This window comes from Podarcis erhardii, assembly GCF_964252035.2.
Source record: "Podarcis erhardii genome assembly, chromosome: 3".
Lineage (NCBI taxonomy): Eukaryota > Metazoa > Chordata > Lepidosauria > Squamata > Lacertidae > Podarcis > Podarcis erhardii.
In genome coordinates this window covers 95,328,475-95,440,126 of record NC_138507.1, presented here as the reverse complement: position 1 = coordinate 95,440,126, position 111,652 = coordinate 95,328,475, and the positions used below count along the sequence as shown (strand labels likewise).

At 44.0% G+C, this 111,652-nt stretch overlaps 1 protein-coding gene across 1 annotated transcript; it reads left to right on the top strand.

Annotated features, from left to right (window-relative positions):
• Positions 1 to 834: 834 nt before the first annotated feature.
• TGFB2 (transforming growth factor beta 2) lies at positions 835 to 85,385 on the top strand. The gene is made up of 7 exons (XM_081857826.1): positions 835 to 2,619; positions 62,501 to 62,664; positions 76,906 to 77,038; positions 77,154 to 77,264; positions 78,965 to 79,139; positions 81,162 to 81,315; positions 83,805 to 85,385. Exons 1-7 carry the CDS (start codon positions 2,274 to 2,276, stop codon positions 83,961 to 83,963), a joined length of 1,242 nt encoding a protein of 413 aa, XP_081713952.1. The 5' UTR covers positions 835 to 2,273; the 3' UTR covers positions 83,964 to 85,385.
• Positions 85,386 to 111,652: the final 26,267 nt, after the last annotated feature.

The window sequence follows — 111,652 nt, the reverse complement described above, 5'->3', positions numbered from 1 at the left end:
AGAGTCGGACACGACTAAGCGACTAAACAACAACAACACTGCACAATAACTAGCCAAGCACTGTTTGTATGTGTGTAATTCTGAATAAAGTCCCAAACAGCTCATTGTTCCTCGTTGGCATCTGTCTGCCTGGGAGGCAATGGAGAGGTGAGGTCAGTTTGTTGGAAGGTTGTAGCACCTGCGGTGGCTCTAGAAATGGATTTGGGAGAGACATGTTTCATATATATGGCTCCTTCAGATGGCAAAAAGATGTGGGAACCATATGAGCCAACTCCTAGGGGCCGAGGCCCCTTTAGCCCCCCCAATAAAATATTTGATAGGGCTACCCTTCCTCCAGAGTTGATGGGCTTTGACATTCAAATAGTGTGCATGCACGTGTCCAATTATGCAGGGCGGGGCTTACCTGACACCCCCCCAAATACAGTATATTATTCAAGTTGCCACCCCTGGTGGAAACCAACTTTTTGCATAGTCTCTCTTATCTTTTCGAAGCTGGCTTTAAAAGTAGGGGCTCCTTAAATCTCACCGGGTTCCTTTATTTCAAGACGCATGAAATTGTGTGCCCTTTCTCTCCATAAAGGAGGAAATCTTGAAGCTGAGAGCTGGCCTGGCCCAAGGAAACTTCTTTTCCCTTGGCCGTGGACGGGGCTCCCCGTCTCCTTCCCTGGCCCCGAGGTCGAGGGGCGCCTCGGCCCCACCAGTGACAGAAAGCGACGGCGGAGGAATCTTCCGCTGCCGCCTCCGCCGGCAACCCCCGCGCGTCACCTCGCCGGGGAGGCCAAGCACACGCGCGCACACGCGGTGCGGGCAGCCCTTATAAATTCTCCCTCTGCCGGCCCAAGCCCGCGATGTTGCTCTCGGCCGGCGAAAGGGTCTCTCTCTCGCTAGGGCAGGAGCGGCGAGAGGGGCGGACCTGGGGCAGCGCTTCAAGCCGGGGAGGGAGAAGAAGTCCTGGGCAGCAGCAAGAAAGCACCTACTCGGGGGAGGAAGGTGCCAAGCAAAAGAGGAGGAGGAGGAGAGAGGCTGCCTGGAAGACTCCAACTCTTGCAGTCCACTCGAAAGAAAAAAAGAAAGAGGTTGGGGAAGGAGCAGCTCAGCTCGCTTGACTGTGTCTTGGGTTTTCCTCCTCCTTCTCTCCTTTTGTTTTTTAATTGTGGAAGAGGAGGGAGCTCCTGGAGAAGTCGGGCAGCCAGAAGTAGCCAGAGGAGAAGAGGGAGACTAGCTGGCTGCTTGGGGAGCAGCAGGAGCAGCAGCGAGAGGAGCAGCCCGCGGGCCCGGGGAAAAGGAGGAGCAACTCCACGCGGGTGCAGGAGACGGCGGGGAACCCGGCGCAGCCACCTTAAGGCTCCCGGCCGCGCGCCCCTGGCACGGCTCGGCTGCTCCCCCGGCGTGCGCGCACACGCATCCATACAAACACGCACACACGTGGGCGCTTGCCGCCTCCCAGCGCGCTGGGGCGCCGGCCCCTCGGCCAAAGGGGGAGCTGCGGACTGTCTCCGGCAGGAGGAGGAGGAGGAGGAGGAGGAGGAGGAGGACCGGGGGGCGGCATCCCCCCTGGACGGGCTTCCCTCCGACTACCAGCCGGTGCCATCTCACTTGAGGAGCGCTAGAGCTCGTGGGAAGCCGGAGATCCGCGTCTCGGAAGCCCGCAGTTGAATTGGTGGCCAGTTGCCTCTCTCTTTCTCTCCACCCGCCCAAAGCCCTTCAGCTCTCTAAGAAACTATTGACGTGATTATTATTATTATTATTTTTCTTTCGGGTTTTTTTTTTTTTTAATCAGTATCGCCCCTCTTCTTCTTTTTTCCTTCCTGGCGGAAGCGCAGCTACCATTGCTGATTTGCAATCTGTTTGCTGTGGTGGTAACAACCTGCTTAAAAAGAAAATCTTTGCAACCTGTTGCAGCTATTTTCGAAAAAAGAAAAACCGCTCATCAACCTGTTGCAGTTTTTAATAAGAAGCGACTGCCGGGTTGAACTTGCTCTTTCTGCTGCCACGCCACGGCTGCTCGCAATCTTGCGACCCAAATCCCAGCATTTTGGAGGCCAGAAATCCGGTGCAAGCTACTGTTTGGACTAGCGACCTGTTGCATTCCTGCCCTCTCTCCAAAATCTATAATATATATATAAATTCTCAGCCTTATTCTCACGCGTCCACATAAGCAAGAAGACCGGAGGGGGGAGGGGGGGAAACCGGTCCCTTTTTTTTGGGTAGGGGAGAAGGTGAAGAGTGAGAAAACGTGCTTTTTGGTGCTTTCTCTCTCAACCTTCCTAAAAATGCACTGCTACCTGTGGAGCGTCTTCCTCACCTTGGATCTGGCCACGGTGGCCTTCGCCCTGTCGACGTGCAGCACCCTCGACATGGATCAGTTTATGCGCAAGAGGATCGAAGCGATCCGGGGGCAGATCCTGAGCAAATTGAAACTCAACAGCCCTCCGGAAGAGTACCCGGAGCCCGAGGAGGTTCCTCCGGAGGTCATCTCGATCTACAACAGCACCAGGGACCTGTTGCAGGAGAAGGCGAACCACAGGGCAGCTACTTGCGAGAAGGAGAGGAGCGACGAGGAGTATTACGCCAAAGAGGTTTACAAAGTAGACATGCAGCCTACTTTCCAGTCCGCAAGTAAGTGCGAATGCGCGCGCCTGCGGCTGTTTGGGGGCAGAAAAACGCGCACGCGGTCAGAGCGAGCCTTGCTAAGTGCTGCTGCCGCCGGATCAAAATCTCTAGAAAATAATAGAGGCTGTCCTGCCTGTTTAAACACAGCCCAGGGGTACAGCTACCCAAGAATGAAATAAAATTTGGGGTTGCCTCTAAGAATACCGAAGCCCCTCCCAATTTTAAATATTTATGCATTTTAAATATTTTCCCAGATCTGGTTCTGTGATGCTGGGGTGGAGATGAGATACGGAGAGGGCAGGTGAACGAAGCACCTTTGCACCAGAGGGAGGTCTAACGAACTGAAATCTGGGATCCTCGCTGGGGTTTATGTTGAGATCAGGCTCCTGTGTAGTGGGGATTCCTCCCCCTTGTTTTTCTGTGTGGGACCTCAGTCCTGGCACATGACACATAGTCTCTATAAGGGCATTCTCCAGAGCATGTGTAGAGTGCTTTTCCTTTGCCTCTCTACTGGACAGCAAATCTGAGATCCAGAGTTAAGGGCTTCCTGGGAATACTGTGTGACTCCCACATAATCTTTGTCTCTGGCACCTCTCATTTTGGAATCTAAGCACCCGGGAATCACCCTTCGAAAAGAAGGGGACATCTGGCAGTTCTCCTGCCTCACTCCCATCATTTTTGGCAGTGCCTGGTGCCTTCCGATGCCAGATACATTAATAAGCCTCCTTATCTGTTCTCATCCTCAAATTCCCTCTGTTTATTTTTCAAAGCCCTCCCCTCCGCCCCCACTTTGGGTGGGAACAGTGGCTTCTCAATCTGTTCTCCCTGGATGCTCTCCATCCAGTCTTTGCCTGCCTCTAGCCAGCCAGCAATCAGTGTATGTTTCCCCTTAGTATTTGGCCAACACCTGGGTCAACAAACTTTCCCCTTAATAGGATTACTTTACTTTGTTAAAGCCCACCCCCCATCCACCCCAAAAGTATTCTCGCAGCTCTTTTCTTATCACCTGCCTAGCCCCCCCCCCTTCAGTTCAGTTGGTAGCTTCCAAAGCTGATCACTTCACTTCCCACTGCTGGTTTGTGTCTGATATGGGCAGTGGTCCATTCAATGTACCTTGGAGAGAGGGGAGCAATCTAGCTCAATAGTGTATCCACCCCAAAACCAAGTTTCTTTTGAAGCTGGCTGCTGCAGTTGGTACAAGCAAAAAAAAGGACAGATTCTCCAGGAAGTGCCTCTTTAGATCCTATTTTCAATTTAGTCGTTCCCATTTGTGGTGACCTTATTTCCAGGTACAAAATGATACTCCCTTAATTCTTTTTTTCTTTTTTTAAGTCCAGCTTCCTGGACACAGTCTGTGAAGGCTTCAGCTGGAACTGATTATGTGCACTCTTTTCTGAAAAATAAATTAGAGCTTGAAAGAGCTGGCTCTGTGCATTGGGCCAGAGCCACTGTGGTCCAGAGACTTAGTGTTTGGAGGTGGGAGACATGAATTCAAATCCCACGTCCGACTTGGACTTGCTGGTTTGGCTTTGGCCAGCCGACTCTTGTCTAGCAGCCGTTCTGAGGAATTCTATGCATTTGCTCAGAATATTGAGCCCAACGAGTTTTGTACCCGAGTAAGTGTGCATAGGATTGCAGCCTTGCTGTGCAGTAATTTACAAGCTTACTCAGAAGTAAGTTCCACTGCATTCAACAAGGATAGAACCTTAGTCTCTCCAGCTGTAAAATGGACCCATTCACATTCCACTGTAGTCAGTTCACCTTTTTTGCCAGCTGGGGTGGGTGGGTAGGAAGGGAAGAATACATAGAAAATCAAACCCCAATGTTGATCATTGTAGGAAACTTCGTATGAGGAAAAAAAACAAAACGAGGCAGCTTTACTACATGCCTAGGCTAAGTGTTTCTTTTCCCTGATTTGTTTTCCAGTCTTCCCCCTCCCCCCCACCCCTATAACTTTATTTGATACTCATATACTTGGTCTGTCTCTGAAAAGCGCATACCTCTTTCCGAAATGCGTAATGCAGCCACCTTGGCAGCTTTAGCCTAGACTTTCTAATTGTAGCCTCTTCTATTTATTTTGAAGGCAACCAAGGTGTAGCTTTTTGGGGCTTGCTGGGGCTTGCTAGCGAGAGTCCCAGGATGCCAGCCAGGGAACTCAGAACCCCCCCACCCCTTTCTCCTTGTGCTGCTGCCTCCCCCTTTTTTATTTGTTAAAAATGACAATCTCTGGAAGAGGACACCGCTGGCAATCAAAGGGTTTTATTATTGCAATTAAGGCACCATCCAGAATGTCTGTGATAAATGTGCTCCACCCTTGTTGCCCCGAGGGAAGGAAGACTTTGTCAAGTGTGCTGGAGCCAAGTGGGTATGCGCAAGCTCTCTAGCGTAATTTGTAGCAATAACATTGAGACACAGAAGAGAACGGCAAGGCTGGTTTCCCCCCCCCCCCCTTCTTAAATAGACGTTTCACCCACCCACACTGATCTTCCGCTGGCTCATTGGAGATCTCTTTGTTTGTTCCACAGGAGTCTGTGCTCTGAGACTGTTTACCAGCCAATCCATAATCCTAGCAGCATCTTGATCTAGGCTTATCACCTTTTAGCTGGAGATTTTTGTTTTGTTTTGTTTCTGACATCTTTCTAACCACACTTCTCCTCCCCGTAAAGAGGCAACGCTAGCCTGGCTAAACATTGCCTTCTGGAGAATGTAAACGATCCAAGCTGCGATCCGGAGAATAATTAAAAACCCTGTGAGAATCTCCTCCAAAGCTGGGGCTGTAGGCAAAACAGCTCTTGGAGGACAAGTGCGGATATTGCAGGTACCCGCCAATAGAGAGCATCATGAGTTTAAGAGCTGAGGCCCCTTCTCGAGCTTCAGCCAGCCTTACTGTGGAAATGCTTGGTTGGGAAGATCACAGTAAGTGGGTTAACTGTTTTTCCACTGTCTAGTTATATACGCTGGGCTGGACAAGCCATTCTAAGGAAGAAAAAATATACAGCCAAGAAGAAATATATAATCTGAATGAGTGAATTGAAAATGCAGATTTGGACTGCTTTGTACACTTTCCTTCAGACGTACGGGGTGGTGGGTCTTTTTTTCGCTTTTTTTTTAACTCTCCAGTTCCTGCATTAGTTGAGCAGGCAGTGATGCGGGAAGAGAAAGGAGATCTCTGCAAACACACTGAGGTCATAGAGTGAAAGGCATGGGAAAGAGCCATCATTCAGAGTTCTTTTTAAAAACTACCCCCCCTTTTTTTTTTACCACAGAGATGTTAGCATTTGGTAACTGACTATGGCCCAAGTATTGCAAATATGCTCTAATTATACTCACAGTCGGCTATATATCACTAAGCAGATCCCTGATAGGTCTTTGTGGGACATTTGTAACATTCAGTCTAAATATTTTTAGCAATGGAGAGATTTAAAAGGAAAACGCAAAGAGATATTGTATATATCCCAGGGCATATTTTGTCTTAAATATTATCCTTGGCCAACTGTACTATATAAATACAGTAAATATGAATAGCCTTGGCATGTTGCCAATCTCCTGGGATGAATTTTAGTCAAGAAGGTATTTATGGGATATAAATAATACTGTGTCAACATTTAAAGAAGGGATCTGATTAGCTCAGAATTTATTCGTATTAATCTTTTCACGTGCTGTTAGTTTAAGGCTCAAAGCGAAGTTGTGTTAAGGTTTTGCCGATAGTTTGCACCAAGGGAATCAAAGGGCACTGGGCTTTTTTTACATGATGGTCTGTGGGAGCACAAAAGGAGACAGTGACTCGGGTCGGGCATGGAAATCAACGTGTATCAGGAATTAACAGGCCTAGATTTCTAAGATACAGGCAAGGAAATATACCTGAGTGGCTTGGGGCATCCTTTCATTAGCTGTACTCTGTGTCTCCCTTACAAGTCTCAAATTTGCTGCAATTGAGGTTACACAAAGTTCACAACTATAATGTACATTGCATGGAGGTCAATGGAAAAAGCTTAATGGACTTCCATGGGTCCTATAGCTGTGGATCAAGGATGGGGAACCTTTGTTCCTCCAGATGTTACTGACCAACTCCCATAATCCCTGGCCAATGGTCATGTTCAGTGTTGTTGTTGTTTTTCCTGAGGGGACACAGGGGTACGTATACCCCTAAACATTTTGTTAATCTAAGTTTGGCCTCATTGAGGAGCATTATTTCAACATGAGTAGGAAAATGAGAGTACCCCTAAACATTTTTAAAGAAAAAAAGCACTGGCCATGTTTGCTAAGGTAGATGGTATTTGTAGTTCAAGAACATCTAGAAGGCCAAAGGTTGCCACACCTGCTCTAGATAAACACCACAAACATAAATAGCAGTTCTCTTTATCTAGGAATCATAGAATTGTAGACTTGGAAGGGACCCCAGGAGACATGATTGAGAACCCTGTTCTCCCAGACTTTCTCAATCCCCCTGGAGCCTCCATAGATACAACAGTTGTGAAGCCTTGGGGGAGGGGCTTAACATGTGTCCCTGCAGTCCCACTGTATCTGTGTCCCTCCTTAGCTCTGAGGGACTCGTTGCTCTTCGGCTGCAAAACCTGTGTTGATTGTGTGTGGAATTATAATTTTAAGAACATAAGAGGAGACCTGTTGGGTCGGGCCAAAGGCCCATTTAGTGCAGCATCCTGCTGCCACAGTGGATAACCAGATGCTATGGGCATCTTGCAAGCAGAAGATGCCTTCATGACTGGTGATTTGGAAGATGTCCAGAGAGCAAGCTGTCCTGTTTAGCAAGGATGGGCAACCTGGGCTCCTCTTCTGTAGCTGCACTTCCAACTCCCGTCAGCCTCAGATAGCAGAGCAAATGGTCGGGGATGATGGAAATTATTGTAGCCCTCTAACATCTAGAGGTTCCCCGGTTCCCCATTGCTGTCCTGTAGCATGACCCTAAACAGCTTTTAAATGAGTAAGAAATAAATGCACGCCTGATTACTTGTCCCTGAGTGTGCAGATGGAGTCTGTTGAAAGTATTGTGTTTGAAATGATATAAGAGGATATAAAACATGATATTGGAAGGACGAAATGTGGGGTATTGCATCTTTGATGGCTATTGACAGATGCAGGCCATCATTTGAGAGGCAGTCCACAAACATCGATGCATGAATCACAAGCAGAACTGTGTGTGATAGGGCTGGTCTTGGTAGTTTAAGTGCTGATGAAGCAAAATCTGGTGCAGCATTTTGGTTCCAAGCATCAGTCACCCATTTGAAAGCAACAACAAAGCCTCTCTAGCTTTTAATGGATGTGAATTGCATCCTCTCTCTTTTTTGGCATTAGTTATAGTATCAATTCTCCTTCCCCTCTTCCTCTTCTTCCTTTAATAAACTATTGAAAAGATAACAGGATTACAGGAGTGTAATATAAAAGCTAACCTCATATCATACACAGGGCATTGAGGATAAGAGTCCATCAGGACAACCAGATTTTGTGTATTGGTTCCAAAAGTGTAAGAAAAAAATTTCCACCGTGTAGCCGCATAAAAACATTCCAGATCTTCTGATCCATTAGAGACCTTTAAATTATGGGACTGCATCTTTTTCATAACTTCTTTTAGCCCTGAGGTTAACCAGGACCACATTCATGGTTTCTGTGTTAGTATCGAACACTGGAAAGCAAATTAGGATGACATGGGAATTTAGTTCCTCCTCCAGAGAATTAGCAATGTACCTTTCCAGAGCCTGAGTTGTACACCTTGTTTCTAATAGCTATAAAAGGACCAATTATGTATTTTCTTTCTCCTTTCGCTGAGGAAAAACTTTGCTTTCTGTAATGAGAGTTTTGCTTGAGTAAGAGCTGGGCTTAAGTTTAGAGAATAACTTACCCCTTTGAAGTTTGGACGTTGGGATATAAATTTACAGAGTCCTGAAAAACTGCAACTGTTTATACTTTTCGTAGCAGTTCCACATGAAAGTTAACTAATTTAATGCAGAACAGTTCACCCCCTGCACAACCGTACTCCTTAAATTGAATCTCTAGTCTACACCTCAATTTTATGAGAGCCACCGGTGTGATTTATCCTTCCATTAGCTCTGTTGCATGAATATTTGCTTCACGTAGTCTTCCCCCCCTTCCTTTGCTGAGTATTTTACCTAATGAAAGAAAACATTATAAACCAGCTACATACAATGGCATGTTTCTATTTTATCAACAAGGAATTGATTTACTAGTGTTTATATGTGTGTAGGTTTCTTGTCTTCAGAGGAATTGGGTTACTAGTAGAGTACAGAAGTAGCTGTGGGCTTTTGTTTTCCAGAGGGTTACACAGCCCCACCAGGGTGGAATGGATAATGGGGGAATTAAGATATCAGCCCTAATCACACTTATTGGGAAGTAACTGAATTCTGTGGAACTCACTACCAGTAAGGATTTGGGCTGCGGGGAATTTGGGTCATGGGAATGAGAAGTGGCTGAAGGGAATGGGAGATATCACAGCTTCAGAAAGTGTGCTGCTGCTCTGGTGTTTGGAGGAGGGGGACGTATTGGCGTGGAGTGACATTCCTCTTCTTCATGTGGAAGTAAGATTAAATGCTTCTTGTAACAGGTGCCAGATAGGTGGACAGATGCATAGCAAAGAACATAAGAGCCTGATGGATCAGGCCAGTGGCCCACCTAGCATCCTGTTCTCACAAGGTCCAACCAGCCTGCAAGCAAGGCCCGACAGCGTTCTCCCAAATTGTGATTCAGAAACTTGCCTTGAGGGGCATACTGCCTCTGATAGTGGAGCTCGAACATAGCCATCATGGCTAGTAGTCATTGACAGGCGTTATCTTCCACAAACCCTTCTGAATTTATTTTAAACGCATCCAAGTTGATGGCCAGCACTACCTCTTGCAGGAGTGAATTCTAGAATTTAACTAAGATGCAGAGGCTAGACTAGTCAGGAATCTGTTGGAATTTGAGGACATAAGTTTTTATCAGCACATTTGAAGGAGATGGGTAAGGTGCAATGAGTTCTCAAGTTTTGCCAAAACAGATTTCGAATCATTAATACACGGTAGCCAAAGTGGTGGTGTTTGGACAACATGCCCTACCATCCCTGTCCGGTGGCCATGCTGGCTGTAACTAATGGGAGCTGTAGTCCACCAACATCTGAAGATCACCAACTTGGCTACGTTTGTATTAATATGTTGCTTAGGAAAGTTGTGGGATCATCTTCTCTGAAACTCTGAACACCCTGTAAGACAGAGAGGCCACCTTGACAAGTGAGTGAAGCATGGGGCCCCCCAGAGTGTCCTGCTGTGTCACTCCATCGCCTCAGATGCTACTCCTCTATACTCCTCCACTCTTTCTGATGTGGTATCACTTGAGAGAGTGAAACTTTGCCCAGAGCCCACTAGTTGTTGAAACATATTTTGATATAAATAGGGACTAGCTTCATGCCATGCACTTGCCGATAAAGCTCATGAGTGAATCCTTTACATATAGTGAAGTAGCTGGCTCTTGGGGCCGCCATACACCCCACTTGTGTTGCAAGATATGGTAAAGGTAAAGGACCCCTGGACGGTTAAGTCCAGTTGAAATTGACTATGAGGTGTGGTGCTCATCTCGGCTTTCAGGCCGAGGGAGCTGGTGTTTGCCCACAGACAGCAGTGGCCAGCATGACTAAACTGCTTCTGGTGCAATTGGACACTGTGACAGAAACCAGAGCGCATGAAAACACCGTTTACCTTCCCGCTGCAGCGGGACCTATTTATCTACTTGCGCTGGTATGCTTTCGAACTGCTAGGTTGGCAGAAGCTGTGACAAAACAACAGGAGCTCACTCTGTCGCACGGATTTGAACTGCCAACCTTAAGATTGGCAAGCCCAAGAGGCTCAGTGGTTTAGACCACAGCACCACCCATGTCCCACAAGATATGACACAGGTGGTGCTGGCTGCATTCAAGATTCCATATAGCAAGGCAAGTCCATCTTGATGCTCCTATGCATAGCACTGCCTTCAGATCTTTCAAGTCTCTGTATAAGGGGCATCCAGTGTGAGACCGTCCAGAAGTTACACACCTATCATTCCTGACCATTGCCGATGCTAGTTGGGGCTGATGGAACATGGGTCCAATAACATCTGAATAACTCCATGTTGGTTTCCTATGCTATGTATTTTATCACTATGCAATATTGTTAGATTTGGTACCTCAACCAGTGGAGGCTGGTCCACTTACTGTTGGTCTCCTTGCCTTCTACCCAAAAGGCACCACCCACTACTGCTCAAAGCATCTTCATCAGGTGACTATACTTGATTAGTCCTTTTGCAGCATTCTCTGCAGCTGGCAATGCTGTCCATATATTATCATAGGAGATCACCATGCATGGCAGTTTACTATTCATTGTTAGCATTTATACTATACCTTTTTAATAAAATATCTAAGGTGGCTTGCAAGCAAAGAAGCTAACCAATGCTGGGACCTGGATTCTGACCTTCCTGAGAAGTTGCCTGGAGTGCAGTTTGTCTCATTTTGGAGCGGAGACTTAAATGCAGATACTTGAAAAATGAAGTGCATCTTCTCCCCATTGTCTGCTGTTGGCACTGCTACGCAAAACATGCATTATGACATTTTCACGGGACACCATCCCACGTGCCAATGGTAGAACATGTCTTTAATTCTGAGCCTATTGGGGGAATTGGCTTCAGATGAGCTTCTCTCATTTTGGAACAGAGACTTAAATCCAGACACTTGAAAATGAGTCATATCTGGGAAAGGTTTATGGGCTGTAAGTACAATTTGTACCAAAACCCTCTAGTGTAAAAAGTGAAAACTATAGTCACCAGGGACAGTGATCTGCTGAGAGGGAAAGTGCCTTCACATTAAATTGGCCGAGGCTTTTAGAAGAAGAGGGTCAGGGTTCTTCACTGCTCCTTATTAAATTATGAAAAGAGTAATTGGATCTCCAATAAAGAATGTCTTAATAGAAATGGTAACATCTGGTGGGTCACAGGTTCCCTATTGCGGTTTTCCAAGATCCCAGCCATCAAATGTATGAGCTGTCTCTGGGTGAAGTAGTCGTCGTTTTCACCTGGAGGGCTATTGCCTATATGCCACTGTTGGAAAAGGGATGCCAGACTAAATGGACTTGGGGTCTGCTCTTCTTACTGTTGGGGGTTGATGGACATTCTCCCTTACCCTGATAACCAAAGCTATTCTGCCTAGCCTAGGTGTGCTTAAATCAGGCATAGGCAAACTCGGCCCTCCAGATGTTTTGGGACTACAACTCCCATGATCCCTAGCTAACAGGACCAGTGGTCAGGGATGATGGAAATTGTAGTCCCAAAACATCTGGAGGGCTGAGTTTGCCTATGCCTGGCTTAAATATATGTGCTTAAAGCTAGGTGTGCTTCAATATGTGCATAGAATCATAGAATTGTAGAGTTGGAAGGGACCCTAAGGATCAACTAGTCCAACCCTCTGCAATGCAGGAATCTCAGCTAAAGCATCCATGACAGATGACATGTCTGTTGAGTCCACTGAGACTTACTCCCAGGTGGATGTGGATGGAATTGGAGCTGTTCATTAAAATCATTAGGATTTAGTCATGATTCGCCAAACTTTTCCCATTGACTTTTATGAGACTTCAGAGTGATTTTGTGTGTGTGGAGTGGGAGCAAGGAGTGTCAGAATCTGCATAACCTGAAGTAACCTTTGTCAGCTCATAAGAACCTGGCATTTCATAAAGAATCACAAGACTCTCTGAGTTTTAACTCATTTCCGAGAAGAATATTGGCAAAATGCCCATCAATATAACGTGTGTGTTGTAAAGTTTCTAGTTCTCATGAATAACAGAATAAAAACCTTGCCGTTTCTGCAAAAGTGTTAAGAGTTAGAGAGGGCCATCCGATAGCCAGGAAATTCACTGGGCACAACTGTCTTCCATCCTTACCTCAGTATCTGACAAAAATATTTACAAAATGACAAGTGCTCGAGGGAGGGAAAGATTAAAATACACAGTTTAAGAACATTTGTCATAACGATTTCTGTAAATCAACATTAACAAAATGCCCATCTACATTGGGTGTGTGTGTGTTATATAGGGAACTTAAAGTATTGCAGTGTCTGTCACATGCACAGCATTCCCCAGGGAATTCTTTCGGCAGAGCCTGGGCCACCTCGCAACAGGGAAGGGGCCAAGTTTTGCCTTTACCGCAATGGAATGCAGCAGTTTCCTTTTTATCACAGGAGTGAATGGCAGCCATTCCCTGATATGGGAGAAAGCAAAAGTCTGTGCCTAGAAGGGGCTCCATTTGTGTTTGGGGTTACCTTTGTCCCTGGCAGATCCATGGGGGGGGGGAGAATAGGGTTCCCCCCACCCATCAGTCTTGCTGGGGGCCCCATTCAATTTCATGAAAACCATGAAGACCTGAATTTGCTACCCTGGTGCTCAGTTCTCTTTCTTGCCCGCTCTAGCTGATTGGTGGTGAGAATCATGGGGCTCCACAGTGCAGCCAACCCCTGCCCATAGCAGGACTTCTTGTACAGGACACCCCAATGGAATCTGCTGCTCAAAGTGGTAAAAAATACTTCAGGTCACTTGGTGCCACTGTGATGTCCGGCACCGGCTGGATCCTAATTTTCACCTCTGCTCTAGAGTGTAGACAGAGAACTCAGGAACTTTATATGCACAATGAATCTAACAGCAGAACTCCACCTCCCTTCTGAGGAGTGAACATTTACCAAAATGCCTCACACAGCATAATAATAATAATAATTTATTATTTATACCCCGCCCATCTGGCTGGGTTTCCCCAGCCACTCTGGGTGGCTTCCAACTGAATATTAAAAACAATACAGCATTAGACATTAAAAACTTCCCTAAAGAGGGCTGCCTTCAGTTGTCCTTTAAAAGTAAAATAGTTATTTATTGCCTTGACATCTGCTGGGAGGGCGTTCCACAGGGCAGGCGCCACTACCGAGAAGGCCCTCTGTCTGGTTCCCTGTAACCTTACTTCTCGCAATGAGGGAACCACCAGAAGGCCCTCGGCGCTGGATCTCAGTGTCCGGGCTGAATGATGGGGGTGGAGACGCTCCTTCAGGTATACAGGTTAGCATGGGCTGCTAACCATCAACATCATAGGAAATGAAATACTAGGTCTTCAGTTTTTAGTTTTTCTGCTTTTAGGGACAATGGGATCCGAGAGCAGGCTTGCCCAACCTGGTACCCTCCAGATGTCTTGGATTACAATGACCGTGCCCTCTGGGGCTGACGGCTGTTGCCATCTGAAACATCTAAAGGGGGTCAGGTTGGGAAAAGCTAAGGAGCCCCTTCCAGTTGGCCCGCTGCTGTCTTGGCCTGTACAGTGTCTCTCGCCTTGGAGTCTTTCTCTGCTACAGATTCAGTGGAAGTTCCCAGTGCATCTTTGACAAAACAAGTCATTAGTGAGAATACACAAATGTTTCCACTCCCGTTTGCAAAACCATACAGTATACTTTGTTCTCTCTCTTTCTCTTACTCCCCCCCCCCAAGGCATTTTTCAGCATGGGAATGATATGTTCCCCAGGTATTACTTTAATTTAATAAGTGCATCAACAGCATTGTTTAGACTAAACACATTTCTTTGCTCTTTTGTTTAGAGTGTGTTTGCTTCCCGATTGTAACTGTGGGCTGGCTTTTTTTTTTTGTTTTGTTCTTTTTGCAAAGATGCTATCCATGAGTCGAGTGCTTAATGGCATGATTTCTATCACTGTGCTTTTCAGCATGGTTCAGTTTCTAATAGTTGTTTCTCTTTGTTGACAAAATCAATTTTCCCACATTATTTTGATTTAATGACTAAGAATGCAACGTCTGCAGTGGACAAAGAGAATATAGGAAGGGTGCCGTTTAGTGAATATGTATGATGGGAACCTTAGCTCAGTTTGGATGCAAACACTAAACCGTGGTTTAGTGTTACAGGAAGAAGTAACACTAAGTCCTGGACTTACATGCTTTCACCATTTCTCATTGCACTCTGTCATGGCAAATCCCAATTACGTCCAGTAATTACAAACTAAAGTGCATCTGTAAATCAGAAATGGACACAGTGTGATTTCCAGTACTGGCTTGTACACAAGCAAACCATAGTTTGCTCAGCTTAATGTAATGGCAAACTGTGGTTACAATCTAGTTTGTAAATTTATTATTCTAGCCAAAGGCCATGACAAACTCGTAGCAATAGTATTAATAAAATAATACAGACCACCCATCTATAGTTAGCCTGTGGTTGTTGTTGTTTAGTCGTTTAGTCGTTTCCAGCTCTTCATGACCCCATGGACCAGAGCACGCCAGGCACTTCTGTCTTCCACTGCTTCCCGCAGTTTGGTCAAACTCATGCTGGTAGCTTCGAGAACACTGTCAAACCATCTTGCCCTCTGTTGTCCCCTTCTCCTTGTGCCCTCCATCTTTCCCAACATCAGGGTCTTTTCCAGGGAGTCTTCTCTTCTCATGAGGTGGCCAAAGTATTGGTGCCTCAGCTTCACGATCTGTCCTTCCAGTGAGCACTCAAACCTAGCCTGTGGTTACATAGAATCAAAGAATTATGGCATTGGAAAAGACCTTTGGAGTCAAGCAACCTAACTTCCTGCTCAGTACAGAATCTACAATGAACATATAAGCCCACAGCGCCTCTGACAGGTGTCTTTTTGCAGGACAAGGAGGAAGGGAGTGTGGGAATCCATGATTCATTCACGTAACATGAACTGAGCTGAGCTGGTTTCCTAAACTTTTCATACCTGCAGCGTATTTATTTTTCCTAGGCTGTAACTGTAATAGCACTTCACTTACTAAATTCAAAAAGATACACCTGCATTTCCTTAATCAGCTCTCAGCAAGTTGGTACTGGTTAAAATTGCCTCCTGGTGTTCTGTGTCTCCCTTTGCTGGTAAGTCAAGGTTCAGGTATACGCTTTGAATACAGTTGTGTTGCTTCTGGGATTTCCTACCAGGTATAGAAAGAACTGTCAGTGAATCCTGGCAGGAGCCTCAGGACAAATGCCACTATTCCTGTATTGAGAAGTGGCGGAACTCAATGAGCCTGGGGTGATGGATGCTTAACTTCTCAAGCAATGCTTCCATCCCTGTTGTGATTCACTAGAGCAGGGGTAGCTAAACTGGTGCCCTTCAGATCAGACTACAGCTCCCATCAGCCCAGTCAGCATAGCCAGTCGTCAGGGATGATGGGAGTTGAGAGTCCCAAGAACATCTGAAAGGAGTCACCACGTTATCTACCTCTGCACCAGAGTGCCATGGCATGCATTTTAAGAACTGCTGGGCTTTTCATGCCAGTGACGAACATTGAATGCACATCTGCAGAGTCATCAATTGCTAAAAGTCAGGAGAGCTCTGATACTTGCAGAAGGTTACTCTGTTGGAAAGGAGCAACGCTTTCATTGTTGTGCCTGTGGATAGGATCTCCCTTTTGAAATGGGATAGGACCACCCTTTTGAAATGGGAAGCTCTGCGCACACACAAGAACATGTGGAAGGATGGATTGGTGCACCTTGTAAATGCATATATGTATAATTGCAAGGGCAGAAGTAAAGTCAATGTAATAATAATGTGATAAAATATCAAACAAAAAATTTCCCTAAGCAAGGCTGCCTTCAGATGTCTTCTAAAAGTCAGATGGTTGTTTATTTCCTTGACATCTGATGGGAGGGCATTCCACAGGGCGGGTGCCACTACCGAGAAGGCCCTCTGTCTGGTTCCCTGTAGCTTCACTTCTTGCAGTGAGGGAACCGCCTCTCAAAGACTTAGAGTTTTGAGAGGCAAGGCAGATGGGGGTCAGTAGCTAAATCCTTGATGGTGGCCACAGCATCTTTGTATGACGATCTCTGGTGTGCGATGAGTGTTGGTATCTTTTTAAAATACTGTATTCATGTAAACATGGGGTCTGTGACTAATTCTGTAGCTATTTCCCCAAGAACTGGCCAGTATTCTGTCATTGTTCAAGTAGCTTGGTGTCTTTTAAAAAGAGAATTTGCTGTTTCAGGTGATCTCTCCATAATGGCACTACATTAGAGGATAAAACCTTGGAGTTTTCAGAGGACATTTGTCCTACTTGAAAGGCAATTGGTGGGAAGTGTTCACAGATTTCCCCAGTCCTCTGAATCCTGGGCTCCTGGTTGCAAGAATTGCAAGGTCAACCATTATAATAAGGCAGGGCCATCGTTGCTTTCAGCCCTCTAGCAGCTCAAACAGCAAGGGGCATGCATACCTCTACAGGACTTGAACCCTCCCACAACAAGAGCGGGGAACATTTGGCCCTCCAGGCATTGCTGAGCTACAACTCCCAGCAGCCCTTGCAAGCATGACCAATGACTTGGGATGATAGGAGTTATGGTTCAGCAACATCTAGAAGGCTAAAGGTTCCTCGCACATGTGCTATAAGAACCTGAGAGGGAATTGCAGAGCAAATAGTTTGAGGTACTTCAAGCATGGTATACAGCAGACATGGGGAACCTCTGGCTCTCCAGATGTTGTTGGGACTCAACCTCACATCAGCCTGAACCAGCAGCTGTAGTCTAACCACATCTGGATGTTTCCTGCTGTAGAGGAAAGCACAGGGTTCTGATCATGTGTAGCCAATGTGACTTAAGGGGAAGATTCCAGTACATAATCATTTATGTACAAGGTCAGTCAGGCCTTGAGAAAGTCATTCCAAAGGACATTTTAGTATGCTTGACTCTTTTCTACCTTGGCAATTTGTTCCTGTGGTCAACTCCAGAGTAGCAGTCTAGAGCTCTACTTGCATTTTATATTATTTTGCATTAAAGTCAAGTACAGTGGTACCTTGGTTTACAAACTTAATCCGTTCCGGAAGTCTGTTCTTAAACCAAGGCATGCTTTCCCATAGCAGCAGGAGACTCAATTTACAAATGGAACACACTCAACAGGAAGCGAAACATGTTCCTATTCCAAGCCAAAGTTCACAAACCAGAACACCTGCTTCCGGGTTTGCAGCATTCTTAATCCAAGTTGTTCATAAACTAAGCTGTTCTTAAACCAAGGTACCACTGTACTTCTTTTCCGGGATGTATTTAAGCAAATGCTAGATGGCCATCTGCCAGGAATGTTGCAGATTCCTGCACTGAGCAGGGAGGGTGAGGCTAGATGTCCTTTGAGGTACCTTACCTCTTTAAATTTCTATAAGCTGTCTGAATGGCGTTTATTGTAAAGTTAAAAGATTGAAAATAAAATCCTATTGTTGATAGTAAAAAAATACTGGCTTGCACATTGAATTTCAGTAACCCCGGTAACATTATTCTAAGTCAAATGCAAGAGGAAAGTGAGGGGAGGAAAAATGCTGTGAATTTGACCTTGGCCACGTTTGTTTGGCTCTTTGCCTCACTGTCAAATTCACACTGTACTGACAAATGCCGCATCTGCCCTGACACATCTGCAGGCGTTCATTCATAACGCCAGGTTCTCATAAGGATCCATTCGTTACTTCCTTTCACAATTTTGGATTGCATCTTTTGGGACTGGATCCAGATCTTGTGATCTGAATCTCCACTCAATTTTTCATGTCCAATTGATTCTTTAAAAAAAAAAAAGTTGTTGCAAAAAATCCAAGAGGGAAGTCTTGCCTGGGAGAGAGCACTGTATTATATTTGTTTTAGATAGTACGTGTATATCTGTTTAACAGCATCAAAACATATGTTGTTGCCAAAGCCCAAATTGGAATGTTCTGGGAAAGATAATTTAATTTTTAGCGGTTGGATCAGTGTCAGCGATGGATGGGAATTTCGACACTTCCTGGGGAGAGCCTGCCGGTGGTGATTATTACACACGCAGCAAAATGCAGCAGTAAATCTCTCATTCTTTCAAACTCCCTTTCTCCATCTCATAGAAATCCATGATATTTTCCTTGTTTGGCCAGTGTCAGGGTGTTTACACTGGCATGCTCTCATTCAAAACTCTGCCCTGAATTTTAAAAGGCAGCCCAACTGCTGCTGAAGGCGTTTTGGTTTTTCTGATTCTGTTTTTTGTTTACATTTAGCATTTGCAAGTCAGCAGCTTGGTCGGCTCAGATAGAGTTTTGTGGGTAAAAAACAGAGCATCTGTCACACTGCCTTGCCTGGAAGGTAGGGAATCAAAGCAGTCTACATCTCTTCACAAATATGAGGATAGTATCTGGTCTGTGAAGAATGGAAAACGCTGGTGCCATGTTCCGAAGTGTGACAGGCTTCTGATACTTAACACAGAGGTCCACAGAAATGATTTGCACCCTTATCAATAGAAACACTAGGGATACCAATAGAGGCACTAGGAATGTCAGGCACACACAAGAGCCGAGTGCCAAAGTGGGTTTGAGCAGATCCCTAGGTGACTGGTATCTGGTGTGTCTGTGTGTGTGTTTGTGTGAAGATGCCAGCTACTTCATTTTAAAACAGGAAACCCAAAAAGAGGAGAAATCGTTGTGTGCATGTGCACAGTTGAAAGATTCACAGGACAAACGTTGGCATGTGAGTGTACGCACCAGGAAAAGCAACGTGGTCTGTGAGGCAAAGAGGTCATAGCAAATGGAATGTGATCAAAACTTACATTTCCACTCAGCCTAAAAAACCTTCAGAGGGAAGCAGTAAAGATTCCCACCCCAGTACATTATAAAAAGTTTGCAAACTGACTTGAAGCAACTGAGAGAATTGAGATATCTAACTGGCACATTTTAATACGCACAAAAGCGATGGGGGGGGGGTGCCAAAGGAAAGAAAAAGAGATACAGTGGCACCTTGGTTTTCGAATGTAATCCATTCAGGAAGATCGTTTGAGTTTTGAAACGTTCGAAAACTCAAGACAGAAAACTCAGTACAGAAGCCGCATGGCATGTTTGACTTCCGAGGCGTGTTTGAAAACCGAAGCATTTACTTCTGGGTTTTCGGCGTTTGAAAACCGAAAAGTTCAAAAATGGAGACATTCAAAAACCGAGGTACCACAGTAACACCTAAGGTGTATCTGTATGCCTTTTAACCATGTAACATTTAACCATAGTTTAGCAGCGCATGGATGAGCCCGAGTGAGAACAAGGAAAGTGCTGGGCTTTCTACCTGTCACATGGCCAAGAGAAGGGGTTTGGCAGATAAAAATTCACCTTTGAAAGGATCCCAGCTTAGCCTTATGTTCAAACCTAGGGATCCTGGTTTAAAATGAACAATGGTTAGTTTAATAAGCCAGCATCATAACTCATGGTTTGAAGTCATGTTGTTTAGCAACTAACCATTACTAATGCTCAACCGAGATCCTTAAAAAAGTGAAACTAAATACTTGCTGAATTCCTTCCTGCCACGTGGTGTAGTTTGTGAGCCTGACTCTTCACTCAGGCTTGGCTACGTAGCAGTGAGCCATGGTTTAGCGTTACACAAGACAGCGGACAGAGAATAGAACAGGAGAAGCAGATTTATGGTGAAAGGAGAATAGCAGATGAAATATGTGGGATCACTGGACTTACATATATCTTGCAAGAAAAGGCCTCAATCCACCCCCCCCCCTTTTTAAAAATGAAGCACACAAGAACATCTCCACTAGGCCAGAAAGTACTGAGTTGCTATCTTAAAAGTAGATATTCTTCTTATCCATGACCGCTAATTCTGATTCATGCATTATCAGGGACTGTTATACATTTGGCTTCAATTCATAACCCCCAAACTCAAACAGGTTGAGAATGCCTCTTCTAGGGGGTAGTATATTGGCTACAGTAAAAAGCAGGAAGGTCCTCTGTGTCAGTTTTCCGTCAGTGGATGACCACACGGTATTGTCTTTCTTGCCCTCATTCATTTATGGCAGTGCCCATGCAGAGAGGAGGAGAAAGCAAGGCTCTAGACGTTCAAAGCTATGTCTATCTCTTTTCCTCCTGTGGCTTTCAGATATCAGAGTTGGCCCTTTATTGTCATGCAGAACCAAAAGGATGTGTGTGAGAGCTCTAACTGTGGTGCAGTGTTTTCCTGTCCCCATCCCTGTGTGTACTGCCCCAACCTCTCCTTCCCCTGGCTTTTTGCTCACTGAAGATGAAGCTGAGCAAGGAGAGACTAAGCTGAACATTGATAGAATCTTTCCCACAATTTGGAATCCCAATTGCACAGGGTTCCTGGTCACAGGGAGTGGGTGGGCACTCACACCCCTACACAATTTGAACCCTCACGCAACTCCTTTGAATACTTGTAGCACCATCTGCACCTGCTATTCTCAGAATAGTTCCAAACAACCATTTGTAATTTGATACCCACATGGCACTTCTGATTGCACGAGGTTCTGGTTGGTTGTAGATCTGATGCCGAGATAAGCGTCGCCATGGCCTCTCCTCCCCTGGATTTTTGAACATAACACCATTCTGCTGGCTCAGGCCAATGTCCCATCTAGTCCAGTGTCCTGTTCTCATAGTGGCCAACCAGATGCTTGTAGGATGCCTGCTTGCTGCCCACCTGCGACTCCTAGCAACTGCCATTCAGAGGCATGATGCGTTTGCAGTGGTGTGGCCAATTGCCTCCTGGCAGGAGCTCAGTGGAAAAGCTTGTGCTTTGCATGCAGAAGAACCTAGATTCAATCTCTAGCATCTCCATGCAGGTCTGGGAGAGATCCTTTTATGAAACCCTAGGAAGCTGCCGCCAATTAGCGTAGACAATATCTGTTGCACTGAGCAATGGTCTGAACTTGTATAAGGTGGCTTCATGTGAGTCCTTCATTGTGTCACTTGAGCTGGGATGGGGAATCTCTTTCAGTCTGAAGGCCCATGACTTTTGGGAGCTGCAAGCCCAGTGGTGGGCAGGGCAATGCATGTGATGTTTACCTTTGTACAACAGGTGACATTCTAGCCAAGCGAAATCCAGAAGTTTCTGCCCGCCATTCTCAAAAACTCTCTGCATTCAGGCAAGGGAGAGGCCGTATCACAGTTCAATGATACAATCTGGCCAGGCAAAAGAGAGTAAAATGAGTGCCATCTGGGCTTGGTTGTGCTCCTGTTGAAGAAATGACACTGTGCATTTGTAGTCAGCCTTTCAAGAAAGAAGAGAAGAAGAAGAGTTTGGATTTGATATCCCGCCTTTCACTCCCTTTAAGGAGTCTCAAAGCGGCTAACATTCTCCTTTCCCTTCCTCCCCCACAACAAACACTCTGTGAGGTGAGTGGGGCTGAGAGACTTCAAGGAAGTGTGACTGGCCCAAGGTCACCCAGCAGCTGCATGTGGAGGAGCAGAGACGGGAACCCGGTTTCCCAGATTACAAGACTACCGCTCTCAACCACTACACCACACTGGCTCTCAAGAAAGAGCCCCAGTTGCAAGGTATTTTGGAACACCTTTTTGAAATGTGGTTCTTTGCCTTTGATGAATTACCATCAGAGCTGTAGTTCTACATGAGCTGTAAAAAAAATAAAGGAAAAATAAACAGAGTGGCAGGTTACTGGTAGCAGCATTTGATGGCAGTTGTCATCTGGTAGCAACATATGGCAGCAAGATGGGAATAGCGTGTGGTTTCGGAATTCAGGGAAATAAGCACAAGTTTATGCACTGTACCTTTCTGGTATTCTACACGCACACTCCTTCCCATAATAAATGATAATCTGACCGTGAAGACCTTCCAAATAAACATGTTTTAATGTCTTTCCATCATTCCTTCTCCCAAAGCTGTTACTCATCTAAGAGCCGAAGTGGGCTGTATATCTGAAAGGCTCTCCAGGAACAAATGCAAACTCGCACCTTTTTAACGTGCATAAGCACTAAATCTTCCAAGAGCTACAAATAGGCAAGTATGATTAGAAAGAAAAGCAAGGATAACATCCGTCAGCCTCTTTTGACTGAGAGAAATGGAGTCAGCTGGCAACAGCAGTACGAGCCTCGCCAGGCATCTTAGAAGCAATATGATTTCAGAACGAGGCATGTGTGCCAAGGAGAAATGTGTTGTTTGGCTTTATATGGGGTAAACAGATGATAATCGTGATGATAGTTGCATGATGTGGCATTAATATCAAGGAAGTTGCTTGGGAAGTAAACTGATGTAGTGGAAATTGTAGTCCACATTGGGCCATTTGGTTGGGTTTGGGGGTCTTCCATCCAGGTCATAACCTTGCATATTGAATCCTACCAAGGGATCATCCATTCCAGCCAAGTCCACAGCATCAGATTTGTTACGGGTACAAACAAACCAAACAGCTTGGTTGCCATTGGTACCTTTTATGAATGACCTACCAGAGCTTCCTGGGCCGCCTCAAAGCAGGACTTCTAGGCATATTGTGATTCAATCCCAGTGGCATATAGGGATTTAACCCTAAAACCTGGGTGCAGTGTCAGGGATCAGTCCTCTAAGGTATATTGTGATAAAGGAACTCTGTGTGAGAGAGTACTTCTCCGTTACCATTGATTTAATGACTTCCATTGATCATCAGTGAGGGATGGTTGAGGGAGCATTTCTAAGTCAGGAACTGGTCCTTCTTGGTAGGCATTTACCCCAACACAGCTCATTTGGTAGAGCGTGAGACTCTTAATCTCAGGGTTGTCGGTTTGAGCCCCACACTGGGCAAAAGATTCTTGCACTGCAGGGAATTGGACTAGAAGACCCTGGGGGTCCCTTCCAACTCTATGATTCCATTGGCTTTTCCATCTGAAAAAAAAGTCATGCTGGTGTATATCATCATCATCAAACCTTTATTGGCATCACATACAAACATTCAGAATAAATAGGCCAGTGTGATCTCATCACCATTTCAACCGTACAGTGCAGTCATTTGCCAAAGGGAAGAAGAGGCGAGCAATCTATTTCATCTCTGTGGGTCTCCAGCTAGGGCAGGATCCTGTAGCATACTTTGGTGACAAAAAACCAAATAGAGGAACTTAGCTACTGTCTTGGTGAGCTCCTGGTCTCTCCCCTGTAATAAGAAGCGTATAACCTCTATCTCTGGTTTCCATGTTGGAATACATAGATGGTCTAAAAATTGTTGGCTTTCATGGTTACTCTTCTGGCAGAGTGCAGGATTTTTAAAGTCTAAATATGATGTCCCATTTATCTGGATTGATGTGGGGATGCTTGGTATAAATGGAAAAGGCCCCTATAGTTTCCTGTTCCTAGTGGAAGACTGACTAGCACACTGGTGTTTAACTAATCTACTTAATGACTGCCTTTGCTCAAAACACTCTCAAAGCAGCCATTTCTATAGCTGCTAATTAACTGACATCATTCCTGTTTTGGAATGGAAGAAAATATTTTGTGCATGTGCGTACATCAGCCAAGCGTACAACCTGGGAGTCTCCAAAACAGTAACAAATACATTGTAACTCTGAAATGATCTGGGATTCGCATTGATACAAGGCACCGCCTGCCAACCGTGTCATTCTGCCATTTATACACAGGCCAAACAGGTCACTCGTTATACATGGACACAAACCAGTAACATGAAAAACACCGCTGGGGAGCATTTCGATCTTCCAGGAGATTCTGTAGCTGCTGTGCGCCAGCAATAAAAAAGAAAAAAAGTTTCAAAGGACATGTTGAATTGGAATTTATTAGCAATTTTGACACCGTGAAATTGGGTCTCAAATGCTGGAAATGGCTAGCTCCATACAAACTCAGTTTTCTCCCATTGAAAACAATGTCAGCTTTTACACTTAAGTAATTTGACACACTTCATTTGAACATGCACTGCAACCATGGTTGGCTTTGCACTAACAGAAATGGTTCTTGTTACCGATTCCTCCCAGAACAGTTTTCCAGGGTGATGCAGTGGGTGGGGTCAGTGAACACCCTGTTCCCCCTCTTGTGTGTGAACAGAAGGTTTTATTTATGCACAGTTTGTAACTGGATACAACACTGTATAGCCATGAGTGATATTGTAACTAACCAGTAACTCTGGGTTGTAGCCATTGCTCATCTTACTCAGTGTAGACCCCTTGAAGTTGGTGGACTTAAATGAGTCACGGCCATTCATTTCAATGGCTCTCCTATTGAGTAGGGGCTAGCATTGGATGGGCTACAACCCTGTTTTGCTGGCAGATCCAAATTGTTAAATAGACTTGGGGAGGAATTCCTTGTCAAGCTATTCTGATCCTTTCATCAGTGCAGATGGAATGAGTCTCCCTTTCCTCACTTCTTGTGCTGTTCTTGGGCTTCTCCTGATGGTGGGGGGGGGGCATGCAGGGAGCAAGGGGGAAACCCTGTTGAGCAAGCAGAAGTCCTTACAAAGGGCTTCTACTGATGGGACCCATTAGGTGACTCCTGCCCTTGTTTTTACTTGAATTTGCATGGCTTATAAACTTGTTCTCTGTATTGTCATGAAAGGTACTGGCAATGCCTGAGATATAGTTCATTTGGAAAATTCACGGCAAAATTTACAAGCAAGTTTCCCCCCTTGAAACAGGTAAATCCAATGTCTATTTATAGTGTACATTGGTTTCTTTGGTGACTTTTGGAAAGAAATTAAAAGCACCAGGATTTTACTGCTGTTAAAATATTTGCGATTTTTTTGTGTGTGTGTCTGACTTGGCTTGGGTTTATTCAGCATTTAGTTAGCCATCACCTACGTTTGTTTTTCAGTTTCATAGAACTTTTCAAATTTGGTTCTTTGGTTGACATACTAAACTTCCCCTAAAGTTTGCTTGGAGTGCGGTCCTACACCTACAGACATCGGTGGCAAACTTCGTGTTGGTTTTAATGGCGCGGAATAGTAACCTTGGACAGTCCAACCTGCTTTTCTTGAAAATGACTGACTTTCATTTCCTTCTGTAGCCAGGGAATGGTTTGGAAATTCTGTTCTTTGGAGCCCTTGGAGAACTCTCCAAAGCCATCATTGCTGCAGCGTGCCAAAGCGAGCAGGAGTTCTTCCTGGCAGAGAGAGCGCGGGGAGCGGAGGTTTGATGAACAGAATTTATCTGTGCAACAGAAACCTCTTGCATCATTCTGTCTCTTTCTCCATCAGGATGCTACGCTTTCCCTGATGACTTTAACGTTTTCTGTTCACAAATTATTAGACAATTGAGGTCCCGTTTTGAAAAAGACAAAAGGGAAAGCTACTTGGTTCTCCTTCGCCGCCACCCCCCCCTTTTATAAATAGCAAATGAGTAAAAATGTTAAGTTAGCCTGTGCCAAAGGGGCAGGCATCCAGCTTAAGAGTGAATTTCTCCATCCTGACTGTGATTTTGAGGACTCGTTAAGGGAAAATATGCTATGCCAAGTCGCTGTGAAGTACCATCAGTATCACCTTACATGAACTGGCTCTTCTCAAATGGCTGTGCTCAAAATGTCTCACTGATAATAGGGACAGTGGTATAGTTTGCGCATCTCTCTGCCTCTCTCTCTTTTATTGCTTTACATTAACTCTTTAAAATGCCATGCTAATCAAAGTCGCTCAAAATAAACAGCAACCAAGTATAAGTACATTTCAAGGCAGGCAAAAGCCCCTGAATTCAGAATCACTTTTTCCTATCGTGCTGCCAGTTGTCATAACTGCACTGCAAGTAAGTTCAGTTTGTGTTTCATGCTTGTGTTTCAAAGACCCTGGTGCTGAAATGGCTAAAATTGCAGCTTCTTTTTATTATGTGAATTAAAGAACATGGGAGTAATTGCCCCTGAGGGGGGTCTTCTGGGGAAGCAACATTTCTGTGGGGGCAAGCACAGGAGGGCATGCCCCTGGCTTGCTTTCATGGCCGTAGGGAAAAATGTGAACATGCAAATGTAGCCCAGTGTGGTGTAGTGGTTAAGAGCGGTAGTCTCGTAATCTGGAGAACCGGGTTCGAGTCTCCGCTCCTCCACATGCAGCTGCTGGGTGACCTTGGGCCAGTCACACTTCTCTGAAGTCTCTCAGCCCCACTCACCTCACAGAGTGTTTGTTGTGGGGGAGGAAGGGAAAGGAGAATGTTAGCCGCTTTGAGACTCCTTAAAGGGAGTGAAAATCCAAACTCTTCTTCTTCTTCTTCTTCATATGAGCAGGCAAGACTATAGCAGTTGTGGGTTTCAGGAAACCACACGGCAGTATTAATTGCTGAGGAGGTTTGGGGGCAAAATCTCTCCCAGGATCTTTTGAGGTCTGGCTAAATTTTCTACAGTGCTCTGGAAGATACTGTGTTCAGGGAGTTCTCGAAGAATTAAATGGCAGCTGTAGGACCACCACTGTTTACCACCAGGTGAGCTTATTGGGGATCCTAGTGGGTGGCACCATGATAGCAGGAGAGCTAGAGAGCACAGTGCCATACTTAACATAGCCCGTCAGCCATGGTGGCACACCAGAAGCTCGATGAAGCGCTTGGCTTTGTCACCTGCAGAAATGAGTCCACCGCTCTTAACCACTACACCACACTGGAATTAAAGTAGGGAGGGGAAGGGGGGGGTGACGCTCCTGGCCGACTGTATAAAGAGCACAGTGTCGGCCAGGATATATAGTAGGAGTTGAGTGAAGCCTGCCTGACTCAGCTCCGCTCGCCAAACAAGGCTGCCAAGGATTGGCCCAATTTGAAATGGGGGTTGGTGAGAACCTGTGAGCCTCAGAGGGGGACGCGCACAGACAAAATGGTGCGGTGTGTCCGGGCCGACGGAGGAGGTGCTGCGTCAGGCCGCAACCGCGCTCACCTGTAAGGGAAGTAAGCAGCCATTAGCAGATAATTTAGCTTTCCTTAAACCAACTCCCTTTTATCAGGAAAGTCAGACTTCACTTTCACTTCCAATTAGGCTTAAGGCTGTAAACCTTATCTGAGAAAAAGGCCCATTGATCTGAGTTTGTTGAACTTCTGTGTAGGCGTGTATAGGATTGCAGTGCAAAACTACAGTAGCATCCATGCTCTTAAATATATTTACATGGAAATATGCTCCACTGAAATTGGTGGGACTATAATGGATGTCAGAGCAAACCTGGGGGTTAAAATTCAGCAGCCTAAGTCCTTTCACAGACAGAAACCTGCTGATGGAGGCCAGTGCATTGAGAATTGGGGTGCCAGTGTGTCCTTACCTCACCACAGACCATATTTATTGTTCCCATTTTACAGATGAGGCTGAGGCATGGTAACTTGACCCACTGAGTCCACAGGTGAGCTGGGATTCAGCCAGTACCAAATAGCATACTTTCCAAATGTGGTTTCTAGAATTTTCTCCCTCTGCCTTGCTCTTTCTAGTCCCCAGTCTACTGGGGAGAGGGAGGAAGAGGAGTGAAGCTCATGCTAGCAGCACTTAGGCTGAATTTATTCCATTAGCTGTGATGCAGTGAACAGAATACTAATGCATGGGGCTCACAGCCTTACAAGCACATTGAGCTGTCTGTGTTCTCTTGCACAACGCCATTGCCGCTTAAAGATCTGGAGCTGTTTCCCTGAATTGCGGTGAGGGATATCACCAGGACTAAGTCAGATTAAATCCAGTCACTTCGATTTAATAACTGGGATAGAACCAAAGAACCTGCCTTATACCAAGCCAACCGTTGGTCCACCTAGCTCAGTATTCTCTACTCTGACAATGCTTTTTCAGAGTTTCGTACATGGGTCTTTCTCAGTTCCTGCTGGAGATCCCAGGGAAAACAAAGCACTGCACCCCACAGTTCAGAGCTGTGGGGGGAGAAGTGGATAGGCTTGCCTTTGCATCCATAGCAGGTGATCTGAACTCAAAACACCTTTTGGACTCAACATCTAATCCTGTACTGCTTTGAGTGTTTTGTCTTGTGACTACTATGCTTTTTTAAAATGCCCTTTTCGTCTTTCTGCTTCATTTTTATACAGTGGACCCTCTGGATATGAACTTAATTCGTTCTGGGGGTCCATTCGCACCCCGAAAATTATGAAAATAGAGGTGCTCTTTGCACGCACGCAACACGATTGAGCACTTCTGCGCATGTGTGTGCAGCGAAACCCAGAAGTATACACTTCCGGGTTTGCTGTGGCCGTAACCCAAATATTCCGTATCCAGAGGGATACGTAAGTAGAGGTACGACTGTACTTGTAAGCTGCCTCAAAGAATTTTGGATGAGGCAAGGTGAATAAATGAATGAAATGTGCAAATGTTGTGCCCCTGCTTAGCATTGTTATTTGTTATGTTGCCCCCTCAGTCTCTGTATTTAGAACTTCTTTCATTTTGCCTCTGGATCTCCTGTGGATCTACAGTGGTACCTTGGTTTGCAACCGTTTTGGATTACAACTGTTTTGGATTACAACCACGTCAAACCCAGAAGTGTGTGTCCCTTTTTTTGGATGACAACCCATTTTTTTTGGAGGCCCCATTAGCAAAATCGCGCCTTGGGTTACAACCTGTTTTGGTTTACAACTGGACCTCCGGAACAAATTATGGTTGTAAACCAAGGTACCACTGTACTCTTATGTAGTGCCCTGCATTGATTAGCTGTTCCTGTGGAGGATATCTAGATCAGTTCAGTTCTCCTCAGAAGAACAGACTCCCAATGGCCTTGCTCTCGGCCACTTGTGCTGCAGCTTGGAAGACCTGGCCTTGCATTTTCTTTTCTCCTCATCCATACTATCTCTTTTGGGTCACCGAGACTCAACCACCCGTTAACCAACCAAGTATTTGATCAGCTACACCTGCTAGTTGTTTGTTGCTCGAGTTGTGTTATCAACAAAGTTGAAGATGAATCTGCATGAGAGTCTGAATTGCATGTATGTTTAGCTGACAGGATAAAGTGGTTCACACCCCAACGTGTGTTGATACCAGAACCCTATGTGTGATGGAGAAACTTTTAAAAAATACGTTGTGTTACCCCAGCTGTGGGACTGACCATAGATCTACGTTGAATTAAATCCCTATCGCCTTCAGTTAGTCCACAGAACTCTTTTAGTTGGGCTCCAAGACATGTTTAAATTTAGAAACCTTATCAAAATGGAGGTGGTCAGGTTATCTCAGACAAATGTCTCATGACACTATGTACCTGGGAAATAAGTTAAAAACAAAAGTACTCTTGATTATTAAAGGTTGTTGTATGATGTCTTTGTGTGGGTTCAGGGAGTACCTTTATAAATTTTCTGTGTAAGAGAGTTTTAACTCCACTATCTGTGGGGTGTCCTCTAAGCTGGGGATCACTGTAGTATTGCCAAGTAGAAAAGAAAATTGGGAAAGAGAACATAAGGAAATCTATTTGCAGTTGTTTATCCAACGTTGGGTGTTTTTATTAGCACACTAGATCAGAAGCAGCAGTCAGTTACTTCAGAATGCTTTTAGTCAAACAGTGTGGGAAGAGAAACCCTACCTCTCCATTTCTTATGCGCTTGGCCTGTGATTTATTATTTTTTAAATGGAAATGTTCTGACATTCTGTCCCCATTAAGAACGAAGAAAACCTTTGGCACACCAGAACTTTCTTTAGGATGGAAATTCCATTTTTGAAGCAGATCTCAAGGGTGTGCGGGGCTATCCAAGGGATGAATCTACCCTGATAGAAGCATAAATGGTGCTGTTTTGATAGTTGCATACTGAATGAATTCAGCAGCTGTTTAAGTTTCCAGCTGCTGACCCAGTAGTCTCGCAGAATATCATGCCTGACCTTGAGCTAACCAAGATCCCTGGAGCCTTTGCCTGAAATATTAACTTTTCATCCACTTGAGGGAAAGGGGGGCTGGGCTAGGGGAGGCATTCACTTTCTGTGAACATATCCCTTCAGCCTTATTTGGGGCCTGCACTACTTTGCCTTCACCCGTTCACTTCAAGGGAAGGTTCTTGTTTTCTTTTTCTGTCTCCACTGCTGTGGTCGCCATCTTTCTTTACAAAGGACACATAGTTCTTCTTGTCAAATCAGCAGTGTTCTGTACGTAATTCTTTTAGCGTCGAGGAACATGCCGAAAGGAGGTATTTGGGTAACTTTGACAAAATGTGCATTGAATTGATCGGTTTGAATGGGCAAAGTGCAACTCAAGGTGACAATTGAGATTTATAGATAAATAATGAAAAGAGGCCATTTAGGGTTTGTTTTTGATTGGGTTTTTTGTTTTGTTTTTTAGCCAGTGGGCTCCAGTGGTTTTTAGTGGGTAGGCTTGTTCTAATGTGCATATTCAGCAAATTGTCATGGAAGGATAGAATTTCTGTGGAAATATATATACAAGTCAAGTTGCAGAAATAAAAAAGTAAAACTAGTTTATTTTCCTCTTTATTCAGTGTTTCCATTTGAACATATTAGTAAACCATAGTTTGGTGTTAGATGCGTGAACCTACTGTCCCACCTCTGGAATGGCCATGAGGAAGAGAAATGAAGCATCTGCTCCTTTCTTCAACTAAATATGGTTTGTCATCATGTCAAAACTTGGAAATGTGGCTAGTTTTAACTATGGCTTATCCTGACAAGCCAGTATGGAATTGATTTATTACATTAGCTGTAATATAGCATAGTATACAGGCAGCGACCAGTTTAGGCACATCCAATATGTGACTGACTGCGCACATGCGCATCACACCAAATCTGGAAGTGACCAGAAAACATCACAAAAAGGGGAGGTGCAGGGTGGAATGGGGGTTTGCAGGCGTTTTCAATGGTGTTTCAAATATACATGATTTCATTTAAACATGAGGTGCCTTGGAACGTAACCCCACACAAATTGGGAGTTGCCTGTAGTATAGTATCAAAATAAATAAAAAAAATCTGGATTTACAACCAGAAACACTACCCATGACTCCAAGAGCATTGGCTATTCTTCTATAGTTTCCCACGACATATTGTTGTGAACAGGGAATTTCAACTCTGACAAATATGAACTATCAGAGAAAAGTGTGGTCCAGAGAATAACGTTTGAGAACCACTGCCTTAAACTAATGACACACTATGGTAGTTGGAAATGGGATGGCAACTGGCTCACTGAGGTGGTGGTCTTCTTTTATCTAGTTTTGCTCAACCCTTCCTTGATAGGGCCAGGATCACTGAGGTTTTCCAAGGCCTCAAAACTCCTCCCTGCAAAGGGTTTCTGAATCACCGGTATAATGGTATTTAATGTCTCCCTAGCAGAGAGATGGAGAAACTGCAACCCTCTGCCAAACCACAACTCATATCATCCCTGACCATTGGCCATGCTGGCAGGGACTGATTGCAGTTGGAGTTTGACAACACAGGGGTGTTTCCTTTCCCTACCCTAGCAGTCAGGTTCTTTGCCTAAGACATTTTACAGGTAACTCACCTGCTGCACTCTGGAGTGCTTCCTGAGCTTTCTCCTGCCCAGGTTTCCTTTACCTCTGCATCTGAATAACTTCTCAGCTTTGAAAGAAGACCGTGACTTTGCACTGTTTTTGGGGAGCAGGAGTTTGACTTAATTTCAAGGATTCCTGAATAAAGCCCAGTGTCGACTGCCCTGCGCTCCACAGCACAAAACGTTAGGAGCTTGCATCTGCATTCGGTTTGCCACCTTATCTTTTGCTTGTTTGCTTTCCTCTTCTGTTTGCTTTAGCCCCCTTGAGTCAAACACTGGGGCCTCCCTTCTCTTCACCTTCCAGCTCAGTGGGAGCTTTGCTACGGACACCCGGTGTGCAAGCCAGGCCTTCCCTCTATATTTCTTCAGGCACACTAGGTTTCTCTGACCCACTGAGTGCCAGTGGTAGAGATTAATTCTCTCCAGATGTAGCTGAATTAGACAGCATTTTTTTCCAGGTCCGGGACATAAAATACACAGGCCTCTATTTGATACCAGAAAAGGGACTTCTGAAACATACGTCGTTGTAAATATTCATGATGCATAAGATGAATTTCATGACAGCATCATGTGAATTTTCAGAGCACGGCAGTCAGGGGCTCCTTGCTCATATGTTGGGAGAGCTCATCAGTTCTCCAACCTCTAGCACAATTCCATGCTTCCCAGCCTAGCTGACTGAAGGATGCCCTTTATATTTCAGTGTATCCCTCCTCACTTCAGACAGTGTAAGCTTTCCTCCAGAGCTGTTTAGTAACCTGAACAGTAGAGGTGGGGTTTTATTTCTCCTGTCAAAGGCTGCACTCCTTTGGGGGGACTCTGATTGGGGCTGCTTGCTGGGAGTATACCGTACTGGTTGCATTGCCCTTTCATACACCAGGGCTAGTTTCCGGGCAGCTCACAAAATAAAAACAGTTTAAAGACAACTATAAAAATATGCAGCGCAATAGGCAGATTGCAGCATTAAAACAGCTCCAAGCTAAAATACAGAGCAAGATGAAAGAGCAGGGAATAAAACAGCTAAGAAAAAGTTTCAGCTAGCTTTTGAATGCTTAAGAAGAGAGGAGCTTCACTTGGTCCTGAAAAGACAATAGCAGTATGATCCTAGACATGTCTACTCAGTTGTGTCACTTAGAATTATTTCCAGCAAGGAGCCACAAGACTTTGCTGCACTCCTGGGTAGTGGTATAGAATTGCAGTCCAAAGCGGGTGCCAGGTGAGCTTTCCTGGGAAGTATATTCCACAACCAGGGTTCCACCACTGGAAAATCCCCTTTAACTTGTAAAAGAGGTACCCAAAGAAGAACTTTGATTATAGATTTCAGGTCCCAGGTAGGTACATGTGGAAAGACGTCTGGTCTTCCATGTCAAGGTTTTTCTTGTTACAGGTAGGTAGCCATGTTGGTCTGCCATGTTGTTGTTGTTTAGTCGTTTAGTCGTGTCCGACTCTTCGTGACCCCCTGGACCAGAGCACGCCAGGCACTCCTGTCTTCCACTGCTTCCCGCAGTTACCTCAAACTCATGCTGGTAGCTTCCAGAACACTATCCAACCATCTCGTCCTCTGTCGTCCCCTTCTCCTTGTGCCCTCCATCTTTCCCAACATCAGGGTCTTTCCCAGTGAGTCTTCTCTTCTCACGAGGTGGCCAAAGTATTGGAGCCTCAGCTTCAGAATCTGTCCTTCCAGTGAGCACTCAGGGCTGATTTCCTTCAGAATGGATAGGTTTGATCTTCTTGCAGAACACTATCCAACCAAACTCACTATCCAAGCTTCCAGAACACTATCCAACCATCTCGTCCTCTGTCGTCCCCTTCTCCTTGTGCCCCCCATCTTTCCCAACATCAGGGTCTTTCCCAGTGAGTCTTCTCTTCTCATGACGTGGCCAAAGTACTGGAGCCTCAGCTTCACGATCTGTCCTTCCAGTGAGCACTCTCTTGGTCTGCCATAGTTGAAACAAAACAAAATAAATAAAATTAAATTTAAAAATTCCTTCCAGTAGCACCTTAGAGACCAACTAAGTTAGTTATTGGTATGAGCTTTTGTGTGCATGCACACTTCTTCTTCCTAAACATGTATTCTTCTAGGCAACAGCAAAAGTAGTTTGTGCACAAACTGGTATTGCTGTGTAAAGTCACTAGGAAGTAACTTTTGCATCACTGAGCACAGAAGCTGCTTTTATGGCTACAGGTTCAATGTCTTTATCTGAATTCTCTGCAGCCGGTTGAATACAGTCTGGCACCAGGCAACCATGTCTGTGCAGTTAGATGCCAAGAAGAGACTCTGCCTGGATGCTTTAAATTCCAAACCTGTTTTCTTGCAAGTGTAATATTTACCAGGTTTCACTTCAGCTGGGAATGCAGAAAGACCGTTTGGGGGCGGGGAGGGGGAGGAGGAGAGCAGGGAGAGAACAAAAGAGTGGCTCTGATATAGATGGAGTTGGTGCTTTTGTCAAATTGGTGTTGTGTTGTTTTCTTGGGGTACAATGTTCACCCCTCATTTACAGCCTCCAATTGCTGATTCCTTTTGTAAAGGAGGAGTGGAAAGGGGAACATTCACTTAGGGACTGTGATCCTACTTCAGCAAAAGAATGTGAGAAACAGTTCTCTCAAAAAGAAGGAAAGATAAGCCGTGGCCTAACTTAAAACAAAAAATGTGGTGATTTGGCTTCCTGTGGCAGCACAACCATTTTCCATATTTGGAGAGTGCCATCCATTGCAATCTGTGGTTCCTGTTTTCTGCTGTGTGGGATTCAGGGCCAATCTGCATGTCACAAGCTTAGTATGGACGAGTGAAACCAACCACCTGTCTCCTGGATCCTTGCCCATCCTGGCTTATAAAAGCTAGCCGGGAAGGACTGGGCGATGGGCTTCGTGGGGTGGTGAATGCTTCCCTCCGTGAGGGAGCCTTCCCAGACCCGCTGAAAGAGGCGGTTATTAAACCGCTTCTTAAAAAACCATCTTTAGATGCGGCCACGATGGCCAACTATCGCCCAGTCTCAAATCTTCCATTCTTGGGCAAGGTGATTGAGCGAGCGGTTGCCGAACAACTCCAGGCACGCCTGGAAGAAGCGGACCATTTGGATCCCTTCCAGTCGGGATTCAGGCCTCATCATGGGACTGAAACTGCCTTGGTCGCACTGGTTGATGATCTCCGGCGGGCTAGGGACAAAGGTGAGAGCTGTTTCCTAGTTCTGCTGGATCTCTCAGCGGCGTTTGATACCATCGACCATAACATCCTTCTGGACCGTCTTGAGGGGCTGGGAGCTGGGGGCACTGTCATACAGTGGTTCCGCTCCTTCCTCCTGGGCCGTGTTCAGAAAGTGGTGGGGGGGGATGAGTGTTCAGACCCCTGGGCTCTCACTTGTGGGGTGCCTCAGGGTTCTGTCCTCTCCCCCATGCTTTTCAACATTTACATGCAGCCGCTGGGAGAGATCATCAGGAGGTTTGGGCTGGGTGTTCATCAGTATGCGGATGATACCCAGCTCTACCTCTCTTTTAAATCAGAACCAGTGAGGGCGGTGAAGGTCCTGTGTGAGTGTCTAGAGGCGGTTGGAGGATGGATGGCGGCTAACAGATTGAGGTTGAATCCTGACAAGACAGAAGTACTGTTTTTGGGGGACAGGAGGCGGGCAGGTGTGGAGGATTCCCTGGTCCTGAATGGGGTAACTGTGCCCCTGAAGGACCAGGTGCACAGCCTGGGAGTCATTTTGGACTCACAGCTGTCCATGGAAGCACAGGTCAAATCTGTGTCGAGGGCAGCTGTTTACCAGCTCCATCTGGTACGTAGGCTGAGACCCTATCTGCCTGCGGACTGTCTCGCCAGAGTGGTGCATGCTCTGGTTATCTCCCGCTTGGACTACTGCAATGCACTCTACATGGGGCTACCTTTGAAGGTGACTCAGAAACTACAACTAATCCAGAATGCGGCAGCTAGACTGGTGACTGGGAGCGGCCGCCGAGACCATATAACACCGGTCTTGAAAGACCTACATTGGCTCCCAGTATGTTTCCGAGCACAATTCAAAGTGTTGGTGCTGACCTTTAAAGCCCTAAACGGCCTCGGTCCAGTATACCTGAAGGAGCGTCTCCACCCCCATCATTCTGCCCGGACGCTGAGGTCCAGCGCCGAGGGCCTTCTGGCGGTTCCCTCATTGCGAGAAGCAAAGTTACAGGGAACCAGGCAGAGGGCCTTCTCGGTAGTGGCACCCGCCCTGTGGAACGCCCTTCCAGCAGATGTCAAAGCGATAAACAACTACCTGACATTCAGAAGACATCTTAAGGCAGCCCTGTTCAGGGAAGTTTTTAACGTGTGATATTTTACTGTATTTTTGGTTTTTATGGAAGCCGCCCAGAGTGGCTGGGGAGGCCCAGCCAGATGGGCGGGGTATAAATAATAAATTATTATTATTATTATTATTATTATTATTATTATTATTATTATTATTATTATAGTATAATCCCATCTGAGTGGATTGGGTTGGGGAGATGTGTATGAATTTACCTTCCATGTTTTCTCACATTTTTTCATGTCCGATAGTGGTTACGTGCCTAGTTTTTGCTTTGTTTTCCTCCTTCCTTTTTTATACATGAAAGGGTTCCTTCACCGTCTCCTATTAGCCCGTCAGGAATCCTGTAGCGAACATAGAATCACAGAATTGTAGAGTTGGAAGGGACTACAAGGGTGATCTGGTTCAACTCCCTGCAACTTGATGGGGTTACACCTCACGCCCCTTTCATGCATTTGTCACATATTGGACCACCATACATAAAATGGGGAGCAAGGCCACCCCACTGACCCAAAACCCAGTGTTGCAATGCCCCACCATCAACATCCAGTGGGATGTATATTTAGATCCACACCCACATTCACTTTCTGTCCTTGAGAGGATGAACCAGAGCCGTCTCACTAGGCAGTTATGAAAGGGCAAGGAGTTGTTTACTTTTTAACTTAGTATTACAGTCGTACCTTGGATCCCGAACGCCTTGGTACTCGGACGATTTGGCTCCTGAATGCCGCAAACCCGGAAGTGAGTGTTCTGGTTTGCAAATGTTCTTTGGAACCCAAACATCTGACGGGGCTTCCGCGGTTTCCAATTGGCTGCAGGAGCTTCCTGTAGTCAATCAGAAGCCATGTTTTGGTTTCCGAACGTTTTGGAAGTCGAACGGACTTCCGGAACAGATTCCATTCAACTTCCAAGGTACAACTGTATTGCTTTTTTTACTGCCAGGGATGGGAGAGAAACTTGTGGAATTAACTTGGCTAACTGTAGGTACTGTGTACCTTGATGTGGGAATGCAGAACTTTGCTGGTGCTCCTCAAATAGCAGAACGTTGTGGGCCAGACCTTTGGGGAGCATTAGCCTGGTTGCCTTGGTAGAAGAGAAGCAAGGGGATGCGAACTTGTCCCCTTGTAGCAGTTTTGCATCTTTCACAAAAGGGCTGTTACAAACAGCCCAATAAATTGCATTATTATTATTATTATTATTATTATTATTATTATATTTTGTATACCGCCCTATACACGCAGGTCTCAAGGCAGTTCACAGGATAAAATCAGAATACAAAACCACAAAATACATAATCAAAATGAAAACAAAAATAACCCAATAACATCCCAGCTGCATTGGCAGGGTCAGCACCTAAAGATGCAGTACTATTATCCAGGTATTCAGAGCAATTGCCAAACTCTATGTGTGTCTTGGATAGCCTTAACTGCTGTCAAACATAAGCAACATTGGATTGGTCCTTGTAACTAGGGTTGCCACCTCTCCTCTGGGAGTGGGGGAAGTGGAGGAAATCTAGATTATATTCATTTATATATCTTCATTTATTGAAAGGTTTGCCTGTTCCAGAGTAAGGAATTTGAAACAGTGCCCTGCTGATGGTGGAATAAATTTATTGGATCAAACAATTAAAATCAAAATCCCTATTATGCTGGTTTGAAACTCTGTAGGAAATAACTTTGTATGCGAAAGCATACATTTGCACATAGCGCATCTAGCCACAATACTTTCCAAGGATGGAAATGGGGAAGGTAGTTCTTTGATCATCGCTGGAACATTTGCGTTCAAAAATAGGATCAGCAAATGAATAATGAGCCCAAGTCATTTTCCATTCATTTGCTTAGTAATTAGAATTACAACAACTGGAAATGGCTGCCATAAACTGATTTTGTTTGTGACAGTCCGATGTCACGAATCCTGCATTGTGTTTGACCATCTTTGCAGTTCTAAAAGAAGAAATATGGCCGTTTCCCAGGCTTTAGAACTGAAAGGAATTGGAGCAAGTTGCCAGTTATCTCCAGACAAGACAAACATATTAGCTTTTTCAAGACTGCAGTCTGTGGAAGGTGCTGCAAAAAAATAAAATAAAATAAGTTTTATTGAAAATAACTCGTAAATCAAAGAACAAGGGATGTTTTTATTGTAAGGAATTAATTAAGGAGGGAAGTGACTCAGTGCTCAGAGGGAGGAACATTTAGTTATGTATTTATTTATTTATTTTCCTGCCATTATAGACCATCCTTTTTTCCAAGCTGGCACACATGTGGTTTCCAGGTGGCCGCCCATCCAGACACTGACCAGATCCAGATCTGCTTAGCTTCAACAAGGTGGTGGCCTCATGTGCCTTCAGACCATATCCTGGGAATAAGGCTTTTCCAAGGGAAAATGGGTTCATAACTCAGTCGAACCACTGGTCAAGTGGAATAATTGCCACTGAAATTGACTATACCACTCTAATGACTACCCTACCCCAGAAGTCAAGAACTTCTTAGTTGAAATAGAGCCAGTGCAGGAGAACTTCTCAACAGAGATTCATGCTCCTGCTTTAATAGCAGTGCAAACAACTGTGGAAAGCTGCCATTACACAGTGGCAAACCTGAATCCACGTGTTTCTTTTACCCGCTACGTTTTTAGATTTACACCTGAAAACCTAACCTGTGCCAAAAGTCAGAGTCAAGTTCAAATATCTTTAAGAAGGAACCTTACAAGGGGAGATAGAAGCCCAGTAGGTACTATTGATATTTGCATATTGGTTGGCAACCGCCTGTTTCAGGAGACAATGAAAGAGCTCACATTTTGGGAATGAAGTTAAACCGTTGGAGAGTTATAGCTTCCGCTGTGGCTGTAGAGATACGGGAGAGACATGTTTTATTGCAGGTGGAGCAGATGAAGATGTCCAGTTTTGCTGATGCAGGTATACCATGGCATTTTAAACCCAGAAACATATGCTGTTTCAGAAAAGGTAGAAAAACAGGTCCAACTCTGCTTCAAAACTAAAAGTGTATTGTTAAGTTCTTTGATTTGCTTTCAAGGATGGAAGTCATGGACTCAGGCAGCCCAACAAGCAGTGAAGTTAGTCTATATAGTATTGTTGACCAGTAAATATTTTAAATTAATTAATACATTTATATCCTGCCATTCAATGCATGTGTTTCCAGCATGACTAACAAAGTCACATCATCATCATCATCATCATTTACAAACAAAAAACAATAAAAGCTTTTGGTTAAAAACCAAAACAACTGTCAGGAGCAGGTCAGCAATGACTCACATGGTGCCAGTGAAGTTAACTCTTTATTCAAAGAAGCAAGACAGCTCAGGAGGCCAAGCCTAGTGAGCCCAGCAACGCTTCCTGGTAGATCTTGCCCCAATGTGAGGCTGAAGTTCCTTGTCTCCCCACAATTTCCTAACTCTCCTCCTTCCTCCAGTTACTTCCCAAGCAAGCTGATACTTCGCCACCTTGTCTTCAGCAGCCTTCCTCAGCTCTGCCTTTTGGCACTCCTCCTCTCCAGCCTCCTGAAAACGTAGGCGTCTTCTTGCATTGAAAAACCCAGAAGACAGGAACCCAATCTGAGAAGACCCATTCCTAGTCATTGCCAGCCTTACCTCAGACAGTTGGGGAGGGAGATTCAGGAAAGGCTTCTGCAGATGATGTGAAGTGCATCAGCAGGTGGATGTAGACATTTGTTTGTATTACTGATCCCCACCCCATCCCCAAGTCGATTCAAAGGCAGCCCCACATACAACACATTTGCAGTAATGTCACCTGGAGGTTACCTGACCAGGCTATTTTCTGCCTCACATTCCAAACAAAGCAGCACCCAGGCTACAGTTGGAAAGCAAATTCTTTGTCCAGGTACCTACCACACACCCAGGCTTCCTTTTCCTTTAGTAAATGTATCTAATATACGCCACTACAGAAGAAATGAGAAATGCACATGTTAAAGTTAAAAATCTTGTGTTCATAGGGTTTACAGTTAAACCAAGCTCTGGAGTAAGAATTATTTACAGAAACTACTATGATAGAAGGGTGGGGATGTGGGTTAAACCACAGAGCCTAGGGCTTGCTGATCAGAAGGTCAGCAGTTCGAATCCCCGCAATGGGGTGAGCTCCCGTTGTTCAGTCCCAGCTCCTGTCAACCTAGCAGTTTGAAAGCACGTCAAAGTGCAAGTAGATAAATAGGTACTGCTCCAGCGGGAAGGTAAACGGCGTTTCCGTGCACTGCTCTGGTTTGCCAGAAGCGGCTTAGTCATGCTGGCCACATGACCTGGAAGCTGTCTGTGGACAAACGCCGGCTCCCTCAGCCTATAGAGCAAGATGAGTGCCACAACCCCAGAGTCGTCCACGATTGGACCTAACGGTCAGGGGTACCTTTACCTTTTTACTATGATAGAGCTAACAGTTTCCATTGTTCTTTGTTTATGCATTCAGGTGGACAGTTAGGTTTGACTGATTTGGTTTGGTCTACTTTCAGCTCTGATGAGGGCCCACAGTATGAAGGGATCCACAGCTCTCCTGCTTATCTGTTTGCTTCCTATCAACAGCACATCATTCATTCTATCTCTAGGCCCCTTGTGACATAGTCTCCCATTTTTCTTTGGGTCCTCCTTTACCATCTTTTGATCTCCCCCTCTTCCATCCCTTCATCTCTCATGTCCCTGCTTCTGTTGCCTTGGGTGTGGGTACTACGAAAATAACAACCATGGTCAAGCCCAGTAGTTATGCCTGCTTGATGATGTTGGTAAGGAAGCCCTGAAGGACTGTATAGCGCAGTGCATGCAAATCGCCACAGGTTCACATCTAGGCCTGTGAAATAATCTGAAACCACAGAGAGATCTGTAGCTAGTCGTTGTAAAGACCTAGACGGACCACTGGTCTGAGTCCTTTATTAAGGAATCTTCCTATGCATGCCCCTTTCATGCCGTTGCTAGAAGGATATGGATACTGAAGGATTTGGATACTGTGACTGGATTACGGGAAAGGGATCAAGAAATAATGACCATGGAAGAAGGATAAGAAACCGTGAATTAGAGTAGACAGGTTAAATGGCATGCTGGCAGAGTGTCGTTCTCTGCTCTGCGGAGTAGTATTGCAGTACACTATTGAAGGATGTTGGCAGCATAGTATTACATACAGTTTTGCATTATGGACAAATAGAGGGATGCAGTCCAGCAGCTGTTGTTTTTTTTAATCACTAAAGCTATATTCTACCCCCACTCCTATCAGACACGGGCCTTGGTTTTAAAAAGTTATAAAAATAACTTATTCAGTTTATTAGTTTTCAGGAGAACACTCAAACTGAAGTTCATTTGGCTATATAGCTAAAGGCTTGAATTTGCTGTAAATGTAAATTATTACTTTAGTAATAATAATTACTATCACCAGCATGCTGTTCATCATGATTTTATTCATCTCTCCATCCCACACACATTTATTTCCAGTTATCCAGATCTCCCTGGAGGTTAATCAAGAAACAGTTAAAATGTTTCTAGGGTTTTATTGTTTAAAAACATTTTACAAAAGCAAGAACATTGTGAGGGTTGAAAGAAGCAGATTTGGGGTGGACTCCCCTGCACTAAGGTGGAGACACATAAACACAACAGTATAATGAGCCCAGCTGAATTGTGAAATAGCTTGAGAATGTCGTTTTACTGCCATTTCCTTGATTTCAACACTAGCAAGTTTGTCATGGATGACGGCTTTGTGGTTCTTGTGACACTGCTGGAGAAAATTGGATTTGGAGAAAGTTTATTTAGCTCTCTAAATAATTCAAAATGTTTTCAATTTGTCTTTCCCCCAGCACAGCATGCTTCAACTGTGCCTTATATTTCATACAATGTAAGAAGAGTAACTATCTGTCCTCGTCTTATTATTACCTCCGGGTTTGGTTTGGTTTGGTTTGGTTTGGTTTCCCAGGCGTGATGTGGGAGAGAGTGGTGTTCAAAGCATTTTTTTGGATGTGGAACCACACTTGTAGCTACAAGTCCTTTGACACAGGCAGCTATAATAATGAAGCTGTTAGTGTTTCTTCAAAGAGGGAGCCCTCTGTCCTAGCAATACATAAGAAAAACTCAGCTCTGTGAAGTAAGTCAGGTGGCCTGATCTTGGGTCATGGCCTGGCAGGACCACAGACAAGCAACATGGTTGAGGACAGGTCAGAGGTCAGGTTTCAGAGTGGACAGACAAGGATCCCATGGGCTAAAGACAGATGTGGTCTAAAATGAGCTGGTGGTCAAATTCTGGAAGCAACCTTGAAGAAGTATCTGTAGTGCTTCCAGCCACTCTTGAATCCCAATGTCACATGGTCTGGCTGGGCTGATGAGTCACTCTGCCCTTTTTGGCCATTATATAGGTGACACTGTTCCTTAGCAAAGATCAGGCTATTAACTCCCCAAGCCTCAGTGCTGTCCTGGTGGCATAGTGAGTAAGGTGCCTGGACCTTATTTGTAAGACTTGGGTCACATCCAAACTATAAAAGCTCCAAAGAATCTTGAGAACTGTGGTTTCTCCCTCGCAGCAATTCCCAGCACCCCTGGCAAATCACCGTTCTCAGAATTCTGTGGAGGAAGCAGTGTGTTTTAAATGCATGGTGTGCCTCTTACCTAACCTTATAGAACCAGGTTATTCCAGTTTCAGCATCATAGAGTTTTAGCTGTGGTGGAATCATGATTCAGTCCAGATAACTTTGTGCTTGCAAGATACCTGTCAGTGTCAGGCAATTAACTGACTGAAAATAAATTTATTCAGGCTGTGACCCTATACCTGGGAGTAAGCCCCATTGAACTTAATGTGACTTACTTCTGGGAAGTGTATCAGAATAAAGAACTCCTGTGAGCCCAGAGTAGCCATCCACATATACATTTCTCCAGGGTTCACAGCTTTGCACTTGGGCTACATAGGAACTTGCACTGTGCCAGGCCAGACTTATTTTTTTCCATCTCTCCAATATTTGCCATTTTGACTGGTAGCAACGCTGCAGACTCTGGCAGAGATCTTTTGCATCAGCTGTCAGGGGCCGGAGTCAGGGGCAAGACAGCAATAAAACACCCAGTGTCTGTAAAGTTAATTCTTTATTCAAAGAATCCAAAACAGCTCAGGCCTAGTGATCACAGTAGGTCTTGTCCCAAGAAGGCAGTCGCAAGGACTGAAGGTCCCTGCCTTCCAACCACTCTCTAAGACTCCCCCCTCAGATCCTTCTCTAGCAACCTGAGGCAGCTTTGTCTTGCCTCTCTTTGCTCTTCCCTCTTCATTCCTCTCTGTGTTCTGGGAGACCACAGGTGAGGGAAGCTGGTTTCAGAGGAGGAGGAACCTCCCTGGCTTCTTCAGCAGTCTGCCTCCACTCTGCCTCTTGACCCCCATCTGGTGCTGCCTCTGATTCTGGACTGCTCTCTGCAGCACTCTTCCTGCTCACTAAACCCTGTTGCCTCTTCACCTTCCGACACCTCCTTCCAGCCTGCTCCCTCTTCTCTCTCTGACCACTCATCGCCATCCCACCACCAGTCCCCTTCCCTTGGGGGTTCTCCAGCTGGTGCCACCCCACTCCTCTTTGTCCAGCCAGTCCCTGACACCACGCAAGCCTAGAGATGCTGCAAATTGGCCCTGGGACCATCTGCATTGAAAGCATATGTTCTACCACTGAGCCATGATTCCTTGATTAGAACGAGGGCAAGCCCAGAGCACTGCAGGGCCCAGCTTCCTTTGAGAGTAGGTGTTTTTTTACTCCTGCGTATTCTAAAAGAAAAATATCCAGGTGAAAGAATAAAGTGGGCTTCTGGTTTTAATTCATTATTTTCTTTTAAAAAACCCAAGTTCCTCACTCATCTCCTCCTCTAGCGTTTGAAGTCGGGGCTGAGGCATGTGTTCACTTTTGTAGCCGAGAGGAGTGGTGCAATTTCTGGAGACTTGAGGAAGTTCCCTCCCAACCTGCTGGATGGCCCCCAGAATCCTCAAATATTATGACCTACATACTGAACTGAGAATGTTTGTGTAGATTTCGGCTAGTTCTAAAAGCAAATCCCAATGCTATGTTCCCTTTCTCTGCTTCATGACTCCCTATATCTAGAACATATAAGCAAATGGGCAGGAAGGAGCCAGCAAAAAGTAAAATGATGATTTTATATAAGCTAGCAAAGAGGTTAGGCACATTACTAGCTCTGTAAGTGGGCTAGTTCACAGGTAATGCTGAACTACGATTTAGTGCTATGTGCACAAGCTGGAAAAGGCCTAAGCATTCTATCTTTCCACACTGGCCGGAGAAGGGGTTTGTTTGCTGTTAACTTCACTTTCCAAAATCTTGGCTTGTTGAGATGCACAAATTAGAGACGATGGTTTAAAACAAGCAAACGTACGTCAGCCTACCGTTCAAGAAACTGTCTTGTTAAACTCCCTACAATTTAAGTTGCAATATTTTGTGCGTACGTAATGACAAGCCAATATTCATGGAAAGTGACACTAAATGTGAACACAGGCCTTCTCTTGGGCACATGGCAGGAGAAGAGGGAGGAGCACACAAATTTGGGGCTTCGTTGAGACTTAATTCCTGCTTGTTCTACCATCTGAACCAGGGATTATGTTTAATATGCTCCCAACAAACCACAGTCTCTTTCTGATCTAACCGATCATGGCTTGTTGGAGCAAAAGCAACCACTATCTTTGGTTTGGGTACAACACTAAGCCAAGGATCGTGGTTTGTTCCATCTATACAAGAGCACGGTGGAGTAAAAAGGACCTGAAAGGTGCAGTTGTGGTGAAGCCCTAAAGTGTGGTTTCTCATAATGTGCAAATGAAGCCAGAATCGTTCAGCATAGATAACACAGGGACAGATGGACAAATTCTAGTCTGACCTGTTATAGGACAGCTTTCTTTGTTCCAGTTTTTCAGCGGAGAAAGAGAACCCTTGAAAATGTCATTTTAGATGCCATGCCATCAAGCCACTAAGAGAAGGCTTTTATTTTAGAACATTTCTCCTCCTTGCAAATATGGCAGTGGGTGAATCTAATAATAATAATACTTAACATATGTTTAGCACTTTGGAGTGCATTATGTACGGTAGTTGTAATCCTTAACAACCCTGTCAAGTTTAGGATTACAACTAGCTAATGCACGCGAACCACTTTGAACACCCGAAAGCACTCTGTAGATGTCAAATATTATTAGATTTACCCACAGTGTAAAGTAAGCCAGTATTATTATTTCCCCACATTGCAGAGGGGGAGAGTGGAACTGCATTTGGATGGTTATATCTTGGTTTAAAAGCCAAGATATAAAGCATATTGCAGTCCTTTGTGCAAAGAAGCAAGCTAGGCAGGGATTCTTCCATTAACTGTAGTTTGCCATTTCATATGAATCAGTAAACCATGGCTAACTGTTTGGAACAAGTCTGAATATTAACTCATGGTTTGAAGTTGGGTAGTAGCCTTCCTGGCTTGTTCTGAAGCTGTAAACCACAGAAATAGTTCAAATAAACTGGGAAACTTTAGATAATGGAAGAAAAAATCCTAGTTGGCTGGCTTGAGCAAAGAGTCCAGGTCAGAAGGATCAACCATATCTCAGTTTCTGAGCCAATATATGATCATCCATACTCACCCTGATGTTGAGAGAGAGAGAGAGAGAGAGTTAGTTGCCAAAGGCCACCTAGTGAGATCATGGCAGAGTAAAAGTTTGAAATGGGCATTTATGGGTTCATAACTCAGTTTCTCAGCCATTACACTACACTAGCTCAATGGCCAGCTCAACCAACTTTGCACAACCAAGCTAGAAGATCTACCTTTTGACCCTCCGGTCAGCTTGCATCCTCCTCCTCCTCCTGTTTCCTAGGAGCAGATAGGAGACAGGGTTGTGACTCACACACATTAATCCAAGATGGAAAAGGAGCAGCGCTTCATGGAAGAAGATGAAAGAGTTGTGGATATATATTTTTATTTGATTTAGAAAAAAAAGATTCCAGCATAAGCAGAATAGCAAAGTGCATACCTGAGAATTTTCCAAACACAACACACATTGACTTGCATATTTGATTTCGGCAGCGATACATGAGAGCCTGGGATATTGCAGGCCAAGGATGCGAGTCTGATGGTGATTTGGAAGGAGCTTTGCCTTTCTCAGATGTTCTGGCAAAACGTGAAGGACTTTTTGTTGCTCGTCTGAAATAGCAGAGGAGAACATGGACAGCCTAGACAGTGCTAGAAATGCCTCTGCCAGCCTCAGTTGCCAAGAACTTGACTTAGGTGCAAGAAAAGCTGCCTTATACTTTGCTTTCTACCCTTTGGGTCATCTTGCTTAGTATCTTTCCACATTGACTGGCTGTGGCTCTCCAGATTTTTAGACAAGAGACATTCCCAGCACTACATAAGAGATGACGTCGATTGAACCTTGGACCTACTGCTCCATCACAGAGCTGTAGCCCTTTCCAGAGAGCCTAACTCTCGGGTTAAAGGTAAAGGGACCCCTGACCGTTAGGTCCAGTCATGACCGACTCTGGGGTTGCGGCGCTCATCTCGCTTTATTGGCCAAGGGAGCCAGCGTACAGTTTCCGGGTCATGTGGCCAGCATGACTAAGCCGCTTCTGGCAAACCAGAGCAGTGCATGGAAACACCGTTTACCTTCCCACCGGAGCGGTACCTATTTATCTACTTGCACTTTGACGTGCTTTCGAACTGCTAGGTTGGCAGGAGCTGGGACCGAGCAACGGGAGCTCATCCTGTCGCGGGGATTCGAACCGCCGGCCTTCTGATCCGCAAGTCCTAGGCTCTGTGGTTTAACCCACAGCACCACCTGTGTCCCAACTCTTGGGTTATTAACATCCTAATATCCCTTATTTATCAACTGCTGTTCATTAGGAGAGGTGTAGCGTCAATCATTGTGGAGAGTCTTCCCACTTCGTATGTGATGGACCAGCTTCGACTTGTCACTGCTGATAAGTCGTGTGTGTGTGTGTGTGTGTGTGTGTGTGTGGGCTGTTATTTTATGCCAACTACCACCATGTTAGTTGAATTTCAAAACCTTCTAGCTGCTGCTGCCATGTATCTAAACCATGGTGTTTGTCAAAGCCTTAATCTATAACCCAGTAGACGTGGTACAAAATCAGCCCAACTCAAGTTATAAGTAAAAAAAGAAGTTGCTCTTTCATTATTATTAACCATAAAGAGAGGGGGAAATGTAAATATACTATACATACCGTATATTGGTTACAGTTTCTTTTAAGACTTGCACTTGTAAGGTTACTGTTATAATTAGCAACAGCTTGCAAATACAAAAGCTTGCATGAGGCTTGCTGTTAAAATCTTAATTTATTTTCCTATTAAATCCTGTGTGCTAATTACATACCCTCCAAAATTTATCTGATGAAAATAGGGACATCCAATTACATAATGATAATTTTACTATTTGTACCCCACACATCTTACTGGGTTGCCCCAGCCACTCTGGGCAGCTTCCAACATATATAAAAACATAATAAAACATTAAACATTTTTTTAAAAAACCTTCCCTAAACAGGATTGCCTTCAGATGGCTCAGGGGTAGGATAATTCCATACCCTCCAACATTTCTCCAATGAAAACAGGGACACCCTAAGGAAAAGTGGAACATTCCGGGATCAAATCAGAAACCAGGACGGCTTCTCTAAATTTGGGACATTCCTTGGAGGGTCTGTAATTACCCGTAGCCCATTTTCTCAGGACAGTCAGTCTTGCCAGGAGTCAGTCTCACAGAGGCCTTCTGCTGGTTTTCTATTAGCCAAGCTTGCAGGCAGTTCTCTCTCTGGTCCTTGCTGAACTTTTCATTGCTGCTCACAGTCCTTTGATGACCTCTCTGCCAATCTTCAGCTTAAGATAGTGATTCAGCTCTTTTGTGGGGAGGGCAGGCTATTTTACCAGGCTGTTCCTAGCCTCTTCAATAGTTGCTTTCCTATCTTCCACCTGCTTCAACTCCAGCCTTCTCTCCTAGCTGCTTCTTGTGGTCCATAGTGTCAGACAGTCTCACACTCCCTCTGAACAGAGTAAGAACTATCCAGCCCGCCTACCATTCAACCAATCAGATTTGAGTGGCATAGAATTCTAGGCCACTTTGATCCAGGCAACAGGCCCTCAGGATTCTTATTACCAAACTGTTTTGGAGACAGTGTCAGAATATGTGGAACGGGGGTAGTGAATGTGGTGCCCTCTGGCTTTTGTTGGATTTCAACTCCCCTCCTCCCCAATCAGCACAGCCGATGATGAGAGTTGTAGTCCAACAACATTTGGAGGACACACCATGTTGGCAGATGTAAGAAGGAAAAATCCATGTTTGGTTGTCAAGAAATTTACAAGCCTTTACACAGCGTCCACCAATTGACCCTTCTGGTTTTGCAAAGGGGGTGAGAAGGGGCAGGTGTGGGAAATAACATAATTATTAAGTCCTCCAATGAATGCTTTCCCTGTCCTGCTCAGCATGGAAAGTGTAATGTAGTATGGGAGATTCACAACCTGGGAAAGGCTCCACATTCACCACTGACCATGCCAAGCCAACTCTCCAATCTGTCACTGCGCCACCAGTAGTGATTGCTTAGTCCCAGATGCATTCCCTATTCACTGGGCAGGGATATAGAACTTCATTAATCATTCTGTAATCCCTAAGATGTAACATTATCCATCACTCACATGGCAAATATAATAGTCTAGCACAGTGGTGAAGAAAGATGAGACTTAGAAGATGGATAACTTGGGGAAAGAAACGTAGTTTTTCTGGAGGAGACTGCAGACAACTTCCCGCTCGCAGTTCAAAAATGAGAAAATCCACAGACCTGGCTTTCTAGAAATGTTTGGATACATAATATTGATTAAGAGTTCTGCTCGTAACCATCCAGAACTCAGGGTTTTGCTTTGTTTTTCAATAGCTCTAAATGTTTTGCTTTATAACGAATCTGTCCTCTTAAACGTACGTTTCTGGCCCTAGTAGGAATCAACTTTATATTGCTAAAGCAAAGAGTGTTTGTTTAGTTGCTCCCCACCCACCACCAGAAACAGAAATCTTCACTGGAAAATACAGCTCAGACTTATATAGGGAAGATAAAGCATCTTTTTGCTGTTTGGAAATGACAGACTTCAGACTAATAGACTGTGAATTTTTGAGCTACTACTACCTTGTTTGTTATTGTTTTGTTGTGGTCTGCCAACAGATCACAAATAATATCAGTCAAGGCCTAATGAGCGCTTGCTTTCAAAAAAGCCTCCTCCCCCCCCCCCCAAAAAAAATGAGTCCGGGGATCTCTATTCAAGGGACAACGCAAAAGATAATGCACTGCAACTTCCATCTCCCCAGTAGCAGAAACACATGTCTGCTGCTAAGGCACTCAGGTAATTTTTAAAATAGCACCAGTTGTACCAGTTACTTGTTTATGTTCAATGCCAATTGTCTACTTAATTGTAGCATTACTTGAACAGTAATGCCCTACATTGTGTAACCTGGGTTAACCTCCATATTCTACAAAGCCCCAAATGTTGTAACCTTTCCTTCTAGGGGAGTTGTTCCAGCCCCTTGATCATTTTCCTTTTGAATCTTGATAGTATCGTTTCTCAGTTGAGGCAAGCAGAACCATGCGCAGTATTCCAAGTGCAGCCACACCATAGCTTTCTGCAATCTCCTCTTCCTCTTTTAGCTCACCTTTGGCTCCCTTGTTATCCAAAGGTCCAATGGCCTCCTTTGCTTGCTTGCTGGCCTCCTTTCACACACACACACACACACACACACACACACACACGTGTGTGTTCCTTACTTCTTCTTCTTCTTTTGCATCCCTTATTGCCTGCTTGTATTTCTTCAGCCAAAGTTTGCATTCCTTTTTGTTTTCCCCATTTGGACAAGACTTGGACATTTTCTGAAGGAAGGCTTCTTGCCTTTAATAGCGTCCTTGCCTCTGCTTGTTAGCCCTGCAGGTATCTTCTCGGTCCCAGTGGTTCACTTCCTGATCTGCAGCATACATTGCAGCCGAGCTTCTATTATTGTGGTTTTGAACAACACCCAGGATTTCTGGAGAGATTTGGCCATCTTCATTTTCCCTTTCACCTTCCTTTTTACCTATCTCCTCATTTTGGGAGAGTTCATTCTTCTGGAGTGACTGTTGGGCTTCCTTGACAATTGCCAAGTTGATTTATTCTCAGTTGAAAATCTAGGTCTGAAATTATCTACTAAATTGTCCTTCGTCAATCTGGCACCTTCCAGATGTTACTGAACTGCAACTCCCATCCTTAACCATTGACCATTTGGGCTGGGGCTGAAGGGAGCTGTAGTTCAAAATGTCTGGAGAGCACCAAATTGGGGAAGACTGTACCAAATGTCCTTCTTGCATTAATCCACCAATGACACAATCTTATACATGTCCACACAGAAGCAAGTCTCACTGGGTTGAACAGGGTTTTGGTCTTAAGTAGCTTAAATAGACACTATGTTTGATAGGTTTTACTGCCCAGTAAATGGATTGCAATCTAAGCTGACTTAGACCAACTTGCCATATATCTCAGGCATATAGCCAATGGGCCAAGACAGATTTCAGCAAACAATAAAAGCTCCAGATTTATCTCACTTCCATTCTACTACTGTGTTTCCCCCCTCTTACTCGCTTTGAGACCACTGCTGTTACCTTCTGTGGTGGAAATCAAAGAATGCAAAATCACAGCGCTTGCCGGGAATGAGCACACCCACATAACGCTCAGGAGAACTGCAGGAGAGATGTGAAAACTTGCTGATCAATATATAACTCTGCATGTTGTAGTGTGCTAATGGAGGTCCAAATAGAAGCTTTTGTCAGACCACCCTGAATATCCAGCTACTGAACAGAGAATTGGAAACAGTCTTCAAACACTTCTGCTGTACATTATAATCTAGTGAGGAAAGCCAGCTACAAAAAAGACAACTGTTGCCAAGTTTAATGTAAAGTGCATGTAATATGATCTGTTGTACCTTTGGAAGATCAAATCATTTGCCTGTTTAACTTTCCAAATGGGAAAATCCTTACTTCCTGTTTTCTTTCCACACTTTCTCATCTCTCTCTCTCTCTCTCTCTCTCTCTCTCTCTCTCTCTCTGTGTGTGTGTGTGTGTGTGTGTATACAAAAATTAGTCACCTACATTGTGTGAATGCATCAATGGATTATCAGTTCCATCAGTGGATTGCAAATATTTGGCAACCAGTGCTTAGAGGATACACAGGGCTAAAAGAGTCAAGATGTAGGTCTGTCTGCATCTCAGGATCGAGACAGAACCATGGTGGTGTCCCTTTCCTGAAAGCCCTCTCCTCTTAGGGCTGGGTCCACACACCTGCTTTCCCTTACGAAATGATTTCTAGGTCAAGGAAGAGCAAACGTTTCCCCTGTAGGTTCCTGCAAATTTCTTTGTTGTTGCAGTTGGCAGCCCTGAATGACTTGTAAGTCTGCCTTGTCAGGTGGCAGCCTGGGGCACATGCTTGTGTGAGGTCCATGGGTGAGTCGAGCGCCAGCCTGCAGCTTGATGAGACAGGCAGGGAATCTTCAGTGTAAGATCCCTGAAAACAATGCCATCATCTCCCCTGACCCATCCCGACCAAGCAAATTCCAGTCGTAAGGGGAATAATTGCTTGGGCAAAAGTTGTCAGTGAGCCAATCCGTGTACATTTTGAGGAAGCAAATCGATACGATAATCTTTATTGTCATTGTCCCATACAGAACAACAAAATTGAAAAAATCTACATCAGACATTCAAAAACCTGCTATCCCAGCCTGGTTAGCCCCTAAAAACTCTGATACCCCATAATTGAATACAATATACTCACATAAAGACTACCTTACACTGCGTTTAAAACCAAAATCTCATTTGGATAGAAACTGTTTCTCAGGCGGCTAGTCCTAGTCTTTATAACCCTGTACCTTCTTCCAGAAGGCAGAAGCTGAAAGAGATCATTTCCGGGGTGCGCAGTATCCTGCACTATCTCTGCAGCTTTCTTATGGCACCTGGAAGCGTAGATTTGATCCAAGGTGGGAAGAGTGCACCCAATTACAGTGGTGCCCTGCAAGACGAACGCCTCGCAAGACGGAAAACCCGCTAGACGAAAGGGTTTTCCGTTTTGGAGGCGCTTCGCAAAACAAATTTCCCTATGGGCTTGCTTCGCAAGACGAAAATGTCTTGCGAGTTCCTGCAGGGTTTTTTCCCTCCCCCCCCCCCTTCGTAAGCCCTAAGCCGCTTATCAGCTGATCCGCTGATAAGCCACTTATCAGCTGATCCGCTAAAAGCCGCTAAACCGCTAATAGCGCTAATCCGCTAAGCTGTCAATGGGCTTGCTTCGCAAGACGAAAAAACCGCTATACGAAGAGCCTCACGGAACGGATTAATTTCGTCTTGCGAGGCACCACTGTATTCTTTCTGCAGTCTTTACAACCCTGGACAGCATTGTTTTTTCCCTGACCGTGCAGCTCTACTAATGAGTAAATATTTCCATGTGACTAGGTGCAAAGGCACCTGAGAAGGAGCAGAGTTTAACAGTGCTGTGTTTTGTCTGTGCATGGCCAGGTACACTGTGTGAAAATTTATTATCAGCTTAAGAAGTACTTACTGTTCAGTGAGAGAGAGGTGACTTGGAACAGGGATGAGGGACCCTCTTGTCCTTTGGTACTGGCTGAGGCCAAAGAGAACTGGAAAAAAACAACATATGGAGGACCACTTGTCCCCCAGCTGTAATTTAGAACATGGTGGAGACCACATCATCAATTCCTGGGTGTTTGCTAATTCTGAAGATGCCTACTCAAAGCAACCACTGGGATGTACACAGAAGCCTTTAAAAAATAAAAAAAGCTCTTTAGCTAAAATAACAGCAGCTTGTGAATATGGGGAATGTGCCGTGTAAAGTAGGGAGCAGCTATTTTTAACTCAAAACAACAGTCCCTGGAAATGTGGTTATTAAATTTGAATGATCTGGTGGGCAGATGCTTTACTGCCACTGTAAACAGATTAGGGATGCATCTCTTCAGTTGCCAATCACAGATTTCACCAGAGAGAAATAAAAACATCCCGTCCTTTTGGGAATGTGGTTTCTCTCCCCCCCCCCCCATTGGAAGACAGTTGAAACACATAGACTGGCACGTGACAATAGGTTTTAAGATACTTGGAGGAGGTTTGTCCTTGTTTCTCGGTACTCACACAGTCGATTCTTTTGTCCCACTGTCATTTCTGGCCGAATCGGTTTTGCAGGTTTCGAACAAAGCCAAATGGAGGATTGGCAAATGAAATCCTTCACCCTAAATTAGTTGTTTGCCTTCCATCACGGATATGTGTCCATGCCCTGAAACCATTCAGGTAGCTGCATTCTCCCTGGCAGGTGCCTTCAAAGGATAAAATAGCCTGTACCCAGTACCAGTCAGTTTCATAGAACTACCAAACCCAACCCCTCTCTTTCCTGGGTATCTCTTTCCTGGGTAGTCACAGCAAGTCTATATACACATCCAAACTAGATGTTACCCTCAGACACATGTATTATTGCATCAGGTATGGGGAACCTGTGACCCTTCAGATTCTGCTGGACTACAAGTCCCATTGTCCCTGACCACTGGCCTTAAAGGATGGGACTGATGCAAGTTTGAGTCCAGCAACATCTGGAGGGGCACAGGCTGCCCACCCCTGCATTGCACCCTTTTAAAACAGAGAAACCTGCTTTGGTTTCCCCCCACTTCAAAGTAGCCCTCCACTACAAGCTTCGCTGATGCAAATTTCCTATTGGAACTCATTTGAAGCGGTGAACCCGCTGGTGGGTGGGACTTGAAAAGGGAAGGCGGGGGAGGGAATTAAAAATACTCACCTCACCGCTGCTTGTCCAATCTCAATCGCCCCTTCAGAAGTGGCCCTTCTTATTCAAAAATGACAACTGGGATGGCATCACAGGCATCTGTGTGTGTGATTTGGTCCTTAAGATATATGTGAAATTCAGAATTTTTGTGGGGGTTGGGGTTTTTGGCCCCTTTGTACTTATTTTCATATATGATGCATGCCCAGGGCGCTCCCCCCCCCCCGCCAGAACTCGCTGGAACTCAGTTCCAGCACCTCTCTCAGGTGGGCGTCATTGTCACTCTTAAGAGAACGAGGGAGGTGTTCCTGGTGAGTTCTGCCACCTTTTTTCCTAGAACAATAGCCCTGTGCATGCCCCTCTATTAACATCAGGGTCACAAGGGGTGAACAGTGGTAATTAGCAGTTTTTGAAGTCCAGCTGCGCTACACACACTTCTCATTTCTTGGAGAAGCCTTCTATGAAAAAGGGGAGAAGGTTTGTGACCCTCACATGCCTCACAGCGAGGAGAGGATCTTGCCGGAAAGACATGTGGTGACGGCCTAATAACCTCTTCCTTTAGATTTGCCTTCCATGCAAGCAGTATCAGTTACCGTTGTTTCATTGTTATGGAAGGAGGAGATGTTTCTGGATGGAATCCCATATGCAGATCAGGGAGCAGGCTTTAAAAACAGAGGGCGGGAAGTAGCTCTTCCACCTTGTACAGAAGTTCTGCTTTGTTTTTGAAACTCGTGTGTGTGTGTGTGTGTGTGTGTGTGTGTGTGTTTTATCGGCTGAAACTTAAACAACTGAAAGAGCCCTACAAGGCAGAGGGCTAGGGAAGCCAGCCAGAGCAAAGAGAGCTTTGCAAACCACTTTTAATCACAATCAAGTGACTCTTATAAATATTTGCATATATGCCGCATCAAAGCCTCGTACGTTCATGTGATTCAGTCATGAAAGAGAAAGGGGAAAGCAACAGGACCGCCGTGGCTTGTGGCTGCTTGGATTAAGGATGGGCAGAGCACCAGGAGAGAGCAGACATGCGGAGGAAGAGGGGAGCCCGCCAAAGTTTTAACAAACACCAAAAGAAATAAAAATAAATCTCTGGAACATTTATTGCCCCCTTTCGTTGGAAGGCTTGGGTTGGGGCTCTCAGCTTTCCCTCTCTGTGTGTGTGGATGCGAGATTGCAAAATAGTAAAAAAATCAACCCGGATGGTCTGACTCCCCCTCCCCCGCCCAAATAACAAAGAGAAAGTTGTTTATGTCTCCCCAAAACAGGAAACATATTGAATTAGTTCCACTCACTTAGGATAGTCTATCAAAGAGTAGCTGATGTGTCTGCTCTCTAGCAGGAAAAGCTGCACTTGCAGTTGAAATGGACCAGACACACATCAGCAGGGATTCTCATCAAATCTGAAAGATTTCCAAAGGGCATAATAACAATAATAATTTGTTTCGCCGTTGTTGTTCACGTGGAACCCTTGTGGACCAGTACCGTGGCACTTGGCTGCAATCCAGTGGGTCTTGTTGTTGTTTAGTTGTTTAGTCGTGTCCGACTCTTCGTGACCCCATGGACCAGAGCACACCAGGCACTCCTGTCTTCCACTGCCTCCCGCAGTTTGGTCAAACTCATGCTGGTAGCTTCGAGAACACTGTCCAACCATCTCGCCCTCTGTGGTCCCCTTCTCCTTGTGCCCTCCATCTTTCCCAGCATCAGGGTCTTTTCCAGGGAGTCTTCTCTTCTCATGAGGTGGCCAAAGTATTGGAGTCTCAGCTTCAGGATCTGTCCTTCCAGTGAGCACTCAGGGCTGATTTCCTTAAGAATGGAGAGGTTTGATCTTCTTGCAGTCCATGGGACTCTCAAGAGTCTCCTCCAGCACCATAATTCAAAAACATCTATTCTTCGGCGATCAGCCTTCTTTATGGTCCAGCTCTCACTTCCATACATCACTACTGGGAAAACCATAGCTTTTACTATATGGACCTTTGTTGGCAAGGTCTAAGCAGTGGGTCTAAGCAGCTTCAAATTGTCACTAGAGGTGACTGTACCAGGAGACAAATTGAAGTGGTTGCTCCTTATGGGTGCCACCAATGACAAACTAGGAGACAGAGAAAGAACTTGGTGTGCTCTATCAGAAAGTACGAGACAAAGCCCAGTGGAGATAAACTGGAAAACCAGTGCAGTGTCGTGCTCCTGCACAGCTCTTGTTCCTTTCACAAGGTTTTTTTTAAACAGGAAAACTTTCTGGCAGATTGTGTCCCTTGCAGATTAGCATGCATTGGAGGGGAAGGGCCCACAGTAGGCTACCAGCTGGTTTTCTGCTTCAGGAGTGGTGACAGAACAAGTTGCACATGCTTAGGAAATTGCATTGTTGTCCCCTCACAGTTTCAGACTGTGAATATAAGTAGTGTTAGCACCAGCATCAGTTACCTGCTTTTAAATAAGTAGCAGTTTGAGCTATTATGTTTTGAGAGGGAAACTGTTAGAATTTAATTCATGTGTGCATGTGGATGGTGCACTCAACATCCCATTAAAACAGTAGTATAAAAAAAAATAAATCTTTTTTTTCTTGTCTGCCATTGCATCTGTAATTGTTGTTCTGTGGAGTTTTTCCAGGTTTTGGTGAACTTTGGTTGCGGTGACTTTGCAGACTTCATAACTCCTGTTTAGTGTGGTTTGGGAGCTTCCACTTCAAATACTGAGCCAGAATCATAGTTGTCCAGGGCTTTGACTTCTTACTTGAGGTGTTTTTACCCCAGTCAGTTGAGGTGGAACCATGAACATAACTGATACATATTTCCACAACAGATATCTGATTTCTGAGTTTAACTTTTAAATATTGTTTTTATTTTTATGTTTTGTTTTATGTTTTGTTTTATGTATATTTGTTGTGAACCGCTTTGATGTTTTCTTTATGAATTTGTGTGTGTGTGTGTGTGTGTGTGTATATATATATATATATATATATATATATATTTAGACCACGCGGGTGGCGCTGTGGTCTAAACCACAGAGCCTAGGTTGACAGTTCGAATCCCCGTGACGGGGTGAGCTCCCATTGCTCGGTCCCAGCTCCTGCCCACCTAGCAGTTCAAAAGCACGTCAAAGTGCAAGTAGATAAATAGGTACCTCTCCGGCGGGAAGGTAAACAGCGTTTCCGTGTGCTGCTCTGGTTTGCCAGAAGCAGCTTAGTCATGCTGGCCACATGACCCAGAAGCTGTACGCCAGCTCCCTCGGCCAGTAAAGCGAGATCAGCGCCACAACCGCAGAGTCGTCTGCAACTGGAACTAATGGTCAGGCGTCCCTTTACCTTTATAGCTATCTATCATCTATCTATCTATCTATCTATCTATCTATCTATCTATCTATCATCTATCTATCAGATGTAGCCATTTCCTTAGTAATCTGCTGTTGACTGTCCCAGGATCTTTAGAAGCTCCCAAGCCAGATGGACAGATGAACAGGTAGATAGTCATTTCCCCCATATATTCATAGTCCACCTTTCCTGAGATGGAACCCAAGGTTGGGTACATGTGGTTCCCAAGCAGTCATCCATCCACACACTGACCAAACCCGTACTCACTTAGATTCAGCAAGCTAGCAGCTCCATATGCATTCAAACAATACCCTGGGACAGATGGATGGCTGGTGCAAGAGATACCTGTCCATGAGCCAATCACTGTAACCAGCAGTGTTGAAAAAGGGGGGGGGGTAAATGGATAAACTGGTAGGTTGGAAGAGAACCCACAGAACATATTTAAGGTGGATCAGAGAGAGGAGAGGAAATTCCGTTGCCCTGTCACTACGCTAGTGGAGCCACTTGACTGGATACTGCCCATGACATAAAGCAGCTGTAAAATCAAGAGTTGACTTTTACGCACTTTTGCACCTGAAGCAAAAAAGAGAGACAAAATTAACATGCAGAGGATGCATTTTGGTATTAGCTTCCTCAGTCAGCACCAAATCACGTGTGTTAGTCATGCAACACTAATTCCGTATGAACTGCACTGCTGCATTTCCAAGCCTAAATTAAAGTGGCTGCTTTTAACCTCATAATTCACCAGAGCTGCTAGAACTGATGGGACTCCAATAACATCTGGAAGGCCAAACCTTTGACCTTACCTACTCCTGCTTTATAGCCTTAAATGATTTGGGTGTAAGTTAATTGGTTATGGGTCTTTATTGGCATAGGTTTAAACAATAAAATCGTATAAAGGCATCCAAATACATTAATAATCCAAACATATACAATATATAAAATATTAGATATCCACCATTGAATAAATCAGGCAACTTTGGATTTAGATTTAAAGATCTCAGCTAAATACCCCGAAACAATCTTGGTAGTTTGGGGAGTATCATCCCTCAACAAATAATTGGATTACAGACTCTTTGTAAATCAATATTTTAAGCTGTAAGAGAGCCACTAGGAGATCTCTGTGAAGGGTGTTGAGAAGAGGACAATCCAAAATTTTGTGATCTGGTGTTTTCTTACTACAGGACCAGAATCTGTACTGGAAGGGGATTTTTTGAAAACTTCCAAACAAAACAGATGAGGGGAATGGATTTAGATGAGCTAGCTTAAAAGCTCTGTGATGCAATGGAGTATCTAAATTATAAAGGTAATTAGGCATTGCTCCATGGTGGGGCTGCAATCCTAAGTAAGCAGATGAACATACAAAAGGCTGGGAGGGGTAGAGTTTTTGGATTTCATGGTCTAGCAGTCTCTGCTTGATGACAGAGAAGATTTGTGACTCATCCAATAGAAGAAGAGAATCTATTACAATCCTTATTTGCCTGAGTTTGAAGGTAATATAAGAAAAAAATGTAAAATTATGTGTATCTCTCAATAAAGAAGTTAGTAAACTTTCTGGGTCTGTATTAAAGTGATTTTTTAAGCAGTATTTGAAAGTCATAATCCAGCCCCTAGATTCTAAGAGATGCTGGCATAACTCTGCACAAATAGCAAGATAGGAGATGTATTTTTGAACTCTTAGATTTTTTTTTTTTGATTTTTTTAAAAAGGAGGCCCGTATACCCTCGACTTTGTTGTTAAAGTCAGTTATCCATAAAGGAGTTGCGAAACAGTTTTTGCACTATAGCCCCTAACTGCTGCAGGCAAACTACCATCAAAAAATAGAATTGTTTAATTCATGCTGCAGAGCATTTAGCTAAGTCGGTTATCCTGTTACGATGGGTCACCCATTTTAGATTGTAATAAAAGGTGATCCATTAGTCTTTAAAGCTTTTAACCTTTTTGATTTCTTGATCACCAATACACCATTTAGATGAATGCCAACTCTTTGAAAATACCAAGATCTTGGATTTTGAGTAATTAATCGCTAGGTGATTTCCTTGGCAGTAATGAAGGAACGCTTTTAGACATCTAAAAGCACCCAACTCTGGTGCAGGAGAGGAGGACAGTGTCATCAGCATATAAAACTATGGGAACTGCCTTAGGTCCTAATCTAGGAGGGTGGCCATTCACAACAAGTAGATGTTGTTTCAATAAATAGATGTAGAGCAAGAATACAGCTTTGCTTGACTTCTTTAGTAGTTGTAAAGCTAGGTGATAAGTGACCGTCCGGGGAAATCTTCACCCGACACATAGTGTTCATCTGCAGCTTTTTTTATCAAGAAAAGTAATCGGGGTTCTAGCCCAATAGCATTCAATTCCTCCCATAACAACCCCCTGGGTATCAAGTCAAAAGCACTTTACAGACCAATAAAAGCTAGATAGAACTTTCCCCTTTTGGATTTCATATACTTATCTGCTAAAAAGGCAAGTGAGAGACAGTGATCAATAGTTGATTTCTGTTTTGTAAATCTGATCTGTTTAGGGCCAATAATTCTGTTCATTTTAATCCAATCCAATAGATAGCGCTCTGTTTAGAGTAGAGTATACTTATAGTGGACCGAAGACTAATAGGGCAATAATTACACAGCTGCCCAGGATCGCCTTTTTTCTTAAAATAAATTGGGATTATTACAGAAGTTAACCACGACTTTGTAACATTTTGTCCATGTCCAGGGGAATTTGGTGATCACCCCTTCGAATTGCGGGGACCATCTAATCCTTTTCAGAATACTATGGGAGGCCTGATCTGAGTTAGCAGGCTTCAAGATCTTATTAGCTGGGCCGCATTGTATAGTCAGAATTGCGGGGACCATCTAATCCTTTTCAGAATACTATGGGAGGCCTGATCTGAGTTAGCAGGCTTCAAGATCTTATTAGCTGGGCCGCATTGTAAAGTCAGAAGTGTTCACTTTCTGTATGGACTCCAGTAGAAAAGAAGTTGACATCAGAATATAGGTTTAGAGTAGGCCTGGCCAAACTTGGCCCTCCAGCTGTTTTGGGACTACAATTCCCATCATCCCTGACCACTGGTCCTGTTAGCTAGGGATGATGGGAGTTGTAGTCCCAAAACATCTGGAGGACCAAGTTTGGCCATTCCTGGCTTAGAGAATAGATAGAATAGTCAACTACACTATGACCCCTTGTCGAGATAAAAGTAAACTCATCATCACCAGGTAAGTTATTCGGTCCATTTAAGATAACTGCATTATGGGCAGTACAAAAATCCATAAGTTTTAACTCCGCTCTATTACTTAATCCATCCTTAGAGGAGCAGGAAACAGACAATGGAGTAGGTATTATATCTATTCCTTGAAAGCGCAATTGGCTTGTCCCAATTAGCAGTTAGAATAATCTCATCTCCTGAGGGAGGGAGGGAGAAATTTACCAAAATTACCAGTTGATTATTCATAGTTATTAGGTAAGCTTGGGCTAATGGAGGATAAGTGCCAAAAGGAGTTGTATTGAATGGCAGGCCAGATCTGATTAAGATCAATAAGCCAGCTTTGTGGAGACCTTTGGAGAATTATCTATGAGCAGGTAGAGTGTATGAAGAGAACCCAGCAATGTCACTAACCAGGTTTCTTGAAGTAATATACAATTGAATATACCCCTCCCATCCAGCAATGTTCCAGGAGATGAGGTGAAGAATCCCAGTAGGGGCACCTGCTGGATGCCAATCAGGATCTACAGTTTGATCCAGAGGTCTATTCCTGAGGGACATTGTCATTTATTTGAGGGGCACAAGGAAGGGTTGGGTTAAGTTCCATATCCCCTGAAATCAGATCTATCAGTGGGCTTTGCATTTTACAGATCAGTTGCGGGGATTCTTGGTTTTCAGGGAATAAAAACTTTGCACCATTGCTCTCTATTTGATGGGCCACTTTCACTTCTCTCAGCCTGCCAGCACTTGAAGACAGCAACAGAGGCCTCAAAGTGTCACCAAGTTTGTGGCTATGAGAGACAAAGAGAAGACCTTTTCTATGGTAGCCCCACATCTCTTGAGTCACGTTACCAACTGCAATTGGACAAGTTTTATTCCTACAACTATTTAGGAGACCCCTACAGAATCAGTTGTTTTTGTAGCCTTTCCCCTAAGTTGCTGTGTTTCCCTAATGCTAATTTTGGTTATTGATAACTTTTGTCTTTCAGATTTTTAGGGTTGTGTGTTGTTACTGCATTCTTGATCATGGCTTTGTTGTTCTAATCGTGTTTTCGTATACTTTTTTAAAAAAAAAACTTGAGATAGTTTCCCCTGCTTTAAAGGAGTCTGAGAAACATTTTAAATAAATATAATTAATTCTGAATCCTTGACTGAGGAGCTCATAGTAATCACTAGGTATTTTTGTTGTCAGTCTCTTTTGATCATGTTGCACGTTCTCCTTTACTAGTACTTAATTCAGAGAGATCCCTCAGAGAGCAGCTTTCCTTCCTATGGAATTCCAGATCTGTTTTTTGGGACATTTGAAACATTCTGGAATGTCATGGGGTAGGACAGGGCAGTTTGGTGCAGGGAAATTATGTGCAGAGAAAGGCCTAATTCTTCCCTCCCTTGCCACTTCTGCAATCCTAATCACCTCTCCTCAAGGAACACTTCCTGTTTTAGAAATTGCCATGGAGACAATATGGCTCACTACCATCTAATATGACAATGGCTCTTAATCTAAAGTGAGGCTCACTTGAACATTAAAACACTTAACATTTTAAACCAGCAATTAATATTTAAGTATAGCTACACAAATTGTTAAAAGAAGGAGTCTACGTTATTGCTCGGATGCCCATCAGCGTGCAGAAATGATTTTTTCAGTTTCATGATGAAATACAACTGGTTATCCCCCCCTTCTTTAGAGGAGAGGGACTTTATTGCTTTGTGTAAAGTCTTAGATTTGTTATACAATTGTCTGTTTCCTTTCCTCTTCTTTGAGATTCAGTCGAAATATTTAAAAGACAAAACATATTGTCAAGAGTTTAGATATTTTTTCCCTCCAGACTTTTTTCTTTCTTTCATAAAGCTACCCACAGCAAACTGCTTGTCATTAAATTCTATTTTCTTGGCAGTTGCTATTAAGCGTATGCAAGTCTGGAGTCATTTGTGAAACATCAGCTGTCATGAGTTTGTTCCAATTTATAATCATCCAGGATTTTCCACGTTGCTTTCAAAGAACAGGGTTAAATGCATGCCCCGAAAGAGAGTTGGAAATGGCTTGCTGATCTCTATTAATCTGCTGTTTCTATAATCAAACACATGTGTTTGTTTATCTGGTTAAATTGTTAATGATATCGAAATTGGCTGCTGGAAGCTGAATCATCCAGCAGACATTTCCGTCGCTGTTTCTTGAGTCTGCCTTGTGCTGTGGCCTGTAAAAGAACAATATATTCATAATTTTAAACCATTACACTAACTTCTTGCAGATCTCATCTCAACAAACCACCCCATCCCCTATTTTAGACGAGTGAGATTTGATGTCTCGGCGATGGAAAAAAACGCTTCCAACCTGGTGAAGGCAGAATTTAGAGTCTTTCGATTGCAGAATCCAAAGGCTCGTGTCTCGGAACAACGGATAGAACTGTATCAGGTAAAACTGTGGTGATCGTTGCTATCTCATGACTGTTACCTGTGTGACCCTTTCTGCGCAATGTCGAGTTCGGCTGATTTTAATGTACGCTCTCTCTCAACAGGGAACTGTGAGAAATGTAGTTCATGTGAGGCAGGTCTGGGGATCTGCAACAGAATTCTCACTACCTCACCAAACTACAATTCCCAGGATCCTTTGGGAGATGCCAGACCAATAAAAATAGTATAAAGCAGATCTAAGTTTGTAGTGTATGTATTAACATATTCAAGCAACTCTTGCACGTTTTCTGTCAGATATGAGAGAAATGGGAAGAACAACTTGAAAATGTATCCCAGCCAATTCAGTTTCACACTTACTTTAGAAACCACAGTTTAAGCCTCAGATGTGAAAACAACCATAGTCTGTTGAATTATTTTGATTGGAGCTCATGGGTTAGATGGGTCTTTGGTTTGATCCAGAAGGGATTGTCTTAGGTTCTTGGGAGCTGGAAAAGAAGGTTTCTCCTTAAGATGCTTTTACGGTAGAATTAAAAAAGTGGTACCTCAGGTTAAGAACTTAATTCATTCTGGAGGTTCGTTCTTAACCTGAAACTGTTCTTAACTGAAGCACCACTTTAGCTAATGGGGCCTCCCGCTGCCGCCGTGCGATTTCTGTTCTTATCCTGAAGCAAAGTTCTTAACCTGAGGTACTATTTCTGGGTTAACGGAGTCTGTAACCTGAAGTGTCTGTAACCTGAAGCGTCTGTACCCGAGGTACCACTGTGTTAGGTGGGCTGAAACTAAGTAGCTGTGTGAGTATTTTGCACTGGGTATTTTATTAAGGAACTTCACTATATTATTGAAGAGATGCCCTTAACAGAGAAATGGTGGCGTCTTGTCAACCCAATGCACACAGAAGGCCCCAGGTTCAAACCCCAGCACCCCAAGTATGGCTGGAAGAGAACCCTTCCTCAAACCCTGGAGAGGTGCTGACACGCAACATAGACAATGCTGAGCTAGATATACCAATAATAGTATAGGGCAGCTCCTATATTCCTCTGCTTGAATAATACTTCATTCTTCACTTGTGTCTTTCTCCTGTTGGCATGGTGATAGCACAGCATCCCTGAACAGTGAGGTTTAGGGTGAGCACTTCATAAGAATTCTGAACTAATATCAAACATAGTATTAATGAGGGCCGCATCCATAATATAAAAAGGTAAAGGGACCCCTGACCATTAGGTCCAGTTGCGGACGACTCTGGGGTTGCGGCGCTCGTCTCGCTTTACTGGCCGAGTTACAGATAGGTAGCCGTGTTGGTCTGCCATAGTCAAAACAAAATAAAAAAAATCCTTCCAGTAGCACCTTAAAGACCAACTAAGTTAGTTCTAGGTATGAGCTTTCGTGTGCATGCACATCTGAAGAAGTTAGTTAGTTAGTTCTAGGTATGAGCTTTCGTGTGCATGCACATCGTGTGCATGCACATCTGAAGAAGTGTGCATGCACACGAAAGCTCATACCTAGAACTAACTTAGTTGGTCTTTAAGGTGCTACTGGAAGGAATTTTTTTATTTTGTTTTTAGTGGCCGAGGGAGCCAGCGTACAGCTTCCGGGTCATGTGGCCAGCATGACTAAGCTGCTTCTGGCAAACCAGAGCATCACACAGAAACGCCGTTTACCTTCCCGCCGGAGTGGTACCTATTTATCTACTTGCACTTTGATGTGCTTTTGAACTGCTAGGTTGGCAGGAGCAGGGACCGAGCAACGGGAGCTCACCCCGTTGTGGGGATTTGAACCACCGACCTTCTGATTGGCAAGTCCTAGGCCCTGTGGTTTAACCCACAGCGCCACCCGCGTCCCATAAAATATGTTTGCGTACACCAAATGCAATAAAGCACAATAGTCGTGGGGATTTGAGCCACTGACCTTCTGATTGGCGAGCCCTAGGCTCTGTGGTTTAGACCACAGCGCCACCCACGTCCCTAAGTATAATAATATAAATACATATAAATAATGTCTTACATTTATATTATACTCAGAACTATGCCCCACTGATTTCTACAGTTAAGCAAGGATGGGATCCCAGCTTTACAGCTGTGTCTTATAAACATTTACTCAGAAGCCAGTCCAGTTCTTATTCCCAAGGACATGTGCTCAGGATTGCAGCCGTAGTTTGTTAAAAATCAGAGCCGAAAGCTGGGTGGAGTCTTTATCTCATCCTCAACCCGTCTGACCCCATTTTGTCGTCTTTGATTATTCATGCTGCTATACATTCCTGGGACTTTGCTTTATTTTTTCCCCTAACCATTCCGTCACTTAACTGACTTTAAAAAAAGAAGAAGCATTGACTCACTTGTTTGTTTGTTTAACACGTTTATACCCCACCCTTTAGCAAAAATAAAAATAAGAAAGACTCTTAGAGCAGCTTACAAAAATCAGTACTAAATTAATCTCTGCCCTCTCAGGCTCACAATCTAAAAAGACATGGCACATAAGGAAAAAGGAGTGGGTGGGAGGAGGAAAAAGCAAGCTCCAGAACAAGTGCTTTCAACACAGTTATATAGTTTTATTCAAGCAGATTTTGGCCGTCTGAAGTAGCAGCTCCTTGCCAGTGTCAGTGGTTGTCTTTCCCATGTTAAAGCGCAGTCCCTCTCTGACGCACTCTTCCTACCCCCTCTTCAGATCCAGGAGCAGAGTCGGTGACAGTGTCCAGGCCAGGAGGGCAGTTCCTGCCATACATTTCTTGCCTCAGACAGCTATTGTGACGGTATTTAGAGTTCTCCCTCATGGGAGTTTGATGGACTTACCCCTCCTCTCTTGCCGATGTCTGTGGCACTTCATATATAGTGAACTTGCATCTTCATATGCAATTCAGTTAAATCAGAGTGCTGAGATTTGAGACGGATTAGTGCTGAGATCTGAGACACGGGTGGCGCTGTGGTCTAAACCACTGAGCCTCTTGGGCTTGCTGATCAGAAGGTTGGCGGTTCAAATCCCCACAGTTCAAATCCCCGTGAACTCCCGTTGCTCGGTCCCAGCTCCTGCCAACCTAGCAATTCAAAAGCACGCCAAAAAGTGCAAGTAGATATAGTAAATAGGTACCGCTCTGGCAGGAAGTTAAACAGTGTTTCCATGCGCTGCTCTGGTTTCAGTGTTCCATTGCACCAGAAGCAGCTTAGTCATTCTGGCCACATGACCCGGAAAAACTGTCTGCAGACAAACGCTGGCTCCCTCAGCCTGTAAAGTGAGATGAGCGCTGCAACCCCAGAGTCGTTTGCGACTGGACTTAACTGTCAGGGGTCCTTTACCTTTTTTTTTAGTCCCCCCAAAACCAGCAACAGGGACACAGCATTTTCAGCTTAACTTCACTGTGATTTTTCATGCGTTTTGTGTTTAGCCATTTCCCTCAAACGACGTCTGTGAAATGATTAATTGAAATTAGGAGCCTGCCTTATGTTCTTACATCTTCAACCAGATAATAATAACACCACCTCCCCTGAGCTAATTCATATAATTTAAGCCCTTTGTTTCGAACCCTGTTTTCTGCTTGTGTTTTCTGTTTCCTTTACCACATGGCTGCCAGGCTTCAGACTACAGATTGTTGATTATATTCTGTGTTGTTATAATTCACCACCATATGAGATACCATTTATATTTTTTTGTTTCAGACACGAAAACATATTGGGTTATCTTGGCTTCGGGGAGGGGTGAGGACAGGGGGTGACTTTGGTAACCTCTGGGGGGGTGGCTTTGGGGAGGTAGGGGGTTTGTACGGATAGGTAGGGCTGGCAAGCAAAGAAAGTAGGGGCACAGCCCCTGGTGTTTGTGAAAGAGTCAGTGACTTTTTAGTTGGATATAATAAAACTTGATTTAAAATTTGCATTCCACTTTTCCAACAAAGTGTTGAGTGACTCGCAGTAATGACAAGTGTTAACAATTAGCAAACGTTTCAGTCAATACGATCATAGCCTGAACTGAATATGGAAGTGATCAAGAATGAGACCATCTCATGGTTTATTCATGGACTCTAATACCGGTTTACTGTCTGCAAAAAGCCACTTGCAGTTGCCATCTCGGCCTGTGATAAATGTGCTCAGATGATTTATTTTACCACTTCCACATTTATTTGAGGCTGGAGAAGCGGCAATTCCATGGATGGAAAGTAATCCTAGAATGCGGATGTGTGAATACTAGCCTTTCCAAATAGGGACCGTTTGTGTATAGTCCCATTGAGTACTGTAGATACATCATCAGGCTGCAACGAGATGTTATGACAATCACCAAAAACAGTGGCTATGTCTCCTTTTCCCTCCAGTATTGTTTAGTAATTTATATTATTTATTCCTTATCTAGAGTTGTAGACCACCCTTCATCACTTATAATGATCTCAGGGCAGTTTCCAGAATATCATAAAATAAACATCATTTAAACACACACACACACACACACACCCCAGTTAAAACTATCATTAAAATTGCAGTTAATGCTAAATGCTGCAGCCCAATTGCTGACAGGAATAAAATTCTGTCAGCATATTACACCTTTGTTGAAAGATCTGCACAGGCTGCTGTTTTGTTACAGGGCCAAGTTGAGTGTTTTACTATTGGTATATAAAGACGTGCCTTCTCAACCAATTTCAGCCTGCAGAACTTGCCCTTTTACAAGTGCCAAATAATGTTCATTCCACATTTTCAAGGAATCAGTCTTTAGACTGTTTCAGCACCTAAAACCTTTTTAAAGCCTAACCAGACATGAATTAGTTACCTGTATTCATTCTCAACATTTTACCAATTTTATTTTTGTTTTAATGTTAATTGTTTTAATGATGATTATTTTATGCATATTTGGTTTTCTAATAGTTTTTGTGGATTTTAGCTGTGTATTATTTGCAATTTTATTATACACACCCCTTAAAACTATTTTTTTAAAAAACAAAAACACCCCAGAGCATCCTAAAATTACTGAAAACAGAAAGCAACTTCGCTGGTTTATGCCTGGTAGAATAGGAATGTTTTCCCTTGATGGTGGAAATCTATCAGGGTCTGTAGTCTGCTCTTTTGGCAGTAGGGTGTTCCATAGGTAGGGACCCACAACAGAGGTAGCTGTTGCACATGTCACAACCCAGTGGGACAAGCTTAACAGTGAGACAAGGGCCCGGGATGGATGATATAGGAGAATGTGTCTCAAGAAACATGCCTGCCATGACATCATCATGCTATGCCATGACATCATCACCAATGTGTTTCACAGTCATCAGCCAATGAAGCAGATTTAGCAGGAGACTGTTTTGTTGGCAGCCATATTTCAGTCCCAATATGTCATTCTAGCCTCAGAGCTACATAGCATTGTTGTTAAGGAATCATAGAAGGGACCCAAGGGTCATCTAGTCCAGCCTCCATGATGCAGGAATCAGCTGAAGCATCCAAGACAGAGAGGTGGCCACCCAAGCTCTGCTTAAAAACCTCCACTGAAGGAGAGTCCACAACCAACCGAAGAGATCCATTCCACTGTCGAACAGCTCTTACTGATGGAAAGTTATTATGGATGTTTAGTTCCTTTCTTATAATGTGAAGCCATTGGTTCGGGTCCTACCCTCTGGAGCAGGAGAAAACAAGCTTGCTCCATCCAGGCAGGGTGCACAGAATTCCCCTGTCCCTCATAATAGTAAACAGTCCAGTGGAAACCGAAATGTATTAAAGAGCCTTCCTGTGTTTGTCTCTTCCCATTAACGGGAGTTTACCGTATAGTAAAAGCTATGGTTTTCCCAGTAGTGATGTATGGAAGTGAGAGCTGGACCACAAAGAAGGCTGATCACCAAAGAATTGATGCTTTTGAATTATGGTGCTGGAGGAGACTCTTGAGAGTCCCATGGACTGCAAGAAGATCAAACGCATCCATTCTGAAGGAAATCAGCCCTGAGTGCTCACTGGAAGGACAGATCCTGAAGCTGAGGCTCCAATACTTTGGCCACCTCGTGAGAAGAGAAGACTCCCTGGAAAAGACCCTGATGTTGGGAAAGATGGAGGGAACAAGGAGAAGGGGACCACAGAGGACGAGATGGTTGGACAGTGTTCTCAAAGCTACCAGCATGAGTTTGACCAAACTGCGGGAGGCAGTGGAAGACAGGAGTGCCTGGCATGCTCTGGTCCAGGGGGTCACGAAGAGCCGGACACAACGACTAAACAACAACATAAGAGACTCTACTCAACATAAGTTCTAACAAAAGACCAAGACTTTAGGTAATATAAGATGGATAAAAGTCCTTTAAAAGGGGGAAGGGGGAGGGAAATAAAATGATTAAACAAACAAGCTCAAGCATCCACCAGTGTCTCTTGCTATGTTTTTAAAGATTGATGCCAAATGCGGCATTTATTGGAATTTGATCAGATAAAAATTTGAATGTTGTGGGAATGTCTTTGAACCCGTCGACTTGGCGGCCCCTTTGGTAGCCTTCACCACATCTTTATTTTATTACGGTGCTTCTGTATTTAGAAATAAACCTCTGCTCCCATTTTTCTTTTTCTTTTTATGAATAGGCATCCTACCCTGGCAGAGTAGGACAAGCTGTGGGGTGGAGGGAGGAAGCAGAGTGGGGCACAAATCCTATCCGTTGTTTGGAGTGGTTGCAGCGAGATTGTTTTTATGGCAGTTTATTAGCTACAGACTATAAAACAATAACGTGTTCAAATGACTTCCTATGGAAACAGTGCCATGTTTTGGTAACACATCATAAAGCATCATGAGGAATGGAGCTGAAATTCTGGGTTTTATTACTACTGTTATCTGAGGCTTTAGCCTGCTTAGGTACCTGATAGGCTGCTGGAAGGGAGGAATGCGATGATACAGGGAAGGAGGAGGAGAGGGGGACGCATTGAGCTGCACTTGGCTTCCAGCGGCAGCTCGGATCCCAGGGGGGACATTATATTACAAGGAAGGACTTGAGGAGGCAAAAGGTTTAAGGCATTTTTCTGCTCTCAGTTACACTGGTGTGGGTTTTGGATCACCAGATTCCTTCAGATCCTGCTCAAATAAAGACGGGAAGAGACCGCTCAGGAGGCGCATGATTGCGTGATGGGCTCCACAAAGAGCAGAATAAGGTGGAATAGTTTGGAGGGTGGGTGTTGTAGAATGGACTGTACCACTCTATGCTGGGAGTGGGTGGGGGCCATATATTTTTGAATTCTCCCCTGCACCAGCAAGGAATGGACTGGCTGGATGCAGAGGAGTGGTGAGAGGTAAAAGGTAAAGGTAAAAGACCCCTGGACGGTTAAGTCCAGTCAAAGGCGACTATGGGGTTGCGGCACTCATCTCGGCTTTCAGGCTGAGGAAGCTGGCATTTGTCCACAGACAGCTTTCCGGGTCATGTGGCCAGCATGACTAAACCACAGCAGGACGCCGTGACGGAAACCAGAGCGCACAGAAATGCCATTTACCCTCCTGCCGCAGTGATACCTATTTATCTACTTGCACTGGTGTGCTTTTGAACTGCTAGGTTGGTAGGAGCTGGGACAGAGCAATGGGAGCTCACCCCATGGTGGGGATTCGAACCGCCAACTTTCTGATCAGCAAGCCCAAGAGGCTCAGTGGTTTAGACCACTGCGCCACCCGCTGGTGGGGGGCACCAGCTGGGGAACCCACAAAGAAGAAGGCTCAGAGCCAGGGGATCGGTGATGGGTCGACGATGGGTGGTCAGAATCTGAAGAAGTAACAGGGTTTAGTGAGCAGGAAGAGGCTGTGGCAGAGGGCAATCCAGAATCAGAGGCAGAAGTGCGGGCTGGAGAGGAGGGCAGCCAAGAGGCAGAGATGACACAGGCTGCTGAAGAATAAGCCCTCTGGAATAAGTTACCAGCTGAAATTAGACATGCTATACAGGGGCCTTGTTTATTGACATCTGTCTAGAAATCAAGATTGCTGGTTGCACCCATTGATCATCTTAAGTGTTTGCTACTATTGCTCCTTAAGATATTGGTGTTAATACAGCTGTGAGACTTTGCAGCTGTCCACAGGATTCCTCTTGTGTAGCCTCACTTGTTTGTCACCAAAATGCTGATGACTAAGCTCTGTCTCTTGGCTTCATTCAGTCTTCCTGCAGCAAATGTATGTGACTTAGAGGAAAGCCAAGACAGGATTGTGCAAGAGCCATTCCACACCAGGCTTTATATTGGGCATAAAATCTAGCATCAAATTATCACCCTAGTTTATTTATTAATTCTCATGTTGGGATGCGATGGCACTGAATGGTGACCTCCAGATATTGGAAGAAGTGTGTCAATCAGCTTCCCTAAAAACAAGACAAAAAAGAGGGCTTGCTCTAGTTCAGTGGCTTTGCCTTCTATGGCTTGATGTTTTAATAAAACCTACCACGCCTCAGGCGAGCTACAGCTAAATGCTCATGCCTTTTTTTTTGCTGAGGTTTATTTGTTTTGCTTTGCATGACATCTTCGTTCCTGACAATCTCGACATCTCCCTCAACTTCAGGAAATTGCACCGAGCATTTCAGCATTTTCCTGGGGTGAAGCTTTGTTTGTCTGTTTTTTGCTTGACGGTGCTGAGACCGCTTTGTGCTGAACTGTAAAGTGAAGAAGACAGAAACAAGGGCGAGTTGTTGGGAAGTCTTCCCAGCTTTGTAGACATTATTTTGCTCCGCTAGCTAGATCAGAGGTAGCAGCCAACCAATGTGGTGGCCTCCAGATGTTACTGAACTACATCTCCCATCATCCCTGACCATGGGCCATGCAGGCAAAGGATGATGGGAGTTGGGGTCCAGCAATGACATCTGGAGGGCATAATATTGCCTACTCCAAAGCCAGATGGTTAGTGACTTCTTTGCAATGTATTCCCACAATCGATAACTCATTCCATTACTATGAGATTATCCTGCGACATGATTAAGGAAAATGTTTTGCATGGATCTCCACTTGTTGTTTGGTACCAGATTATGGAGGTTAGTGAGAAATAACCTAGTCCGCATGGAAGAACACTGATGTCATGTGGTATTTATTTGATTAATTATCAGTTTCAGCAAACTTATACAGTACAGTGGAACCTCTACTCACATACAGAATCTGTTCCGGAGGTCCGTTTGTGAGTCAATCCGGGTTGCTGGTAGAAGCGCCGTTCTGCGTGTGTGCAGACAGTGGCAGCCGCTTCTGAGCATGTGCAGATGGCAGAAGCCGCTTCTGCACGTACGTGAATCACGGCAAACCCAGTATTTACTTCTGGGTTTGCTGCGGTCACAAGTCGATTTGTTCGTGAGTAGGGGCGGTGGTAAGTCGAGATTCTACTGTTTCTAAGCGGTGTACAATGAAGATACAAAAGAGATGCAAATGATAGAATTTGTTAAAATGTACTGTTAAACCAGAAAAGCTTACTTAAAATGCCTGTTTAAATCTTTAAAAGTCTTCATCAGACACCTGGTGTTCAAAAGGAAGGGGACCTGTCTAGAGACACCAGCTTCTCAGGATTACTGAGGGGGCCCTGATGTCACGCATGGAGGCAGAGGGTGGAACCAAAAGCCCTCTGAACAATGTGGGGCCCAAAGTGCCTCCGCCCCCAGGAACTAGCACCTACGGTAGAGCTTTTCAAACTGTGTGTTGCGCGACACATTAGTATGTCAGCTGCAGTGTGTAGGTATGTCGCACAAACGCTTCCCGCACTCCTCCTGGGGCTGGAAAGGGTTCGTTTCACTTCCGGTTTGCTAGTAAAACTGAATTACTGTGTCTCAAAATGATGCCTGTCCAGAAAGTGTCACCAACTTGAAAAGTTTGGAAAGCTCTGACCTCTGGACCTGTGTGATCACAGCTGGGAGAGAAATCCAGAGAATTAGGCCCACAAATCTGAACACACAGTTTCTGGTGGATGCGAGCTGTGTGTCTGACCCATGAGAGACTACTAACAGTGACTCCCCTGAATATCTCAGTGATCAGGCAGGGATATAAGGCACCAAACAGGCCTTATGATGTCCTGGACCCAAGATTTGACCTTGAACTTGGCCTGGTAACACATGAGCAGCCCATATGATTGTGTTACTGATGTGCTATAGTTGTTGAAGTACCACTGCCTACATTTTCTGCCACACAGGTAGTTGTCATGTGTAAGGATACAGCCTTGCAGTTGCAACCCCACCTCATTCTTTATTGCTCTCCACACTTTCCATATACCTGCCCCTTAAACACACTCTTTGGCAATATCGAGAGCTATCATTTCCAAAATAGGCTAAAATTAGACAGTGTAGTGTTGTAGCCGGCAATGAAAATGGGATATTGTTGGCAAATGTGGCTCTTTGATCAGACTGTCCGCTCCAGGAAAAAGACTGACACAGAACAGTTCTGTATATGCAGTGTTACCCTTGCAGATAGCAGGCCCTGAAGTGTATTATTCATAACAGCCAGCATTAAGAGCTGGCAGTGAAAAGATGGGGCACCCAAAGAAAGAAACGAGCTGTGGATGGGGACAGGAAACCCACCAGCCCATTGTAGTTTGTCAACAGATCTCTGCACACATTGAAAACCATTTCTCACAGTCATGAGGGCTAGTAACATTCAATTTTTAAAAACATGTCTGGTTTTTACTATTGTTCAACATGGGTGCAGAGGATGGAAGCAACCCTGTTGTGACTGTGTCAACTAATGTGGCTGCTACACCCACCCAAGCCGTAATTGGGTTTGGTCTGTGTCTGCAGCATGTACTCTTTATTTGCAAACTTGCATGATGAACGTGCTTGGCAATTTCTCAGGAAGCGGATCACAGAACTATAGGCTTTAAAACATTTGGCAAGTCATATGTACCTTTTGTATTTTGGCAAGAACTCTGCACCTCGTACAATAGTTTATAAGGACCACATTCTGCTCTCAATTATTGCCAGATCCAAACCTCGTTGAAGCCAAGGGAAAGACCCCTGTTGGCTTCCGTGGCTGCAATGCCATTCCCCTTTGCAATCGCACACCATTACGCAAGGCTGGCCGACAGAAGAGCAGGACGTGGAGGGTTTGGCAGGTAGGCCTGGTTGCCTAAAAAGGCCTGCTTGAACCCCTGTTGAATGACGTCCGTGCAAAATGTGCTGGAGTGACTTTGCAGTAAGCGATGGACAACCTGAGTCACTTTCCCAGAAGAGAGAAGCAAACGCATAGGATTAGTTGACACCAGAGCTGAAACCTCAAGTTTCTCCCCTCCTTCCATGAAACATAAATGGTTCTCTCCCACCCCCGCTTTATCTTCACAACAGCTGGGATAGTTTGGGTGGTAGAGCATGAGACTCTTGATCTCAGGGTCATGGTTCATGTCCCACGTTGGACAAAGGATTCCTGCATTGTGTGGGGGTTGCACTAGATGGTTCCTTCCAACTCCACACTTCCATGATTCTAACCTTCTGAGGCAGGTTAGGCTGAGAGATAGAGACTGGCCCAAGGTTATCAAATGGGCTTCAGGGCTGAGTGGGCAGCTGAACCAGGATCTGCTCCAATCATAGTCCAGTGCTCCAACCACTGCAACCCAGGTGTGGTATGGGCCAGCCTTTAGCAATTAAGATGGTAGATGAAGGTACTAGCAAGTTAAACTTACCAATTTTGTTTTGAACACATTTTCCCCACCCCTGTGCGTATAAAATCTGTTTATGTGTTTATGGTGTGGCTGATGTAACTTAGAAGTCAGCACGAGTGGTTGCATTCATGTCTGTTTATCGATGTCGCATACCTGGGGATTTTTGCTCACATTGGTGACCTTAAAGAACGTACAGTTGAACTCTGTTTTCTCATCATACACTGCTCACAAATAGTTGGTTATATAACCAAGTAAGCATCACCTTGGGCTAGTCACACTTCTCTGAAGTCTCTCAGCCTCACTCAATTCACAGAGTGTTTGTTGTGGGGGAGGAAGGGAAAGGAGAATATTAGCCGCTTTGAGACTCCTTAGGGTAGTGAAAGGCGGGATATCAAGTCCAAACTCCTCCTCCTCCTCCTCCTCTTCTTCTTCAACTTCTACAGTATAGGTTACGGAAGTTTGCATGAGGTCATCATTTTGTACTTTGGGTGTGAGACAGAGGGAGGGGTGGTGTTACCCATAATGGTTGTGGGTGGGGGGATGGGGCACTAAGGTGGGGACACTATGTGGGGAGACTCAGATGCCTACAGGCCATCCCATTAGGCAGGTACCTTGTGGAATGGCTGCTGTGCCTTCTGGCCTGCTAGTATTCTATTGGTTCACAATGAAGTCTCACGCATCCACCTTTTGATTGTAGATGAAGGAGGTGACTTGGCATGTATTACTGAGATCTAGATGGAACTGATATGTTGTACTATTTTATTGTTGTTAGCCGCCCTGAGCCCAGCTTCGGCTGGGGAGGGCGGGATATAAATATTATTATTATTATTTATTTATTTATTTATTTAACCCTGCTTTGCCCACATAGGTACTTGGTGCAGCACCAGTTTGTCGCCCTTCCTTTATTCAGCTTTAAAGTACAGTGGTACCTCGAGTTAAGAACTTAATTCGTTCTGGAGGTCTGTGCTTAACCTGAAACTGTTCTTAACCTGAAGCACCACTTTAGTTAATGGGGCCTCCTGCTGCTGCCATGCCACCGCTGCACGATTTCTGTTCTCATCCTGAAGCAAAGTTCTTAACCCAAGGTACTATTTCTGGGTTAGCGGTGTCTGTAACCTGAAGTGTCTGTAACCCGAGGTACCACTGTATCTTATTTTGGTATTGCATTGTATTGCAGTTGTAGCTCATTATACTTCCCTTGCCACATAAGACGGGAAATTTGCATCCATGGATGTTGCACTTTTTCCTGCAAGTTAAAGCATGTCAATGCGACACTGGCAGCGCAGGTCAGTATTGCCAGTTTTACAAGCAAAAGCACTGGGCAAGTTGGGATGTCACAACAAACCATGGTTTATCTTGACAAGAACGAGCAGCTGTGGGCCTTGGGTTGGTGTGTTCTGTTCCCCACCTCCTCTTCCAATGCAGTCATGAGGCAGAGGTGGAAAGGTCTTGTTTCCTTTTTAGATTTCCTTTTGCCTGAATTCGACAAACTGCGGTTTGAAATTGGCTTGTTTTAACAAACCACGGTTAAAATTAGGGTTTGGACAGCACACGAAAGTGTGGTTAATTTAAAAAAATGAAAGTCAGAGACCCTGACTCACTTTGTCTCTTTCCCATCAGTGTGCTGTAATGGTTAGCTACGGTTTGGGAGACTAGGGTCTAAATCCCCACTTGGTGACCTTGGGCTAGTCACTTCCTCTCAGCCCAGCCTACCTCACAGGGTTGTTGTAGGGATTAAATGAGAAGGTGGGGAACCATGTATGCCTTGAGTTCCTTGGAGAAAAAGATGGGATGTAAATGAATGAACCATGGTTCAAACTGTTAGTACTGTTTGCCTCAGCTGATCACTGGACAGGGGAGTATCTAGCCCATGAAAGGCATTTCCCAAGCCCTGTGCAATGCTAGCCTGGCACCTTGGCAGTCACCTGGGCACCTGCCACTAAATCTGGCTCTGGGCAATGGAAAATGGTATCTGGGCAGAGATGCTGGTACACTGTTAAAGCTAAGCAGGTCATGTCTTAATGATGGACATTCTGCTAGTAAATAAATCAGTGAAAGCAAGACTAGCGTTTTTTATTTTCCAAGATCTTATTGAGTCACATTGTGGAGAATTTTATATGCTTTTTGAAAAACTAACACACTCTGGGTTATATCAGAAATACGTAAAGCAGGTCAACACAAGTAAAAGAGGATGTAGTCTGGGTTTGAAATGTGCTTTTATTTTCCTCCAGTGTCCCGGCAATGATGAAATTCTAACCCACTTTGCTGTGGTTTGTAGTAACTTCTGGCTTTGAAAGCCTGGATCTCAGTTCTGTTACCTCTTTGTAATGCACAGAGAGATCGAGCCAGGAGGGAAACAGTTCTGGGATGAGCAAAGAATCTTGGAGCCATGAGTTAAAGCTACTCTGATCTTTAAAACCCTAACCTTCCTGCCATATTCATTTGCAACACAGGAACATACACAGCAGCTCAGATGAAAAGCAGGATGCCACCAGGTCTGGTTGCAACATCAAAATTTGCAGGCTCAATGTTGGAATCCAATTTCATTCAATGTATTTATATCTATATCTACTGTATGTGATTGTTTGTAACCTGTTGAGTGCTGCAATTATTTTCTGTACCATTGCCATCTTGTTTTGAACTAGTTTTGAGCTAGTTTTTCTTCTCAGTGAAATCCTGAAAGCCCATAACCAACAGAATGTATGTTGTCTTTTCTCGTTTGCAGGTTCTGAAAACCAAAGATCTAACATCACCTATGCAGCGCTACATTGATAGCAAGGTAGTTAAAACCAGAGCTGAAGGCGAGTGGCTATCTTTCGATGTAACTGATGCAGTACACGAGTGGCTCCATCACCGAGGTGACCATATCCTAAGCCTTTGATCATTTAGAGCCTGCCTATGCTAAATCCAAATGGTTTCAGGTCTGCACTGGATCTAAAGGCAATTTCCCCTTCCTTCCCTTATGTTTTGCAGACAGGAATCTTGGATTTAAGATAAGTTTACACTGTCCATGTTGCACGTTCGTGCCTTCAAATAATTATATCATCCCAAATAAAAGTGAAGAGCTAGAGGCAAGATTTGCAGGTAATGACAAAGCATAAAAATTAAAATTGTTATGTGATAAGTAAGAGGAGTTTTTACAGTACATGGAAAATACAAAAACCCAGTTCATTGAAAAGATTGAGCTCTGTGTGTTTATTTTGTGTGTGTGTGTCTGTGTGTGTGTGTAGAAAGAATGATCTTGGTCTCCTTCCTGAAAGAAAGCTCACCACATTTCTTCAGTGCAGCTAAGAGCTCATGGTAACATCAAAGTTTACTGAAGCCAAATATTGTTTGGATGATAACTGGGATTCCCCAGAAGCGTGATGCAAATCCCTAACCGGCTCCACACCCAAATCCAAGTGGATTCGTCAACTGAATCAAGTGGGAGCAAGTGGGTCGTGGTCATTGAGTACTAGCAAATGAGAACAAAGGAAACATTTGTGGATAGATGTTTTAAAAAAACTGCAATCCACAAGAGTGTTTCAGGGTGGAATACACTGGAATTAAAAATCCATCTTGCAACAATAAAGGAACCCATAAATCGATTTAACAGAAAATGACAACAAAATTGAGAGGAATCAATTTCAGTGATAATTTAAATTGCCTGAGAAAGCAAGATGAAGGGTCCCCATTCCATTGTCCATCTTATATCAAGCCCTCACCCCCGAGTCTGCTGCTTTTGCATGTAGTTTAATTTACGGGGTCTCAAATAATGAGATCTGGAAGGATGAGTGTGTGCTTGTATACAGAGATTGGGTTGTTTTTCCTTTAGTGATGATACCTGGGTGGGTTTCAGTAGCCTGTCAAAATTTATTTCCTGTTATCTTCTAGTGCAATCTAACCCCATACAAATCAATGAGTCAGACTATTGTTTTCAGCCTTAGACTGCAGTCCTAAGCATACATATTAGGGTGTAAGTCCTATTGTGCTCAGTGGGACTTGATTCTAAGTAAGCATGCTTAGGATTGGACTGCGCAGCATTTTTAGCTTAGATTAGTAGAGTGTATCAGAAGCGTAGAGTTAATATTTGAGTTAAATAGGTATCTAAATGCATGTTGTACTGAAATAACTGTGAAAGAAAAAAACTTTAATATATTGTATTACAACTGATTAAATGACTAATCATGAATGTAGATGAAGTTTATGATATAGTTCATCTCCTGGCATTGCTATGTGCTGAAATTGCATTTTATTTTATTTTATCTGATGGAGGGCAGAATACGTGTTCAGTTTGGATACTTCTCCAAACCACAGCTTGACACATTAGGAACATGCCATGGATTCACACAGCCTCCATCTTCTGTTGTACACCAGTTCCAACTTCCATTTCTGGGTTGTTCTAACCATAGTTTGTCATGATATCCTATGCCAAACCATGATTAGTGCTAACCTACAAAGCATGGTTTACAAACACATTTCAATCATGGTTTGGGGCTCAGCACTAACCGTAGTTTCTACAACCCAGATGTCATACTAGAGTAAAATAAAGATGAGTGTTGGTGTATAATGAAGGAAGGCAGTGCTATAGAACTTCCCGAATAAAGGTTTGGAAGGTTGTCTCAAAGGAGCCACAGCGAGCAACATAATGAGAACTTCTTATGAAATTTACATATGCATATCGGCATGCGATAAATGCTCCCACCCAATGCCAGTGCCCTCTGATTTTCTTGTAAAAAGTTGGTTTATATAATTTGTTCCAGAAGAGCAGCACAATATTTATTACCAAAATGTATTTTTTAAAGGTATTGATGACTACTACACATATCCCAGTGGTGAGAAATCTTTAAAGCCCAGTAGGAAAAAAAACAGTGGGAAGACCCCACATCTTCTGCTAATGTTATTGCCCTCCTACAGAGTTGAGTCGCAACAGTCCAGTCGGCGGAGGAAGCGTGCTCTAGATGCTGCCTATTGTTTTAGGTAATTATGGATTGAGGCGTTGTCTCTGCCTGTCTGCCTGCATGCGTAGAAATAGTTTAACATTCATAGAATATAAATACAGCCCCATAATTCCCTGATTCTATTTTTTAAAAATGCCTCTTGCTGGGTATGAACAAAGAGCCGTAGTTGAACACCCGGGTTCTTATAGTCTCGTTACAACTGATTTAATGTAACAAAATTTGAATTTTCTTCCCAGTAAATTCCATTATCTCCTACTGGCCTTAGTTGTAATGAAAGGACCACATGTACTTCCCACTTCCCCACCTCCCACAGAAAACAAAAAAACCATGCACACTGTGGCCAAGTTTAGATGTACAGTGGAACCTCAGTCTTTGAACGTAATCCGTTCCGGAAGATTGTTCAACTTCCAAAACGTTCGAAAACCGAGGATCAATGGACAGTCAGTAAAATCCATTGAAAAAATGGAAAAACACATAGCAGAAGCCGTTTGACTTCCGAAGCACGTTCGAAAATGGAAACAATTACTTCCAGGTTTTCGGCGTTCGGGTTCCAAATTGTTCGGCTTCTGAGACACTCGAAAACCAAGGTTCCACTGTAGCAGGAAACAGTATTTCCTGGCAATATGAAACAATCTGTGATGAGCTTTGGGCTTGCATATACATTTCTATCTCTCTTCTACACCTGGTTTGCTCTAATAGCCCAGGATCTGAAACAACAGTTTGAACCTGATGTGTCGTCACTAACCATAAGTTAAATAAACCATTGTTCCCTGAGTTCTGGTGTCATGGGAAACAAGCTAAACTAGCCCACATCCTATGCGTACCTGCTTAGGCACTGATTTCCGTTCCGATCCATGTTCATTGCATGCAGCACTGTTTCTGTTCTCCTGCAGTTCAGTTTCTGATGTAAAGTCATCTCTCTGCCTGCTGTGGTGGGACTTTATGGAATTAATTATGCAAATAATTAATCGCTGGATTGATTACTGGCCCAGACAAATAAGCAAACGTTGGCCATTTCCGCTCCTCTTTCCATTGCCATGAGATTGCTTCAACATCCCTGGCAGCGAGATAGATTGGAATTAACTGTTGTTGGAGGAAATGTACCCAGAGGAATGACTCATGCAGAAACACCATTGGGCAAATTTCAGATGAACTGCCTCGTGTATTAAAAGTGGGCATGAGAAGGCCGTGGAGTCACACCAGGCTAGCTGTATCCCCTAGGGGCCAGTGATGCTTCCATCAGCCATGGCTACACATTTGGCCCATGTGAAAAGGACCCTACCTGCATATCAAAATATAGAACTCATTCGACCAAGAACAAGATCCTGGTTGGTCCAGAGTCCTCTCCCAGCCCTCTAGTTTCATGTAGGAGTTCTGCGGGGGCCTTTTCTCACGTTTTCTGAACAGGTAGCCAACTGGAATTTATAGGGATGGTCCACATGCTCGCTTTGCTCATGCTTTTATCTATTCCATTAACAAAATTTATATACCACTTCCCCAACAGAAGACCTAGAAGTGACTTATACTGGACAATATAAAATATTTGTTAACAGATACTAATAAAAGTGTTTAAAACATGCAAGGGGGTTATTACTATTACTGCAAGTATAGCAAACATGGCACCCTCAGATGTTGTTGGACTTTAGCTCCCATCATACCTGACCACTGGACAGGCTTGGTCCAACAAGATCTGGAGAGCGCTACATTGGCTACGCCTGCATGTTTCTGACTATTTTGAAAGTAAATGTTTTTCGATCTAAAAATGAAGTGTACCCCTAATTCAGAAGAAAGCATCCATTTTGAGAATCATAGTATTGTAAAGTTGGAAGGGATCCCAAGGATCGTGTGATCTAACCCCCTGCAATGCAGGAATCTCAACGAAAGCATCCATGGCCCATGGCCACCCAAGTTTGATGGAACACTGCATAGGGCTAACAAAGAATCTCTGTTTAGAGTTGCATTGAGCTCAGCTTTTTGCTCCCCAGCCCAGTTTTGGTGGCTGTGACTGTAATAATATGCTTGTCTGCAATTGCATTTTCAGGAACGTGCAAGACAACTGCTGCCTGCGCCCATTTTATATTGATTTCAAGAGAGATCTGGGATGGAAATGGATACATGAACCTAAAGGATACCATGCAAATTTCTGTGCAGGAGCTTGTCCTTATTTATGGAGCTCAGATACTCAGCATAGTAGAGTAAGTATCTTCCTTTGCGTGGCGAGTACCCCCCCCCCCCCCGGAGAGAAATGAAGACACTGGACACATTATTTTAAGGTTAATGGGCATAAAAAGGCCACAACTTTATTGATTACAGAATTGAAAGGTATTGGCCTTAGGCATTGGCTCCTACCGACTACCCGGCATGGTGACCGGGATGGGTTGTCCACAAGCCGTGGGAGTCCTGTTGAAGTACGCCAACTAGGATCCCACGGGTGTCACCGCTCGGGGGCGTGCCAGAGGCCCTTACCTCCCTAGGTTTTGGACAAGGCCACGCCCCCCCGGAGTCCTCTACCGGACTACCGCTCAGTTGGGAAAGGGAAAAGAGGGCGGTCCCCGGGCGTGCCTGGCCTTAAATGGGCTAGGCCCCGCCTCCCCAGTCCGCCGACTGGCGGACGGGGTGGAAGGCACGCCCGGGGATTCCCTGACCACGCGGGGGCAAGACCCCGCCCCCGCGTGTGTGGGTGGAGGGTTCTGCCCGCAACCCCCTCTCCTCTCAGGCGGAAATGGCTTTGCGGGGTGGGGGTGAGGGTTTAGATTTGTTTCCTGATAGAATATTAACACTATATTGGGTGGGGGTGGGTGCAGAAAAGCAGGATTTTTGATAATAAAAATAAGTTTTTCTTTGTCCTCCCCCTGCAAAAAAACCCTGATAGCTAGTGCATTATACTAGTGTATTATTGACACAATAAATTTCCAATGCAATAAAATTTGGCGCTGCCAAAGTCTTTTAAAAATAACTGGTGCAACATGTCTAGTCTGCACACCAACTGAACATATTTCAAACACACCTTGTATTTTTAAATCCAGTTGCACAGCACACTCTCTGGCAGAATATCCTCCATCTCCCATCACGTGGCCAGGGATTATGGGAATTAGAGTCTGGCAACATCTGGAGGGCCACTGGTTCCCCATCCATGCTCTAAAACAGTCAGTGCCCAAGCAGGGCCAGGGGCGATTTCATTCTGACCTCAGTGCCTTCTCCCTGCTGAAGCAGATGTCTGAGGTGTAGCGGCAACAGTTTCCTGGGCCTGTCCTGTTCTAAAATCAGTTTAGGCCCTTCTGTAGGCCAGGTTTTGATCTTCCACATGGTCCTAATGCACTGACTCCACCCATAGAAGTCATTCTAGGGCAGGCCTGCAAAACACATGGGACTTCTATGTTGCGCAGGCCTGTTCTAGGGAAAGGAATTCTCCTGGGCAGCTGTGATCAGGATTGGGTGTGTTCCATGTGCTGGCTTGTGAAAACCCAGCACAGAATCTAGGGTCTGGCACACACTTTGGCATCCTGAAAATCCTGGCTTTCATCACTAACACAAAAGCCAGCTTCTCTTGGTTGCAGAGAGAAAGCTTGAAAGATTTGGGGCAGCGCCTGCTTATTTGAGGAGCTAAGGAAAGGTTGGGAAGGGTGGCTCTCGGTCTGCCCTTTGTAATTCCTCTGCCCCCAATTCTACACCTATAACCTATAACCCCCTTGCCATTTTTCCTCTGCTCTGTCCCAGTGCAACCTCAACCCTTTCTCTCCGTCCTATTCCAGTGCCATCCTAGTCTCCTTTTTAAATGGAAACAGTCTTAATTCACTGTAAGCCCAGGTTTCAAGAGATCAGAATCCTCACAGGATGCTCCCTCATCCAGAGTCAGACCATTGGTCCATCTATCTCAGAGTGGGGAACCTTTTATGGCCAGATCCTTACCTCTGGGTGATGGAACCAGGCACCTTCTGCAGAGCACGTGCTCTGTCCCTGAGCTGCACCCCTTTCTAAACTGAAAGTGGGTATAAATGATTGTGGAATTCACTGTTAATGGAGGTTAGAACTCTCAGTGGCTATATGCTGCTTTTAGTATAAAGGTAAAGGGACCCCTGACTATTAGGTCCAGTCAAGGCCGACTCTGGGGTTGCGGCGCTCATCTCGCTTTATTGGCCGAGGGAGTCGGTGTATAGCTTCCAGATCATGTGGCCAGCATGACGAACCAGAGCAACGCACGGAAACGTCGTTTACCTTCCCGCCACCTATTTATCTACTTGCACTTTGACGTGCTTTTGAACTGCTAGGTTGGCAGGAGCAGGGACCGAGCAATGGGAGCTCACCCCGTTACGGGGATTCAAACCGCCAACCTTGTGATCGGCAAGTCCTAGGCTCTGTGGTTTAACCCACAGCGCCACCCGCATCCCTGCTTTTAGTATACTCTTGCATGAAAAGCTGATGGATGGCAGATATGGGAGAGGGTGGTTGGCCCCGTGTCTTGCCTGTGGTTCTCCCAGAAGCAACTGGTTGTCTACTAGGAATGAATGAATCGATTAATTACGGTCCACTATGAAAACAGGATCCTGGGCTGATAAGCCTTTGGTCTGATCCAGCGTCCCAGTTCTTCACGTTTGTAAAACCAAGCTGAAATCTATGGAACCTATGAAATGTGTTGCTGACCATCTGGAGGAAATGCCTTCATCTCTCTTTCCTCTCTTTCCAGGTTCTCAGCTTGTATAACACTATCAACCCAGAAGCCTCTGCATCTCCATGCTGTGTATCCCAAGATTTGGAGCCCCTCACCATCTTGTATTACATTGGAAAAACGCCCAAAATCGAACAACTTTCTAACATGATCGTAAAGTCTTGCAAATGCAGCTAAGGGATATTCCGAAGCAGCACAGCAAGTGCATTGGAAAAGAAAGGAAGAAAACAAAACATAAGAAGAAGAAGAAGAAATGTAAAGAACACATAGGGTCAAGCAGTGATTAAAAAAAACAAAACAAAGGAGAAAAAAAAAAGCGGTACTAGTCCAAATCGTTTGAGAGTTTGTGTCATTGTTTTGCGTTTTGTTTTCAAAAAAACCACACACCATCATCTGAAGCAAAAACCGTGAAGGCCTTATCCTACATTTCAACTACTTGGTTAGTGAGATAGACAAGAAGGAATTTTCTTTTTTTTAATAAAAAGCAAAAAAAAATACTAACAAGAAAGAAAAGAAAATGAAAAAAAAAAACCTTTTAAAAAAATAAACACTGGAAGAATTTGATAGAGTTCTTATGTGAAAGGAAAAAAACAGGAAAAATATCCCATTCAGTGGAGTTGCTGTATCTGTTCCGTGGCTTACTTGACCTCCGTGTTATGCCATAGATGCTCTACCCATTCCCTGTAGTTCTTAGGAATTAACAGCGCATTATTTATTTTTGTGTTATATGATCAAATGAGGGAGCATGTCATTACCATTGGGGAGGGGTGGGGGGAACGAGGGAGCAAAAAAACAAACAAAAAATGAGCAGACCAAATAAACTGCAAGAAACCTGGTTTCATTCCTTAGAAACCTGAGCTCAAAAAAAGAGATTTTTTAAAAAAAAATCCTGCAAACCATGATTTGTTTAGCTCAGTTAAAACAGTAGTTCGCTATTTTTCAGGAAGTCTGCCTTAAAAAGAAAAAGCCACATACACCGTTGTTTTTCTTGCCGAGAGCCTATGCAAAGCCTCGCACCATCTGTTTTTATACTGAAAACCTTAACAATAAAGGACATTTTTGTTTCAGTCTCAAAGACAAGTCTATTAAGATTCTTTTAAACATGCAAACACACCACCACCAGTGACTGTAAATGAACTAAACTGTCAATTTAGTAAACCAGTGAAATATTTAACATGTACTGGTCTAATCTTCAGACCCTAATATGTTGCTGTATAGCTATTGCTTTGGGATTGTTTGTCTGTTTTATTTGTGTGTGCGCGGGATTTTCTTTTGTTTTTTTGTTTTGTATATGTAACCGTACCTATAGTATTACAATAGGTGGGTAGTAAGAAGCCAGCTTAATTGGAAACATATCTGTAGATCTCTATTGTAAACTATTAAAAAATTAAGTACTTTATGTGTAACGTGTAAATTTTCACCATATTTTTGTACTCTGTTAATACTGTCAACTCTGAAGAGTTTTAACTTAGGGGCTCTTGTTGATCACTTGGAATTGTGTGTTTCCCTCTAGCTGGCCAGTATGAGTGAAGCCCCTGTTTTTTTGTTTTTTTTTCCCCAACTTGCACTACAAATACATGTTTTGTAATATTTGCTATACATGAGCTTTGTATGTTGTTTTTCATCCTGATGATATAAGCTACCTGACTCCAATTTCATTCTGTTTCAGAAGAAGAAAATAAGGTACAGTAAAAACAAAGCAAAAAAAAGGCAAGGCAAACTCCCCCCCCCCTTAGTCATACATTTGAAAATGGGAGGCTTCAAAATGCTGAAGTTTAAAACCTCTCTTTGGGTGCTGGAACAGAAGGCAATTTTCTGTTTTTTCCCCAGATGGCAGGGACAACACAGAAGCAAAGACTTCTGCACTTCTGGACTTAACATTGATCTGCTTGAATAAGCCATTCATTGGCCTGATCAAGTTGTAGTCACCCATAGTTTGTCAAAGGGCACATCCAGCCACTTCAGATTAGCTCTGCGGTGGTGCTGGGGGTCTGCATGAGACCGTGTATATGAATCAGCAATATGCAGGGGAAAGGCCACTTACACATGCAGCCTCACTTCTTCCACTTAGGGGGATTGATTAGTTCCTGTTCTGTTTAATTCCATAACGGGGTATCGGAGTCAGTTCAGCCGCAGTCAAAATGAAAGGAGGAAAGTCACACGCTACACCCCCATTCTGATATAGCAGGCGCAGGGGTTTGGATCTTGGCTCTGCTGTAGCACCCACTGGGTGACATTGCGCTAGTCGCCTTTTCTCAGCCTAGCCTACCTCACAGGGTTATAACAGGCATGTGTGCCGCCTTGAGCTCCTGGGAGGAAAAAGCATTCTGTTTTGCAATCCCAGACAGCCCTGTATTTGAAGGGCTGGTGGAATAGGCTTCTATTTGAAGGAGTCCTCTGTTGCTCTTGTCTAGGCCAAGCTTGGCTTAAAGATAAAAACAGGAAGGAAGACTCAGGGCCATAAAGATGCCCAATAACTGTTAGCAGCTGAGTGCAGGGTTCTACACATTGGCAATATGTATTGTATGTCTATTTAAATTAGAAATTATTTCCAAAATTTGCATCGCGACATAAATTAACGCATGCAAAGTCCATGCAAATCTCTTGTCTTTTTTTGTGATGTGTGGGTTAAGCCACAGAGCCTAGGACTTGCTGATCAGAAGGTCGGCGGTTCAAATCGCCATGACAGGGTGAGCTCCCGTTGCTCGGTCCCAGCTGCTGCCAACCTAGCAATTCAAAAGCACGCCCAAAAGTCCAAGTAGATAAATAGGAACCGCTCTGGCGGGAAGATAAACGGCGTTTCCATGCGCTGCTCTGGTTCTCCAGAAGCAGCTTAGTCATGCTAGCCACATGACCTGGAAACTGTACGCTGGCTCCCTCGGTCAGTAAAGTGAGATGAGCACCGCAACCCCAGAGTCGGTCATGACTGGACCTAATGGTCAGGGGTCCCTTTACCTTTAAGTGGCCAACTTAGCTGCTAGATGGGGAAGGAGAAGCATCTAGCTTGCCTGGGAAGATTTCAGGTTTGTTTTTAAAGAAAAGGTTTGCAGCTGGTTCAAATGGGGGAATGGCATTTGTACCACACAGTTGTGCTCACACTTCCCCACATAGCCCAAACCTGCTTCCCTGCACATACAGCCTCAGCTAGGTTTGCGCATCACATGCCCAAGTCTTTAGTCCTAAATAATCCAGGGTGCGTTTTAAAAAATCACAATGGTGCCTTTAAATTGATACAGTCAACGGTGTGTTCGGTTTCAAGATTGAGATTTGATTCATACTTTCAGGAAGGTTTGAGTTTGAGGGGAACACAAGCTATGCATATGGGGGTTCACAATGAGGTAAATAAATCATTAGTTGTATGGTTGTATGCTATTAAAATAATCCATATTAAAATCACATCATTTTAACTCTGAATTTAAGTAAATAACATTCAGTTTGTTTAAACTGTAACCAGTAGTGCAATCCTACATATGTTTACTTGGGAGTAAGTCCCACTGTGTTTGGTTGGGCCTACACAGCCACAGTGGGAACACGGCCTTAATTGTTTTTATCTGACCCAAGTGCCAAACTGCTAAAGTGCTTTTCCCCAAGGCTACACAGATTACATTTTGAGAGCCAACTTGAGGGCTACAAACTCTGTCCCCACAAAAGGACAAAATATACCTGTAGGACAGTCATTTGAACCCAGGGTTATTATTGTTCAGCTTTGCCTATCTTATCTGGAGATGATGAACATTTGTTTTCAAAGTTGTTGTCCGCAAATGACCAGTTTCTCAAATGATTTATAGGATCAGGCCTTCCATCTGTGCATTTTTATTTTGTCTTACATAATTTATTCATTGCTTCCCCTGATAACGCCTTTCTCTTTTTCTTCATTAAAGTGCAAAAGGAACCACACAAAAGCTCCTTTTTGTTCAAATTATTTTATACTATTTTGAAAGTAGTACATTGGCTTTTATCAAATGCATTTCGTTCCTACTTTTAGGAAGACACGTGAACAAATGTTGGCTTTCATATGTGATTTCTGACCATTCCAAAAGGATTCAGTCAGTGTCCAAAATCTATCTTCACAGTACAATCCTGTGCATGTTTACTCAGAAATAAGTCGCACTGCATTCAGTTAGGCTTGCTCTCAGGTTAGTGTGCCTAGTCCGTACTTACTTGGGAGCAAGCCCAATTGAACAAAATGGAACTTACCTCTTAAAAAGACATGAATAAAACAACATTCCTTTTTAAGGCTTTGTCAACATCAACCAACTTTCAGACATTCACTATTACAGTGGTACCTCTGGTTACGTACTTAATTCGTTCCGGAGGTCCGTTCTTAACCTGAAACTGTTCTTACCCTGAAGCACCACTTTAGCTAATGAGGCCTCCCGCTGCTGCTGTGCTGCCAGAACACAATTTCTGTTCTCATCCTGAAGCAAAGTTCTTAACCTGAGGTACTATTTCTGGGTTAGCGGAGTCTGTAACCTGAAGCGTATGTAACCCGAGGTACCACTGTACATTAATGATTTGAATGGTTCTGCATTAGTGTCTATAGGAATATGATAATGAAATGAAAATTAATTTCCCTCTAAGAAAACAGTCCCAAAATAGACTTCCAAATATTTTATTTGGAAATGGGGATTTTGTTGGGTTTTACTTGTGTGATATATTAAGCAGGTACGTTAGCCATACTCTAACTTTCTCACAGAAGAGGATTATTTGCACTGGGCCAAATCATGATATATGCTGAATTGGTTCATGAAACACTGAAACTTAGGTACAAATAAGTCCTCTTCCCAAGAACCACTCACACGTTGAAGCCATGTTCGCATGCTGAAGCCACACCAACCAGCCCTGCCCCCAGTATCCTGCATGCTGACTTGACTGCTCTTGGCATCCCTAGCACAACATGAGCACCAGGAAATCGGGGAGGAGTCGCTTGGCATGACTCCACTCGCACATTGATTCAATGTGTGGGTAGTTCTTGTGAAGAGGGATGTTGTTGCAATAAGAATGACTGGAAACTGAAACAAGTTTTCCAGAATAATGGCCACACTCTCGTTCTCCGGAGGCTCATAAGCTTTGGATCAAATGTTACAGCTCTTGTGTGGAGACTGCCAAAAAATGGCTCGAGAAACGTTGCACTCCATGCCGGCTGTGATGTTTTGAAAGCTGCTTTCCTCATGGTTCAACCAAATAATGTGTAAATGCTCAGAATCAACACTGCGAGTTGGCAGCCGCAGAGGCTGATGTGGAAGCTCTTCACATTCCTCAGGACAACCTTTTGAAAAGCGGTTTCCAACTGTGATGGCTGCCATGTGGATTCCCACACTTTCCACATGGAGCTGGAGGTCTAAGTACAAAATCCCCAAGAGAAGACCAGATGGACATTTCGATTCCAACTCTAGTCTTGGCAGTAACTCTTACTGAAGTCAGTGCAGGTTACCTGGAATAGGTATCTAATAGCTCAGTTTCATACGAAGCCTGTTTCTAGCAACAGGGTTAAATTCCACAAAAAACGGTTTATTACTACAGATATTGGATTGTCACATTATATTAGTGGACATAACAGATATTTGAGGTAGCTTGGTCGTTCTGTCTTGGATGTTCTCCATATAGAAAAGGTCTGTCAGATTCTGTAATGGTTTATTTTCAAGGACTGGCACAGAAGCACAGTGGTACCTCAGTTTTCGAATGTCTCCATTGACGAACGTTTCAGAACTCGAACGTCGTAAACCTGAAAGTAAATGCTTCTGTTTTCGAACATGCTTCGGAAGTCAAATGGCTTCCGCTGAGGTACCACTGTATTTTTCTCAATTTTCTCTATTAAATTTGCAGACCGCTCTTTGCACCTCAATTTTTGAACGTTTCAGAACTCGAATGGTCTTCCAGAATGGATTACGTTCGAAAATCGAGGTACCACTGTATGTAATCAAAACCATTTGGATCCTTTTAAATTTGAGATATTTCCCCCTACAGCTGAGATGGGGTCCCTGAGGCCCTGCAGGCATTTCTGAGGGCTTCAACTCCCATCAGCTCCAGTCAGCACTGCCAGTGGAGAAGGGTATTGGGAGTTGTAGTCCAGCAATATCTGGAGGGTCACAGGATAGCTCCACCCCCTCCTGGTCTGTTGACATGGAGACAATGGAATCTCGGCTCCTATGCCATTAAAGAAAAGTTTAAACAAGTTGCACTTCAACCTGTGTATCTCCAATTAACATACGTATGATTCTCAGACTGAAGCAGGACATGAGATTCTGAACTGGGTATGAATTTGCTTTCTCTTGTGAAAATGGATTTATGTGGAAGGCCAGTCTCAATGGGACCAAAATGTGGTCCCACACAATAGCCATTCATAGCCATCCTGACATCTCACTGCTCATGAAGGATATATATGCATTTTTGCCAAAGTGACCCAAACAGCAAAATGTACTACTATAGTCCAGGCTTCCTCAAACTTGGCCCTCCAGATTTTTTGGCCTACAACCCCCATGATCCCTAGCTAGCAGGACCAGTGGTCAGGGATGATGGGAACTGTAGTCTCAAAACATCTGGAGGGCTGAGTTTGAGGAAGCCTGCTATAGTTCATAGTGTACTACCATGAATAGATGAGTTTAGATTTGGGGGGGGGGGTTCACAGGTTTACATTATGCCATGAGCAGAATCCCCTTTATTCCTTGAGCGGAATCCCCTTTATTTAGTTTAAAACCGAAATGAAAATGATTTGCTGAAGTAGAGATAAGGAGAATAAACCTTTCTGAAGCAATCAAAGCTTGTGTATTTTTGCTATTCTTTTCCAATTCGGAAAAGCAAGAAGCTAATTGTGCTTTGCTGGGAATGGATTTCTGGCATAACTTAACAACTGATAAAAAAAAAAATCAATGAGTGTCATGATTTAAAATGGAAAATCAAATATCAGAATAATGGCAATGGATGTTTTAGGCAAGAAACAGTACTTGATTTTGGATTCATTGCTAGCACAGCTGCTTTTTAACTGGGAATGCAGAGTGTGCATGGTTACACGTGCCCTGACACTTGGCAATCCCCTCTCCCTGACACTGTAATGTTGGAAGTGTAGTGTTATTATTGCCCATCGCTTGCGCTTGACCCCAGTGTACAAAGTGCTTCTTAATTACAGGAGACAGTCAGTGTGGAGAGAGCCAGTGTGGTGTAATGGTTAAAGTATTTAACTAGGACCTAGGAGACCAGGGTTCAAACCCCAACTCAACCATGAAGCTTTCTGCCCTTCGGCCCACCACAGCCTCTCAGCCTAACCTACCTCACAGGGATGTTGTGAGGATTAAATGAGGACGGGGAGAACCAGGTATGCCATCTTGAGCTCTCTTTGGAGAAAATGTGGGATGTAAATTCAATTAATAAATAATGCATGTTTCAGTTACCATACATTATTCCACAACTCTATACTTACTGCTGTGGTCAGCTACAGAGCACAATAATAAAAGTATTTTCCACCTTCTCATGAACCACATTATTTCGAGAGAGAGTTCTGCAGTCTGGGCGACAGTGCCAAGAAGGTCTGCTCTCATGTCTCCAATGAGCACATCTCCTAAGGTGGTTGGAAGCAAGAGGACAGATGTTGAACACAGTGCACAAACAAGTTGATGCAGGAGATGGTTTCTAAGTGAGCACTTCTTGTATCCTGTCCTTCCTTCAAGAATAGCAGGCAATGTACATGGGGGCTTCGATTTGTCTTCCCAAAGGTTAGTCAACTTGAGAGGCCACAATTAACTAAGTGAGCTTCGTAATTGTGTTGGGATCATAGCCAGACATCATAGCCAGACACTGGAGAGACCTGTCAGGAGTAATCATGGAGTGGACCAATGCTACCAAATAGTATGCGAAACAGCCTTATTAGAAAAACTAACTAATAAACTGAAACTGACACGGGGACAAATAGAAGAAGATGGCTCCCCTTTATCACATACACAGCCCAACAAGACAATGACAAGAATCCACCAACAGCATATGAATCAACATGGCTAACCTGATTCAAAAACACCCACCCCCCTCACACATGAAAACATGGTTCACCACAGCCAATCACAAACAACCACACCCTAGACCAACCCCAACCTCTCTCATCACCAAAGGAACACAAGCGAATAGTAAAGAGAACCTGCACAAGCGACACTGACACAAAACCCCACACATACATCAAGAAGAACAGAAACATTGCCACCCACCCCCACCCCCACTCACCATGCCTCTTCCCCCCCTTTTCTTCCTAATGTAACACTAATGTCTCAACAAATGAAACTGATCTGTAGAAAATGTAACTTGAAAAAAGAGACATTGCACATACTTCTGTAAGCCAAGAAATCTTTAATCAAAAATATGTATAATAAGAATAATAATAATTGTGTTGAGATCAGTGATGTAGTGGTCATTGGTTATGTGAGGTCACAATTCCTTACTATTTCTGCAGGAGGGACCCCCTCACCAGCATTCTAGAGGCATCCAATCAGCATTTAAAGAGGAGCTTTATACTCAAAAACTTATAAGGTGCGAGACTGGTTACATTATGCTCAGATTAAAGAAGTTTTTAAAAATGACAAAAAGTTAGGGTTCCAGGTGGAGAAATCGAAGTTAGAAACAGAATTGTTAGAACCAAAGACTAAGGTACTATCCAGAATGTATAACTTGCTGTTAAAATGGAATACACAAGACGAAATGGTTAAATCGGCTATGATAAAATGGGCACAGGACATTGGGCATAACATTATGTTTGAGGACTGGGAAAGGTTGTGGACCACAGGGCTGAACTTCACCGCATGTAATGCTCTGAAGGAAAATGTAATGAAAATGATATATAGATGGTACATGACCCCAGTTAAACTTGCCAAAATATACCATTCGTCTGATAATAAATGTTGGAAATGTAAAGAAAATGAAGGAACATTCTTTCACCTCTGGTGGACATGCCCTAAGGTGAAGGCCTTCTGGGAAATGATATATAATGAGCTGAAAAAGGTATTTAAGTATACCTTCACTAAGAAACCAGAGGCCTTCCTTCTGGGTATTGTCGGCCAGAAGGTGCTAAAGAAGGACCGAACATTCTTTATGTATGCAACAACGGCAGCAAGGATACTCATCGCAAAAAACTGGAAAACTCAAGATCTACCCACACTGGAAGAGTGGCAGATGCAGCTGATGGACTATATGCAACTGGCCGAGATGACTGGCAGAATCCGTGATCTGGGAGAAGAGAAGATGGAGGAAGACTGGGAGAAATTCAAGATGTATCTACAAAAACATTGTAATTTGGTTGAATGTTAAGAAGGATGCTAGATTATAAAAAATTGGCCACCACTAAATTAGATTTAAATTTGATGATAAGTGAGACTAAAAGAAAATATAAAATTTTTTTAGAAGAAGTGTTAGATTATATTTGAATGAGTGGACATGAGATTGTAAACAAGTTGATAATTTGTTTGGAAAAAACTTTTAACGATGTAAATGGGAGCGGGAGACGCGAGGGAGTCCAAAGAAGCGATGAAATTATGTTTGTGACAGAAGTAAGATTGTTTATTGTTTGTGCATTTATATTTAAAAACTTTAATAAATATTTATATATAAAAAAAAACCTTAGCATATAGGAACACCAAAAACACGAGGTGCTTCAGTTTCAAGACAATGACATGCAAGTTCTATTATGTACAATGGAACTACATGGAAAACACAACTCTGAAAGAAGATACCGGAGCACTTTAAATCATTTGCTCATGTATGACCACAGAAAATAATAGATCCCACTGAAGCACAGGGAGATCTGCATTGATTTTGCAATGCATTTCCTAATCTTAGAAGTTTGTATATAGTATATATAGCAGACCGTTGCCTGTTCCGAGACATCGAAGCAAGGGATGGAAATATAAGACCTCTGAGAAATTCGATATTCAATTCCGCCCCAAGTCACAATGAGAGAAAACAAAAGCTAGGAAGTGAAAGTGACAACACCATGCATGGACAGAAGGATCTCCGTGGATATAGCAGTTTTCACGCGAAGGGCAGAATACAGATAATAGTTTGAGTTCCTCACTTGAAGCTTTATAAATGTATATATTGTAGCATCACGAACAGAAATAATTAATTATGTAGCTGTTGGACCAAGGCGTTATTATTATAACTGAAATGTGACTGACATTCATTAAGATTATGGAACGCAGTGATATAAGATCAGAAATACACCTAAACCATCATGCGGGAGCCACTTTAACTAAAATGTATTAACTGGAAGTTGATTGGCACTTTGATAATTGTATAATTTGGGAATTAATTGTTTTTCTTGTAATTTGGCTATTATTGGGGGTATATTAAAGGACCACTGACCATTAGCTCCAGTCGTGACTGACTCTGGGATTGCGGCACTCCTCTCGCTTTATTGGCCGAGGGAGCTGGCGTACAGCTTCTTTGTCATGTGGCCAGCATGACTAAGCCGCTTCTGGCGAACCAGAGCAGCGCACGGAAACGCCATTTACCTTCCTGCCAGAGCGGTACCTATTTATCTACTTACACTTTAACGTGCTTTCGAACTGCTAGGTTGGCAGGAGCAGGGACCGAGTAACGGGAGCTCACCCCGTCTCGGGGATTCAAACTGCCGACCTTCTAATCGGCAAGTCCTAGGCTCTGTGGTTTAACCCACAGTGCCATCCGCGTCCCTGGGGGTATATTAGAAAACTAATTTTAAACAATTCTTTAAAAATAAGAAGATTGTATATAACCTTAGAAGGGGTGTGGCCGTGACTACCACAAAGGGATCCTCCACTTCTGAATTTGCAATGCTTTTTATCAGCCAGAACTCACCAGAACTCAGTTTCGGCACTTTTCAGGTGGGGGGCCATTGCCATTATAAGAGAACAAGGGAAACATTCATGGTGAGTTCCGGCACCTCTTTTTCTAGAAAAATAGCACTGTGAATTTGCCACTACAGGTTAAGATCATGTCCAAAACTGTATAAGCTACACAAAACATGCAATACATATAAGTGGGGGAGGGGACTTTCATAAGGGTAACAGAATGTACTCTGAAAAGAGTTTATGATGTAGGATTGGAAATACGAGAACTGTCCCATCACTGTGAACAAGCAGCTATGTGTTATTAAAAGGTGGGTGCATGTGCCAATTTTTCTGCTAGCAGTGCTTGTCTTTTCGCTTTCCCTACACTCCTTCTATATTGGTTGAGTCAATATGTCGTTAATAAAAGTAAAATATTTGATACGGAGGGTGGGGGAGGGGAACCTAATTGTATAAGTGTCTTGAAAACTTTCTTTTCCAAAGAAAAAGAAGAAGAAGTCCAGAATCTGCCTCTTAGATCAGACAGAACAAAGTCTATCAGGAGCCATGAGTTCTGGGAGAAAATAAACTGCAAGGTTATGTAATTATATGTGGTTATAAAGTAGATGTGAAGTCATGTAGTTGGCTTGTCACTGGGTATGGGTGTAACAGTAATTTCTTCATCTGTATATAAAATAAAATAAAACGGAACAGAAAACTATGAGAACTCCCAATCAAATTTGATATGCTAGTTTAATGAAGTAACCTGCTGGAATCCAAGAGTGAGTCTCAGGGGAATAAAAGAAACCACGTTGTGTTGGTCCAACAATCTAATCTTGCCTTTGAATGAACCATTTAATGCCAAACCAAAAAGTTGGCAAGAAAGGTCCTGTGACCACTATTTCCTGGGTTTTTGTTCTGCTTGCACATACTTCAGCAATGCTTACTATTTATAAAGTAGATTCGGAATCCAGAGCCCTTTTTTTTTTTTTTTTTACAGTGTTTAAGTAATTCATCTTTTGTGTCTTAAAGCTGTGAGATTGGTTGCTGTTATTTAAACTAGCCACATGCCAACTAAATAGTAGGGTCTGGAGTGCTTACACAATACAGAATGAGGGGTGGGTAAAATGTATGGGGTGGTCCTTAGTATTCTACACCCTTATTCTTGCCAAATTCAGAACATCATTCTTGTAATGGGGAGGCTAGCAGATGGTGTATGTGCATGTAAATAGCAATTGGTACTTGGTGATGGTGGACTATTTCACAAACTATATAGAAATGGTATGTCTGAGAATCATGTCAATAATGTAACAGGCAGGCTACAGAGCATATCTGCACATTGTGGACTTTCTGAAAAAGCTCGTAGCAGACAATGCTTCTCAGTTCATATCTTAAAAGAGACTTAAAGTCTTAAAAGCTGGTGACCAAGTTGTTACTAATGATAGTTGGGATTTCAGGACATTGGTTCATTTTGAGGACTATTAATTACTAATTTGACACATTTTGAATTAGTAAAGTAGGACATGATTATATAGCAAGGGTTAAATGTAACTGGAGGAAAGGAGATGTAACGGAGAGCTTAACTGTTATGCTGCTATGCCAACCACAGGTGGTGCTGTATCTGAATTGCTGCTGTTCTAGACTATTTTTTAGCAATAAAGTTGTTGTTCTATTAGGCATCCATTTTGGCCTGGCGTCTTCTCTGAAAATAACCTGACAATTTTGTAGATGTACCTTCCTTCCAATACACTGATTTGATATATGGTATTGTACTTCAGGTCCCATGGCACTACTCGGAAGACAGAGAAACCCTATTGCCGAAAATCCCACACTGGTGCAAGTACACATAATTAATGACATGATAACAATTTACTTCTCAGACTTAGAGAAATGTAAACATGGAAACTCTATAGAACTGTTTGATAAACTGACATTCTATACTGATACCTTCTATGCTAGATCAGTTGCCTGGATCAGTCTAGGAAGACTCGGATACAATCATAGAATTGTAGAGTTGGAAGGGACCCCGGGGGTCATCTACTCAATGCCACACAATGCAGGAATCTCAGTTAAGCATCCATGACAGATGGCCATCCAACCTCTGCTTAAGAACCTCCATGACCGTTCTGAGGGTGTTCGTTCCACTGTCAAACAACTCTTACCGTTCTTTCTAATGTTTAGTCAGAAGCTCCTTTCTTGTAACTTGAATCCATTGATTCGGGTCCTAGCCTCTGGAGCAGAAGAAAACAAACTTGGTCCATCTTCAATGTAACAGCCCTTGAGATATGTGAAGATGGCTCCTCTCAATCTCCTTTTTACCAAGCTATACAAACCTAACTCCCTTAACCATTCCTCATAAGACTTGGTTTCCAGACCCTTGATCATCTTGGTTGCCCTCCTGTGCACACGTTCCAGCTTGTCAATAATATTTTTAAATTGTGGAAATAGTACTTCAAGTGTGGCCCAACCAAGGGAGAATAGAGCAGAACTATGACTATCACTTCCCTTGATAGGGGCACTAGACTTCTGTTGATGCAGCCTAGGATATTACAAAACATGTAATTCTGTGAAAAGGAATGAGAGCATTCAGATTATTAATACATTATTATTCAAAGAAGAATTACTCAACTACTTTCTGTATATGGAAGATTAAGCACAACCTGGGAAAAACATCCAGTGGCTGTGTAAGAATCCAGGCCTTCATAAATCAATAGAAGGATTTTTTTCAGGGGTAGGTGATGGACATGTAAATGCTGCTACCCAATCCCAGACCATATTATGTTACTATTAATCATTATTTAAAATTCTCTCCCCTGTGCAATATTGATCTCATTTAGAACTGGCTGCTTCAAAGTCCCAGTTGAAGAAGAAAATAGAGGAATATTTCCCCCCCAGCCATTAGGATTCTATAATTTATCCATGAACAAACTACATGGCTGTTATGAAACTGCAAATCCAACATGTACAAAGTTGGCACTGTGAGGATGCTACTGAAGAAGACGAATGTGCCAAGGTCTCAGTGTTCCAGTTCTCAAAGGGAGCTCTCTCATTTTGAGGCGTGATTCAGCCAGAATTCAAATAACCAAAGTCATTTTTTTCCATGTGCTTAGACCTCCTACTGAAACTAGTGGGCTGTAAAAGTCCATACATGTGACTGGATTCCACTGTAAGTTGAAGGATGTGGTGGCTGAGCTAGACCAACCTCACTGGTCTATGATACCATCAACCAGCCATGCATATTAATCTCTTAGAGCACAATCTATCCCTACTCAGAAGTTTAATAGGATTTATTCCAAGCTAAATAGGTATTCTTGTTGTTGTTTAGTCGTTTAGTCGTGTCCGACTCTTCATGACCCCATGGACCAGAGCACGCCAGGCACTCCTGTCTTCCACTGCCTCCCGCAGCTTGGTCAAACTCATGTTGGTAGCTTCAAGAACACTGTCCAACCGTCTGGTCCACTGTCGTCCCCTTCTCCTTGTGCCCTCTTGTGTCTCTTCTCATGAGGTGGCCAAAGTATTGGAGCCTCAGCTTCAGGATCTGTCCTTCCAGTGAGCACTCAGGGCTGATTTCCTTAAGAATGGAGAGGTTTGATCTTCTTGCAGTCCATGGGACTCTCCAGAGTCTTCTCCAGCACCATAATTCAAAAGTTGTTTATGTCTCCCCAAAACAGGAAACATATTGAATTAGTTCCACTCACTTAGGATAGTCTATCAAAGAGTAGCTGATGTGTCTGCTCTCTAGCAGGAAAAGCTGCACTTGCAGTTGAAATGGACCAGACACACATCAGCAGGGATTCTCATCAAATCTGAAAGATTTCCAAAGGGCATAATAACAATAATAATTTGTTTCGCCGTTGTTGTTCACGTGGAACCCTTGTGGACCAGTACCGTGGCACTTGGCTGCAATCCAGTGGGTCTTGTTGTTGTTTAGTTGTTTAGTCGTGTCCAACTCTTCGTGACCCCATGGACCAGAGCACACCAGGCACTGTCTTCCACTGCCTCCCGCAGTTTGGTCAAACTCATGCTGGTAGCTTCGAGAACACTGTCCAACCATCTTGCCCTCTGTTGTCCCCTTCTCCTTGTGCCCTCCATCTTTCCCAGCATCAGGGTCTTTTCCAGGGAGTCTCCTCTTCTCATGAGGTGGCCAAAGTATTGGAGTCTCAGCTTCAGGATCTGTCCTTCCAGTGAGCACTCAGGGCTGATTTCCTTAAGAATGGAGAGGTTTGATCATCTTGCAGTCCATGGGACTCTCCAGAGTCTTCTCCAGCACCATAATTCAAAAGCAGCAATTCTTCGGCGATCAGCCTTCTTCATGGTCCAGCACTCACTTCCATACATCACTACTGGGAAAACCATAGGCCTTAACTATACGGACCTTTGTCGTCAAGGTGATGTCTCTGCTTTTTAAGATGCTGTCTAGGTTTGTCATTGCTTTTCTCCCAAGAAGCAGGCGTCTTTTAATTTCATGACTGATGCAGTAGAACAGAGACAGTGCTTTATGTGATGAATGCAGGGCAGGCAGAAAACAATGCCTTCTTACATTCTCACACCTGCGTGCTTCGAAGTGGCCTCCATCCTGGGAAAGTAGCATCCACATTATACATTTTATATCTAACAGTCATGGTTGTCCCCTCCTCTGACACACAAAGAATCCTGTGATCTGTAGCTTGTTAAGGGTGCTGAGAATTGACGAGAGACCCTCCTCACAGAACTACAACTCCCAGAGTTCCCTGGGAAGAGGGATTGATTGCTAAACCAGTTTACCTCTGTAGTGTGCACAGGGGCAGCCTGAGGTGTTTTGCCCCACTTCTGCCCCCACAACGGGGGGAACAAACTCCACAAGGGCTTCTCCATGAGGTGGGGGGGGGGGAGAGATCCTTTCAGGACCCTTCTGCCTGGAGGTGGGGTTTTGTGTTGGCTGTTCCCTTCAGGAGAAGCCAGTTTAAAGCCCTGTCACCCTGCTAGGTGGTGAGTGATCTCCCCCCACCCCACCCAGTGGTACATCTGAGTGGCAGAATGCCTCCCTTTCATTGACTCAGCAGGAGGGTTGAACTTTGTCACCGGTCTTTCTCTGCCCCAGAGACTTGGGAGACCAGCAGCAAAGCTTGATGGCAGAATGGGGGGTGCTGTCCCTTACGGAGTGCCGCCCAAGGCAGCTGCCTCCCCCTGCCTCATGCACGGGCTGCTCTGGGTGTGGATGTGCCCAAAAGACATATCAAAACTTGACCCAGTAGGTAGCCTGACAGAGGCCTTGGAATGAACTCCGTGTAGTCAGTCTCTCAGCTCAAGACCAACAGTAGGGAAATGTGTTAGCTGGATGGCTCCTCCATAGCAGAAAAGCTGAAGAATGATCTGTATTTGAAGAATTTATGTGTGAAGAATTTCAAAAAGCTGAGCTTACCTTATTGTTGAGAGGTGGCTGTGGGTTGCGCGAAGGGATGGATGATGCTGTCAATTGTGGTTTCAGTTTCTCACTCTTCCAATCTTGACTTCAGCTCTTACCATTTCAACATCAGTTTGCTTTTTGTTTTTTTTAAGGAAAAAAAATCTTCTCAAGAATTTGTCAACAGTTTAGTACACATTTCTCCACTTCTACTTTTACTTGTATCATATGAAATGATGACATGACAGCCTCCCATCAGGGTGGGAAGTTCACGGAGCAAATGCAGCCTGGCTTGGAGTTCCTCTCACCTCTTTTATAATCCAGTCCTGTCCCTTCAGTTTGATGGACTCCTTTGAAAGACTGCCAGTTGGCAATGATAACTCCTCATGGTACCGGCTTGTAGACTAAGCTGAAAAAACGACGACAGTGCATATATCTCAAGGAAAAGTGGGAGGTCAGCCAGATTCTTTCAGGACCTTTTTATAAGAATCAGCTCCTGGTATCCTAGGGCAGCTGCCAGGACCCCTGTTGAGCCCACCAGACACCTAGTGCTGTGCCGAAACCTGTTCTCCAATTTCTCAAAAGTTTTCTTGGCCTGTAAAAGAGGCTGCAATTCTTATGCCTCAAAAGGACGTCCATGCAACATTTATGACTAGTGGTAGTGGCTGTCAGAGCAGAGAGGGGTGAGACTGTGTTTCCTACCTGGCTTCCGAATGTGGAGGTTGTTGCCAGTTTTTGAGAGGGAGAAGGGCAAGGTGCTATGGAGCTCAGTGTGGTGAGGGGACAGCTCTTCAGTCCACCTCACCTCTCCCACTTTGCCTCTTGGTTACTGGCCACGTCCTCCATGTTGGGAAGCCCTGTTGGCCATTACTGATGATCAGCTAGCTCAGTGTTTCCCAAATTTGGGTCTCCAGCTGTTGTTGGACCACAACTCCCATTATCCCTGAACACTGGTCCTGCTACCTAAAGATAATGGGAGTTGTAGTCCAAAAAACAGCTGGGGAACACTGAGCAAGACTGAATGCAGCTCACCAGGTAGAGAGACTGACCTGCACAGCACTTAGCAGGTGGTGATTGGTGTAAGTGAGTTCTGCTGGATTGAAAGTGAAGGTTGTTATCAGTGATGGATCCAACTTTGGTGAAGGCTTGGGCAAGAGGATCTCAGTAGGCCCTGCAGCTCTCAGTCGGGCCTGCTCCTCATCTTCACACAGTCACTGCTGCCCATCAGCTTGGTTTCACCCACACAGCTGCCCAAAGCTGCCATACGTTTGGGAATCACGTCCTGGCGGATTTTTTCTCAGCCCTATGGCAAGCAGGGTAACTTTGATAAAATATCTACTACTTTTTGTATTTTTACTGTTGCTACGATAACTACTTTTGTTTCTGATGTTTCTGATCTGTTTTATATTTGTTTTATGGTTCTCTTTTGTAGGCTATCTTGGAAAATCTAGATTAATAAAATTATGGGGATTTTTTTTTAAAAAAAGAAATTCCTACACCACATGAGTGTAAAAAAAAGAAGACCTCAAAGTGGTTTGCAAAAAGAATAAAATTATCCATAAACACAGTTAAGAACAACCATTTCAAACCTAAAAAATTAAAATTTCATCAAAAACAGATTAAAACATGCATCAACCTTCTAGAAATGTGGGTAGGCTTGTCTAAACAAAAATGTTTTTAGCAGGCAGGGAAAGGAGTACAGGGAAGCCGCTTGCCTGATATCAATAGGCAGGCAGTTTCAAAGTAGAAGTGCTGCCAAACTAAAAGATCTACAGAGATGCATGTACTCTCCAGAGGTGCAGCTCCACATTGAACAACACTGAATGTCAGCGACTTCTAGATCGTGCCAACATTTCCCAAAGGACTCACTTGCCTTAGTTTTGCCAGTTCAGTACTGCAAATGAACCGAGATGAAAGCATCTTCAGAACCCCATCTAATTACAAGCGCAGCCACAAACGTTAAGAGTGAAATGGGACTTCTTCCTGAAAGAAAGCACAGTGGAACAATATTATGCAGTGTACAAATTCCATCAAACCACTGTACAAATAAACAATGCTACTGAATCACACAACAAATCATCGTACAATTAGGCCACACAAGACCATCTGGTTTACAAAGCAGCCTCTGAGCCAGAGGAGAAAACTTTGAAGATAAATATTCCCATATGCGAAAGGCAAATAAAACAAAATTACTACTCGCATGGAGCATCATTCTGTAATGTAATTCTCCGTGGGAATAGAGGGTTTCATACAGGGACTGCTCCGTTCTGAACGAAATTTGACAGATGCAGAAGGGGATGGAGTTACAAATTGGTTTGGGCGCCGTAGGAGCTTGACTAACTGGCAGTGCTGCTGGCTCTCTGGCTGTTTGTTTTCTGCTTGAGCGCATCATTGTGGATAATGCTTCAGAAGACAACTCAAAAGTGCACAATATATTTTAGTTTCTCTCTCCCCCCCCCACCTCCCAGTCTAGGGATGGATAGGTGCATACATCAAGTTCCTCTCTGCTTTTCTAATAAAACAAGCTTTATGCCATTTCAGACAACTGTGAGGTAAAAGTGCCACAACACTGAAGGCCCAATACCTATATTGTGTGGAAGGGGCTTCCTGAAAAGATGGCCTCTACAAGTAGCCCTCACAGGAACATAGGAAGTTGCCTTATACCAAATCAGACCATTGGGTCATATAGTTCAATCTTTCTACATAGACTGGCAGTGTCTCTCTGGCGCTGTCAGGAAGGAATGCTCTCCCAGCCCTACTGAGAGATGCCAGGGAACTTGGGAACTTCTGACTGCAAGGCAGAGTCTCTGCCACTGCATCCCTCACCTGCACAGTGTAGGTTAAATCAACACTAATTATGTTAAATCAACACCCACCACCTCTAATTTTATAAAGTTAAATTGTTTTCTTGGATCACATGCAACACTTCCCAAGTGGATGCGGCAGCCTTTCCTTAAGCCAGCCTTAAAAGGGTCATTTTTTCTCAGCCAGAGCCTGATGGAGATGTTCATGAAAGACGAAATCTCTGAAATCTCAGTGAGGCCTTTTCCCTGGGTCGACGTGCTCTGACAGCTGTTCCCTGAAAGACGCCATTGACCTCTTGAGCTTAGGGCTGTCCTTTGCCAGGAACCTACAAGGTTTCCAGAATCTTCATTTGTTTGCATAATGCCTGACATTTAGTAGCTTGTTTTCTATTTACCTCATTCCGTATCTAACTTTATTTTATTTGACAGAGGAGGAATTTCTTGTCTTTTGGCGTCATGAGCCCATGGAGGGCATTTTGGTAGCGTAAAAGAAATTCTCTGTACTTGTATTTCTTTCTTTCATTTATATCCCACCTTTTTCTCCAAGAAGCTCATGGTTCCCCTGTCCTCATTTAATCCTCACAACATCCCTGTGGAGTAGGTTAGTCAGAAAGGCAGGGACTGGCCCAAGTGAGCTTCATGGCTGAGTGGGGATCTGAACCCTGATCTCCCAAGTCTTTGTCCAACAGTCTATACCACACTGGCTTTAAATGACATGGTTCTGTCATGTCTTCAGTAGAGCCTGAAACTATGTGATGTTCTCCTTGTTTAGAATCTAATATGAACAGAGGTTGTGCCCTAAAGCAGGGAATGGGGAACCTATGGCCCTCCAGATGTAGTTGAACTACAATTCCCATCATCCTTCACTTTGGCCATGCTGGCTGGGGCTGATGGGAGCTGTAGTCCAACCTTCTTGCAGAGGGCTGTGGTGGACCAATTAATAAACTTTTGGGGGGGCTGTGTGTGTCTACAATTCAACCCATATCCATAACTCATATTTTGATAACCATAGTTCTGCCTTTTAGCCGATAATTTTCAGGGGAGGAAATTAATAGACTGCCCCAGTTACACTGTGAAAGTATCACAGGTCCCCATTTCTGGGTGTTGTTATGCTGCATGCTAAATCTGGCCCTGGACAGAACAGCCTCAATCTCTGTCATCAAAATAAATAAATCAAGTGTGTTGTCAAATATATATATATATATATATATATATATATATATATCCCCACGGAAAACATCATATGCGGAGTCGAAGCTAGCCTAACCAAAATCAACCCAGATGAAGCCAATAAAATCAGACTTGAAGTCACCAACATCCTCTGCTCCAGCAAACCACCCAGAAGCAATTTACACAAAGAAGAACAGAAAGCACTCACCAACCTGAGGAAAGACAACAACATAATCATTCTCCCAGCAGACAAAGGTAATGCCACAGTGGTGATGAACACATCGGACTACCAAGCAAAACTATCAAATCTACTCCAAGATCCTGCCTACAAACCTATAAAAACAGATCCCACCACCTACCTGGAAAAAACCACCAAATCCAAAATAAAAGCCTCTCCTATCAGTGAAGAAATCCAGCTAAGAATCATCCCCAGAGAAAAATCATCCAGATGCCCCAAACTCTACGGCCTCCCCAAGATACACAAAGAAGGAACACCACTCAGACCAATAGTCAGCTCCATAGGCTCACCTCTACAAAATCTCGCTAAATTTCTCGCCAAGCAACTTCAGCCCTATGCAGAATCCATCTCTTCACACGTACCAAACTCCTTCCAGTTCATAGAAACAATAAAGAAGCAAAACCTACATCCTAATGACCTACTTGTGAGCTTCGATGTTGTATCTCTCTTCACACAAGTGCCCATTAATGAAGCCTTGACAGCTATTCAAAACAAATACAATCCCCCCGAATACATCTTGGACCTGACCAACCACTGCCTAACCAACACGTACTTCATCCACAATGGACAAAGATACAAACAGATAGAAGGAGCACCTATGGGATCACCCCTCTCACCGGTCATCGCAAACCTGTACATGGAACACTTTGAAACCAATGCTTTAGACAAGTCAGAACACAAACCCAAACTTTGGCTCAGATATGTTGACGACACCTTTGTAATTTGGCCACACGGGAAGGAAAAACTGGATAGCTTCCTCACACATCTCAACAACTTACACCCCAAAATACAATTCACTATGGAAATAGAAGCCAACAACCAACTTCCCTTCCTTGACGTCCTAATCTACAAAAAACCTGATGGCTCCCTAGGACACACTATCTACCGGAAAAAAACACACACCAACCGCTACTTACATGCACAATCACACCACCACCCTGCACAAATAAACTCCGTAGCCAAGACTCTCATCTCCAGAACCAAACGCCTGGCTGACAAAGACCACTTGACAACTGAGTTACAGAATCTCTCAAACGTGTTAATTGCCAATGGATACCAGCAAAACAGGATTACGAAGCTAATCCAAAAGGAAACACCCCCCAAAAACCAAGACACAGAAGAAAACAATGGCATGGCCCTCCTTCCTTATATCAAGGGCACTACAGATAAAATTAGCAAAATCCTCCATAAACACAATATCAAAACAGCCTTTTGCACCAACCAAAAAATAGCCAATATCCTCAGAAACCCCAAGGATAAAATCCAGTTGGAAAACCAAGGGATCTATGAAATACCCTGCAAAGTCTGCCCAGCCATGTACATTGGACAAACAAACAGACGAATAAATGCACGTATCGCAGAACACAAGAATGCCGTCAAAAAAGAAGAAAAAACTTCCTCTCTTTTCCAACACATGAAAGAAACAGGACACGAAATTAATTTTGCAGATTCCAAATTGCTCTTTAACACGGAACATCACCACAAGAGAATAATCATGGAAGCCATCGAGATAGAGAAACACCCTCACAACATGAACAAGCGTGACGACACATCCCGCTTGCCAGACATCTGGAAATTAGCCCTCCCCACAAAAACTGACACCAGATCCAGAGGCACACAGAACGCCAACACCAATCAACCACACCAGACCCAAACCCAGACCCTCTCCACAGATGAATTACAGACACCATCCAGTAGCCAATCCATGGTGGCACCTCCGGATGCTGCACCCCCCTGCAATCCCTACACAGACCTGGCTGACACAAGCCACAAAACCACAGCTCGCCCCTATACACGAAGCCAAGCCAGAGCACAACTAAGTACAGTACAGCCATCTTCTCAGGAAAACTCTTCACAAAGTTCAAGAGGTCAAGACACAAAGACTTTAACAACTAATCCACACCTAATGACCCACCTAAGTGGTACTCAGGATATCACTCAAGAAATCACTCAAGATATCTCTCAAGTAATTAAGGAACAAAAGAAGAAAAGGCACACTAGCCTGGGAACTTCCTCTCTGCCCAGAACATTGGAGGCTATACACCACACCCCCTCTACAGTATTTATAGGAACTCAAACACTGAGATCCTGCTCTGTTCCAGTAACAAGAAGCCGAAAGCACCAGCCTGAAGATGACGAGTGAGACCTCGTCGAAACGTCGCCTAGACACCCCAACTTTTACACGGGAAGACACCCGAGGACACCAAAACCTGCATATATATATATATATATATATTCAACGTTCTGCATTTCCCCCTGCATGGATAGACCACAGTCTGAGAACCTCTCCAATACAACACTGTATTTATCCTTCTTGGCAAAGCACATTCTCCTTATTTTGAAACATATAGTGAGTCAGAGCATTGGTCCTTCTAGCTTAGTATTACCTACACTGGCTGGCAGCAGGCCTTCAGGGTTTAAGGAAGGAGTCACTCCACACCACTCTAGAGTTTCTTTATTCAGGTAGGATGTTGATTACATAGATTTCATTTCTCTGAAATGGCAAGCATCATGAGGAGGGACAAAGGAAAGGGGAGTTACCTCATAATTTCCCCCCTTTTCTCTTCCCATCACTCTTCCTCTAACACCATGTAAGCAACATTATTCACTCTGTAAAGATACTTGGGAAACCGGCTAAGTTTTTCCCTCAGGCCTGCAGTGGATGTACGCTGGGGAACAGGAAATGTGGAGTCTTGTGATGCAGATTGTTATACCAGATGACAATCATAGCACATGCTATTTGTGTAGATCAGTGGTGTAAGTGAGTCATCATGTGGAGCTGACCTTAGCTGCTGTGAAAATGGGCCTTTCAGTCATCATCGCCATAAAAATTCCAGAATCTTCGAAGCCAATGCTATGCTAGAATTTCAAGTTCTTCTCCAATAAGCAATGGTAATTCGTTCGGAAATAGTCGCAACACCCCTGAAATCAATGGCAATCTTTTCAGGAAGGGTGGGCTAAGACTAGCTACTGAATTTGGCCTTTGGTAACAGCCCTGGCTAGATTTTAAGTCAAAATCTTCCTTCTCACTCAATATTTCTTAGCTTGCCCTTATGAAAGAAGATTGAAATCAAGTATCTCAGAGAAAGCAAGTCATTCTTCTTTGAAATCGCCTATGTTATGGTGTGGCTCTCCAGATAAGTGTCCCTGTTTTTCAGGGATGTCCCTGATTTAGAATGTCCCACTTTCCCCTATTTTCACTGGAGAAATGTTGGAGGGTATGCAGGTATTGATGGTCTATAACCTCCATCATCTCTGAATATTGGCTCAGCTGGCTGTGGCTGATGAGAGTTGGACAACAAGAACCGAGGGCCCAAAGCTTCCCCACTCCTGACCTTATAGATTTGTACTTATTCCTAAAAGGTGAGAGCCTAGCTAGGCAAAAGGTCCTGGAGGGCCACAATGTGGAAGAAGACCAGAAAAGCTACACTGGCTGGGCAAAATAGGAGCCTTGGACACACTTGAGCATACTTATGACTTGGAACTCCTTCTGGGCTTCCACAGAGGCATGTGATTGGCTACTGTGGGAAACAGGATAGTGGACTAGATAGGCCATTGGTCTGATTCAGTAAGGATCTTTCTTATGTTCTTGTAGATGAAGAATAAGAGTTTGGATTTGATATCCTGCTTTATCGCTACCCTAAGGAGTCTCAAAGTGGCTAACAATCTCCTTTCCCTTCCTCCCCCACAACAAACACTCTGTGAGGTGAGTGAGGCTGAGAGACTTCAGAGAAGTGTGACTAGCCCAAGGTCACCAAGCAGCTGTATGTGGAGAAGCAGAGATGTGAACCCGGTTCACCAGATTATGAGTCCACTTCTCTTAACCACTGCACCACACTGGAAGGACCAGAGGGATGCAATTCACTTCTGTGATTCTTAAATTTATAAGATCTTTATTGACCATTTTTATCTTGCCTTCCCCCTGCAAAAAAACAGCCCAAGATGGTGTACATGGTTCTTTCTGCAACTGAAAATGGTTGGAATGGTGGTATGGTTCAGCCTTTGAATTGGGGACTGTTGCCAAATGATCAGCCAACCTCTGCCATTGTGACTTCAACAGCAGCCTCTTGCACAGGAATGAGCAGGCAATTTGAGGACCAGCACAGCTTCACTATAGCTGCAGGTTCCCTATCCCTGGCTCAAACCATTACTAAGCATTCACATGTCCATAAGAAATGTGCACAACTTGGCCTGCCATTAGTAACCCCCCCCCCCCAGTGATGGCATGTTTTGAAAGTATGATGTTCTTACAACTTATTTACTTGGTTCAGTGCACAGGCAACATCTGGTTTCCACTTGAATCTGGGGCTAACCGAGGCTCAGCAAGCATCAGATGTCTTGCCTGAGGTTGCACACTGATTGGTGCCTCAGTCCCCCATTTGAACTCAGCAACTTCTTAGTTCCCAAGCTCAGATCTGAAGGAATGAGTCGACCACGTGGGCCCTTCTAGTCTACATTCAACATTATGAGGCTATTTCCTCTGGCTCTGCCTTGGATGTTGTTGTTGTTGTTATTGTGGTGAGCTTTTTAAAATTCTCTTTCTCTTGCATTGGTTGTGCCAAGCCATATTATGGAGCTCACCATTTGACACTTGGGGCCAGCGGCTCCAATTTTGCTTCTTAATTGTATGTTGCTGCAAAATGTCAAGCCACTTGTCCAAGATAAGGGAGATAAATTGTGCAGGAATCAGACGATGTTTTGCTGTGCTCCACTCTCCTGGAGCCTAACTGGAGTTAGGGCTACAGGGGCCTTAGCTTGAGAACCTTGTGGAGTATTTGGAATGAAGTTTCCTAATGGACATATGCAGAGTGTCTCTCCATAACCATGATTACCACTTACACACATGCTGTGGGGAAAAGGAATTCAAAGCCAAGGCAGTTATGGCTCCCCCCAAAGGATCCTGGGAACTGTAGTTTGTTAAAGTGCTGAGAGTTGTTAGGCGATTCATTTCCCCTCAGAAAGTTATGGTTCTCAGGGTGGTTTAACAGTCCATCCCTCTTTCCAGTGAACTCCTGGAATTGTAGCTCCGTGATGGAAATGGGAGGCATCTGTGACATAAGAGGTGGGAAAGAGCCACATGAGAATGAAGTGAAAACCCTGTGGGATCCTCCCCCATTCTGCTTTGCACCTCTGACACCAGAGATGCAAGGAAGAAGCCCTTTGCAAATGTGCTCTTTGAAGCAGCCACCTCCTCCTTTAAACATTAGAGCAAGCAGGTGGGTGGTGGTGTTTAAAGGAAAGGGGGCAGCTGCTTCAAAGAGCGTTTTTGCTCAGACAGGAGTGCAGGAGATTTGCAATGCAGTGTAAGCAATTTTGACAGGTGGGCGGCAAGACAGGTCAATGCAGAAAGATCTATTTCATAGTGAAACGTTTGCAAACCACTACAATGGAGCTGCTCTAACCATGCAGTCCTTTTATTTGTATAGACAAAAGTCTCCTCCTTCTACAGAGCCGAAAGGGGGAAATGGTTTCTCCTGAGCCACTGATAATTTAGAATCTGACACATCAGCTGGCTTCAGAGCCATGAAAACGCTCTGATAATGGGTTTTGTTGGGGAGGGGGTGTTGGGAGGAAAAAGAAATATTCCAAGCTGTAATGATTAATGAGCAGACATAAAGAGGGAACACAAACTTATGGGAAACCATTTCAAACGGTGATGTCAGCAAGGAACAATTCGCAGACATAATTGCTAAAAAATTATCAGAGACTTCCTTGTCAAGTATTTTGTATGTTTATAAAGCTGTTGGTGACTCATTGAAAGCAGTCTGGGAGACTTATTTGATTTGGAATCAGGGTTTTATTATAGCTTAGCTGTTATGTAATAGTTTATTCAGACTAACGGTCAGCTATTCTTTCATGTCAACAGAGCCCGTGTGTGTGTGGCAAAAGGCTCCTTGTAATTCTTTCAGCAAAATGATATCTAAATGCTTTTCCATACTTTTGCATTTCGTATGCTGCCTCCATTGAGAATGCACTGGGGGGAACAGCTCTTGGCTTCAATAGCATCTAGCTTCGCTGAGATGCCCAGACCAATGGTGAAGTCCGCAAGGATTAACTTTATATTGGGTGTGTAAATAGCCCTTCACCTAATCACCAGTGGTGAGTACAAATCCTCCCCAAGTGAGCAGCAAGGAATCTTCTGTAAATTGGAAAAAGAACTGGTTTCTTCATATTTCCACTTAGACTGTCAGTATGCCACATATAAATAATACAGGTATATGGGGACAGGTGGAGAGGCAAACGTACAGACTAGAAACTTTTTTGAACTTATATGCAAGGCAACAGAAATCCTCAAGCTACTTGTAGCTGTGAGAGTGCATATAGTGGGTACCATAAATGACATCCTCTGCATAAGTACACCCTGCTCTGGTACAAGGAAACACTTTCTCCTCCTCTCCTTCCTCCTTATCTGTTTTCCAGATATGCTATTTCATCATCATTTCTCTCTTGCTAGGACTCACTCTATGTTCTTGTAATTTGTCATTTCTGTAATTTGTTTTTACAGGGTTTTAAAACTGTATATGTATATTTTTGTAACCTGCCCTTATGAGGGTGGATGGGTAAGAAAGATAATCAATATTGCTACACGCCACCCTAGTCTCCCAGCAGTGTGAGCTTCCAGGCATGCTTACCCAGGGTTTGTATTTCCTTTCAGGAATGAGGCACAGAGGAGACTGTGGTGTCTTTATGATATAAGGTTTATTTATACATATATACAACCTGAGCCCATGATGGAGGGATTCACAGTATTAAGAGGGTCTTGTTTCTCCTATAGCTGCAGCTTTGGATTCAATCAACCATTGTGTTCTGATCCTCTCTCCAGCCTTTCCCAGCCTGCAACTTTTTCCTCCTCTAGGTTACATCACAGCCACCTCTCATCTTTACTTCAGACTCTGGCTTTGTCTTCCAACTGACTCTGAGATGGCCCTACCCACTGATCATCTGGGCCACAGCCTTTGCTTTCTTAATGGCCCATTACCTTTCCTTTGTTTTCTTAATGACCCAGGCAATCTCCTGAACATGGGAAGCTGGGTCCAGGGATTAGGAGTTTTGAATCCAGTTTAACACACACAAATTTAGGGGTCATAAGAATACTATTAAGAATCACCATTGTATACAGGACTTTAGTACTATATGCTGCCTCTTCCTCCTCCCAACATGGCCATTCCGGCCATTAACTCTAAATCACCTCTTTCTCACCTGGACTATGAGTATGATTTGGTAAAACTGATTCTGACTCTGTTTGATGCCTTGGATCCAGATCACTCAAACAATTTCCTGATTGCCTACAGTCTGCTTTCCATACTGACCTCTGCCCCTTGGCTATGCTGACATTGCTAGTTTTGAACTGCCTGTGCATACATGAACAATCCATTATACAGTCACTAAGCCGAAAGCTGGCCTAGTGACCTACAATCCAAATTGTGGAACACATAACATAGTCTGCAGTGCCATTGCAACAGCCACAGTTTGTGACATTGCTTTGGCAC

What these genes read in the sequence shown, in the direction of transcription:
- TGFB2 (XM_081857826.1), top strand. Translation starts at nt 2,274, where the DNA reads ATGCACTGCTACCTGTGGAGCGTCTTCCTCACCTTGGATCTGGCCACG. An exon ending in AACGGATAGAACTGTATCAG is followed by an intron (nt 62,665 to 76,905) that starts GTAAAACTGTGG and finishes TCTCGTTTGCAG; the next exon opens with GTTCTGAAAACCAAAGATCT. An exon ending in CAGATACTCAGCATAGTAGA is followed by an intron (nt 81,316 to 83,804) that starts GTAAGTATCTTC and finishes CTCTCTTTCCAG; the next exon opens with GTTCTCAGCTTGTATAACAC.